At 41.8% G+C, this 144,179-nt stretch overlaps 1 protein-coding gene across 1 annotated transcript; it reads right to left on the minus strand.

The window, feature by feature from the left end:
• Positions 1-22,049: 22,049 nt before the first annotated feature.
• On the minus strand, positions 22,050-119,156 carry TGFBR3 (transforming growth factor beta receptor 3; the record flags this gene model as incomplete). Its single annotated transcript, XM_084266121.1, has 16 exons — positions 22,050-22,168; positions 28,391-28,498; positions 30,636-30,671; positions 34,798-34,918; positions 36,245-36,544; positions 39,236-39,406; positions 39,661-39,792; positions 41,576-41,725; positions 42,756-43,081; positions 43,863-44,052; positions 48,557-48,704; positions 50,009-50,177; positions 55,791-55,974; positions 67,772-67,909; positions 86,214-86,398; positions 119,096-119,156. The coding sequence occupies 16 exons, from the start codon at positions 119,154-119,156 to the stop codon at positions 22,050-22,052; spliced, it is 2,538 nt and encodes an 845-aa protein (XP_084122247.1).
• Between the last annotated feature and the right edge of the window lie 25,023 nt (positions 119,157-144,179).

Raw genomic sequence — 144,179 nt, forward strand, 5'->3', positions numbered from 1 at the left:
GACTGCTTCGTTTGCAGTGAGGTATTTGTGACTACTTATTACTTTTATTATTTATATGAGACATAAAGCAAACACACTTTTTTACCCTAACTAGCATAACAGTCCAGTGGTCTGTTTCTCTTGTGTAGAAACAGTCTGGAGGCGTGACAGCTATCTTTCCTCTCATTATGTTAGTCCTTAAACAGGCAAGACTTTCTCCAAAGCTGACTGTCCAGATCCATCATCGCTGACTATGTCAGCAAGTTCATGCCACCATAGCAACACACTGAAACACCAGTTCCTGCTTAACTTACACTGCTTTCTAGCACTGTTCAACATCCTTGGTAACACAAGGCATTAAGGACAACCAACAGTGTGCCAATCAGTTTGTTTACAAGACATTATTCACTCAAGATATAAATCAGTATAGGGGTAGTTAATGACTGTCAAAACCAGAGTCTGCAGCATACTACCCTGGAGATTTTCCTTTAGAAAGAGAGTTTCACGCATGGACTGTTCACATCCAAAGTTACTTTGAAAGAGAAAGCAGGGTAGACATCCTTTTGGGAAGGCTTGATAGGCAGAACAGAAACGGCACCCAGCTTTACTACCTGATGGAGAAAAGGCAGGAGGGGAGAGGAGGAAGAGACTGATTAAGATTTTAAGTCCATGTTAGCAACTATTGTGATTTTATCACTGTGCTTCAATTTTGTCCTGGGACCTATTTAATAAAGCTCTAAGATTTCTTTAAAACAAGAATAAACTTCATAGCTGTCCTTGCAGAGAAGTCTTGGCTGCTTCTATAGAAAATGCTGTGAAGCTAGGGGACCAGAAATCCATGCCAAGTTGAAGCCAGCTAACAGGCATACTTTCCTAGCATACACTTTGGCATGGGCTTCAAAACCTACCAGAGGAGCAGGGTAAGTACCTAGAGTAACTTGCTCCCTCTGAGATTCATGCAGCTCACCCTATACCACAAAGCTTCACCCAGCTTGAGGGCACAATGTCCAACTTAATCACAAGATTTTTAACAGATGTGATTGCAAGGCCTAGATGCTACATCCAACAAGGCATGAGAGTAGAAAGCAAGCAAGGAAAAAAAAAAAAGATAGGTCTGCAGAAAATACAGCTGGAAGCATGGGGAAATAAGTCTAATTGCCTAATTAAGAGCTGGAAAACCTGAGGGAAGCAGCAGCTAGGGACAAACGAATGAGAGGGAATTTGTGCTGTCTTATTAGTGACATGACAAATACTCACAGCAAATTCTAACAAAAGAACTTCCCCAGTTATCTGGACTAATCCATTTCCACCAGTTCTTGGTGTTAATTCACTAACCCAGAAAATGACAACTCTTCCCTGGAGGTACAGCAGAGAATGCCTTCTGAATCTTCCCAAGCCACCAGAATTTCCTTTCTTGTTCAAATAAAATCTTTGCAGCCTTCCATCCAAAAACAGGCAGAGGAGGACACAGAAGCTGGGAGGTGAACAGACTACAGCAACCACTCACAGGCACAAGTGCCCACACCAAAGGATGAGTACTGTACAACTTACTTAGGGATCCTTAGATCTGTGATCTACTTTATTTGCCAAGGTGAAAAAAATTTCAGCATCAACAGGGATGGTATGAACGTTAAAGATTTAGACAATACCAGTCTGCAACGTACCTGTGCTTACACTAAACACCACCAGATGCAGAGAAAGACTCTATTTAATAATAATAGTACTAGTAGCAGGGCTAGGGAAAATTGGTGACCAAAATGAACACCAACATTTGTTTCTAGCAGCTGTTATTTCAGGGACACTAGAAGTTGCTGTTAATGACCTCTTAATTGATCTTAGCTGCCTCATCCAAGGCCAGTAATGTAGTCTGATAGTCCTTGAGTTAACAGTGACTGGACTGTTGAATACCCCTTCTCTTATCTGTCTTAGCACAGTAGAGATCTAAAAAAATTTTAAAATCTCAGTACATAACCCTGACTTTAATAAAGCAACATGCATTTTATAATCCAATTGGAATTTGCAAGATTCTTATGCAAACTCTCCAATATAAATTACAATCCAGACTCCTGAGAACAAGCTCAACAGCTTCAGAATCAATATTCCACTGGGCACTAATTGTGGCAACAAAACTGTGTTGAAATTCTTGTGTCCCTGAAGGGTTTCCAGTCTTCATTTTCAGCTGTAAACAGTCAAGGAAATAATGTTAGAGTTCCCCCTTTCCCTAGAGGAAGGAATACATAGAGCTTTCCAAAGCTTTGTGAATTCTTTTGGCACCTCCTAATTGAGATCTCGCCTTGCCAAAATATGAGTATTTTACCTCGTGGTTGTTCTCAAAAATGTGATACGATGTACTAGACATTTGGTCGGCGTTACATTCATTAGTGTATCTGCATGGGCTTGACAGTGAATGTCCCCAGCTGAGCAGCTTGTGCTAGCAGTCATTTACACAAGGCTACATGTGAAACAGTCACTGAGCACAGGAACACAGTCTGACATGTTCCAGTTATCCAAGCTGCTGAAAACGTGGCCTTGGATAAAGGACATACCAAACTGCCCTACCAGAGAGGCCATTTGCCCTGTATCTGAGAACAAACTGAACTGTGATCATGAGAGGGAGGTTTTGGTAGAGGTTCTGTCAAGTAGGTTCACTACAACAAGCTTTAGTACAGACCAGTATAGGCACTGTCTGGCTGCCAAGTAGGACAGGCCTGGAGAAGAGCCATTTCTTGTCTTACATTTTCTTTGGAATATACTTGTTCTTCAGTATGTGATGTAATCAGGGCTGGATAATCACCACCTAATCTGCTCATTACCTTGAAATAATAGCTCCAACTCCTGTGGGATTAAAAAAGGCTGGCAAAGCAACTGAAGGCCTGCACAAGAATTTCAGCCATGGCCCCTGGGCCATGCTTGGTGGTCATGGATTAAGGTTCAGCCCATACCTACTAGGGTTAGGAGAGATAGCTCAGAGCAGGGCCAGAATGCAAAGGGGCAGCCAAAAAAGAACACGTCAGCCACATACAAAAAAAACCAACTCCTGGCTTATCAGCTGGGCCATAACAGCATTACTGTATGCTGATCAGCCAATATCTGGGGTTAAGGTTGGGGTAAACAAGAATTAGGCACCAGGTGGAGTACCAGACCTAAGGGCTGCCAAAGGGAAGGGTGGGCTGTGCACACCTTTGATCCCTGGCAGCTTATTCCTCCAGACCACAGCTGGGAGTCATGGGCTAGAGCTCAGCCCATGACTAGGATTAAAATCCATGTCTGCATTAGTGTTTACCTAGGATTTATCTCTCAACTCTGAACTCAGGTATAATACTAGATGTGGAATGAACTTTCTTCCCATATCCACCAGTCGTTCCCTAAATTATCAAGGACAAAGCCCTTGGTGCAGCACACCCCTTCCTTTGGTAGCCATTTTTTGGCTTTGCACCACCTGAAGCCCTTTGACTTTTTCCACTTCTTACCCTAACTCCAGGCTTGGTCTTAGCCATATCTAAGGTCACTGAAATTTTTTTGAGGCCTGATTACTACTGCTTATTTTCACTTTAATAATTAGTCTTGCCAAACCTAAGCTAGTCCCCAGCTGTGACCATGTAATCCTAAGGGCAGTCCCATCAGCTTTGGGAGTTGAATATCCTGGCCCTGAATATAGGCTGTATTTCCTCATCTTGACTGCCTGGAAATGAGATGAGAAATCAGAATGCCTATTTGCTTACAGAGATAGACAAGCCCACAGCCTGCTTGCCTTGCAAGCTGTAAGCACAGTGTTATTGTAAACTCTATTTGTGGCCATTTTTTTGTCTTACCATTAATATTTTATGAAGTTAATGCACAAATGTTAACGCTGTACTACTTGAATGCATTAACTGTTTCTATCCATCAACCCTCATTTTGGACCCTTGTCTGATGCCGGAGTAGAGCTCCAGAAAACGCACAGCCCAGAAACACCACACTGCTTGCTGGAGTCTTAAAACAGGGAGTGGGTGAGATGGTGTTTCTATCTAACGTTGTACTATTTGCACAAGGAATGGGAACATGAATACTGTCAGCAACTCCAAACCTGTAAACACTAAAATAACCAAGGCAGCTGCAAAAACCTTTTAAAGAAAAACTAAGGCAAACTTCTCACTCCAAAAGCAGAACATACGATATGCTATTTGTACCAACTGATGAGAAGTAGTTGTGAAGATTCCTTGGGGGTTAGATGCATTTTGCAATAAACACCACCTGCAAGAGCACTACAGAGCCAGGGGACACAGGGATAGAACAGGAAAGGGATGACGGTAGAAATCTTGTTAACCAAGCTTACCACTTTCAGGAAACATTACAATACCACATACCAAAGTGCCTGGGTTGTTTTTCTTGCTTTGTTATTTGATTTTCCATATGGTTTAATAATTAGCCACCTAGTTCATGCTATCATTTAACATCTTTAGGAAACCTGTTTTTCAAAATTTTCCTGAAAGCAGTTTGTAAGCAGATAACAAAAACTCTGTAACACTGGCATTGTGTGCACAGCAGTGGCAGAATTATCTTGATTTCTGGAGGCCTGCCATAAAGAAATGTCTCTCAGGTCTGCTTAGCAGGCAAAATAGTATGGAAATAGTGGCCAAGATGGCCACTCCATAAACATAAAAAGCCCAGTTTATAAAAGCAGAGCATATGTTGCAAAAAAAATTCCAAAACAACAACCCAAACATCTATTGCCTCAACAAGCCAGTTGCCACTGAAGCAAATGCTGTACCTAGGTTACTTTCCATAGTACAGCAGAAGTATTTAGTGAGCTCAGGCCATTGCACAACACTGTCTGCATAGAGCGGGAGGAATTAGTTTTTCCAGACTTGGAGCTGTATCAGAGACAGCTCAGATGCATTCACAGCTGGTTCTTTTTGGACCCAGCACTGATGTTAATGGGCATCAAGTGGTCTGGTGTGTGTTTGTCAGTGGAACTCAAGAGCAGACCAGGACACCACAAGTTATATAAAAGTACCTCAGACAGAGTTAGAGACTGGCCTTTAAAAAAAAACACACTAAAACCCCACAAAACAATCAAAAACCCACCCATACAGATTTAGTAATCTTAAACAGCTTCAGCAGCGATAAATAAATGTAGCAACAACTATCATTGGCTGGGCTTCCTTAGTAGTATCTAGAGCTAAATCTGATTTCCCCTCAGACTTTGACAACACTGTGTACCAATTCCCCTGTTTTTTATTAAAACCAAGACCATGTTGTAAATTAAGCAAGTTTATGCTGCACTTGAATCACCCTTTGCCACTGTCCTCCTTTTTCAAACATGATGACATTAGACTGCCTTCGCAGGTCTGTGCCAAAACTAACAAATCTTAGGTACTTCCTAAGCATTTTGGTATGGATTCTCAATCCTACTCTTTTCAGAAACATGGAAAAGTTTACTGAAAAAATACAATTTAATATCATTTCAGCGTTGCAAAATGAAAGAAGTGCAGTTGATATAGCAGAAGCTATTTGTATTCGCCTGCATTAATTTCTTTCCTCTATTTACCTTTTCTCTTGAAATCCCATTCAACAAGCAGAGTTGCTTAGATAAACAGCTAAGCATATCCAAAAGAAACAACAGTAAAAGTAAAAGAAAATCCTCAGTTCAGCAACATTTGAAAATGTCATTGTTTCAAGCCACCAATATTTTACACAAGCCCACATTTCTTAGATCTCAGCTTTAGTAACACACTTGTTTAAAGCTGCATTTTCCCCTCACCGAGTTAGCAGTGTATTGAATTTCTTATATATTAGCAACATTGCCTCTGTTGGAAGCCAGATATCTTTTATATCTCAAAATAAAAATAACAAAAAATTAATAGATAAAATAATAATAAAAAGCAGCACCAGTCCAGCCTTTCACCTCTTGAGGTAGGTGAGGAAGCATTGGCATAGTTCCCTGCCTATACAAACAAATCCACAGCAAAACTCTGGTAACTCAAGCCTTTGTTTGTAAGTCTGTTGGAAACACTTTGGCTGCTGGAAGGCAGAGCAGGGTCAGCACCGGCTGTGCTCTGTCCCGTTCAGTCTGTCAGCATGCTCCTGCCTTTCCCCTCCTAAGCACTGACCCCGGGATGCTCAGGGACTGGTCACTGCTCAGGCGTTTAAGCACTGCACTGTTCCTCTGTGATTCTCCCAGGGAATCCCTAGGAGATTTTGGAGCAGGAAAATACATATTTATGCATTAATACAAACACTGAAATAGTATAAAACCACAGGAAAAATGGAACCACACCTAAGCCCAAGCAGCTGGGCTCAGCTCTGGGACAATGAGCTCAGTATCCAAGTGTTGCCTTCAGGTCACAGCCACAAATGGCAAGAGCCGAAGGTGCTGCTCAGTGCTGCAGGCCATGGTCTGCCTGAGCTGACACCCTCCTACCTTCACTCTCCCAGACTTCTACTTCCATGAGAAGTCTTTTGGTGCTACCTTGGTGGACATGGAAAGGAAGAGTAGTTTTAACTCACTCCAGGGGCCAGCTTGCCTCCCTTCCCAGCCTGCACGGATACATTTATCCCCCTCCCACCCCACAATAAATAAGCTCAATCAAACTCATTGTGACATTTTCATTTTTAACTGCAACTGAAATGGAAGTGAACAGAGCCATAACCCAAGCTTCTACCCTATTAAAAAACAGGGTTTGCACAAGTTTCACATAAGATACCCTGACATTTGAATTTATTAAAGATTTTAAAACTGGTGTTTCACCTTGCTTAACGAGCACATTTTTCCCCACATCACTTCGCCCTCAACATGGAGCTATTCCTCATTCCCTGCTAGCACAGGCACATATTTTTTTGAGTCTTAAGTGAAAATAAAGGAATGCAGTGCTTATCTGACATTCTGTTTACTCTTATCTATCACCATTGTGTAAGATCTGTAAATATTTTCCATATGTTAGCTGATGCGACCCCTCCATTTCAGCATCTGCAAATTCTGTCCACACGTTCTTTCAAATTAGCATTAATAAATTAATTCTGACAAAAGTCATATAAACACATTTCAAGGGCTCATTTTCCCCCCAACTATTAGATATAACTTTATATTCATAGGCAAAATCACCATAAGATTCATACTCACTACACCTCTACAGTTTTAGATTAAAAATAAAAATCCAACATTGGTTCTAAAATGACACCCAGCCCATTAAATTTCTTAAGCTGCCTTACCTTTGTCTGTGAAGCTTAGAGCAGGTTGTATCACCAAAGACAGGCAGCTCCTTCCCTCTACGTCCTGTACCAGGAACCAATCCCCAACAACAGCCCCATGTGGGACACAACATGGGGTAGCAGGTGTAGGCAGTTGATCCATTTATGCTCATTAACAAACCCTCCCTCTGAGTTAGGGAAATAACTCCAGCTGGGATAGCAACAGAAGGCATGGAGGAGAAGCTCAATTTAAGTAATTTAAAACCAAAGCACTGGTTTGGTATCAAAACCTCAAGCCAATTCAATGAGTTGAAGGACAAACACTAGATGGATGTTATGGAATCCTATTTGACCGAAGTCACCCTTCAAATGAAGCAAAGCAGTCTCCCCTCTGGAGAGAGTCCCATCTCTGTGTCCACGGCTGTGCCCCATGGATTTTTGTGTTACAGGTTTTAACTGTTCTGATAAAAAAGTACAGTGAGATTTATGAATATACTATTCTGTATAAGCAGATACACTATTAGAAACACGATGTGAGTGCATACTTGGTATGGGAGAGTTAATCGGAGTAAAAAAGCTATAAGTCATTCCCTTGTGTCTGTTGATTTAACTGACTAAATGGATTTCTGTTAGGATAATACCTGGATGACTACATTGCAGGGAAGTATTTATACAACTTGAAACAACCATAAATTGCAATATATTGGAAGTTCTGATTTCAATTAATCTTCCTTTTTCCCTCTACCTCTCCTTCCTTTGCTATTTCCTCATCTCCCTTGTAACCATCATTCCAAGCTGGCTGCTCAGAGGGGAAAATGTCTTCCTCTGCAAGTAACATCAGCTTTAGGCTGAGAATAGGATGAGGGGATGTCTCTGAAAAGTTAAAACGGGAATCCCTTAGAGACATTACTAAAGAGAACACAAAGCTTTCTGCAAGGATACAGCCAACTTCTCTTGTTCCTCTTTCACCCCCCGCACCCAAGCAAGGAGTGAGTCACCTCCATAACGCACCCAGCATATGCTAATCACAGAATCACACAAAATAAATTTCTCACAAAGCAAGCTGTGTTTCCAAGAAATCTCCAGAACACTTTGAGCTGCCTCTTGACACTTCTTTGAATTTCTCACCCTAATTTCAGAGAAGTCATCTTGGATAAAGCACCCCCCCCCCCCCCAACACTGAAACTAAAAAGCCTGTGGCTTTTTCACTATGAGGTATTCTTGTTTATTTGAACGCGCTTGCTCTCCAGCCTGAGTTGAGTGCAGAGCAGGAGAAATTCAAAATGGAGCAGAGTGTCTATAGAAGAAGGCCTTTCTGTGGTTTGGATATGCCTGGCAAGAGATGAAGAGGTCTCAGAGCAGAAGCGATATGGTTGCTGCAGGACTTTCCAGACTGTTACAACAGCAGGGGATGGTGGGCAGGCGTCCAACAAATCTTGAGGGATCAGGGTACACCCGGTTCCTAGCAAGACAGAAGCACGACAGGGCAAAGCCCCACAAAGGAAAAGGCAGATGTTGCTGCCAAACACTCAGACATCTTGTAGACAAAGGTTGGGCAAAGAAAAAAGTGGTGCAAAAAAGGAAAACTCTTTATCCAAATTACAGAGCAGACAGAGGTTAGGATCAGGGCGAGGTGTCCCAGCTCCCAACCTGCTGGTCAGCCTCAGCCTGGGAGCTGGGAAGAGCAGTTCTGACCCTCAGCCACACCAGAGGTGCCGGTTGAGGTCATGCAGATCTCTAAACAGGAGGGTACTTTGTGCCGAGTGTCTCATTGGATGGTGTGATTCACTCGGCTGTGATACAACACTCATCCTTTCAGCATGAGGAATTTTAAAATAAACTAGTCTTGGTGGAAGTGTGGGATCCAGCGTATTTCAACATCTTTTAGTCATCTGTGGTGATTATTAGACTAAATCTCTTGACCTACAAATCAACTTCATTAAGCTGGCGTATTTTCTATGTCCATCATCTCCAGAACATTCTTCACACAAGAGGGAAAACCTTATTAAATAATACAGTACATAGCATTAATCACTCAGCCCAAGTAATCTCAGAACATGCATTTAGTTTTGAAATACAGAGTCAACAAAACACAGTTCTTTCAAGTTCACCCTGGACAGCAATGTTTCCTCACTATGTGAATCCCTTCGTGATGCCTCCCATTCCCAGAGTCTTTGGTTTACAGTCTCTTAGCACTCACACAGATTCACTGTTCCACAAATTCTGTGTGTTGTGACAGACACACCGTGTTGGTGACTGGGAGCAGGAAAGAGGAGGAATAGCCTCTTACATCCTATGTACTATCCTTTAATGTATATTATGTATTTGCAAGTTAACAGGATTTTAAAATGTCAGCTTTGTCAATAAAGGATAAATAAAGCTCCTGAGTTCCACTTCTTCATGGACATACCTGTTGACCTGTTATTTGCAGTAGGAAACAGTACTGAGTATTAAACCTTTGCAGATAGCATAGGGAAAACAAATAAACAGTATGAACAGGAAATCCACACTTGAAAATTTTAGGGAAATTTTCTTGATGCTTTAAAAACGTAGTGAAGGACTAAATTTTTTTTTTTTTTGCACCTGGCAGAATGTGCCTCTCAGAAGAGAAGTTAAAAAACACTTACAGAGAAGTGTTTTAACCTTTCACATTTTACTGGAGATTGCCAAAGTAGACCAAAGACCTCCCCCATGAATGTCAGCTCTCAGATGTGCATCATCTTTAATGTGCTAAAGTGGATGTGAAAGCCGCATGTGAAAGAAAAGTGAGGCAGAGAAAAGTTAAATGCCTTGTCAGGGTTACTGGCAGAGCTGGGCTCTCCACCACGCTGTGCCCCACAGAGTGGTTTACATGGCTCTGTAGGGAGTACAAGGTTATCTTTCATGACTGGCATTTTGGCCAGAGAATGTCATTCTTCAGAACTGATGCTTAATAAAACAGAGCAGAAAAGAGCTGCCCCCAAAGGGCTTAAAGTAGATTGTATAAATCTCAACCAGTATAATAATACGTCTCCAATCCCCTGGATTTAGCCCTATCAAGATCTGCTCTGAATTTCCTGTGTCTGGGTACCAGAACCTGACTCGCTCAGGTAATAATCAGGATTTGTGTCAGAGACACCAGCACTAATTCTCTGCTATAAAATCCACATCAAACCTCCAGATGTCTCAGACATGCAGGCAAAGTGGCTGAAATAATTATTCTCTGTATCTAATTTACAGTGTGTGAACTTTTTATTCTAAAGGTAATTCCACTGTATTGCAGTACCTGGAGAATGCAGAAATAGCCCAAAATTTGAAGAACCAGGCTGCTGTCACTATCAGGATTTAAAAAGAAAGGAAATAAGCATGAGCTGCTGTCACTGCAAAGTGAACTCAAACTGTGAGAAGAGGAAGATACATAAACAGAGATCAAGAGTGGAGAGCCAATTGTTCAACTGATCTGCAGGAGAGTGGGAAATTCCCACTAGGACTCCACAATTCATACGCAACCCCCCGTGTGCCTTGGTTGGAAAACAGACCCGCAGCACTAGATACTACTGACGTACAAGTAGGCAGCATTCACCTGATAAGAACATCAAAGAAAAACCACTGCCATGTTTTTCTTAATTAGCATCACCAGTGAAAGGTTCTTATTGCTGTGTTCTGGGGAGTAAAACCTAATATTTTTGCATGATTTATATGCTAGCTTTGATCAACCAGTCTTCCACAAGAAGAAAGAAATGGGCAACCCTTCCATGAGCGTTATTTTACTATCCCAGTGACATCCACATGAAGTTATCAAGTGCTTTAGAAGAATAAAACAAAGGTGTGAAATTTCCTCAACTGGCTGCCAGTACATGTCTGAGTTCAGAGCCAGAGGCATAGAGTTGTGTGATGTAGTTCAGTAAAGCAGTTTAAAATAAATTTAATGCTAATACTAGAAGTTTACAGAAAAAGAAAACAAAATTTTGGGGAAATGCAAGATTTCTCTTTACTTGGTCAAGTCTCAGTTTGAATCAGATGCTGCATAAGCCTCTTGTCAGGGCTCACATAGTGGGTACATCTACGGCAGTCAGTCCTAGGAAAGAGGAGTTCACAGAACATCCCCGCAGTATCTGAATCCTGGGTGATGTGTTACAGAGTATGCTGAAAGCAGAGCTTGTGATACATGACAAGTGGATTCCTTAAGTTTGATGACTGATAAAAGAACTACTCCAACTCCTTAAACAATTATTTTAGCACTGCATAACAGCTTCAGGTGTCTGCATTTACAGAACTAGACAGAAATTGCTTTCCACAAATTTAAAATCTTACCCAAAGAGTTCAATGTAACTGACATGCTTAGCTACTTAGCCCATATAGCTTTTTTTTTCCTAAAAAATCTCTATCCACTACTTGTCTAAGAGCAGTGTGTGATTTTACTATTTTTGTTGTTACTCCAAGGCATTTGATGAGCCCTGAATATAAATTGCAGCCTGTATGTTGTTTGTAGACTGTTTTCTGGAAATACTTCTTCAATATTGAAGAGCTCAAACACCACTTGCCACTTCTTTCTCTCCAGTGAGGTCACCTAACTTACAAACTCACTTCCAGAAGACAAAGGGAAAAGTGTCAAGCTTAGAGATGTGTTTCTTTGTCCAAAAAGCATGCTCAGAAGTGTGAATGGGCAGCACTCGACGCAGGAATAAAAGAAAGAAATCCTCCTGAAAACTTGGATCGGTGAAACAGGTTTTAAGCCTCACTGGTAAGTGGGCTTCACCACATGCAGCGCTAACTAGCCCAGCCCCAGCCCCAGCCCCAGCGTGAACGTGCTTTGAAGCGGTCGCCAGTTAAAAACATCTGGAAACAGGCAGTGTGAGCAGGGCTTCTAATGGGTGGGATAGTTACAGCTGATTCACATATGAGTAATGCTTGCGTTTTCCTTGGAAGCCTAACCCAGCGCTGCTTAGAAATGAGACACGAGGGCAGCAGTGGCCCGCCGGCGGCTGTCGCTCTTGCCAGGAGTGAGCCCACTGGCAGCCTGTAAGCTGCTCAGCTTCACAAGTTCTGAAGTGACAGCACCTGAGAAACACAGCCCAGAGCTCTGCAGGTCAGCAGCACGGCTCTCCATTCGCAAATGGCATTGCCTCAGAAAGCCAGCAGGTCAAATATATCATGGTGTGGAGAGATCTCAAGTGTCATCCTCTGGGTGCTCTGATAAGGTACAGAACCACCAAGGCATGTGCATCAGATAGACCCCCGAGGGCTTTGCTATGGAGTATCTCTGTGATTAATTAATGCATTATTCATATGTTTGCATGCACGCTGCCCAGCACACCTGCTTTAGCCTTCTTCGTGGGGTTTTACAGTAAAACCTACACAATTCATGCAAGCCAGAACAGCTCCGGTGAGTCGCTACCTGCACACTGTTCAGAACACACACACGTTATAGAAGAGAATATGGCATTTTGCACCGGATGATCTGAAAGGTGACCCTTCTTGACTATAAATGCAAACAGGACCAGCACTGCAGATGTCAGAACTTAGCTGGAAATAAGAGCTGTTCATGCTGATTAGAGTTGAGGAAAAAGGCTTTACAGCCACAGAGCAGAATTCAGATGTTTGGAGAAAGCGGGTAGTGTGCTGAAGTGAAGTTGCAAGAAGTATGACTGAAGAGACTAGGGAATAGGTCCTGTTTTCAATAAAAGTCTGAAGAAGGAGGGAGGAGTTGGGGTTCAAGGAATCATCTCTGGATCTGAAGTACACTGGCAGCTGTTCAAACTGTCTGCTTGCCAGATTATATTTCTGCTATTCAGTGGTAAAGAACAGCTTATACACTTGAGAGATGCTCTGCTGCTGTAAACAGACAGAATTTGAAGTCAAAGGAGCAGGTTTATACCAGCTGAGATCTGGACCTTAGTTTGCTCTAAAAACGAAACGTGGACCCTGAATAAAAACAAACTCTTTTTTTTTCTTCAAATGTGGCACTGAGCCTGGATGCTGGCAAGAGCCGCCAGTTTTACACACATTGGCTTCTTTCAATGCTGTGAAAGATCTTCCTAGTTTGTAAGCAGGAGGCAACATGAGTTATCCCACCTAGAGACAGAAGCTGCATACCTGCATGGCAGTGGCCCTGATCTTCTCTAGCCTCCTTCCATGTAGCTACTACCTTCACTGATTGTTTCAAAATAAATTTACAACACGGTATTTCTACACTGGCACCACCAGCACACATAAGCTCTGAGAATTTATGGGTTTGTTCCCATTCAACTGCATGATTTTTCTAAGAACTGCTCCAGCCTACGCAATGGCATCTAGAGAAGATGGACATTCAGATTGGCCAACTGCAAGTTGCAGATTTGCTCTAGAATTTCCAAGTGCCCATAAAGGAGAGAGGGAGGCAAGGTGTGCAGAGTTAGTCTCAAGGACTACCTGACTCCAGCAACCATATAGCAAACATAGGCTGATGGCTCCTCTAACTGCTTGAACTAAGCAAAGAGAAGACAGACCTTTACGACTTTTAAAAGGAATACAATTGAGTCATATCTTCCAGATGTAAAACACTTGTTTGCAGGAACACTGGCTTGCATATTCTGGATGCTTTCTGCACTATTCAAGTCCACGTGCATTTGTCCTCTAACATTACACATTGGCACTTACCCTTCTTGAGTTCTCCCACTAATGATGTGTGTTCGTATATATGTGTGTATTTAGATTTAAATACATAAATACATGGCTATGTAGCTTTTTGGCATCACAGTTTTGTCTTTGCTCAGTAAAGCAATCTAAATTTAACTGGGGTCCATGTAACGATACTGATTGTCATTACGCAAACACAGCAATTAAGATTTCTTACAGCTTCCAGAAGAAGGAATAGTAATTTGTTCTTGGTTCACAGTTGTTTAACCAGATATTGACTAATAAGTATGCCCTCTAGAAGTATGAGGTCTGACTTTCAACATCTTGTATTCTTAGCCTGTGATGTGTTTTTTTATTTAAGCTTTTTGGTTTTTACCTCTGAATGAAAGAACAATGCCTTAAATGAAAAGAAACAGAATTCTTCTAGAATTCTGGGCATAACTCTATACCTACCATTAACCAGAAAACAAAATCAACCATACATCATGTTTAGCCAGTGTCAGATGTAATTACAGCCTGCTCAGGAGATTATCCCATGATGCAGGTGATGGGCACTGCCTAGGCAGGAGAAATCACTCCTTGGCCACAGGGTAAATCATCCTGTGGCACACGGGGACAGAAGGTCCAAGCAACCATCCTGGCAAAAGCTTCTTGGTTTATGACAAACCCTTGTTGTCAAGTATCTAGTAAAATATGACTCACTTCAGGGACATGCATTTGAGGGAAGTCACAAAAAATTTAACTAAGCACTGCCAGTAAAAACATGGGTGTACTTTGGCTTTGTAATGGTATAAAGTGTGTCAGCATGGTACACAGTGTAATGATCATGCAATGCTCCCCAGACAAAACCAGCATGCTCTGCTTCTCATGCTACTATATTCGTAATCACAGCATTGATCCAACTTTCTCTGTCAAACAATTTGACAATAACCTCATCATTGATTCTTCTTTTTCCATCCTTAATTACCAGTGTCAACTTCCCACATCATAAGACTGAGAGCATCACCAGCTTAGTCTATGTAAAATAAAAATACAGCCTCACCTTCTTTGTGTAGGTGTTTGTCATCCTGTACCTGCTCCTGTCTGTCTCTGCTGACCATCCACCACATCTTCAGCACCCGTAGCAGTAGCCTGCTTTTTCTGTGCTGCCCGTGTAGCAAAGCTGTCTGACATGCATGTTTTGTGGCTCTAAGAAGAGGGTTTGAAAATTTTGTCAGAACACTTGGATCTTTAGGTCTTTTGCCACTTTAAACAAGCATGAGGGCAGGTCTGTTTTGTGACCAGAGCCCCACACTGCACAGGTAGAGATAGTGTACAGACACTGTTCGTCACCCCAGGGGCCCTTATTGCTTCTGACATGGTGGTTCAGTTTGATGGCAATTTTTAAGTACTGGGCTAAAAACCATGAGGCATTCATTCTACCTCCCCTTCAAAACCCATGTGCATCTTCCAAAAGCAACACTTATTTTTAAAATTCTTTTCAAAACCGGTTCAGAACAGCTCCACTGGTCGCATGCTCCCACTGGGCCTACATGGACTGTCATGGCTGTCCTCTTTCAAATCTACTTCTGAACACATGCTTCCTCCAAGGATCTATTGCCAAGTGCTGCTGCCCAACCCCCAGCTGTCCTCTCAGCACTGCCTTGGGACAGAGCTGAGCCCTACACTGCCATTTAGAGCCCACCTGAGAAACCAAAGGCCTCACCTGGAGCTGTAGTGGGGCTGCCCCTCCACCTGCCAACGCCCTGTTCCTGCACGAGCTGGAGGAAAAAGCAGATTTTGTGCTCATCATGACAGAAATTTTTATTCTGAAGTCCTGAGCATGCTTTTTAGCAGTGGGGGAGTTCCCCAGAAAGCAGTTCCTCCTGTTCTCCTTCATGCAACGTGCACAGGCACCCTCTGACCATCCCAAGAATCAGCACAGCCGTTTGCCATCTGTGGCTCTTCACTGGAGTCTGTTGTATTTCAGGGCCCTTCTTCCCAAAGCAAAACCCAGAGAGCTGCACAGCTTACAGAAAAAGCTTGCTTGTCTGAAAAAACCTGTGGTTAAAGGGTGCATCACAAAGGTAGTTGTACCCTGAAGTTAACATCACAAGTCCTGTCAGTAATAATCCTGCTTCATTTGCTGCTGGCTGATGCTTTGTAAGCCCACCCAAATACCCTCTATTTGAAGGGCAGGTTGCAGCCATGACCAGTGCGGGACTGCCCTGAAAGCCCGCCAGCTCCAGCTCCTTTCAGGCTGAAGCATGGTGTGAGTCTTCAGCCTCCCATTTCCAGACACTTTCTAACCACTTCCTTCATGGTATTTTATAGTTTCCTTTCAGTGATTTAAATTTTCTGTGACATGTCTTGGAACATAAAAATTTTGTGAAAACTTAAGTATTTGTGCTGCAAATGCCCTGCATGTATGATCCTCTTAAATCTTCCTGTTTATTTAGTTTTCATTCTTAGCAGCTAATGTTACTAATCAATTTTAGGATCACGGTCTAATAAAAATAGTACACAGAGCAAAGACTTCCCCTGCATCCCAAGCTCTTACGACCCCATGGGATATGCCTGCTTGCACTAAAGGACAGACTGAGAACTTTTTGATCCTTTCACCCCATTTACAAAGCAAATCTGGAAGTCGAATGCTTCGAGAACTGGGAACACCACAGTTGCTCACAGGGATTGCGCTTCGAATTTAGCAGGCATGCTATAAAAAATTTACATGGCTGACAAAACAGAGTGAGTTTGCTGAGCCAATTAAACCTTTAAATACCACCAGCTTTCTGATTATTAACATACGGGTTTAGTTTTTTGTCGGTACAGTGTGTTCTTTACTAGAGTTGGCAGTGCACAAGCAGCAGGAACAGCAGAATGAGACTCCACCCAAATATTTTTTTAACCAATTCTTCAGATATACATGCCAGAATAATTGGATGGAAAAAGATTTGTCATTTAAAAAAAGTGCAAGAGTACCAGCTTTTGAGCTGCTTTTCTTCCTCAGCGGTCTGTAAACTTTCCCCAAAGATGGGGGGAGCAGAGTGAGGCCTAGACTCATGCCAGGCAGGGGAGGCTGGCTGCACAGCAGGCTGGAGCCACCTCGCTGCACATCATCTGCACATGCTGCAGAGACTCCCTGAAGGCTTCTAGCAAATGAGACTCTATAAAAATGTTATTTAAGCCGTAACCTTCTTTGGGTAGGTGAAGTGATGTAATTTGATCTTTCTTATGCAAGGAATTCAAACAGTGTAGAGGCACACAGGTTTGCAAGGCTGGCTTGAGGGCCAGAGATCTGGGAATACAGTACAAAAACCAAGCTGCAGACTTCCAGCCTCATAAATATCTGCTTTACAATTACAAAGTGACAGCTGTGAAAACGTATCAAATATTGGCTCATTTTACTGTTACATTGTCTAGAAGTGAGCACTGTGATAAATTTAATTCTGTTTAAAATAGAAGAGCTCTGGACTGTGTTTTGCCTGAAACCGGCACTTGGTATTTCTTGATTCTCCAGGACATTTGCTCCACTCATGAACGCCTGGCAGAAACAAAACATGCACAACACTGATGCTTACTCTGTAATATACTAAGACTTTTACTTCCTGATGTCTAAAAATACTCATGCAAATATATCACAATTTACCTAACTACTGCATTTTTAAATTAGTTCCTCCTATGTGATGCTGATCATCCTCTCACAATGTGTTTCTGGCTAAGTACAAATCTTAAACATGACAGTGAAGAACAGCTCTGGTGTATTTACACTAAGAGCTGGCTCATGGAGCTCATTTACAAAAGGAAAAAAAAGTCTTAATACAGAAATTGAAATATGGTGTTGTGAAGCAGTAAATCTATATTGCACCTCTGAGCTGTAAGTCACAGACAACATGTACACTTATGACTGCTTCTAATAAATAGCATTTTCTATAATGAAGGAATCTTGGTATTTAGAAGTGATCATTAAACATTTTAGATCCTTTTCTTGGGGAACTCTTTTGTGTGTTAACCACAACCTTTGAATAACCCAGGGAAATACGCTGAGGCTGGCCTCCCCAGAGCACCCATAAAGAATATTTTGTACGCAAAATACAGGAACCAAAGCAATAAGCAGGACAGTAAATACCCAAATCCTTGTCCTGCTGATACCTGTTCGATGGCCAAGCAATCTGCTCTAGTGCTGTAAGACCCTTCAGTGATGAAAACACATCTCAGCCTTCCTCACGTGATTCCAGTGTACTTGCAGCCAAGGGAACAATAGCCTGAGGGAGCTCTGCTGCTCCAGCTGGAGGATGAACAGCAGACCCTTAGGCTCGACTGTGGTCAAGCCAGGCTTTGTGCTGGATGGGACTGAGAATGCATCTTGACACGCAACAACTACACACCTGCAGAACCAGAACTTTGGACTCCACATTAGAGTGAAGAACAGAAATGTTTAACTAAATGCATTTGTTGGCTTCTGCAAGAAGCCACGATGCTGAGAGGCCAACCAGAGCCAGCTGACACGGAAAGAGAAAATGGAGGTGGTCACACAAAACTGAATCCTGCCTTAACACACACAATTCCCACTGAAGTTTCTGGGATACCGGGACACAGCAGTGAGACAGATCTTGATCTACCTGCTTTTGGCTCTGTACAACTTCAAATAAATCCATCACAGCATCAATCATTAATAAATTGATATATACTTTATTATGCACAAGAGACTAAGATGACATGACACTGTGGTTATCAAAACTGTACAACTATGCATTTCCACAAGTCTCTGAAATACTGAATGTAATATGAAATACAAATGGGGTGTTCAGACTGGCCACAGGTATTAGCAAGTAGATTTCTCCAATTCTTTGACTTAAAAAAGCATCTGGCTTTTGGATCTCAGAGAAATGTACTTATTTATTTAAAAGTGAGAATAGTGCGTTTGGAACTGGTAGGTACATGGCAGTGAAGATCCAATAACACTGTGAACACCCCCAAGAATGACAAACAACAACAGGGCGGAACAGTCACCTCACATGAAGGGCTGTCAGCGCAACCAACAGTACAGTCTTCTTGTGAAGCATGAGGTAGATATACGTAACAGAAAGAACGGTACATACAGGAGAGAAATGGTTAGAAAAGGGGAGGGGAAAGGTTACAATCATCAACATCAACAGACATTTTTCAAAATTCATTTCCATGTGGAAAATGCTACAACAAAAGCCTAACATAGAAACATCTGACTTCTTGAAACACAAATATAGCAATGTCCAAAACCAAATGCTGTAAAGGGTTAGAGTTAGTGATTAGATGGTGCCTGACACAACTAGCAGTCTACTTTGGAGTTTAAGTACATTACTAATAGCTTTTACAGACAGAAGGTGCCCCTTTTAAGCCCAATCCTCCCATTCTTATATAAGAAGTTCCGTCACACCACAATTCACCACTGAGTCTGTCCCTGCTCTAAAGCACTCCATGGGGACAGGAGCGTCTTGCCACCTTCCACATCCCATGGGTATCTTCCACATGAAGTCCAGCGCAGCGAGACTGGGTCTGACAGAGGCAGAACCAGTGGCTGCACGGCCAGGAGCTTGCCATACCACACATGGAAATTTGCAGGAGAGACAAACAGCTGCTATATAAGTAGAGCTGATAGTTGCATCAGCACTCTGAACTGCAGGCAGCTTAATGCCTGTCCGAAAGTATTATACTTTTTCTGAAATAAAGCTATTAATTGGAAATGCCCAGGTTTGGTTCCCTCTCACTATTAAAGCAGAAATGGCTGTTCCATCTGCTAAGTAATTACATGCACTTTTGGTAACCTCCAATAGACAATTAGTTCAGATTGATTAAAATTTCTGAATTAAATAGCTGAGTACACCAGGTTCAGTTAATGAAAACTGTATTTCAAATACAAGTCAACAAATGGAATGCTTGGTCTTTATATATTTTTGGTTTATCCAACGGTAAATATAAATCTGTAAATTATTTTAAAATTAGAGTAAATTTTTGATAAAAAACATTGATAATGCAGCATGGTTCTCTCAAAAATATACAATTATCTATTTTACATAAAAGTTTTCACTCTGTCCATCCCAACAACCAAATCTAATACTTCCTATGAGAAACTACTTAATAAAAATATCTGAGGAAGGAAAGGGTTAAAACAAGGAAAAGACTTTACAAAGTATGTAAATTTCACAGTAATTGAAATTAAACATTTCATATAGAGTAACTTACATTTATCTAAAACATTTAAATATATCTTTATACAGAAATTTAATGTAGTAAAATATAGCTATGATTGGACTTAAAGACTCTAGTCTTCTTTGAAGACATCTTTAAAGACTTTACACATAGAATATGCTCATACAATACATTCTGCTGAAGGTTAGGCAAAGCGCTTTCTTTTCAACCACACAGGTAGCACATTCATCCTCCCGACACCTCGTAACAGAGCCAATCCTGCGTACCCTTACGCATGGGGGTAACTACACTTACACCATGATCCTGTTGATACTGTCAGGGCTACTCATCAGCCTGGTCACAGAAAACACTTTCTGTACATGTCACTCCAGATACCCACAGTCTCCATGGACTCTGAGAAGAGCCATGATGTGTAGAGTTGAGCATGTGTTTGTACTAGCAAGGACCAGGTGTATAGTTACTCCCGCGCATAAATGTTTGCAGGATTAGTAACAGATTAGATTTAAAATGAGTAATATTCCACCTGATCCTGGGCACTTACAGATATTGCATATCTTGCACTTTGACCATCCTGGCATCAGTAAGGCACAAGTGTAGAATCAGCAAAAGAAATCTGCAGCTCAGACTTCAGAGCAGACTATCACCCTAGTGTAATGAATTCCCTTCTCCTACTGCAGAACACAGGAAACCTTCACTAAAATGAATGGTATTTATCTCGTTGTTAGAGGAAAACAATGATCATTTTTCCTCAAAGGAGAAGGATCAGTAGAACACATTACGAAGTGGCACATAACAGTCAAACAATTACACATTAAAAGTGTCTTGCCTTTTCATTTGGCATTGAGTTGAAGGTCAAGATATGGCAATGGCACTAAAAGAATACTGTGGTAATTAGTACCTTTCTGCCATTTCCATGTTCTGACGCTACTTTGGGACTACCCAATTGCAGTGTTCATACAACAGCCTGACCCATGCAACTGTGCAGCGATCTTAAGAGCTTCATTTTGATAGGCAGTATTCTGCACAAATAGGCTTTACAGTACATTCTTTGTGCCCTCAAAACTGGCTTTCTTTTTCAAAGGGAAGTTGGGCTAGCTGAAGAATTAGAACCAAATCATCTTTCTTATCTCTCCTCTCTAGCTATTATAAACCAGACACAGTTTTGTTTTGTTTTTTTTAGTGTGTATATATATATATATATTTATATGTATGCATTACGTATTTTATGCATGGAAGGAACACTGTTCCCAATTGTTAAAGTGGTAAGGCGCTGTACACTTTAGGTATACATCTGTTTGCATAAAGATATTGCCATTAAAGGTACACACACATCTATGTTAGTGCACAAGAACATTTTTTTGTTTTAATGTTTGTGTGTGCCTGTATTTGGTATAGTAGATTAAAGATAATCTCTTATTAAAGAGCTTTGGCCCAGGGAACAAGAGAGGGAATCTTAGAGTGTGCTCCTCTCCAATTAGCAAATTGATGCACATTAAAATAAAAATACCTAGAACAAACTTGAAGCTGCTAAAACAACAGGAAAGCACATGAGATGCTGTAGCTGGAAGCATAACAAAACAAAGGTTACTCAAAAGTGGCTAAACATAGCTGAAGTAATAAAACGCCATTAACCAAAGAGATCTGACCTTAAGGTTCTCTTGCTCAAATGGAAATCCTCTGACCTAAGATCATCTTTGTTCTACTTACCTTGTTGAATTCCCTTAAGGACTACCCTATGTCAATGAGAAGGTTTAGGGAAAGGGAAAGGGAAAAAGTCATATAGACAAAGCAGCATTTTTCCAAACTGGCATAGATTTCACATTGGGGGTGCACGGACCCCTAGAACAGGTTGCAGTACTGTAACATTAGTAGCTTTGTCACATGTAGCATAACATGCTACAGAAGATCCAACAGGCTGTGTTTACCCATGCATTGTGTGCACATACACACATCACTCGCGCGCACAGTGGCTTTCCCAAAAGAAAAAAATCAGTCTTTTTTTCCCTCTCCTGTGAAAGATCCCTCCTTTTTTCAAAAGCAACCAAACCAATCCTTTCAACTTTAAAAAGCTGATGCCCACACACAGTCCTTTGAACCTCTGCGTTCCAATGTTGCTCCTCAGGCGCTCCCAGCAGTTAGGTGGCACTGCTGCTGGAGCAGGGTGTGCTCTGGGTGCTGCCAATGCTGTGTGCTGCGCTGCTGTTCTCCGAGGCTGGCGGGGACGTGGGGACCTGCTGCCTTCCCGCTGTTTCCCCTGAGGGAAAAGGGCAGAGAAAAAGTGAGGTTGGGAGAAGGGAAATTGAAAATGTTAGCTGCCACAGAAAGCAGCAATCTGTTCTTTCCCGTGCAACAACTCTTGTGGGTGACAGGCCTCAAGCGAGTGCTGTTGAAAATGTTACTAGACTTTGGCACCTCGGCACTGGTACGCACGTGGGGAAAATAATGCTGCTGTTTTCTTAAGTGCTTTGAAAGCAGCTGATGGAAACTGCCAAGATAGACGCAGTCCATCTTCTGTGGTCAGCTGTCACTCAAATGGGCCCATTACATGACTCAGACTTTATGGCTGTTGGAAAAAGGCCAATGAACTGCAGGCTTTAGTTTTCGTGTCAGATTAGAGAGCAGCGTATTTACTAAAAGCAGAGCTGAAGACAATGTTCTTCAGTCAGCTGGCTACCACATATCCTGAGACATGGCCAGTTTTCTTTCTGAGGAAAATCAACAGGCTGCCCTGCAAGCTTGACTTCATTTACTCTGAATATGACATGCAGAAAGTTCCCCTATAGCTACCACAGTATGTGTAGCACTTACAACCTGTAGTAAGAACAAGTCTTACCATTTCTTGTTAATTGTTTACTGACAATAAATTGAAAGCCCTTTGTTAGTTGGATTGCCAAATCAAGCAGTAAGAGTTAAAGCGGACTTACGACTCCTGATAAACCCTAGATTTTTGCCTGCTCTGCTCACACCCCTTCTGCACCTGTAGCTGCAATCCTATGGAAAAATCCAGCTCTCAACTAGTATGGAAGTAAAAATCACACTATTACATGAATGCAGAAACAACAAGGCCACATAGGAAACTGTGACTCTGGCTTTTTTTTTTAAAGTTACAGTGCCCAAATCCACAACCTGGGTAATATTACAAAATATTCTCTTCAAAACAGATGGCAAGTCTAAGTTTATATAACGAGCACTGTAGCTGCCCCCTCCCTTGAGCTCATCTCTCAGGCTGTGAAGCTGTGACCTCAGCACGGTGATCAGGACAGACTGCTGTTGCTTGAGCTGCAGACCCATTGCGGCAGCCAGCGCCAGCACGGCAGCTTTCCCAGTAAAGCAGCAAGATGGAAATGTTTTCCCGGATCACAGGCAGGAACAACTGGGAAAAATCAGAGGCTGGTACTTCTGTCTCATAAGTTTATAGTGATGCAGACCTCCTGCTTCAGCTGCCCTAGGTTATCCAAAACCGGACGCCATGGGTCAGGTCTGCACAGTCGGATTTGTCTTCCCTGATCAGGAATTGGTAGCTCTCCTGTTCCTCAGTGATTGCTTCAGTGGCAGGTTGAAGGCTGGAGGCACAGCCTGCATCCAGAGGGTTACAGAGCCGGGACGAGCCAGCTTCCTCCCGCAGGAGTTGCTCTGGCACATGCCCATGCCCTGTGTGCCTGCCCAGCTGCCAGAGCCCGGAGCTGCTCGGGAATGCTGCTGCGGAGGAAGTGTGCTTTTAACACTTTGCATCTCGGGCCAGAAAATGTCCTTCTGCAGGCTGCTCACTATTCAGAGGTCTGCTGCAAACAAGGGAGGTCTGAGGATTTCTCACAGCAGAGGTTGCAAGCGCTCTTTGTAATGGAAACCAGCGGTTGGCTGCTAGCTCACACCAGAACTGTAAGTGCACATAAGGCCCCACAACGCACAGCTCTTGCCTTACACCCCACTGGTTTAGGAATGGGGAGGAAAGAAAGGATGGGACAGGACTGAAAAAACAACAAACTAAACCAGTAAACCACATTGCCCAGGAGACCAATGAAACATTTAAAATGAGGGTGAGGATCTCACTCAAATTCAGTGCTTAGTCTAGCATTTTTTTTTGTGACTGATTTTGACTCTTTTTCTCAGCCTAAGTAATCACAACGTAAGTTGTCCGTGAGTGGCACATTTTTGCTCACATGAAGCAGGGCAGAATCTAGCCCAGGTCATCTGCAAACAAAATGTGTTTCAGCTCTAACATGCACTGGGAACAGCTTTGCAACCCATCAGGATAAACTGTCTAAAATCCACGTCTCTGTAAAAGCTCTGTAAAAGCCTTGTTTGGATGTCTTCCCCTCCCGACTTGCTCCCTTCTCCTCTAGTTATTTGTGTACAAGTCTTCCTTCCTTTTGTACTACAGGATATATTTATAAAGGCAGTGATAAGCAATCTCCCTTTCATCAGAGCAAAACAAGCAAAGGCAAACATCAGAAGAGAGCGACCCTGGGCAGGATGGGAGGGAGAAGCTGCCGTGGCCGCTTTGCTCCCCCAGTGGGGCCCCGGCCCTGCGCCCTCCCGCTGGCTCTCCTCGCAGCTCCGCTGTCACCCGTTTTACAAACCACATGATTGCACACAGCTTTGCGTCAGCCTCGGCATGTCAATACAATCTGTATGCATTTAACCATAAGTTCATTTATAAGCTAAACACATCTGGTTTTTATTTTATGGCAAAGTGACAGGCGCAGTGCTGGAGTCCCCATCCGAGACCAAGGGCTCGCTCTACTCCTCCCGGCTCCTGCGGAAAGCATCTTAGGAAGCACCTTCCCTTCAGTTTGGTGTGGGAGCCCCCTTCCCCCCGCTGGAATCCGAGTGCCTCTGAGCACCTTGTTTCTAGACTAGGACCAGCAGCTCTTATATACCACAATCTCTGCGGAACAGAGATTCAGATTCAGTGCCCTGAATGAAAGAGACCCAAATCACACTGAGGCTGTGAACACAGTCTAGCAGTCACATTTGGACTGGATGATTTTTTCCTACATTTTATTTCCTCAACACCTAGCTAATCTGTAGCAAAGCATTTTTAAAGAATATTCATTAAAAACTTGCAAGGAAATGTAAATTATTGCTCAAGAGACATTACTCATCTGTCTTTTTCATGTAAACAGCTTCATGTATCTCATGTTACTGAACCAGAACTGCTCAAAATGGACATGTCTCATCTATAGACAGTAAACAAGCTTTTACCCATCTGAATGCGACAACATGCACTTGATTATTCACACTTAGGAAAGCTGCCAGTTGTACTCCCTGTCCAGGAAGTCTGAATGTTTGCTTTTCTATCTCCATTTGCCAAATATAATTGGTTGCTATGTCAGTTTATTTTAAATCAGATCCCATAAAAAAGGGAGAAGTGGGGGAGGAGGGATGCTTTTAACTTCTCAGATTTTGGAACATTTTATCCTGTTAACTTGCAACCCTGCCTGGAGAAGTAGGGAAGGACACGCTCTGAGACAATGAAGCAACTGTTGGTAACACAACATTTGCTTTAGTTAATGAGGCTGCTAAACTAAGTAATCAGACTTGTGCGTGTCCCCTCCTAAACACAGTCAGTTATCCCTTCTAAAGGCAGATGCTACATTGGCGGGTATTTACATGGTTACATTTTGAAGGGTTTCTGCACCTACGCACAACACAAGACTCTTGTTTCTTCGTAAGACTCCAAGGTAAACAGGGCTAACTGTGGCAAACCTCTGCTACCTTCCCTTTGTTCTTGGGTCCCCTCCAGACAGAGCCACCACCACTGTGGGAATTTTCAGCCACCTTTTGTGTCCTTTAACTGACACAAGTCAATACAGACTCCTTTTGCAGGAAAAGTCAGTTAAAATTCCTCCACTGTTGCCATAATCCCAGCTCTTTTCTGACATCTGTACTCCAATTTTGAGTTGTTCCAGAGAACAGTGTATTTGAAAGCACAGTTTTGATGATTTGGCAGAAATCCCTGAATTTTTTCATTACTGGAATCAGCAAAAGCCCTACATGAAAAATCCCAGCACAACAATCAATATTTGGAGATGAAATTCTACTTATTTTGTAGTTCTTCTACCAATTGCTTGTGGTGTACAATGTTAATGGCCTATCAAGAGGAAGACAAAGGCCCATCCATGTAAAGCTTTCTTCATGCTAGAATGAGTCTGCCAATAGGGACATACTGATAAAAATTTTATCAGCAAACCTTACTACTGGCAAAAAGATGGTGGCCTCTTGCTGCATTGCACACAGCAACAAAAATACCTCAATTCACACATCCCAAGTTGCTATTATTCACCAGCCCTGAAGGTCCATGGACTGAGTATCACCATAACACAGTAAAGATTTAACTCCTATTTCCCAACCTTTGGTCTAAATGTGTTAGAAACTCAGTGCTGCTTCCTACAAAAGGTGAGATTTCAGAGCACAATTCAGCAATGCATGCATGAATTCTCTAACAGCAAAAGACAGCCACTCAGTAGATGAAATTCAGGCTACCTTCCCCCCCCCGCTCGCCTTATTTTAATAAAAGTCTGCAGCCAGCTCTAAAATGTTTCCACTGCAGCTGGATTATCTTGTCTGCCACAGCAGTCATCCTCTGAGAGACTGTCCCTGCCAGAGCTCTTGCTGCACTCTGCTGCAAGTTCTACTTTGCAGATCCAAGTTACTATGCACAGGAAAATTATATGCACAGGAACACAGGTTTACTTTCACAACTCTCTGAAAATCTGAACCAGGTAACTTCCTAGATAACTTTAATGGTTTCTGTGATTCTCTGATCTGATATCTGATGAGTTACAACATTCCCTTCCTTTTTTTTTTCCTTCTTTCTCTTTTTCTCCTTTATTACTTTTTGTCCAGCCCTTTTCTTCACTGATTTTCATCTCTCAAATACAAAGCCAGAGCAGATGCCCTCTCCTCTACTTGTACATGGTCACTATGACTGATCTACTTGGTTAACATAATTCTCTTAATGGGACTGGTCCAAATCCTACTGTTGCTGAAGGATTTATCATGCTGGCTTCCCAGTGCTCCTTGTCTCCTGACACACAACATGTGTCTGTAGATAGTTCTGTATATGAACGGAGACTGAACTTCAGCAGGACCAATGGTACGAATTTAACAACTGCTTTAATTTTTTGTTACTAATCGCTATTTACAAACTAACTGCTTAACTTACAGATCTACTTGTTGAAATTGTACTTACTTTTCTTCCACAATGTTTCAGTAGTTTATGAGGTGGAATTATACTATTTATACATATTATCACAGCCTTTAAATTTTCCGCGTTTGCCTCAATTCCAAACAAGCTTCATACACAGCTGATGTATTGAGAAGTATTAAACTGCTTATACAAAATTGCTGTACTGCCAACTGGAAAAAACCCACAGGGTTTTTTTTTCCAAATTAACATAAGCTCCTGGGTCATAATATTTACAGAAGCTCTGCCCTGACAGGGCCAGATTCTCACTCCTAAGTAGCTTCCATGAGGTTTTAGATGCTGAAAAACCCCTGCAGTGGGCTACAGGAGAATTCCAATGCTCTGGAGATGGTTTGGAGTAATTGACCTCACATTCTCCCCACCTCCCAGAGATCTTGGCAGGGTCTTGCGAGGTCAAAAGTAGAAGTGGCTGGGAGTCCAAGATGCTGCAGGGATCCTGAGATACTCTGTAATCCACAGGCAGCCAAAGTCAGATGCTGCAAATCAAGGCGCTCACCAGTGTCCAGTCTTTGTCTGTACCACCTTGCAGATTACATGCAACAGAAGGCTGCCAAAACTCCCTCCTCCTCCAATAGAGTGCTGTATTTCTGCTAGCTGAGTTTGGTATGGAAAAAAATTCTGAGGAGTTCCTGAAAATTTGCATAAAGGCTGTACCAATTCAGGCACATTCCTGGTTATTTGGCTGGTCACAATTAAGTGAGATCACACAAAACTTCTATCAATTTAACGTAACAGAATGGAGTAATAAATAACTGGGGTAAAAATTCTATGTAATTAAGGCCTGAGAAACATTTTCTGGTCTAGTTATATTCATTATGTGTCTACGTAAATAAAGCATTTTCTTAGCAGGTTGGCCCACTCCTTGTACTGACTGCATCACATTCCCAGTCACTTCAGCCTAATTTAGCTGCAAAAGATTTTTCAAAAGGGAGTATGGGAACCAAAAGTGGATCCATTAACTGAAATTATAACTAAATTTCAAGCATGGAGGTGCTACTAACGGTAGTGCACCAGTCAGGAATAGTCAGTTTTACTCATGTCCCAGGTGAGTTTTCAAGACTCACATGTAAACACTATTTTATCACCAACAAGCCCATGGAAGGGGTTGCTGGGAAACACCCTAGGAAGAACAGAGCACAAGGAAAAAAGTCCAGGATAACCACTGCTGAGCCCCCTGCCCTCTCCTCCCATCCTGCAAGAGTTCAGACCATGGCACCCTTCCTGCAGCTTGATCTGTGCCAGGGTGTGTAAGAGCCCTCTGCTTACCTGTGTGTGAGTAGATAAACCAGAGAGCTCCTGTTAGCAGGGCCCCAATTACAAACGCTGCGAAGGCGATGCCCACCACAGTCAGCGTGTCCAGGCCGTAGAACACAGCTGCAAAGGTAAACACACAGAGTAAGGACTTTCTATTTGCAGTGGCAAACACTGTTTTACAAGAACCCACCCTTATACTTCGATGGAAAAGTTTTTTAAAATTCATAGTTAATTAAGCACCATTTTAAGAAAGAGACTCTGAGATCTGCATCACGGAAATACAAGTGATGCTCTCAGAGACTGGCTTCAGTCCAACCAACTGTTCCGCATCGCAAAGCAAAACCCCAGCTCAGCACACTCAAATCTGGAAAATGTTGCAAAAACTGAGCATTTTCAGTTGGCTGTTAATAACTTGCTTTCAATTAAATATCCATTTATCTTAAAAATGTTTTTTTAAAAGGCCAAGGTTTTTGGCAAATGATGCTTTCCATTTAGATGCCCTAACATTCAAACAAACTTTCCCCCACATCTCCCGCAAGTTCAGTCTGAATTCTAGGTGGAGAACGGAACTGCTGTTAGGATGGAAGAGATGCCAGCAAAAAGTCAGCAAAAACATAAATAGAAACAATTGTTTTTCACATTTGGCAATGCTTTCAATAACTGAAATTAATTCCAGAAGACAAAAATAGAACCACACACACACGCAAATCACTTTCTAGAGGAGAGGCCCTTTTGCAGCACCAATTGAAGGGTAACAGCATCTGGTTCCTGGATGTACTGTCCTCTCATGTTAGCCACTCAGAGAAACTTCAGGCTTTTGTGGTTTTCTTTTTGGTGATTGGAAATATGTAAAATAGCCAATCTTTTAGCAATCATTTTGGGAAATTTCATCCTACAAAACTGATTTCTAGTTTCAGTACTTTTAAGGTCCCCCAGTGCACAAAATGGCTTAGGTGAGTGAATAACATTTTACTGACTAAGCTGGCCAGGAAATGAGATGACTGGATCTTCTCAGTAGTGTCCTTCAGTAGAATTTCAGTTCTCAAAACATGACCAACACCCTCAGCTTCACATGTTCCTGCATTCAGCAGATGTTCCTATGGACATCCCCTGGCCCTACAGCTCCTGCAATCCTCAGGGCCATTCCCCTTTTTCCCTTTTGACAAAGGTCATCTTCACCAGTTCCTGTTTGCCAGGACCTTCAGGAGCCATTTCTGGATGTCTGCAAGCTGCACATGCAACACCTGACCAGGTTTACTGGTTTTTCTCCCATTTCTTCTATGAGATTATTTCTTTGGCCACATCTGCTCATTTTAACTGCAAAGAAGAAGATTTTCCTAACCTCTAATGGGTGGTTTTTTGGGTTTGTTGTCAGATTTGATTTGGTTGGTTTGTTGTTGTTTTGGTTTTTCCCCCCCTCAAGACACCAACTAGTGTCCTCTCCTTTTAGGAGAAAACACTGGATAGGAGAAAGTTGCCTGGAGACTAAAGTGGCAGAAGCATAATTTTGCATTCCCCTTGCTATTTTGAGCAAATTTAGTCCTAAAGACATGAAGACAGAAGCAGAGGGAAGAAAACACCTTCCTTGCACTTCCTCTAGTAATCTTCCCTGTTCTCCCTTCATTCTCCTTTTTTATTTTTTTTTGCTACAAATCATCTTCACCTTCCTGTTTATTATTGTCTTCTAGTGCTGCTCCTCTCCTTTTCTTCCCTTCCCCGGTCACTGATTGACCCTCGTTAATCTACTTCCCCAAGACAACAGAAAAAACAAAGAAATTCATCCGTAACAAGTCAGTGATCTCATCTACAGCATGACCTGCGAGTGCTGGTGCCAGAGTAACTGGGGATGTGGCCAGCTGCAGCACAGGGCAGGAGGGAGGCTTGGAGTATGACACAGGAGCTCCGTAAGATGGCATCGCTGCCGAAACCCTGCCACTGGGAAGTGGTGGCCTCAGCCAGGAAGGAGGAAAATAACATACACACACACACCCCCCAACAAACAAACTTGCTAAGGCTGAGACTCACAATGGTGCTTTCCCAAATGCAATTTTCACATACACAAAAGGTCACAGTCCTTCTCTCTAAATGATGGTGGGGATCTCAGCCAGAAATGCGGTCAGAATTCTGTTCTGGCCCAGAATTTCACACACACACACACACATACACAGAAAACTTGGACATAGTTTTCTTCATTGATCAAATACTTTATAGATGAACGTTTAGGGCTTCAAAAGAGATTGGTATAAGAGTTACTTACGTGGCTGTCTCACATTTGGCTTTGGAACGGAAGGTTCTAATTCAAAAAAGAAAAAACAAAACAAAACCCACAAAACATTAATCACACAGAATTCCACATACAGCTTATAAACTATGCAAGCAACCTTCAGTATCTGATCTGACAGAAAGACATTAATTGTAATTTTTACAAACCAGAAGCTTGAGGAAAACCAGCCTGAATTCAATAATCTTTCTCAGGTCAGAAGAATTCTATCTGTGTATTGATCATTCCTTGGGGGAACATACCTATAGTACAGTTCATGCATCATATATTTTGCTGGCAAAATATATTATATAGTTCATACATCATATATTTTGCATCATATATTTTGCTGCAACCTTTTCCACCCAGATATCATCAGGTCTGACCTGCAGTAACTCTGGTTATCCTTATGTGGAGCTCTTAAAGACTGCAGGTTACAAAGGTTATTTCAAGGCGATTACATTCATCTGACTCAACAATCACAACCATCAGATACAGGCACGCTACATCACACATACACAAAATTAAAATCAAACGCTGGCTACCACCTCTAAAGAAAATGCAGTAATATGGCATGGTACAGCATCACAGAGTGCTTTGTCCCAGCTGTGTGAACATGTCTTGATTCACACATTTTCCTGAGTCCTATCTGGTATTTTGTCTTGGAAGCCAGCTTGGGGTTTTTTTGGGTTTGTTTTGTTTTGTTTTGGGTTTTTTGTTTGTTAATTATATAGGAAATAAAAGCTCATAGCCTTTATATCAAAGCTATTATTCTTGGCAAAAGTATCAAATATTATCATCATTATCAGCGTGTAACAGAAAGAGACAAGCAAATGTTAAAAAATGAAGAATTTTCCCTTCTTTTGCTTAACTGGCTTCTCTTATCTTTCTCCAAGAATGCCACCTCAAACAGAAGAGCCAGAGATTCTGGCTTCAGACCCAAGGAGCTGTTTGGTTAGCTGCAGTTTGCTTCTGGATTGCCCAGTAACCTAGGGATCTCATTTAAATTCTGGCACATCTAAGTGCATTCAGTTCCATAGCTGCTAAAGGATTTGATAAGACAGTGTCCCAAAACTTGGTATTGTATCTTTAGCAACTGAAAAAAAGTTTAATTGCTACATAAACATAGTGGTTCAGAAATGGTGAAGATAAAAGCACTGATTTATTTAAAGTATTCTCAAACCAAGATGATGCTTCTAACTTGTAAAACCCAAACTGGAGCACTAAACTGCCAGCAATACCTTATAAGATGATTAGGCTCTGAAACACACGTGCCTACAATATCCAAAAAAGCGCTTTATTTGTAAACTGCATTATTGCCACTTGTTATAACACATGAGTATCTCTTCCAGATCGCTCCGGGCAGGATGGCAGGAAAGAGGTGGAATGGCAGTAGGGAGCAGGTGAGAGCAGAGGGGGTGTGGGTGGGCACAAGTGAGCTGGAAAGGCACCATGCAGGCGTAAGAGCCAAAGCATAACCGAATGTGAGATCTGTGAGGAGGGCTGGACTCAAACCAAGGAGCACTGAACAGTACAAACATGGGTAAGGGCGCTATCAGACTGTCCAAACACTCCACTAGCATGTCCCAGGTGCCAAGAAAATGTCTTCAGAGCTGAAGGGAGAATTAATTTTTCATGCTTATTCTGTCACTGGCCTCTCTGCAGAGAATATAAAGTCTGCTAATTAATGATAGGCGTGTAAGCCCATTATCAAGTCTCCCCAGTCATCTAGTCCTTACATGTATTTTAATGCGGTTTGCCCACAGCAACACAGAAGCACTGGAAATCCTTGAGGACTAGGAAAAGCATCTAATTAAAAAGTATCAGCAGCCAGCCTTTAGAAATCATCATGATTTTCTACACCTCTGTAGGACAGAGGCACCTGTTAGCTGCTCACTTGACTTTCTACTTGCTGTAGAAATAATAATCTGAGGTTTCGCCACACTTAGCAAAAATCCAAGCAAAGGCATTGGTAGGTTGTTTAAACAGAAGAACGTGCATTTCCTAGTATTGCAGTGGCCATCCATCTGGCTTTCATTGAAGTGGGGGAGAGTGTGTGTGAAATGCAGGAACGCAAGGGGAAAGAACGTGGCATGGAGTTAGGTTTTACACACTTCCATTGGGCTCTATATCAATAGTGTAAGCAACTGAGCTTGTAAATAACTAATAAAATTATGAGGGGAGGAAGTTATTCTCGTTTACATATACAGTTGTGACTTCTGTCACAATCAATGACTGTCATAAGCTTGTCTGAGGAAAAAAAGATGACACATTTGACCAGTTTGTTCTGATTTTTGATGTCAACTACACGACTTCTCTGTCTGGCTCGGAGAGCAGATCCAGTGGCAGTAGCTCACATAATGCAGTTTGCAACAATAAAAGCTGGCCTGTCTACATGAAAGCAAGTGAAAAACACCACGTCTGAGATGTAAATTCTCTTGTTAGTAATGCGATAGAATTTCTTCTTCAAATCTTAGGTTCACATATTGGCCAACAATGGCATTTGGCTTTTAGAAAGAGGTTTCTTGATTCGCTGCAGAACAACTGCATACCAACAAAGCTACGTTGTTAATGTGCCACTTTGTATTATGTCTGAAAGATGTGATATGCTGAGATTTCCACCAAACATCCCACAATTAGCCTAAATCACCCACAATGCCACAAAATACTCTATCACACTGTTGTCTTGTAACTAATCTTTATAAATTTAGCTCGTCTTTGCACACTAAGACCTTGTGCCTCTGACAAAGACAACATTCTGAGTGGAGCCCGAGACGGGAGCTGCGCACAATGCTCCACACATCGGAAGGGCAAGAGAGCTCAGAGTACGACTCTGTTTATTGAAAGCTGAACTTCAGTTGCAGGATTTACTCATTCCCAATAGAATAACCAGTAGAGAAAAGAAAAAGAGAGAGGGGAAGAGAGAGAGAGAGAGAGAGAGAGAGAGAGAGAAAGAGACCTTTGCAAAAAGAAAGAGTGCAGAATCACAGAATCAGGCCCCCAGTACAGTTTTACTTGTACCACACCGACGGATCAAATACTTGCCTTTAATTCATAGTGGATTTGATTTGTATTAACAAATTCGTAAAAACCTGAAAAACTAAACACAACTGACTTGCAGAGTTCAGCAGTAACTGTTGCTCATGTCCCCTAGCAATACTATGTGGCACTTGAAATAGTTCAAAGACTAAAAAGCACACACTGTACAACAGAGGTTAAAGGACTTCTGATCCTCATCCTTTGGACACTCCACAAAAAGCATTCCAAAGGTCAAACTGCCTTTGATACAATCGGAAGATTCTTGATGTGCACATGAAGCCACTAAATCTTCTGATTAAGCTCCCATGCTAACACAAAAGGAAAAAATAATACATATTTTCTTCTACAAATGCATCAAAACATGACTGATGCTGTTGTCAGAGGGATTCACTAGGAAAACCTTTCAAGTTAAGTGAAAGTGTGAAAACAGTTCTTTTTTTCCATCACTTACAGGGCATATTCTTAAGCTATTGTCTCATCATGCTGTTCAGCATTATCTCATAATGCTCTTCAGCCTTTCCAACTCCTTCACCCTGTTACCAACCACACTTGTGAGTTTTTCCATAAAGATTATGTAATTCAACAAGCCCCACCAAAGTGGAGCTAAAATACCTTTGTGCATCTCATTTTTTGCTCTTAGTAGCTTAACAGTCTAAGGAGCCTCTCTGGTGGGCACCCCTTTGCCTTACAAATAGTGAAGCTAAAAGGCTAAAGCCTGATTTTATTCTTAACATATATTTACAAGCACAAGAAAGAAATGATACAGCCAGAAGCAGAGCACTGCTTTTGACCTCTGGGCAACAAGAAGCTGCTGGATGCACCACTGCTATGTTAATACTTCTGAAACCCATACTGTTGTGTAGTATGGTGTTTCTTCCTTGATGCCTGGAGAAACCACATGTCCAGAGATCAATAAAGACAGTTAAAAACTAGCAATGAACTGCCATAATGACTGAAGCCAGGGAAATATCTGAACAAGTAACATCTTAAAAACACATTGTCACCACAAGATTATATGATGCCACATACTTGGAGGACTCCGTCACTTCAAGCAGCTGTAAGTTACACAATATAATATACATATATAGCTTTAGTAAACACTTCAAACTCATTTTCTTACCTTCTGGTTTTACTTCATGTGTTATAACAACAAGGGGCTTGGTGAAGGTTTTCTTGTTGTGCATCATGGCCAAGATCATATCCACATTGAGAGAGGTGCAAGCTTCATCAGGAGGAACGCACTGCAAGGGGAAGAAACAGTGCATGAAGCCAGAGTCACCCCTCTGTGAGGACAGCAGTGCCAGCTGCACAGCTGCCTCATCATCAGTTTTACCCTCTGCTATTTACAAAAAAAAAAAAAAAAAAAAAAAAAGAAAGAGAGAGGAGAACCTCCAAACAACCGTGTAAGGCAATTACGTGGCAAAGGTTGTTCCCAGCTGTGCTTCAGGATGCAATCTTCGCCTTCACTAAGGATCCTCTAAAAACCTTCACTGGGGTGTTACTTAAATGGTAGGAATAACTTTGTTTTAGGATGTTTTCTGAAAAATCTGGTAGCCAAAACTGCAACCACCAACACGTGTTGATCAACAATGACAAATCACCTTTAAAATACTACGTTTTAAAGAGGATGTGCACATAGCCCAAAGTAAAAATGAATTCTGAATTTTCAGAATATATTGACAACTAATTTACAGCCACTTCCAGTATTTATAAAGCAAAATTTGACAATTGTCTGTTGTGACAATCAGACTACAATATTATCTGGTATCATCTTTGGAAATTAAAGGTAGAATTGTTTACACTTTGGGTATGAATGTGATATGGACAGCAAAGATAAATCTGGACCATGTGCATAATAAAATGCAATTTCTATGTATCCCATGTAACCCCCTAATGAAATTTAGAATCATAGAATGGTTTAGGTTGAAAAAGACCTTTAAGACCACCAAGTCCAACCATTAACCTAGCACTGCCAAGTCCACCTCTAAACTATGTCCCTAAGCACCACACCTACATGTCCTTTAAATACCTTCAGGGATGGCAACTGCACTGCTTCCCTGGGCAGTCTGGTCCTCTGGTTGACAGCCCTTTTGGTTAAGAAAGTTTTTCTAACATTCAATCGAAACCTCCCCTGGCACAACTTGAGGTCACTTCCCCTTGGTCTATCACTTCTATTTGTGAGAAGAAATTGACTCCAGCTGGCTACACCCTCCTTCCAGATAGTTGTAGAGAGCAAGACGGTCTCCCCTGAGCCCCTCCTCTCCAGGCTAAACAACTCAGCTGCTCCTCATAAGACTTGTGCTCTAGAGCCTTCACCAGCTTCATTGCCCTTCTCTAGACAATCTCCATCAACTTAATGTTTTTCTTGTAGTGAGAAACTCAAATTTGAATAGTCAAAGTGCATAGCATAACTCTTATCTATTAAATTATCATTAAAATGCATTAAATGTCATCTAATAAAATATCCTACAGATATTTCACTACATCAATTCCATAGAAAACTCTTTATTCCCTTCAAAGTTCTGATAAAAAAATATCAGAAGTTTAGACTTCAATAAATTACTGACCTTTGGTAGTCCTTGAGTATCTTTGTCTTTATTTGTACACAAAGTCAACTCGCAGTGAAGAAAGAGCAGTGAAATATTGAACATGGGTTTAAACATAAAGCTGAATCTTTTTTTGTCCCTCTGTGCATGGGGTATTGGAAAGTTCACCTTCTCAGTGCTGTAAAATTTAACAGACTCATCTTTAGGACAAATGTTTTCTATAATGGTGTAGTCAGACATTCTATCTGGATTTGAAAACGGGGAAACAAAGCACGTCTGAATGGCAAAGCCCAAGGACCTGTCCGCTCTAGTCACAGACACCTGCATGAGAAAGAAAGAGATGGTAAGAGGTCAGAAATGACATTTTTAGTTCACATTTCATTAACGTTTTCAACAATTTTTTAAAAGCAGTTTTTCAGTGCCACTTCCAATCTGAACTATCTTGAAGGCTAAATGTTAAGGATAAGACTGTCCTCCTGAGGGACAGAACATCTGTGGCCTCAAAACCAGCAGCTGTCTAACAGCATAACCACGCATAAATACAGCAATCCCTCATCTTCCCGAAAGCAGATGAAAACCCCGGCCCAGATCAGGCACAGTTACTGACTGCAACCACCTCTGCCCTTCGGCACACAGGCTACAGCAGAGCCCTGTGGAAGCCAGTCACTAATTCCATGTCTCTGTATCGGCTCAAAACTTCTGTATTGGTTTGAAACTTTAATGTAAAGGGGGAAAAAAAGAAAAGCAAGTCACAGCAGAGAAACACCCCCCAGCCAGGAGAGGAATGCAGAGGCAGAGACGAGGTCACACTCTGATGTGTGGGTGGCATTCTTGGACTGAGGGGGCAGGAGAGCCTCCTAAAAAGACGTAATTTATTGTGAAATGATCCTTTTAGTTTATTGTAAGTCTGAAATTCATATTATTTTATGAAAAATAATTAAGACTGCAAAGGTCTAGGGCACTGATGTTGTTCAGCTGGACTGGAATGCAGATAAAAAATGCTACAGAATAACTAGGAAAAAAATTTAAATGGAATTTGTAACATGTTGCTCTTAATAAACAACAGAAGTATTGTGCCTAACCATTAACACTGCCTGATGGAAACAGTTCCACAAGAAATAATTTCCTTCTTAGAAGAAATATGCTTTAAATGTGTACTTAATCCATATGTGCCACATGTATATTTAAAAAAAAAGCCTGCCAATTTTCCTGTGGTCTATACAGAAATTTTTGGATGCTACAAGTTGTGCAGTGAATAATAGCATTTCTCAATTTTTCTCTCCCTTATGTGAGCAGCAATCAAATTTAAGATGAAGGAATGTGCTAAAACCATCTAAGCAACAAAGAGAAATAAAGACTGATGAATGAAAGTCAAGCCACAGATACTGATAGGTGAACAACCCGATGTTGTCAACTAGTTAAAGAGAAATCATGGCAAGGAGGACAGGCGTACTACAGTATCATGAAACACTATCATCAGGTAAATAAAAGGATAAATGATGTCTCAAGGAAAGGAGGAAACTACAGGGAGAAGGTGAGACCAAAATATAATAAAAACATGACAGAAGCAAAGAAAAAAATGATAGAAGATTAAAACAAAACCTATTTTTAACAAAGAAAGAAAAGGCAGCTAGACAGTGCTTACATAGAATATCCTAATTTATTAACCCTAAACCACATTTGTTAATAACAACAGCAAAACAGAAACAAAAATGGAAAAAAAAATTACTCTGTGTCAGATAAAAACGGCGTCACAGAAGTTCAAATCTGATACAGGTTTTTCCACTGTGCAAAAAGGAGAAGCTGAAAAAATAAGGCTTCTGCCAGGACAGGTGATGAAGAAATCAGAACATCTGTCTGAATAAACAGCTCCAGAACTGGACAAATCCATAGAGCATGGAGCCAGGGGGACTCATCCCAGGTCACTGAAGGAAGCAGACAGTTTTATCCAAATAAGAAAATAGTATGTCTTTTATAAACACACCCTTAACTGAGTGTGACATTCTTTTTGCTTGAACTGGCCTATATACTTCGTTTTTCACTGGGTAGAGAATGAGAACGAACTACAACACACTGAAGCAGCAAAGAAAAGTGCTCCAACGTGAAGTGGGACACTATGCTTATCATGTGCAAGGTGGGCTCACAAAGAGGAACTAATTTGGGCAAAAGGACAGTGGCACAGCACTGCTTCAGTCAATATACTAATTTTCCTAGTTGTAAAAGCCCACAGATCACCAGTTCTTGATCTGCTCATCTATAAAAAGATGACACTACATCACTGCAAATGATGTTTATATTAATTTTTATTGTTATTTGAAACATGCCAAATTCTGTCCACATGACTATCTTTAGAAATCCTCACTACTGGTTTGAAACACCCCAGATTTCATAAGCCACTTCGCAAAACATGGAAAAATTATCAGGTCAAAACCACACCTAAAGTCAAAGGTACCTAGCTGTTGACTTTGCTGCTTATTTATCTAACATTGTCAGATTTCTTGCATGATGGTATTCAAAAGGATGGTGTTTGTAAGTGTAGCTGCTGTTTGTCATGTGGATTGGAGATATGAAACGGTACGAACTTCACAGCCCAAGAACACTAGCATATGGCAAGACACAAGTAGGCATTTTTTGCATGTCTGTATCTTTCAGATGATGCTCAGCCATATTACTCAAAAAAAAACAAACCCTGAAGCCTCCATCACAAAATGCCTGTTCAGAGCAAGAGCTGAGACCACCTTTAAGTTCTTCACAGGAAAGCAAGTTAGGCAAGAATTATCAATTTAACTTGAAGTTAAATTCGTCCATTTTGCAGGAATCCTTTGGTTCTGACCCAAAAAAATTGTCCTGCTTCTTACCCCACAGTTTCTGTTCTCTGCAACCACCAAAGCCACCTTTCTACCTAAATCAACTGCACAAGGTGGCCTTTCCCCTGACAAGCACAGATCTGGCTCAGCCACAAGGCCTTGCAAAATGTCGTCGTTAGTTTGACAGCCTTTTGCCATTTGTTACCTCTACGTATACTGGCCCATTTTCAGCAACAGAGAAGAGTCCTTGGGAGGGAGCAAGGAACAGATCTGTTTTGTACAGCTCCATGTTGAAGGTCACATTGGTCATGTGTGGTTCAGGAGGCCAGAACACACCATTTCTGTCATTCTCTGGCTGGTGCAGGGTACAATTAAACTGAAATGCAAAACACAATACAAATACACCCTGAGTCAGGAGTGGCAGCTGGAGAAGGACAAATTTGGAGCGTACAATACACGCCCACATACTGTCTATTTAGTGCAAATTTTCAGCGGGGTCACAAGAAATAGAAGTGAGAAGAAATGTGTTAAAAGACAAATTAACAGCTACACAATTAATGCAATTTATGTGAAGTACCCATTACAATAGGCATTTCTCTATTGTCAGGTGCAAACCAGAGAGTAACATACCGCTATTTCAGGCCAGCTTGGGAAAGCAACATCTCCCTCATCAGCATCCCCTGGAAATCCATTATCACCTGATTCCATGTCATCATCATCAAAGCCGCTGCTTTCAGCTGGTGATGACAGCTGAATGACAATCTGCACAAAAGGTATTGCAAACACATAAAATTAGGTGATAATTCAGTACTCTCCATTGTTATTATGCTCTTCTCTCTTTAGAACAATGCAAAGGCCAAGAGAACCACACAAGCTAAGCAGATGGTGAAAGCAAGTCTTAAACAGCCTTGTGCTGGGCATGTAAGATATGCAGGTTATATTTAGAGAACGTCCCTTAAGTTTTTTCCACAATTCAGAGCCAGAAAAGACAGTTTGGGTGCTGGTGTCTGAATGAGGACCCTAGAATTTCCATTCTGTTTCTGGTATTTCTATAACCAACATTTAAAGGAGCACTGGCTTCCTAAAGTGATTTTTTTTGCAACTTGCAGTTTTCCTTCATGCACTCACGGAAAAAACACTGGAAGTGTTAGAGCCATTAAAGGATTTTCTCTTCCCTCATTTGCCTTGGGGTTTTCTAGATTTTTTTTTTTTTAGATGTTCACTGAAAAACCATCATGTTCCTTTCTTTATTTTTCTCTGTATTTCTACTGAATTCCCTCCCCTGGCCCCCCTCCTCTTTTTTTCCCCCTCCTTTGCACACTTCTCCATTTCTTCATCTGAAAACTCTCAGTTTCGTCTCCCAATGTTCTACATGGCTTCTGTACACCCTGCAGCTCCTCAGCTAGTCCCCTCCTTTCTAGGACACAGTCTTTGTTTTCTTGGACATGGAGCAACTGCTAAGAAGTGACATAACACACTCTTTGAGACTCCACTGCATGCTGTTTATTTTTTAGGAAAAATGCTCCCAAACTCCAAAAGAATACATGATTCAGATTTCAAAGGAATAGCCAAGACTATTAAAAGCCATGAAGGAGAAAGGAGAGGAGGCAAATCTCCATTTTAGTTCAGGCCATAATAGAATATGGGGACAATGACAGTACTTAGCTGCAAACACATGCTGTTCTGTAGTTTAGTGATGTTTGTATCCAGAGTCTTGGTTTAGGACTGTTTCTAAAGTTAGGTACTACAGACTCGCCAGTACAGAATGGTTTTAACCAGGCCAGGTCCGATCAGACTGCCTAGCTATGTTTGGGTTGGACCACAGGCTTTCTAGCATTTGCCAAGGTTACTTCTATGTACTGGAAAGCTCAGCAAGAGAAACGTGCCATTGTTTTCCAACCCAGATCAGCTGCACTGTACTCAAGCTGTGCCAGTGTAGAAGCAGTCACTTCAAACGTGAGGTCCTTACAGCATCATCACCCATATACGAGTACTGAGTCCCTTCATCACAAGCATCAACTGATAGCAAATATGAACCCAAATTATGAGAGAAGCATGCACAGTCTTTTCCTCACATTTTGAGAGCCTTTTATCACACACAATTTTGGAAGAAAAACATTTCACTTAAAATAATTCAGTGTATGAAGTAAATGGTATTGTGCAATCTCAAAACTTCACTCCTGTTCCTCCCTACAGCTCTGCTGAAATGCTCATCTATGGACACATCAAAGCTGCACAGCAAAAGCTGGTACAACTTCTCTGAGATTGGTACAGATGGTCCCCAAAGTGCAGCCATGCGGTTTTGTAAAAGTATTTAACTCCAACTCCTCCTTTTTCCTTTGGGATACTATTTGGCCACCGAGCACACTGAATGCAGCCTTCATACGGCCCTGAATACAGGGACTGTAGCTGCAACTAGGTTGGCGCTAGACAGGAAAAGGTCAGGATGCCTCCTTTTTGCTAAGACTAAAGCAAACTACAATGACTTCCTTGTACCACTATGATGTGCAGTGCAGAAGGCGGCTCCTCTTTGTAAAATACTCACAGAGTTAAAATAAACGATCTTGTTCAAGATATATGCTGTCCGAGTCCCACATTTGTTCAGCGAAGACTCCAAAATGAAATGGGTACCATTCATCCTGGCTTTGCAAGAGTGATCCAGCAGTGAGAGTTCTGTCCTCGTGTAGCCACTAGCCTGAAACAAAGGCACTTTGTAAGTGGCTGAAACACAATTGTGTTAGGCTCTTGCCACTCTGAGTGCAGCTCAGAGTACTGTTCATGACTGCTGATAGGAGGAAGTGAAGTTCATTGTACTGCCATCCAGGGAAGGTCACTCTCAAAACGCTGTTATACATGACAGACAGGGAATAGATGTAACATGGAACAAAGGAAACAACAGGTTCATTATTAATCTGCTGATTAATAATGCTGACTCTGTTTGGTCTGAAATGAGCTAAAAATACTGCCTGTATCAGGCTCTCTTCCACAATGCAAATGGACACAAGCAACCTGTCAGCTGGTAGATTGTGAAGACAGATCTATTCAGGTCTCACATAGCTATCAACAGCAGCTTCTTTGTACTTTGAAGATTAAAAACTCAGGCTGATTGTTGAGTACAGTCATTTTTTGACAGAACCAGCCTGGCAAACCTTTAATCAGAAATCCCCCTACAAACTACCAGATTGTTGGGAAGAGGAAACATGACCGTGAGTTACGGCAAGCAATATCCACAGTGTAGTTTCCTCACCGATCTATTACCATCACGCTGTAGATCATGTAGTATTGTTTTGAATCAAAATACAAACAGAAAACATTTCTCCACCAAAAGGGTTATTAAGCACTGGAACAGGCTACCCAGGTAAGTGGTGGAGTCACAACACCTGCAGGTATTTAAAAAGACATGCAGATGTGGTCCTTAGGGACATGGTTTAGTGGTGGACTTGGCAGTGCTAGGTTAGGGACATGGTTTAGTGGTGGACTTGGCAGTGCTAGGTTAGGGACATGGTTTAGTGGTGGACTTGGCAGTGCTAGGTTAGGGACATGGTTTAGTGGTGGACTTGGCAGTGCTAGGTTAGGGACATGGTTTAGTGGTGGACTTGGCAGTGCTAGGTTAAAGGTTGGACTTAAGGAACTTAAAGGTCTTTTCCAACCTAAATGCTTCTATTAAATAAAATGGTCTGCCAAAAAAATTCAACCCAAATTTGAGAACAGGAGATAATACCAACCTGCAGAGAGTCTTTTTCTACAGCTACTGTCATGACTTTGTCCTCACACTTTATTGACAAAGCTACATCAGCACTGCCCTGAACCTCTTCTGGTTCTTTATGTTTTGAGAGGGAATGCTCAAAGTCATGATTTATCAACGTATCCACTGAATCCCTGGATGGGAATATTCCTTCTCCCACCGTGTCATGTCTTCCTCTGTTAATGTGAAAAGGAAAAGTCAGCCCATCACTTAATGCAGGATTCTTTGGGGCAGGCAGAGGATTAGCACCCAGCAATTCTGTCAGCTCTGGAGGAAGGGAATGGTCTTCTTCATCATTCATCTCTTCTAAAAAACACACACACAAAACCAACCCAAAAAAAAAACCCAAAACAAAACCAAACAACAAAGAAGAAAAAGAAAGAAAAAAATGGTTATTCAATATTTTTCCTAAAACTATTCAGAACCAATCAATCATTTTCATACAAAAAAAAACCCCAAAACCAAACAAAAAAAAAAACCCAAACCAAAAAACCCAGAAAGTAAGTTCTTGAAGGACATCCAAAGCAGCATCTTTATACTTTTCAGGAAATCAGCCACAATTCCCCTACTAAGGGGGACTCGTATCTTTACATCAGCAATGACTCTGACAAAATAACTAAATTTTTTAAACCAGCTGTATTTATTCAGCTCACTCAGACTTTTCTGGTAAGCACCTTTTATCTCTAAACAATTTAAATTTTCATTAATTGTCTCAAGGAAACCATATGCTCATACTTTTGGAAAAAAAGAAAATAAAAGCTGGATTTATTAACTAAGAAGATACTGAGTTGCTAAGCCCATTTCAGTGAACACTGAACACAATCAGCTCTTAATGGCTTCTGAGTCAGATGAACTACAACCATTTAATTCCAACAATATATATCAGGATGCAACACAATTTGCCTGGATTTTTCTAATAAAAAACTCACAGATAATTTTTTTTTAATTGGCATCTGTAGATATTAGCAGTATTCTTGGTGATCATTACAGTGCAATGCCCAGCAACAAAGCACCTTTCAAATCATCACATTCCTGGAAATACAAAATGTGTTTTTTTAATATGTTAAAAGTCCATCTTCAAGCTTACCTGTATCTTCAAGTTGCAGATGAAATCTGTTAGCAACAGGGGCTTTTGTGTAGGAAGTAACTGGGCTATAGTTGTGCTCATAAGCCCATTTGATCAAACTCTCATGCGATGAGGGAATATCGGGTATTACTGATTTTCTCATGGTCATGGATCGTTCTGTTTCCTTTCCAGAACCAATACTATTTGATGTCTGTGAACAAAGAAAAACCTGGTTAAAGATTTACCATTTAAGGATACTTAAAATGCAATAGTGACACTGACTGAACATGGTTTTTACTCTACTATTCTATTAAATAACAGCAAATGGAGATCATCCAAGAAATAAATCAAACTCTGCCACCTTTGGCACAGAACTGCCACACACATGGAGACACATGGAGTACAATAAACACAGGTGGTTAGAAACTGTTAATCCCTAAACAAGGCTGAGAGGTATTTCCCACCATCGGTATAATGTGGTATTTTCTTCATAACTGAGCTGAAATGACTTCTGAGGTGAGGTGAACTCAAGACAACTGATTTTTTCAAATAGCCCCTTTGATTAGAGCACTACTTAAGCTCTGTATAGGAAAGCCTTTGTTCAAGTAAGCATTACTGAAAAAGGAAAAACACTGCATGCTCATGAGTAGAGCTGATACAAGCTCATGCTTTAAAGTCAGCTGGCACCGAGGACAGTCTGTGCCTCTCTGAATGAGCTTCACACTAGCAATGTTGTGCGCCTCACGCGAAGTGTTGAGTATGCTAAACAGGACTGAATTAAATGCTTAATAGAGTGACAAGTGAAAGCAAGTATGTTTATCTAAGGCCAAACGACTTAAAGGGCAACATATACTTCCTACACACACATAAAATTTTAAATTTAATTAACAACTTTGACACAAATACATCAATACACTTGCTGACTTCTTAGTTTTATTATTTAATAATTACAAATACCAGCCTGTAAAACTTGGCTGCGGAACACAGATGAGTCACACAGTCAGTTTTTGCTTTTCTGTAAGCATTTTGCAAAATTTCAGGTTTTCTTGTCCAGCCAGGAAAGTCAATGAACATAACAAGCATCCCTAGCTGTCAGAGGGGCAGTTAGAAAATATTCAATGCTATTATACTTTAACTAGCTTTTAAGTGCTTGGCACCTTAATATATATGTGTTTAGTTTTGCGTGAATACACGTTTTATTTTTACAGTCCAACATTTCCATTATCACTGTAACAATCACATCAACCACTACAGAACAGGCCAAACATGCTCACACCAGGAAAGGGACCACGACCCACTTTACAACAATTTCTGCAATGTGACCAAATAGCACTTCCTATAAGCAGATGATAACACTGAATGCTCTATAACACTGATTTCCATGCCTTATTACCTTTGCCACCATATAGGTGGCACTTAAAAAAAATTAAAAAATCCCCATTGGTTTCCATCAACAAGATCAAATCCTAATTCTCTTGCACTCTCACACGCCAAAAGATTGACTGCACTGACCACTTCTGCCCAGATCACTTTTAGACAGTGGTTGTACGGACCTGCTACCAAGTACCCCAGAGCTTGGCTGCCCTTCTGTACCTGAAGAAATGGAGCTTTTGAACTAAGCAGCGAATAAAGCTCAAAGTCCGGATGGAGTGGCCCTCTTTAATTTCTTCCTAACAATCCAGTTCTGCATCCTTTAAACACTCAGAACTTCCCAACTGAAGTTAAAGAGAATTTTAGATGCAAAGCAACTGGTTTGAGGTTACCATTCCCAGTACAGTTATCAATGACTTGCAAAGGCCACTGAAGACAGGAAAAAGGAAGTAACAGGAACCCTAATTTTAGTGCCTTATTACTGTTTTGGATCAAAGAATCGTCTATTCTTCAACAGACAAAATCTGGCCATGATTTATCACACATTTTCATATAAACACAGAGCTCTGGTTATAATTATTATGCTACCCCAACTTTGCTGGATCTCCCACTCTGCTTTCCTTTTCTTTTTTGTCATGAAGAGACAGCTGAACAAATATTATCTCAGAATTTTACTGTCCTAGCTGGCACCTGACCATTTCCATTGCTTGTTTATACCTCTCCACGCTGAGCCTGTAAATAATGTTCAGTCCTGCATTGCCTCAGTGAGCTAAAACTGAGCACAACAGCTTGCAGGAACAGACATGCCTTCCTTCCCTTCTCTGCCCTGCCAACACCTTCAGACGCAGTGTATGAAACCAGGCAACCAACAGTCACCTACAAGCTAACTCGGGACAGACAGAGACCATTTCAGAAACCTATGGGCAGTTGTTCTCATGTAAAGAACAGTTCCTCCAAGCTTTTGAAACCTTCACAGGTTTGTTCTATGCATTTCACCTCTCACTCTTCACTCCTCAACGCGCTTATTTTCACAGAGATAAATGGAAGCTAATAGAATTTTTCAAAATTTTCTCCCATTTCACTACTTTGTCCACTGTACAACCTCCAGCTTTATAAAAGAACACCAAATTCAAAGACAGCAATGTAGATGTCAGGTAGTCCACAAGCACCGAAACACAGGTAGTGCTCGATGGCTGATGTAAGGAGAGACCACAAATAGGTGCTTTATTATTTACAGAATCTATACCCATTTTACTTGGGTTTGTGTACGTTCTCTTCCAGAGTTTCAAGAAACAGAGGAAGCTGGGAGATGAGCTGGATGACCTAAGAAAAGTCTTTTCTATTTTTTTTGTCTATGACCTTAGACCTTAATAACTCACAGTCCTGGGTTTGAGGCAGCTTAGCACTAACCTTTCCCTCTCAGTTTGCCAATCCCCTCAAGACAATTCTGATCCATACTGAGGGCAAGAAGTTAGGAAAATTGAAGTGCATGGAACTGATTCAACTAATAAAAGGAACATTGTGAAACATTACCTAATTGTTTAGTAATGTTTTTATGCATTGTCTAAATTTGGGCTTGGAAAGGTCTTCAGTTGAGTAGAGATACGAACTGATCCTAAATACTGAATGTACAGGCTTTTTAATGAGGTGGGGGTGTTTAGTTCCCTCCCACACCCCCCTCTAAATAAAGAGCAAAGAGACATTCAGAAAATGAAGCATCTAGATAAACGAAGCAGTACAGCAAACAGTCTCAAATCCTAACATAAATATACAAAGTCTCTTAAATACTGGCATTTCCATATATAGCATTACTTTCTCTCTTTGTTAATCTAAATAAAATGTTACCTTCTGCCAGTCGTTACAGAAAGAATTCCCACTTATATTTTTAATAATAATTAAAGAAGCACAGAAGCCTTGCTCTTCTGTATTCAAGTGCAGCACTTTCAACATTTAAAATTCCTCTAGAACTCCTCTCCCTGAAAATTCATAATCCATGAACCTACATGAAACATGGTACTTTGGCTATCACCAAGCATGAAGTGAACTAATATACAATTCTCTATCCTGTGGAAATAGACCCTTACAGGCCTAAATGCACAGTGGTGAATTTTATGTACTAGCCCAGAATGAAACTTTTGGGTCTTTCATTGTCTTTTGCCTTTCTGCTCACAGCTATGGCAACCCTGGGCAACTAACCTTGACCTTTCTCTTTGAGGACCTACAGAATGACTAGAACACCCATTCCTGTCTGTAAGGTAAAGATGTGACAGGATTCAAAACAGAATCTCGTCATAAAACCTAGATAATTTTTCCATTCAATCTTCTGAGCAACACCATGATTTATTTACTTTTAGTCCCTCTCTCAAAACTTAGCATTAAATCTTGCCTATGAGTCTGTCCTCTTAGAAGATCTAGATCAACCAGCCTGCCACAAAGATACTAAGCAAAGAGAAATTCTTGTAAATACAGATAGATGAAGTTTGAAAACGTATCTGAGTTACTGCAAAACTGTTAATCAGGAGGCTACTGTGTGGTTCTGAGCAAACATTCAGCTCAAGTGTACAATGTGCTCCTAACTGATCACTTCAGACAGAAATAGGCCACACATTTATAGGCTGCACAATCAGTCCAATTTTATTTATTTCAGAGCAAGGGAAAACAAATTTTCTTAGGAGAAATTACACTGAGCCAAAAAGCCTGTATCAAAAATCACTCTGAATCAGAATCTCCAGCTAGTACAGGAAGCATGGTTCGCAAGTTTAGCTTTGCAGATTCTGTTTCTAAGTTTTTTAAAAACTTACTATTGCTGCCTGATGGCACGTGAGGTCGATTTGACCAAATCCTTGCTAGGAAGAGAAATAGCAGTGAAGAGGGCTAGAGACTGCTACAACCACAAGTAGAAGGAATAAAGAAGTTTCCACTTCTAAAGGGCTGTGGGTGTGTGCAGTGTATCTAGGATTATCAATTCTGTACTCACTGACATTTTTCCAACTCACGAGATGAACCTGTAGATCCACTCACCAAAACACCAGCAAAAAGGGAGATGGACATTAAACTCAGTGTTAGGGGACTTCAACGGAAGTCAAAAAGACACAGACTCCATCTAAAATCCTTGCACTAAACATCTGGCTCTGTGATGTGCTCGTCAGTTTAACAGCCCACATATTAAGAGTGAAGAAGAGAAAAATAAGTAGTTCTTGTACTCATTCCTTTAAATGCATTAATAATTAAAAAAAAGAGCAACTGAGAGAAAGTGTTGAGAAATCAATACTGTATCATATTTAAATGGATTCTATACCATTGCAGAATGGTATCTCTCAAAAAATAAAGGTGCCTTAACTTACAATCACTTCCAGCTTTCCTTGGACATCGTGCGACTTGATAACCCAATTGACAGACTTTTTACACTTGAGGATAAGTACGACGTCTCTGACAAGCTTGGCGCCAGGTTGAGATGGTTTAATGTCAACAATTATATCCACCTGGAAAGTACTGTGTGTGGAAAATAGAGAGAAAGTTAGCCCAGGATGCCAGAAATTTTCAGCTATCAACCTTCTTCCAATCCATCATGTTTCCACTGTCTGGCCAGCTGATTAAAATGCTGGAGATTATCCCAGGCAACACAACATGTGCAAAACAGATTGCTATTCCACATATGCTTAAGTGATTTTGCATAACAATAGAAACAAATACTTTATAGACAAGTAATATTTTTGTCTCTTATTTACAAGAATCATGCTACTCATTTCAGCTGTTTACACCAGCTTAGTTTTATGATCAGCAGTTTGCTTTATGAAATAAATACTGTTTTCTTATTTCACTCCAACAGTGCCTAAATATAGCTGTTTCAGTTTCCTCTGGCTCTAACTGTATTAAAGCCAAAACCAATACCTTAAAAAAGCAAAAAGACAAATTAAGCAGGTTAATAATAAAAAAAAAAAATGCACAAATACTATATTGGGGAGTGTCTCTGCCTAGGCAGTTAAATTGTGGAAATTACTTTGCTTAGGCTCCTGCGTGTGTTGAGGAATTAAGCAGTTGTATTCAGTTTCCAATACTTCTGGATATATACTTAAATTTAAAAAGAAAAGAGAAGAAAACAGATGTCCAGCCTACTGCTTGCTGGAAAATAGATGAGCGCTATCCAGATTTTTCAAGACCTCAGTAAAATAAGTAGACCAAATGGCTTTGTACTCATCAATAGCATCTCATTGTGCAAAATATTAATTCAACAGAAAGACCTTTACTTCCAAGATCATCTTTTGGGGCCATATGTCATAAGAACGTGCTCAGGCCCAAGTAACTGGTTTCAACTAATATTCTGCACTGAGACTTAGTGTACCTTTGTTTCACCTCCTGTAGTTTTAGATGTGCCCCACTCAGCTTCTGTATGTTTCTCTGTGGATAAAAACTTTGTAAAGATAGCTGTGGATAACACGTAAAGCTAAGAATGAAGCAAGAATTTAACTTACTACTTCTTCTGCAAATCCCTAACCATACTATCAGCCAAAGCCAAAAGCCCAGAGGGCTTGGAGACGGGCAGTCATTGCGTAACACTGCAAGGGACTAACAGTGATGCCAATGCTAAAGAATAGGTCTGTTCAGGATGGGGCTGCAACTCACACCATAGAGATCATTTGAGCTTACCTACTCTACTTCCACTGCATCTCAGCACTTTGGGTGGCTAAATGGCTAGAATTTCCTAAATGGCTACTTTAATTTGATTTTTCAGTAGACAGGTGAAATCCTTTAGCTGTGATTTCAAACAGACTTAGTCTATTTAGATTATACTTTACCTGTGTGGATTGGAATTTGGAGTGATTAGTTCAATGATATGAACTTCTCTTTCTCGGACTAAGTTAGCCATAAGGCACCCCTCAGCCGTTTTTGGTTGTAGGTATCCTGCCAGGTAATTTAAAGAGAGAAAATTCTTTTCTATGTTGCACGAGGGAGGAAAAACTTGATCTGGAGAGAGAAAAGAAAACACATACACTTTACACATAGATATCAGCTTACATGCAGGTAGGTACTCCCTCTGCTTCAGTGTGGCTGTACGTTTTATGACATAGGTCTTTAGGCTAAAAGGTGTATCTATTAGCTATCACAAGCACTTGTAACAAATCCACATAATATCAGAAGGGTGATCACTGTTGCAATAGCAGAGCACGTTTCTGATGTAAAATAAGTACTTTTAAATGGAACAGTTTTTATTTATGGATTTTAATATTTAGGGAAAAAAAATCCCTACAAAGGCATATCTGAAAACAATACTGAAGTAAAATATGTGAGCTTTTTCCAGAGTGAACAAAATACATTTATTTTGTTCTTTGCATCTTTGAAAAATATTTTTGGTTTGAAATTAACTCAGAAAACATGTGATCAATTCCTTCTCCCTTTAGAAAATGTTTCATTCTGGTATTATAAACTTACCATATTTAAAATATCACAGGAAGTATTTTCCATTTTCTTACTCAATATATTTTCCTATGTATTGAGTAGTTAGAGTCAATGCTGTCTATAAACACTGCAGTTCTCTCATGCGTGGAAAATTGAATATAGCAAGAAATGGATTAAAGCAGTTGCTGATATTAAGGATGTCTGACTATAATATCCATAACTGAAATTAAGAAAGTCTGGAGTAGAAATTCAATCTCTCTTGGATCTAACTGCCTAGCTAATCATGAGCATTAACTGGTGTAAAATGCAAAACATAAGAAACAGTCATTTGGTACAAAGTCCCCAGGCACAGCACACATTGCTGTACCCCAAGCAGTATTTCCATTCAAAATAGGAATACTTTGTATTTCTGGGATAGCTTTACACACAAATTGTCATAATACACAAAGGGACTAAGTATCATGATCAAAGACACCAAGTCCTGTAAGAATGTAATTCCAAACGTCTGGCTCTTTGACCTTGGCTTTACAAAGAAAGCTTTCCGACTAAGATCTGGAGCAAGATAGACAGAAGAAAAAAAAAAAAATCAAATATAACTCATTATGTGTGTGAAACTGTGGACGAACTCTTAAAAGTTGAGCTGAGACCACAGTTAGCATTTGGTCCCTAGGCAAGAGCTGAAATGTCACCCTTGAAGAGCATGTGTGTGTGGTACGCAACTTTGCAGGGAGACTGGAGACTCCTGTGACCCTGGCCGCTGCGGAAACAATTCCGGGAGTTTCTTCTCCTCATCTCACACAAAGTCGTCTTTGAATATTAACCTTGCTGCCTTCCCTACAGAATCTATGAAAGCTGTATGAAGCTGTAACTATTCATACTGCCCAAGCAAAGCACTCTCCTAGCATCTGGTATGTGCCCTGCCAGATCAGCCTTGAATGCAGCTGCAGTTCTAACAGCTCCTCCCACAATAGCAGAGAATGGAAAATGATCCCAAATGGTCTACACTGAGCTTGAACTTACATATATATACACACACACACAGAGATGGAGATACTTAGTATTCACTCCTCAGCTGCCATGCAGCAGAATTCAAGCCATAAAAGAACAGCCTCCGAATAATTTGTGGATAATTACTTAATTACCACCCATGTGATCGTTTTCTATTGCAAAGAACTTGGTTCCAGCTCCAGACACTTTCATTAAACATCTCTGGAGCTCTCAAGACCCGTGCTGGTGGCAGTGAGAGCTCCCCAGCCTGGGCCTCTGCTCCATCACACGCTTTTCCTCTGCAGCACATTTAACTCTGTCACCGGCTACTCCACATACACATTCTACTTCCCCCTTCACCAAAATATTTACTCTCATCCACACCAGTTACCAAGATCTGGGCTGGAACAGAAAGGAAAAGGGGATCCATTTAATCTTTCTTTGCTCACCACATTTCTTTTCTTTTTTAGTCTTGGAGCTGTCTACTTTGGAAAGGGACTGCAGGTGCCTGCAATCCATTAGACGCCTTACTGAGCCAGCCAGCAAACACTCAGTTTATGGACCCTGTGCCTCTCTAATCTCCACAGGCATCCAGTATGGGGTTCGCCTGTAATACCCTCAGCAGAGGTTCTCCAGCCAGCGTGCCTGGGTGTCGCGGGGCCTTGCTCGCCAGACTGCACGCAGGGGAGCTGTGCGCAGCGGCTGGCAGCTGCCTTCCCCTCTGGCATGTGCCAGGCCGCTCAGATGAGGAGGGAGGACTGCACACTGGGATCTGTAGTTTCTGCAGGCAATATCTCCATTTTACAGGCAAGGACAGGCACAGTCTACTATTCTGCACAAATCAGGTGTCACTAGGAGGTTCCTGGTTAACTGGATAAAAGTTGAGTAACTCAGCTTAAAATCATGAGGAGGTGGTTTTGAAAAGGAGCACGGTCAATCAGGTGTCACTCTCCAACACAGGCACCCTGGGCAGCAGCAGTTTAATTCAGCAATCAAATCCAATCTAAGCAGAGAGTTTGCCTTCCAAAGTCTGAGCTGGGGTAAAGCGGTTGGGATGATTCCTCAGCCACTCTGATGGCAGGGCTTTGTTGTGTGTATTTTGCAGTTTACCAGCCCTTAGCACAACAGAGATCACAACATCAACTAGCTTTTAACATCAGGGTATAAACACAAGCAGGGAAGGGGCTACAGGACACACAGCTAAAGCCTGACACAATGCAAACACCTACAAGTACCAAACCAAGTGAGTCCAGCGTGCAGAATATGTGCACTAGTATGTACAGGTTGCAGCTTCTGTCAGGACTGCGGCTTCAGCTCTTGCCAGCACAGGAGCACAATGTCTGTCTAAGCAGGCTGCACCATTTCCAGCCCTGTTACTGTTATGGTTGATGGGGTATTTTTTTGTTTAGCTAAGAAACATAGTGAAATTCAGCTCTCCCCAGGCTAGCAGCTCTGCCCTATATTTACACCAGTGATACCAGATGCACTAGGTAACGTATACCTAACTGCTACGTTTTCCTGACTTGTTGAGTTGTACCTATTGAAGCATGAGTAATTAAACTGACCTGCTGAAAAACATGTGGTAAGATCACTTTCACCATGAGCAGTCCTGCTTTCTGGGATCTGACCATGATTATCACGGCAATCACTTTGCCATCCTCACTACCTAAGTCCAAGCAAGAACAAGAACCCCAGTTCTAGTGCCGCCTTCCTCCCAGCCCTCATTGTGGCCCCTTTAAGTTCTTGCTGTGCTCACCATCCCCACAGTCTTTGATCAGCCACTCTGGAATCAACAGGATTCAGATGCACTTGGCCATGGCCCAGCTCACTAGTTTGCTTGGCTGCCTTTCATTTGCAGTTTCAAAGTGATTTCAGAGACCTATGGCATCAGAAGCACTTCTACTCCATGAAAGATTACCCCCTTCCTATATCTTTGTCCCCTGGCTTGCATTTTCTGTTGCTGTAGCCAGCTACAGCCTCAACTTCTAAAATATTCTAGTTTCAGTTTTTTCTAACTAGAGTAAAGCTGAACTGTAGACAGTTACACAAGCCCTGCCTTTAAATTCTGCAACAGCCACATAGCAAGGAACTACCTCATATGACCAACTATAGATGAGTAGTACTAGCTGGGATTCACAGACTGGCAGCTGGGGGTACCTGATTAAAGCCCTTGAGAAGCATGAGTAATGAGAAGCCTGAGATGTCCATCAGCACATGCTGTGGTTTGTGGAATCCTGAATTTCCACCGTTCACTCAGCAGAGCAGCAGACCAGGTCTGCATCCCATGTGGTTTCCATAGAATTCCTTGCACTAGTGCTGTGGTTCAAGAACCAACCCTCTCCCCATCCTGAACACATGCATACCCCACCCCCCCACCTCCCAATACACCCACATTCATTCTTCTGTCAAGACTTTAAATCAAAATCAAATACTGTTACAGCTGAGCTAGTTTGTAGAAGCCTTCTCAGAAACCATCTATTTTGGTTGCCTGCCAAGTTCCATCCTGTGTATTTACTCCTAATTAAACTGTGTTTTAACACATCCTGAAGATCACAGACTCACAGAGCTTTAGGGGTTGGAAGGGACCTCAAAAGATCATCTAGTCCAGCCCTGCCACCAGAGCAGGATCGATGCAGAGATGACACAAACCTCTCCCATTTAGCTGCTCCATTTGACTGGAGATGTGCAAATCAACAAACAAAACTTCATCTGTTTTTCTGACATATGAGGTGTTCATCTTTGCAATATAGAGACCACTACTCCTGTGTATAAGTTCCAAGAGCTCTTTAATAAGCTAATAAATGTATTTCTGAATGACTTTTTGGCATTAAAATCTAAGACTAGTGCCAAGGAGAACAAAAATCATGGAGGGGAATCCTGTACAAATTTGGCAGGATTTGGATAAAAGCAACACGGGCATGTTCCGATTTCGGGGGGCAAGCGTCATGCTTTAGGAAATCAGATCATCAGATACAGGTGGTTAGGAAAGAATGTTTTATCCCCAGAAGGTTTTGGGTTGGTGAGAGTTTTTGTGGCCAACTAGCTCAGCTACGCAGGAGTTTTGCTAGAAATCCTGTTGAAGTACTATTAAATTAGGCTGGTGATGCTAGTAAATGTGGAGCATAACAGTACTCGTGGGGTGTTAAACGTTCTATTGATTTCTACTTTTCCCTAACACTGAACACCATGAGAGATAACAATTACTTTCAAATTATCTGGACCACTAGCTGCACTGCAAATCAGTTCCAGTTCACTTTTACCAGCCTCTAATCTTGCAGGTTTTGGTTTAGCCTAAACCTGGATGTTTGCTTTAGCCTGAACTTGGATGACTTCGTCGGAGAGCAAAAACAAACAGTGAATTTCAGACCATTAGGTAAGGAACACTGGCAACTTAAAACATCCCATCTCCCCCCTCCCCGTCATCCTGCACAGCAGAAGAAAATCTGCTCTCCTTGCCAAGTTCCTTTTACTATCTATCTATTTTCCAGCAAATAAACATGGATACAGATAAGCAGGGCATAAACCCTCCAAACCTACTGCCTTGCTCCAAGGAGACAGTGAGAAGAGCCATGGCTCTTCTGTTACCCATGGTTTGTGACCAGCTCGGGTGGAAGTCCCCTGCAGAAGACATGCTAGGGGACAAGCAGACAGCTGAGGGAAAGCATGAGCAGAAAGGTACTCCACAGGTTCACACTGTTAAAGCTGTTGCAGCACTGCTAAGGTACAGAGCTACAGCCCAAACCCGACCCCAACATGGAAAAGCAATAATTCTTTGCCCAAAGTAGCCTGGATCCTTATACAAACAAACAGTGAACAAATTATAACCCAGGTCTTTCTAGAAATTACCCCCCAGCTTGGGTTCTCTACTTCAGCCCTGCAGATGAAGACACCAAAACAATTACCACGAGTAGTTTATTCCTTTTAAAAGCTGAAGTTTTGACTCTTGTAAGATTCTGGCCAATTGCACACCAACATAAAAAACAACTATGGCACCGGAATCTGTTAAAAGTTGCCTAAATCCAGGGTCTGGTCTTTAGACTTGCTCCTATTTCTCCGCCTTCCCCTTTCATATCACATCACTTGGAAAATGAGAGGTATGTTTAAAGATTAAAATAGAAAGTGTGAAAGAATATTACAGCAAGGCTTACTCTCACCATCTAGAAGTGCCTATCAATGTTGTTGGTTTTGCTTTACCTTCTCCTACTTTGATATAGATGTTTCTTGATATTTTGAGTTCAGTGAAGGATGTTACTGCTCCATATTCCTTCTGGGCCCACTGTAGCAGATGTTCATTTTTCTCAGGAAAAAACTTTTCTTCTGTTTCTGCTGACAAGGAGAAGTTTCCCTTCTCAAACTGAACAACGGAACCTAAAGACACCTGATGGGAATAAAAACATGGGTTTAATGTGGTGCTGCACAGGCAGGCAGCGTTTAAGCAGTGTAACCTGTCACACCCAAATGCACTCACTGAAGGTGATTATGGCTTTTTTCCAATGACTAAACTGCAGGTGTTCTAATGTCTGTGCAATGATTCCTTTTTCAGAGATGGTTTTAAAAAACAAAGCACCCATCAGCACCAATTAGCACCCAAATAAATGAAAATAAATCAATAGCAATTACTTGACAGAGATTATCTGAAGTTAGGCTCCAATTACAGAAATTAACTAATGGCAACTACCTATTACCTTCCCTGGAGCTAATGTTCCCAGCACTGTTTCAAGATGTTATATTGCAGCTTGTTTAGCACCTACAAATATTTGCCAAAATAGACAGATAAATTACACCCTTTGGCACACAAAGGTTTCCAAGATCTTATCTGTGCTGTTACATTAGCATCAATTGTGCACATATCACATACTCTCCCCTAACATAGGGCCCACATAATTCAGAGTTCAATTTGACCAGACCCATCACAAAAAGCCAGTTTAGGAATCCCTTTGCCAGAATAGTTTTCAAAGTTTAAACTAACATTTCAATTCAGATTTAATTATTTTAATTATTTGTTGCTTTTCATATGACTACCACAAAACATTTCCTTTACATGAAAAATGTCTTTATTCAGCTTTGCCCTTGGAGAAAATCTACTGCCCCCAAATCTACTTAAAATCTGTTTAGCAAATAGCATTCACTTTGACCTTCCATCACCTGGACAAGGCTGCACCAGGGATTGGTTGTATGTGGCGCCTCTCCAGTGGTCCTAACACAGTATCATTTTATAGTCCGAACAGTCTTGTAGGAGGAGACAACACAGCACAAGACAACGTCATGCAGGGACCACATACAGAGTGCCTCTTAGCAATGCTATCATCTATACCTGAGACAGGTGGGACATCTTTGTAGAGACCTGGCCCAACCAGAAAAATCTCCTGCACATAAAAATTGTGGGATTTAAGGACTTAAATGGTTATTATTTTGCAGGGATATTGAATAGATGCTGGCATTCAACTCTGGGGAACGGAAGTGCCTCAAAAATATAACAGTTTAATGGGGAAGTACAGCAAGTGATTTTAATTGACATTATTTCACAATGTTTCTGGTACTTTTGACGGTCAGTATTAAAGAAGTATCAGTGTAACCTTTTGAGACATTTGAGGAAAATGCATGAGAAAAACATTATTCCTTCTAAACCCTGACCAAAGAAAAGCATAATCTTGCAATAATGCATTTTCACTGTAGTTTTCTTTTGATATTTCAGATATTTAAATGTGTGTTAACACAAAAGCTTTCTTCCGCAGAATACACCTGGGTTTCCACTTATTACTACTTAAAACTTGAAAACCTTCTGCATCATCCTGCGGCATGACAAACGCCTTCCTGCAAGACAGATCCTATCAATGAACCTCAAAGTTACCAAGTCCTGATAGGGAGGAACTGACAGAAAACAGAGTGACTAAAAAGTCTGGCACAAGCATCCTCACTACATGATCACACAGTAAACATCTCTAAATAGACATGATGCTTCTATGAATTTGGTTTTTAATCACATACTGAAGTCTATTTCAAATGCTGGTTCCACTACCAGTTTTCAGAAAGGAGCGCAGAGTCCTTTTGTGCCTGCCAACATTGGGGTTTTTACTACACAGACCTAAGGCAAGGTTAAGTGAGCCAAGCACGTTATTTTTTCTGGACAGAATTCAACAGACTTTTCCAAAAAAGGCAACCATCACTGTTTCAACACCTGCCTTGAACTTTTAACTATTTACTCTTCAGAACAAACCAAAAGCAGCGCTCTCTAACATGCTGAGGATCACCCAGAGCATTAAAACCAAAGAATGTTTTAAATATTTGGGAATACATCAACAACTTCTATCTGAGCGCTCATTACACAGCCGACTGGGTGATTAAGAAACTGCCACCACGTACACTTTTATCTCCTCACTTCATCTCCTTCAGTGGTTACTTTCAGAAGTTGCAGAGTGGAAAAAGTGCCCGTGCTCTATTTCTTCCTGTTGTTTTGAGGACATTAAAAGTAACTGCACCAGAAACCTCCTCTGCTGCTGAGTTCACCTACCTGCCAAGTAGGTGAATTTCTGAGCTAAACGAGAAAACTTCCAGGTCTGATGTGGAAAATCTGTTTGCAAAAGTTACTGGCCATGGCCACTAACTACAGCAAGGAATGTGGTTCAGAGTCTTCTGCAGTCAGAGGATGTGAGGCTCAAGTGCAGCATTTTGAGTGTATGCTACCAAAACCTGGGTATGCTATCAAAGAACAGAGCCTGGTTAGGGACATGATCACACAATACTATCCCTCTGACCACTGGGGGAAATAGGGACTGCAATTTGCTTTCCACTGTACAAAGAAACACAGACATCTCATGCTGGGGAGAGAGGGAAAAACAGCTTTTATGTGTCCCTTGAGAAAACTTTCCAGTCTTACAAGAACTGCCCTTGCAAGGCTGATGAGGTAGTTCAGGACATCAGCAGACTGGCCAAAGTGCCAAGTGGCCTAAGTTATTCTTCCCCAGAAGGAACAATGCTCAGCACCAACACAGGGTCATCTCAAATATATGCACTGGTGAGTGTAAACACTGCACATGCTCCTTAGCATCTTCTGTTTCTTATTTTACCTAGTTCCTTCCCTCCTTTTAAAAGCCTATAGCCCTTTTTTTCCTTTTGAACCTGATCCAGGGGGAATATTCACTTTGCTGACATTTTAAGTATTTAAGGTAGTTATAATTCAGAACTCCCAAGTAGGAAGCAAGCTCAAAATTTAGCCTTCAGAGAGAAGTAGGCACCTCTGGGAGATGACTCGGAATGAAAGCTAAGTGTGCACAGCTACACAGCATGAATTGATCTCTCCCCTCACAGAAACAGCTACACCACTGCCCGCCAAGGCCCCTCCAGCACAAGAACCAAAAAAGCCACCTGCAAAGCCAAGACTGAGACAAATACATTAGCAGAAGAAAAGTGGCATCTTTCACATTTCCACCTGACCTCTGGCAGACTGTGTAGGAGAGGAGAAATTTGCTACGAATAAAATCAAACACCTTCACCCAACTTCCAGAGCAGCCCCACCTGGGGTTCAGACTCAGCTGGTGTATTTTGACAATGTACTTTGTGTTCTTTGGTCGCCTTATAGAGGAAAAGTAAAGCCTTAGATGGACAAATATCAGGTATTCAAAAACTCAAAAAAATATATTCTTTACTGTTCATAAATGTACATACAACATACCATAGTCACTAAGAGAACTATTCTCTTTGGTAAGTGACTAAGAAACATGCTGCTTTTGAAATGACATGCAACGTTTGTGAATCATCTATCAGCTTTGCATAGTCTGTACCAGCCAGAGGTGTGATGCTTTCAGGCAGTAGTAAAATTTTTCATTTTCAGTTTAGTGTTCTCAAGACCACTTACAGTCACCACAAAATACCACTTCCAGTTTTCACATTTTTAAAAACAAACACATAAAAGAAGCATCATCTTCTTGATTACATTTTAGATTTTAATTATCTTTCCTAGGAGATGTTCAGTTTGCTAATTATCAAAAAACTTGATAGGAATATTAAGGCTGCTCAACACTTTCTCAGGATGAAAGGAAAATCTCATAGGATCAGACTCTTGCACACCTTTCTGTATCTAGAAAGAAGATCCTGGGATTTTCCATTCAAGCTGAAAACATGTCAAAGCAAGTGCAGCATTAAACCTCCCCACAGAGCAGTTACTAGCATGAATTAAAGGAAATACAGAAAAAAAGAAAAAAAAATCAGTGTAAAGGGGAAATCTGTTCCCAAAATTTAGGACTAAGGTGGGAGTTACTAACTGCACACAGGTAATCGTCCACTCAATCGATCAACATCTCAGATTCATTGTAATACTCATTTGATCTGAACAAAATAAAGTAGCAGAAGCTTTTCTAGGGATTGTGTTTCAAGTTGGATTCAATTTAGTGGAAGAAGAGAAGGGGAGAATTAAAGCATATCTATGCAACTGCAGCTATAGTTTCCACTGGAATCAATGACTCAGTTACACAACCTGTTGTGATTTATTATCTTCACGTCACTAACACCAATGGTCTGCCAAAATCCACCGTCTGCTTCTGTAAACTTCCACTAGCTAAACCCCCTGTTTACTGAAGCAAGCAAAGAAGAGGAGCCATGACCATAGACAAGGGAAAAGACCATCACAGATGCCTGTTCCAGGTCCTTTAGCCTCCTTCAACACAGGTCTGGGAACACACCACAACTACTAAATGCCAGAATGCCGTTTCTTTCCTTACTCTTACAGCCTGGTTTAATTTAAAGCCCAAGTTTTCCTAACTACCAGCCTCCTTTGCTCTGAAAGTGATGGGTCTGGGCTCCTAGAGGGACCATGAGAGCACTCGGGATCAGTCAGTGGCAGCAACCAGAAAGACCAGCATCAGATCCAAGAGGCAGCAGCATCCAGACCCGGCCTATCCACGCTATCAATGCACAGCTTTGGTTGTAGGGGTGACCCATGAAGACAGCCTATTCTTGAAGGTGAACAAAACACCAAGAAATAAAGCCCGAGTCTTGCGTGATGGCTTAAACCACCTGGGACAGCAGAAGATGTAGTATGAACTGTGTGACACTCTCAGCAAACCACACTCCAAAAAAGTGCAGGACTCTAATACCCCATGAAAGAAGAAACTAAGGTACACCGGTCTGCCTGCCTTCCTCTGAAGTTTACTGGCAAGCTGGTATTTTTGAAATATTTCTGCCCAAACCAAAGTGCTTACAGTAAAAGCAGAAGACCCATACAGATCATAAAATATCCCTATTTTGGGACATCATACTACCACATACAGACTTTTTTTAAATTACACATTGCATATTTGCTTCGTGTACTATATCTGGCTTCATAAGTCAAAAATATCACTTCTCTTCTGTCATGTCTTGACAAAGCAAGTTTTGAATGAAAAAAGAACACCCCAAACTATCTAGATATTAAAGATGTCTTATGAGGGTTACTGTACCCTTAAATTCCTTTTACTGAATGTGAACAATACACATTTGAAAGTGACACAATTGTCATTTTCTGCCATCCATACTTCTGACAAAATCTTCTGACAAAAAGAAGGTAAAAACAACCACTGTACATAGCCAGAGGTCCCCCTGATATTTCCTGGTGTAAACCAGTTGTGTAGACTTTATAAAAGCAGGATTTTGCAGGGGGTGGAATCAGGCCACAAAGTCTCCAGGGAAATTTACTATTGTGAAAAGCATAATAAGAGTTACTGTTTACTAAACACTGCTTTTAATTAGACACTTCATGGTATTTTCACATTCTTTCAAAAGGCAAGGAAATGGTGTGGGGAGGGTGAAGGGGGGATATGAAGTCTGCCAAGTGGAAAAGGGCAACTACAGGATTATTTCCAGCTTCTGAGTAGAAGAATGATGAAGATAAAAAAAAAATAAAATCCAAAACCCAAATGCAGGATTCAGTAAAAACGTAAACCTCCTTTTAAATTCCTCTTCACACTGTTACACAACACTGAAAATCTACTGCTTTTACATTTGACTAGTGAAAGGTCACTATTTGCACCAAATTTATCACTAGTCATGCATTTCCTCTCCTTTCTCGCTCCTCTCCTAGCAGAGCGCTCTGTTCACATCTGGGTCTGTTTAACCAGTGATTGGAAATTTAGCCTCCTGATTTCCCGTTAAATACTAGGCACAGGAAAACAAATAGCACTTGTTTTTCAGTGAGTTTTGTCAGGCATCCAAAATCTAGTGCAAACCATAGAACAGCCTGTGGTTTGGTGGCAGAGACCCAAAATATGTAAACCATATTTTCATGAAGCGAAAGGAATAAACCAGCTATTGGCTCAAGCAATAAGAACATGTATTTTTTTCTTAGAAATAGAGAAATGACTAATAATTAAACTCGTCATTCTATCACTTATTTGCCTTTAAAGCTTTTTTTTTTCTTTTCAAATCTCAAGCCAAGAGCATGTGATCTGGTTTTGTATTTATCATTACTGCTGTTGCTTCCTCCATTTTACTAACTTAACACACACATTCAGTGCTATTAAAGGGGTTCTTGTGACCAACGTTATTTGCTTGCATAACTGCTTTCTCATCAATAACTCTCCCTCATTCAGCTGCCTGAATAACTACCTCAGAGAAAGAGCTGAAGCATCACATTTTAAATCACATATGATGTAAAATCACATAAGCAGATTATTTCAGGGTTTTTCTTGGACCTATTGTGATGGTGACTTCTGCCAGGAAGTCACAAAGGATTGGGTTCGTTTTTTCACTGATTTAATTCTCGCTACTTTCACTTGCCCAGTAAAGACATTCTGAGGCTATAAAAGCAATTGAGAAAGCTACCAATTCTAAAGAAAAAAATTACTTGCTGAGTAGCACCTATAAAACCCTCTTTCTCGGCAGTTTCATAAAACTGTTGATTTTCTGCCAAGCCATGTTCACTATAAACTGCTTTTAGGGAAGGAGAGAAAATGACGTCTTGATGGAAAGGGAGGAAATTATTCTGTTGTAAGAAAACTTGAGTGGGATGGTGGGAGAGGTCTGGTAAGGTTTTCTGCAAGTCTGTCCTGTTACAGGATCACAGGTAAAAAGTGATTCCTAAGGTGTTGTCTAGCTTTGGTAAAATTGTGACCTATCCTAATCTAACCAGCCTAATCACTACAGCGAAGATTCCTTCAACTTCCTTTCCCACTCTCTCTTTCCTATACAATTGTGGCATTTATCTCCTGTTGAAGAAAAAGAACTATTTAGCACAGATGCTAAGTATTCCCCTCATGGAAATGAGCAGACCTTCCCACCCATGCACCGGTCCCCATGTGATGTGGGGGCTGCTGGTCCAGCTCAGGAACATTTGAACCAAAAATGCCCATTCCCAAACTGTTGTATTTTAGTGACACGGAAAACTATCAATTAGACTAATATGACCAGCTACATCAGCAATCAAAGTAGTGATTTTCATTTACTCAGGTCAGGCAAAGTTCACACACTACTCCACTCGTGGTATTTGTGGACTGAAAGGCCATGATGCTTAGTTATACGTATTTTTAACACAATGAGAATAGACGCAAGACTGACTTTAGTAAAATCACAATAATTTTCCCAGCACCACCTACATAACCCATCAAGATATATATATAACTCATGTAGAGTCTGAAAATAATCCTGTCTGTGCCAAACGTATTGTTAACACACTGTGCAGTCACCATATATTCGTTTTTCTTTAACACCCACAGAAATTTATGTCAGGTTTTCACCAAGATGCTGACTTTTTTTACCTTAAAACTATTCACTAGTATTCTCTCTGGTTCATAGATGGGGAAAGATGTCCCAAGAAGCAAAATGACAATACAATAAGGCAGCAAACTAGTAAAGAACATCTGCTTCTAGCACCCATGCTCCATCTCAGATGGCTTCCTCCACCATACTGTCACTCCATAAGCATCACTATGCTCCCATTCATTGCCATGGGTTTGGAAAAAACATCTTCAAAACATTACATTAAAAAACCCCTTGTGTCAACAGAACACAATCGTTGGTTTGGTTGGGGCACACTATTTAATGATAATTTATTCCACTGTGATGTTTAGCCAGCAGTAAGCATTTGTGAAAGTGAAACTGTGAGCTGCCTCCATGAAGAGAAAGCCATGTGCTGAGTGAAGCTATGTGCATCATGAGATAAAAATGACTGCAAAACCACATGCATACACCCAATTTACTTTTTTATACTGAAAATTGTTTATTGTGAAGGTACTTTATGCTACCCTCTATACTATAAACATACACCCAAAGGCTAAATTTCTGCTCCCTCCCCAATTTCAAACTCTTATCTTAGGGAGGACCAGCCCAAGGCAAAAATCCAATCTTGAAGATAAGAACTTAAACTCCAGCTAAACTCAGTAGTACTTTGTTTTCCTGGTCTTTTGGATATGTGCTGATATGAGCTTTCAATCTTTTAATCCTTTTCTTTAAATGAAGCAATCCAGAGTGGGTTAGCTTTAGTGGAAACTCAAACAATGAAGTCACAGAGCACAGGTACCAGACCATCTTCCTAAGGAAGACACTGGGAACACACAGCCCTGCCCCTACCCTCTGCTCCATCATAAATTTTAAGCTGATTGTGCATCAGCTTATCCATCTGTACAATGGTACTAACAGCACTTTACAGAGTGCTCTGATTATCAGTTCATATCCTGGAGTTACCATCTTTGTTAGAAATTACCTTGAATCTTCTAATGCAACTAATTTGTATGTATTTTTTTAATTCTAACATGCTCCCCTCTAACAGTTTAAAAACTTTATTATGATGCTTTACAGGGAAAAAATAACAGCTAGTAATTAAAAGAAATAGCTAGGACTCCACTCATGATCCTTTAAATACAAACTTTGACCTGGGTATAGGGGTATTGTCTTTACCAGCAGAAAGTCCCAGTAGTTGCCATTTAAACTTCTTTACGCTGCTTACCTAACTACTTCTAACCAGGGAACAATCAATGAAACAGCACAATTCATATTTTACATACAGGATAGTAATAAAAGTGTGAATGGGTGTGTTGTATGAAAAACCTGAAGGAGAGAGAGGCTGGAAAGTCAATGATTATCCTGCCCGAGGCTTCCATAGAGACAGACACAATACTTATGACATTCCTATGGCATGTGTGACAGTTTTCTCTTTTGAGCTCAGAATTCACGGGCGTTAATAAAGCTCTTTTTTTTTTTAAATTTGAAATCTTTTATGATTCAAAACACTCTTGTTTTCTGATTTGGCTACACATTTAAGGGGAATGAACAAGACAGAGTAGGAGAAGCCAAATATTTGCAAACAATGGCCGAAGAAGAGAGCTCTGCAATTTGCATCCCTTGGAGCTGTTCTTCACACTGAGAGGCTTAATTCTCTAAAACTTACCGAATGCTCTGGTAAGGAGGCAGGGATCCTCTCTACTACTAGAATAGAAACAGTATGTACATCTGCCCCACAACTCACCCAAAACAAGAATTCTCAATTCTGCAAAGGGCCAGACTCCTCTAGGCCTGGGACAGTCCCAGGGATTGTAGCCTGGCACAGCTCAGTGCAGGGAAACAGCTCTGCTACCAAGCTAGAGCCCCTCAATTGCTTTTTGGCGTCTTGCACAGCTGCTGCTAGGACTTCCTCAGCATTTCTCATGTTTTCCATGCTCTGTGATTCTGTGCTTTTTTTCACAAGGCTTTTGGGAAAACAACGCATTTGTTTTTGTGAGCAGAGTCAACTGTGGCAGAGCAACAGATGATCACCACAGTTGAAGCTGTTCAGCCTGTCACCTCATGGCTATGATCCCAAGCCACAGTAGCTACTGAGAAACTGGTACATGAAAAGGCTGATGAGCCCCTCATAAGGGACTTGTGTTTGCAGAAAAATTATTGCCTTGGAGAACACAGAAAAAGTTCTAGAGCGTTCTAGGGACTGTTGGGACTGGGAGAGGCAATGGTGGATCAGTACCCCAGCATTTTTTGTTCTTCAATCTCGTTCTTCAAACTCTTTATGGAAAAGAAAAATAGAACCTTAACATGGTGGAAGGAAGAATACATAACTTATATGAAATTTGAAGAGATCTGAAATTGTTATAGAGAGCTATTTGGATGTTTAAATGTGATTAGTGATCGGCCAACACAGGGAGCCAGTTCACTCCTTGCAACAGAAAGAAAGCTCTTGTACCGGTACAGCACATTGCTCCACAGAGGCACATGAGAAAGATGGCGAGAGGCACCACAACTTTTGGCCCCTACCATGACCAGCAGAGCCTAAGAGGCAGGAGGAATGAGAGGAAGTGTTTGAGTCCCACCAACAGAGAACCAAACCCGTACCGTCTACCAGCTACTCCTGCCGCACCCGAGTGACAGCCCAATGCTCCCTGCAGCATCAGTGCCCAGGTTTACTGTGGCAGCTCCTGAGGTCAGATAACTTCTTGTTTGGCACAAGTCAGGACCACTGCTGCTCACGTTTTCAAGCCTGTTTTTGTAACCAAGACAGCCTGAAACAGTTTTCTGAAGCAAACACTTAGATAATCATACAGTTTTGGCAGCCGGTGCCTTAGGCACATTCCTATTGTTCCTATGCCTTAATGCAGCCTGCCGAAGCCCCGCTGAGCCAAACCAAGCAAGCCCGGCACGATCACAGTCTGAACACTGGCGCAGTCTGCAGAGCGGAAATGGATGGCTCTGAGCAGAACACCTCTTCACTCCCAGAGACAAGGCGAGAGGAGAGGGAAAAGCACGGAGGAGGAGGAGGAAGAGAAGGGAAGAGATAGCTCAACACAAACTAGCTGATATGGAATGTGAGTGATGATGTAGCAATTGTAGGAAGAGATCAAAACTAAACTGAACTGAAAGTAGGTCCAAAACTTGATCAGCCGATGAAAGGTGCCATTTCTTTTAGCAAGGAGAGGAATGAGGAAGCTTATCACAGAGTTGCTTATCATCTTGTTCCTCGGTCATTTTCTGAGCAGACCGGAACTGTACCAGAAGATATACCAGGAATGGTCAACAAGAAGATAACAGTTCAGAGTCTAACACAGTAATGAGAAAACCTGAGATTGTGAATACCTTGGAATGTAAACATGCCCGTGTTCTTTGCACCAGTCAGTGAATGCACTGCACTGGAAACAGGATGGACTACTTCAAAGTCCAAAATACCAAGGGTACTCCCACTCTGCTACTCTAATGATAAGGAAAAGACAATTCTAGAAAACTTGTGGGGTGCAGGAAGTGATAGGACTCTTGGTGCACTTGATGGTGTTACCACGGTATCAGGTCAACCAAGAGAGCAGTGCCGCTTCCCAGTGCACTAATGCTGCAGTACTGCCCATCTCCCAACCCTACTGCTGCACACACAGCGACACCATCAAGTTCCCCCCTGGCACTGCAGACCAGTCTTGCCTATCGCTGTCAGCTCTGCTGGAGCAACAAAATTAAACCGTATAAGGATACAGAGAAAAAGAGTCAAGTTTAGTTCTGCAATTAGAGTTGAATATAGTAAAAGCTGCAACTTTAATAAAGACAACTCATGATTAGACATGATGTCACGCATTAAAAATTTAATCCAAACAACTTGTCTGTTTCACTACAAATAGCAAACTTGAATGTCCTGGCAAACTGTAAGGACATGATTTACAAATACTAGGTAATATTTGGATCCTACATTATAAGCAGTGCTCCAGTCTTTCTGAGAAATAAAAATGACTTCATTCTGGGCTTAGCTCGGTCATTGCAATAGACCAAGCTTCATTAGAAACATAAACCGTAATGGTACATATTGACCTCAATGCATACTGATTTTTGTTTTGGTCGGAGACCACACAACTAGTGTCCACTCATATTAATTCCCCTTGTTCTGAGGGGTTTTTTGCATCATGGTACTATTAAACATCCAGTCAGGACTGGCAATCTGTTATGGCCTCCCAGCGTTTTGAACAGGAACGGCTGCTGGTGTCAGTAACCACACGACATGCAGAAAAAGCCATTTTGGTTTCTTTTCCTTGCATTCACATAACAAGTAATTGGGTACTTTTTTCCAAACTGCTTTGCCCTGCCACCTAACTGTTCCCCAGAGCCCTACACTGAAACTTGACCTCCTGTTAACTTGGGGTTTTTTAATGTATGTTTAAAAACTTACAAATGAATGTCATTAACTCAATGTCTTGTGTGACGAGCAGCTGTGATATAGAGCAGGCCAGAGGACGGAGTATACTTACAAAGAAAACTCTTTGGATTCCAGGTGCCAGTCTTTCTGTTTTCAGTTTCCAGACCAGGGGCAAAGGAGAGTTGAGAAGAAACACCAGAGGCTTTTGGTGAATATGCACTGATGAAATCGGATTCAAATGTAACGTAACCTGCAGAGAAACACAGAAATACATGAACACTCCCTTACATGTTTCAAACCAAAAATGGAATCTGAAGCAATGACTCAAAGGGCATTTTTTATATATATTATGGCTTCCACCACTCAGATCTCTTGACCCAAGATCATAGATTAATCTGCTTCAAAAAAAAAAAAAAATCAGTCAACGGAGCACAGAATTTAAAGAATGAAATAGTTAACATTGGTGCTCTACGCTTGCAAAGCACTGCTAAAGTGTTTAAGAAAACCTTGGCAGATGCTGATGAAAAATAGCTTATGCAAAAGGTCAAACCACTAAGCTGAGAGTTGGAGAACAAGGAGATAAAAAGAACTGCAAAGCAAATCCTGATTTCTGGTTTCTAGATGGCAACCTGCAAAGCTGGCTTACAGTGCAAACTTCATCTGCTGATGCTATTAGGGCATAAATCTAACCTGCAAAACATAAAACTAAACAAATAAAAAACAGAAGTAACAAATCCAGAAACACAAGTGAGCACTACACTAGTTTATGGAAGGAATTCCAACAGAAATTTTAACATACACTAGGGAAAAAAAAAGCCTGTCTTCAGGGACTAACTAAGAGATTAAGTGGGGAAAATGATCCCAGGCAAGTGGACATCACAGAAGTGAGGTATCCTGTTAAAGGTCATCTTTAGCAACCAGCCTGTGGTTGCTAAAGACCCTCTTGCCCACCTCTTCTTCTCCCAGTGCTGCCCTTCAGAAAGGGGCAATCTGGGGGCTGTTCACTCAAACTGACACATTTTAGCATGCAACAACTTGTTTCAATTGAAACCATCGTGGTCTTGCAGTACCTAATAAGCTTTTTAAGCAGTCAGCATTTGGCTTGATAGTTCATCCTGCTTTATAGGGGAAAAAGTTTAGTGTGCAATCGAGGGATGATCTATCACACAGACTAAGCAGGTAAGCTGGTGTCTCTCAACAGTGGGTGGCAGGTGAGTTCCCTGACAGAGAATCACAACCCTTTCCTAGAAAGGCATGGAGGGAGCAAACATCAATCCAATCACCAAGTTGAGTGGTGGAACACAGAAATTAGCATACCGGTAACTCAGAATGAATTTTGTCTCCTGATACCACATATGAAAGGAAATCTGAGAGACAGAAGCCACTATGTAGTTTATTACATTATTTTTATATAGTGGTAAGCATCAGTTACTTTACCATTGAAGTAAACACAGATTCATCTGGCAAACTAACTACGTAAAAGCTAGAAACCAAACTGAGTATTAGATACCCACTGCCACTAGAAAACTTTTCAAAAGAAAAACCAAGCTTCATTTTTTATTCTTTCTTTAGCTTTTCCCTCCAAAAGTGAAAAGTTCACCGTCACTGCAAAGTGGAAGTCAAACCTCAGCTTCAGGTCTGACAGACACCTGCAAGACAACAGAAAGACCTTTTTCTGCTACTTAATTGCTTGTGAAAAAGCTAGCAAACCACTGGCTGTGTTACCACACCAAAGCTTCGGTGCAGACTAGATCCACTGAATGAACACGTCTCATGTCCCCACAGGGAAATAGACGTCAAATCCCATAAGCACCCCTCTGGGGCACTGAGGACAGCCATATCTTAATTTTTGTTATGCTTGATTAAAACTTGTTAGAAAACTGATATGAAAAGAATAATTCCACATCTGTGCTAAAACCAAACTGCATTAAAGAATGAGCACCTGTGCTGGCTCTGCCTGCGGGGAGGCTGCGTACCGCCACCCTCCTTCCACCCAAGGGCAGGCACCCTCCTTGCCGCTTGGCCTCTCCTCGCAGGAGGCCTGGTTGTGTTCATGCATTTGAAGACGATCAGAGCATTCTTCTATGAAGACAGGCTGAGAGAGTTGGGGTTGTTCAGCCTGGAGAAGAGAAGGCTCTGGGGAGACCTTACAGCAGCCTACCAGTACCTAAAGGGACTGCAGGAGAGATGAAGAGGGGCTGGTTACAAGGGCAGGGAGTGCCAGGTCAAGGGAGAACGGCCTGAAGCTGAAGGAGGGAAGAATTTAAATTAGATATTAGGAAGAAATTCTTCCCTGTGAGGGTGGGGAGGCACTGGCACAGGTTGCCCAGGACAACTGTGTCTGCCCCATGCCTGGCAGTGTTCAAGGTCTGGTTGGATGGGACTCTGGGCAACCTGGGCTAGTGGAGGGTGTCTGTGCCCATGGCAGGGGGTTGGGACTAAATGGTCTTTGAGGTCCCTTCCAACTCAAACCAGCCCGTGGTTCGATGATTTCCAAAAGAAAACTTTCAGGGACTGCACTTATCTCCATTTGCTGCCTCAGAAGAATATAATACCTCCTTTTTCAGAAGGTGCAGGGTGTTAGCGTGCTGAATGCTAACGGGATGACAGACTTCAAACATTCAACAGTCATGATCTTAGTCATGATCTTAGTCATGATTTTTTACAGTATCAGGCTATTGAACCAAAATAATTCTGTTAGCTGAAAATAAGGAAGATTAAATTGTTTGTTTTACAAGGCTCCCACTTTGTTTTTCTGCCTAGAAACGGAGAAGTGAAAGTTGAAGGGAAAGGTGTTTAGAACCGCTATTAAATTCATGGCTGTTAAAAAGCTTTCATTAATTCTTGTGGGTTTTCAGATGTAATCACAGCTAATTAGTATAGCTGTTTAAAGTATTAAATATAATCACCCTGTTCTGGGGTTATGTTTCCTTACTAAACAATAAAACCACTGTTTACCAAAGTAGTCCTTTTGCAGTTCTGATCTGGCACACAGGAGTTCAGATTTTATTCTGATATTTTTTCAGCTCCAAATGGCATAAAATGCATTCAATTTTAAACTCTCTAAGCTTCCTAGTGTCAAAGAGAAAATCTACCGATTAAATATATTCACTCTTACCAGCCTTCATAACCACACTTTCACACCCAATGATAACTGGTTTCTTCTGATCCTAACAGAAGAAAAGACTAACTCACCTATTGATGAAATGACCAATATTATATGTTTATGTATTTAAATAACCAAGAACCTAAAAAACAGTAACAATTTTCTCACACTGGCCAACAGGGACACTCAGTTTGGGTTTGCACCCTGGTTGTGTTTTTCTTAGAATGTCAAATCCATGCAAAGAAGAGGCTCCTCTTAGAAGTGTTAGATATTTTTATATTTAAAACCTCTGGTATTTATTAAAATCAGTAATGATACAAGGAATATAACACACTGAAAACTTCATCTCTGAAAGAGCTGAGCCAATTCTTTTGGGTAACAAGGAAATGGAGAAGTATCTGTGTTTCAACTGATCTCAGACAAGTTTGTTCAAAGCCAACATCTAATCAGGCAAGACAGATGTTTTACACTTAATGAAGATTTCAGCCTGTTGGTTTGGTCACATGAGAGAGCATACAGAGCAATCATACTACCTTAGTGAGAAAATCAGAGACCCTGCAACTGGGCCTACCATCAGATTTTGTAGTTGGTATTCCTTTAGGCTTTGGAAATTAAATACATATATAATATACACATACAGTATTATTTCCATACAAGCATGGAAATAATCAACAAAGTTTGAGCTGCATTCAGAAGTGGCAATATATCTATCCATGCCTTTGGCAGGAGCCATAGGATAAGTTATATCACGTAATGGAATTTTCCTACATTTCTGCCTGAAAAGTGCAGACTGGTCCTTAAGAAAAGCTACAGGGCTGTAACACAAAATCAATTAGTTTTTCATAAGTATATTAAGTGCTCCTGTGAAAATGTCCAGAGTAAGTGAAATTTTGTAGCACTGCACTACTCAGAGTGCAGAGTTTGCTCATGAGTAAGACAGCAACAAAACATGTAATTCATATGCCTAGTCCTAAACCTGAGAAAGAATACAATTAATGAGAGCAAGCCTGGTTCTGCAGCAGCCTCTGGCACTATATTCCCTGTCACTGTTCTTCTTGGCAGAACAGAATCCTCAGCACCAATGTGGTTCTCTACACTGAAAAAAAACAACCCCAGAGCTGCTAAAAACCTGCTCAGGACCATCTTCTTCAACGTATTTTTTGTAATGCCTTTTTGTTTCAGAGCTAGCAATGATAAGGAGCACCCAGGAAGCCTGGTCTGAATGTCACCATTCCCACAGAGAAATCCTACAACATTAACAGACTACTCAGAGCATAACTATCCACACCCCTCCCCCCTCCCCCCCATTTATGATTGCCCCCATCACTGTTGCTGCTTGATGATATACGTAACAGTGGTGTCTACTATGCAAGATGCTTCCCTGGTCCTTGGAAAGATTTCCAAGAAAAGTGCTGGGGAGTTACTAGGATTCAAGAGCCTTTTGCCAACAGCCTACCTGCCAATGATAAGGGTTTCACCTTGTGTAACAGCAGTCAGTGGGCTACCACACAGGCATTTCAGCCCAAGTAAGGTAGGCATGGTCAAAATGAGCTCACCAGAGAGGTAAGAGCTGTTTCTGTGAGAAAGGCAATAGTCTGAACTGCAGAGTCCAAGTATGAGCCTGGACTTTAACTATGTACCAGAAGTGCCCAAATGCCTCTTCCTCTCCTGCTTTGAAGATTAAAAGGCTTAACAGGACTCATAAGGTGTTAAGAGCTCATGACATTGACACAGGCACAAGTTCCACATTTCAGCTGTACCAACAGCTCCAGTGTGACACCATCCCCTCTCTAGCTCTGCCTTGAGCTTTCGGCTGCCATATCCATGCTCCCACCTTCTCACCCCTTTGCTAACTTTTGGCATGGCTGCCTTCACCCACAGCACTGCAGTGGAAGATCCCCGTCCCTACTGCATACAGCCATTTCTCTCACCAAAAAGTAATTTTTGCTGGAGTGCCCCCTCTGTGGCTCTAGTTCACCCATAGACTGGATTAATCTCAAATGGTGCTCCTCTTCTCCCAGCCACCCTTCTGTCTCATCGTAGCTGGTGAGCTCTTCAAGGCACATACTTTCTCAAATGTCTAGACAGGTCATAGCATCTTCTAAGCATTTCAGAAATTAATAGAAAGGTACTGGATCACATCAAACCACCAAACAATGTTTCTATCTAATAGCAGAAGAGCTAACTAGAAATTTTCCTTCTTTTTCTATTCTCACTGGCAGAATCCATATTGTTAAATATTTATAGCAGTGTATATCTAGATATGAAAACATAGTGTGCAAGTGTGAGCTCTGTGGTAAAATTCTTTTTTTTCCCCTACAGTAGAAGCTTGGTTTTTTAAATGACATATCTAAAGAGAGATACTCTCCATCCATTCTTGTAGATTGAAACAAGCTTATAAAATACATGCATTTTGTACTTCTCAACAATGTACTACCTCAGTCAAAGTCTTCTGCATCTCAGACAACTTGATGAGCACTTTGGTCAAACAACAGCAAAATAAAATTCAATCTGAATCATTAATTGGACTAAAGCACTTGTCAGTCCCTCAGTCCATTTAACAAGCAGCTGCTTGTCCCTGTTATTTCCGGAAGGTGAAGGACAGCACATTAACCCAGCAGACAGCAGCATACCAACAGTACAGGAAATGGAGTCAATGTGGTCCAACACATCCCTCGCTCCCAGCCAATGGCTCATTTGATCACTGAGCTACTGCGTAGCCAGCATTTCATTGTGCAATCAATGGCTAGGCCAGACCTTCTGGACACGTGTGTCAGAAACGATCCCCTCAGAAAGGCTCAGCTCCGGCAGCTGTTTGTCGGGCGAGCGGCTCTTCCAGACTCATGTCTGCCCTTCGCAGCCTCCTCTGGCACACGCTCCTCCAAATCTTACATCAAAACCTACAAACTCATTTTTAAAAAGCTTACAACAAGCAGCATATAATAACACTTAGGACATGAACCGCAGAGATGCTCGGTCACTTCTGCTAGAATGAATCTTATAATATACATTATAAATGCTTTAAAGAAGATAAATTAAGACTTGGAAAAGGTGTCCTGCTTCATAGGTGCCACACCTATCAGACTTAGGCTGGCATCACTTAGCCAGCCATACCTGCCTGCATTCACGCTCGCCACAACAGCCTGCAGAGCCTCTGCAGAGTTCCTTTAAGGTCTCTAGCGGCAGCAAGGTTAAGGCAGCTGCAGAGGCTTCTCAGTCCCTGGAGATCACAGTTTCATGGAAGGCTGAGTATCACCACAGAAACCAACCGCAAAACAGTCTACGGGCTCCTGCCCCGTTGCTCTGGTAAAGCAATTTGTACTACGAGAACGGCAGGGGCACAGACGCTGAAAGCTGATCAAAGTCAACACTGCTGCTAAAGGACCACTTTGTTTTGCTGACTTCAAGGCATCAAATCGCAGACTCTGTGTTTTGTTCTAAAAAGATGAAAGTCAAGTGCCAAGGATTTGTAAGGTTGAATTAACTATTCCAGTGTGAAGGTCTTGAGATAAAGTCATAGCACGTTTTCCAAAACAGCCATTACAAATTTGTGCTAATAAACCAGGACAAAATATGCTACACAGTATTGAGTTACACTGCCCGGGCTAGGACAGCTGTTCTCTAAAAGAGAAGGGAAAAACTAATTTTAACTCTTAGACCATATAAACACATTTTCTGACTTAAAAATTATGTACTAAAGACAGATTTGTGGCATCTTAACTCATTACTGAGCTGAAAAGATTGTTAATTATAACAAATCAGGCAACATTTAGAACAGACATTGGAAAATTTATACCCATCACTGCCCTAAATGGTTTCACTCTTTCTTTTCACACATAGGACACACCTTATTCTGGTATTACAACAGTCAAAGAAACTAACAAGAAGAAACTTATCTTTACAGTTCATTAACATATATTATCCAATACAAGAAGTTTAAAATTTTTACTGAAATCCACTGGAAAAATACAACGCCGATACATACATCAGTGGTGAAACAATCCACTCAAGGATTAATCCATGAATACACCTCAAGTGGCAGGATCTAGTACTGAACCATTTCTCAAAAGTGTTCATCAATTGCCTTGGGAAGGATCCCCAGACCAACTATTTCTTTTTAAAATGAAAGAAAAAGGTGCATTCTTTATGTAGGGCCTGTGAATTCAAGAGGGAACTTCCCCCCCAACCCTTGGTATTTTTACTATGCTCTTTGAATACTGTGTCACGGATTTGATACCAAGCCAGCTACAGTAAATTGCAATGTCCAGCTTTTGGGAGCCAACAGTTTCCAAGAGAGAGTTTGCTAATTTTTCCAAGAAACACAAAATATGTTCACATGGTGTTACTGCTTGGCAGTAATTTTGCTCGAAGCCTTACATATTTGCACTCATATCAAATGATTGCAAAAGCAAGCCCCTAATAAGCATGTGAGACCCCACTGCTTCCCTTTGGGGAAGGTTCTCCAACGCAGACTGTTTTTTATTTGTACAGGGAAAGCATATTTTTTGTTTGTTTGTTTTAATTCACCCCTGCAATGAGACAGAGGATCTTCAGAACAGCATCAGAGAAATAAGTATCTCCAGAAAACACTGGAATGCCATTAAAAACAAGCACTCATACCCACAGACAGTTACTTTCTCTTCTGTGGAACTCGAAGTTATGCCATCCTGACAGCCCTTGCCAGAGACGTACCGTGCTTTCTTCTCTGCAGGGCCAATGCCAAAGGATGCTGCTGGGGCAGGACCCTGAGATCAGCGAGCTGCGATGGATGAGGGACACGTGGGGAGGGAAAGCCCTTTTCTTACTTCCACTGAGTCCTCAGGGAAGAGGTCCAAGTGCCCAGTAGCTGTGGTAGCATTTCCCAAGTGTGTGGAGGACTGAAGCTTATTTCCAAGGCTCAGGTAACACTAAACTAATTCTAATATTAACCTTTTGCTTATTTTACCCTGAATATATGGTTGGACGTGGATTGGCATTGCCCTGACCTTCTTACCCACACTCTGCAGAGAGAATAAATGTCTAAACAGCAGTCATAGCTCAACTGTGAAAATCATGGGAAAGATTCACCCCTGGCATAACTCCACTGAAGCTACTGGTATTAAGCCAGAGACTGATGTGGTCCCATATGTTACTTTAAAAAAAAATAATACTATTGCACAATGTGCTGACCCTTAGGACCTGCCACCCAGATGAGAAAACTGGGCTCCATCAAAAAAACAGCAATAGAACAGAAAGGTTGGTAAGGACTACCCAGCTAGGATCTACAGCCCGCTGCAGGCTCCTCGTGAGAAGGTACAGAAACCTTTGACCAAAAAGTGTTTGAAAACTCCTGTTTTCCCAGACAATATTCTATTCTGTGCTCACTTGTACATCTAACCCAGAGCTAAGCTCTTCTTTCAATCAGACATGCTGCAAAGAAACTTGAATTTTATACTCCCCTTCTCCCATAACTAAACTATTACCAGATAGTTGTGTCATGTGCTGCCAATGCCCTGAAAAAGCAAAGTTTGTGGGGATGACAACTATGTCAGAAGATATACGAGTACACACTAAAAAGCAGCTCCTGTCCCAAAGAAAACACTTCTTAAACCAACAGACAAAAGATGACAGACTTCTGCCAGGCCCATGTTCTTTAAAGGCATTTGGGGTATCCTGAGCAAATCTACACAGGTCTTCCAGGTAAATACAAGTTTCCGCTGCCTGTATTTTTGGCAAGTTAGACAGGTGCCAGCCACCCAGAAATTACATAGCTACATTAGCACACCACTACAGTATTAATACATCTTGCCTCTCAACAGGCCTCATTAGTCCTACGTCAGTACAACACAAACCATGGGTTCAGAGGTGAGCATTAGCACTACCTTGTCCCTAGCAGGCTCTGATGGTAGGCACAGCAACTTCACCTCAGCTGCAAAACACCACACAGATGCAACAACACAGGCGGTGTCATAAGAACATCACGGCAAAGCCGGAAGCTGAACACAGAATTTCTAAAACCCTGAACAGACAAACACCCTACTTTCCACTGATTCACAAGCTGCATGTGGGGACAGGGAAGATGCTAAGACAATGAGGCTTCACAAAGCAAGGAAGGATTACAAACAAACATGCAATAGATGATGGGAACACTGCAGGACAAAAGGTTACGCCATTTGAAAGCCCCCACACATACAACAAGCTGCTTCTCAAAGGTTTTGCAGCCAGACCACACATAGATCCAGATGACTAGAAGAACGAAACATCATTCTGCAGGTGTCTTTCAGAGGCACAGTCACACAGGGAAGCGTGAGATGTGGAGTTCACATTTTTATTGGACATGTAGGACTAAATTCTTGCTTTCCAAGCCAGGGTAAAGAACAGCATGTGTGCACGAGTCATAAAAAATGAAAACCTAAAAAGCAAAAACCCAAGCAGCAGATTTAGGAAACAGCTTTGTTTATTGTCAGTAACCCACTAGCCTGAGTTGGTGCAACCATGTGGCTAATACATATGCTCACAAACAGTATTAGAAATTAAGTACAAAAAAGCTTTCAGAAAATTGAAGGTAACTATAAGCAATACATTGTCTCTCTACTCCCCTGGGCAAGGTCTTAGTTTTTCCCAATTTCATTTTCAGATGTTTCAAAATAGAAAAAATCAGAAAGTTTACTCTCTGTACAAATAAACCAGCATTTTGGGAATATTTCAAAGAATGACTTCACGATATGGACTATATGGAAAAAAACACAAAACCACCAAACCCCTAAGGAAACAAATTTTCTACTGAATCACACCTACCCTTGTATGTCAGACTACTCACATCCAAATGCACTTGCAGAATCAACGCCCTGAAAACTGACAAAACCCTGCAGCAGACATTACTAAGGCTGTCCTACAAGTATTTTCTTGCACAATGATGCCATTCCACGCACTTATCTGCACAGTCTTGCTGACTCTTGCTTGACAACGGATCCACTGAAGAAAATACTGGCTTGCTTTCAAGGTAACAGTGTAAGAACAGACTGCTGCTCCTGGTGTGCAATATTTTTCCATGTAGCTTCAGGTGCATTTTCAGTGTCCAATTTGCCTCATTGCAAGTATCACTTGAAACCCAGTTAGTGGAGGGAAGAAGGCATGTTCCAATGGTCTGTTCTGAAAAGATACCTACACTGCAAATGTTGTGGTGCTTCTCTGCAAAAATAACATCATAGAGTGTCACATTTCCCAGCGGGCCTCAAAACTTCACCTACCCATCGGCATACACTAGTGGATCGTGCCTGTGCGGAAGAAAGGAAGACTGCTGCCTCAGGTGATGACAGAAGAGCAAGCCAGACTTCCAACAGTCATCAGGATTAAAGAATACCTGCTGCCTCTGGACAGGTGACAGATTTCAGTACTTTTCCCTCACTGATGGGATCTGGGTCATCACCTTTCACTATATTAACTACTGGCACCATCATATGTATCACATATGGCCTGAGTTCCAAAGCATAATAAAAATATTTCTGTATAACAACTGCCCTGTCAATTTATAAACAAGACACTATCAGCTATAAACTACCTACAATTCCTTCAAAATGTTTCAAGTAGTTTAAGTGTCAGATGTTTGCACCTCAGGGTGGTGCTCTTTTCGCATATTCTCCTTTAAATAACAAGTTTTACTACCGCAGTAGGACAGGGAAAAGAAGAGATTCTTCTAGAGAAACACAAACTTGAGTGGATGATAAGTGTTATGATACATGCTTAAGTTAAAGCATGATCTGCATAAAAACCCCAAACCTGTTAAAACCTTTGTTCCTTTTCTCCTATGTTGCCACAGGAAGTTTTACTTTTGCAGCCGGTGCAGGAGCGTGGCTGTCAGGCACAGCAAGCTCCACACAATTTATGTTGGAAATTTTCCCCAATGCTAGGAGGCTGGAGAACAGCTCCATTAATTCCAGCTTTTCAGACAGACACTCCAGAGAACAACATAAACAGAACCACTCAGGACAAGCGTTGCTCCCACATCTCACATGCACAGTTAGACTGGAACCTGCCCATGGAGTTTGTGATATAAAAGGACTCCTGGAAATGTCAATACGCCTTTAATTACGATTTCTTGGGGAAAGCAGCTATCAACAGAGCAGCAATTTATACATACTCCAAGGCGTGTCAGATAGAAGCTTTGAGGAGGGAACTGGAGACGAAGAACATGAATCACAGTACATGATCAGAATCTAAACACACACATCTGCCTGAAAGACCACATGAGCACAGCAGCAGCAGCTCTGTTGTCTCTGCAGTCCTGCAGCAGCACCTCGGTACCTGCAGGCACTTGCAGAAGAGGCAAACAGAAGTCTAATTTTCAGCTTCCAAAAGGTCAGTTTAAAGAGCAGTCAGCAAAACTGAAAAATCCAAGCCATCAGAAAAGTCCTTCTGACATTTGTCCTTTTGAAGCCTTTAGCCTTCTGCAGCAGGCCTTGGCATGGCTTCAGACACCGTTCCACACAGCGCTCCCAAGCTGAGAGCAGGTCTCACTTTCTGCACAGAGCCCCATTTCTAAAACCAGAAAATGCTGGGGGTTTGCACAGCACCCTCCACGTAATCAGGAGGCAGTGCTGCCCCTTTAAGCGCAGACAGACACCAAGCCACGCTCTGGCAGGACAGCAGGCTCTGCACAAACAGGCTCTTCTGGCCGACACATGACTTCCTCTGGCAGTTCTGGTGGGCAGAACTGGAAACCATTGCCAAATCCAATGACCAACAAATCCTGAGCTGGCTGAAAACAACCCACAAAGACTGCAGTCCAGAGCAAACAAGATGGAAAAGCCACATTAAAAAAGGCTGGATTTTATGCAAGCATAGAGGCTTAGAAGTGCTAACAAAGAGAAGAGGGGGAGAGGCTTGTGGAGGGCTCTTTAGGCAAGGGAGGCTGGGGTGGCTGTTGGTTTATGTTTTAAAGACTTCATAACGCAGTGTCCATCAATCAAGTCATCAGTGTCTTTTTAGCTCATTAGCTGCATGGGAGTTACATCTTTCAGTAGGCACAGCATCATCTGAGAAAGATAGTGCATGATTACAATTTCTGTGGGGCTTGCTGCCAGTATCATTATGGGTTTACAAGACCAATTGTATGCTAAAGTTTCTGATTCAGCCCCATGCTCTGGCAGCCCAGAGTGGGCTCTTGGGCAAGGCTGTGGGGAAGGGAGTAAAGGCAGCCTGGTGAGCCAGTGAAGCTACCACAGGCTGTGGATCAAGAGATGCATGTCATGAGGGACTACCGCTTTCCAAGCAACAAATACAGATGTTCTTGGAGTACATCTGACATGGTGTCACTCACAACTAGACTCTGAGATCTCAGTATCACTGAGCAGTAATTCACCTGGGCTTTCCATTCTAGATCTTCTGATGTGGGCCCCTTCCCTCTCTCTTACATGTGGTATACACCATGAAAAAGTGATTGTGATAAAAAGCAACAGTCAACTTCAGGTCTGACAGAGGTTTGCAGGTGGCCAAATTAATTTTCCACTGCCACTCCGCAGATTCTGGTTGGACTGATGACTTTGTGAGCCACAAATCAAAGAACAAGCAGTAACAGGGTAGAACTGATCCTGCTGATCTCAATGGGCTCAGCACAACATGAGACCTGGCCAGTATATATGAAGTTTAAGCCTCAAGAGTTGTGGAAAACTTGACTATTACACACCCACCCAGACCTAGAAACGGTATCTTAAACTGTCCACAGTGGCCCACAGAAATGTGAAGTACAAAAGCAAATACTACTTGTTGGTAATGTACGACAAGGAAAGATCTACAGTCCCAATGAAACCCAGGCAGCTGGAGACACCGTGAACAAAGGGCGGTGTATGTGTCGCAGCAAAAGTGCAAAGTCAAAACCTTTCAACCCAACACCAAACAGTTCACTATGGGACTTGGGGTCTCAGATCCCAAGTGACAAAGACTATCTTCCCTGAAAAACACCCTCTCATCAGTTAACTCCTGAACCTCATTGAGCTCAGCCCTGGCCTTCCTCACATCTCTCCCACCCTATAATCTTTAGGGTTTACCTTCTCACATTTGAAACAAGATCCTTTGCTACCAAGTTATTGCTGCTCTCATCTGAAGCTTCAACTCATACCTCTCCATTGCAAAGAAAATGAAGCATCTCCACCCACATAAGACACCCACACCACCCAAGCCATCTGACTATACGTAGCTCCTTATTCAAAACCCCTGATTATACTTGCACTGTCACTTGCAAGCCTGCTGCCATAGTTAAATACACATTACTGCTGCCAAAGGTGTTTAAAAAGTAGAGGGGCATAACCAGAAAAAATACCCTTGCAAGTGTTGAGAAATGGTCTGTACCTTGGCAAACCAAGAACATGTCCTTTATTTCCCAGCCTAAATTCTGCACCACATATTCTGCTCGGCTCACTAGAAAGAGCAAATTCATATGGCCAAGTGATCTGGCAGTGCACAGATCCAGTATTAAAGGTAGTGAAGACTGCAGTCATACTCAAAAGTCTTACTTCAAAAGTTTACCCACAGAAGTAACAAACTGTATTCTAGAACCTCTTATTTTAGTATGAGTTCAGGATTATTATCTAGTTATTTTAATTTGGATTACTAAACCCATGCTGCAGAGTGCGTCAAAAGCTCCAACTAGCCCGGCCTCGTCAGTTTTAGAGCAGCTGGTCAAGCTGGCACAGAGAGCTCAGCACCAAAACCCACAGTGGAAAAAGACACTGACCTTATTTTCACCATATCTGCAATCTCAGTAAACATCCTAAACAGACATTTGATTGGTAATAAATGTAAACTTACTTTAACAAATGCACTTCTAGAAAAAGAAAAATGGAATCACAAGCCTCCCTAACTTCAGCCATCAAATAACAAACCTTGAGATCCCTTCCTGCCTGCTGTCAGCTCAAGACCTCCAGGCCCCTCTGACCATGGCTCTGGTGCAGCAGGTCAGCATATTTAAACCCTGCTCACAAAGCATCCGCTTTGTCATGGCTGAATCTCAAGGCTGTCCCCAGATCTCTGGATGCCGGAGCATGAAACAAAACATTTTTCCCTGACATAGCCTTGGGTAAGGCTGTCGTGACAGTAAACTTCTGAAAACAGTTTAAATGAACACACTGGGAAAGAGAGTTAATATGTAAAACAAAAGGCAAAAAGAATGAGGTTTTCATCACTCTCATTGTCCAGACCCTCATAGTCCCAAAATACAAAACCATTGTGACTGAGAATTATTCTGAATTCAGGATGCAGTGCAAACATCAGGATGTAGAAACACATTATCAGGTGACTGTTTCAGAGGCCTTTCCTGTCCCATTTTTAAAACTTGGAGGATCTATGCAGAAAGTACTTAAATAGTGGACTTAAATATTATTATTATTAAAGTTCATAATTTTATGACTTTTAAGTGGGCTGCTCAGGAACCTGAGCTATATCACTAGTAAGAACCTGGCTAGTATAATTAGCCTGCTCCACAGGAACTAACAGGCATTTTAATATCAGGTTTGCTCTCAAAAGGATTTTTTTATTATTATTATTATTAAATTGTTGCCAAGTAACATAGATTAAACAGTGGAGGAAAAGGCTGTCAAATTATTAAAGCCTCAGTAGCATTACTCAAAATTATAAAAATAAAGCTGAGTCCTTGATTTTCCTGCCTTCATTTCACATAACACGTGTTAAACATCTGTATCAGGCATAACATCTTAAAGCTGTTGAGGATGAGGATGTCAACGAAAACAATAGTGAATCCACTGCCAGGAACTCCGATTCCATGTATTCATATGTATTCAATCCTAAGTATTCACATGAGATTAATTTTATATTCCCCTGCTCCCCCCTTTAGCTATTTCAATTGTGGCTGCGTGCCTGAAGCAGCTCAGGGAAATTCAGCTGACAGGTATACTAAAAGAATCCTCCATTAATTTAGGACTTGATAATATACCTATCTAAAGGAGTGACTTGCATCTTAAAATAATTTTTATGGTTTTCTATACATATTTTTCTGGTGCAAATCTCTAGAGTTTCCAAGTGCCTCTGCAAACAACAACTCTTTCTCTGAACAAGCAGCTCCACGAGAAAGCAACTATCTCCATTCTAAAAACTGGGAAACTGAAGCAGTGAAGATACCCAAAGCCAAAGAGAAAGTTATTGTAGGAGTTCAGTAGTTCCTGGCTTTCAGCAAGACGCAGATCAGTACAGAAACGCACACACGCACTCACTTCCCCAGGAATATTTGACCAAATAAAACAAACAAAAAGGGTTTGCATTTTCCATGCCAAGTTCAATATAAACACTTGTGACTATTACATGCACCCGTATTCTATTTCCTATGATAAAGCATGGCCAATACAGATTGTGATAAAAGACATTTCAAAGAAATGCTTGAAAAAGATTGTAACTTCGGAGATTCTTGCTTGAAGTAAAGCATCACTCACAGTCTCAACAAAGGAGATGCCACCCCAACAGGGATTAACAAAGTAAAGCACGAACAATTTCCTCGAGGACTGCAGATTACCATTACAGCATTCACGGTATGACCCTGTAGTTACCAGGTTTCAGACTTAACCTGGAAGTGCTAAATCACTGGCTTTGTTTTGCAACATGTTTCCAGAATACATAATCCCATACATTTCCAGTTCTCCTTTGGGTTCTGGTTTGTTGTTTGGGGTTGGCTTTTTTTCAGTTTACAGGGAAGGAAAAAACACCCAAACCTTACTAATCCTTACATGTGTTACATGCCCCTGCCATGCCCTCCCCTCCTATGTTTAAATTTGCAAAAGCTTGTTGTCTGTATATTCTACACAAGTGTCAAAGTGAGTTAAATTAGTACATACATGTACACTGCATATTTATGAGAACCAGGATAACTGCACAAGTATGTTTAATGCATGAGCCCTCTGAGGAATTTGCTAGGGGAAGTTTACACTCCTCCCAGCAAGAAGGAATGTGTAATTTAGTGGCATCTAGCACAGGGCAGGTTAAAAACAAAACAAAACCCGACCTCCTCCCCCAAAGCAAGCCCTCACTTCAGGATTTTCAAATCCTGCATTCCACGTTATCAGAACTTCAGCCAACCTCTGAGCAAATGCCTGACTTATTTGAAACATGCTTTCAAAGCTGCTGAACCTAACTAGTGCACTGTCGAATGAAAATACTGGGTTTATTCTGGAGTACACTGGGAATACCGTATGACAAACAGATCTCTACCTTTGCTATCAGCATTTGCAGGCAGCAGGAAACACCTCAGCTGGTAAATCATACTAATGTAACCTGAGGTGATGGGTACATTCTACTTTAAGACAAAAGGCCACTCGGAGTTGGTTTGTATAATAATGGAACAGATAACATTTGCTCTGCTTTGTTTTCTGAGTCTGATCCTATACGTAAAATCCGATCTTTCCAAGTTGTTTATGCTCTTTTGCTGGATGCTGTCGCCAGCAAGCCCTGCTCCAGCTTCCTGTGCAGCAATCTCCCAGAGCTGTGACTGGAAACTGGTTGGGAGATGGGAGGAGGCGGCCAAGGGCTACGAATTGTGAAATATATTCTGTGCCCCACACTTGAGTACACCACAGAAGCATGCAGAAAAGACAGCTTGGGGCAAACTGCTTTCTTACCGCAAGCACGTGAGGAGGCGCAGGGAGCCGCCTTCTGCCAGGCAGCAACTATCAAAACCAAATACTTAAATCTTCTCTCATGCTATCAAGATGAGTAGACAGTAGTCCCACAGCCTGCAACCTTGTGCACAGAGTCCAGCTCACCTGTGTGTGCACATCACTGCAGAAACCACAGTTACATAAGTAGTGTCAGGGGCATCAAACCAGAGGGAAATCTGGTTTTATGCTAATGTCCACTCTGCAGTTGATTCACTCTGGTCTCTGGGGAGATAGAAGATCCAGCTGCAGCCTGCTTCATCCCATCCCCAGGCACCCTTTAGTAACTAAGCAAGTTCCCACTATACCAGGTCTCCACAGCAAAGGAACTTTTCTGCACATTTTCAACAAAGTTTGTTATTACTTTGTGAGATCTACCCCTCATACCAAATTCTTCTGTGACTTGCCAATGGATTTAAATTTCTTGGATGATGAGAAAGGCACCGACAAATACACAGAAGTGCGTAAGGCCATTTAGTTTTCATAATAAATTACATTACCAAAAAAATAAAAAAGGAAAAAGACTAGAGATTACAACTACAATTTGGATTTCATGCCCAGAGAACTGACTGTACCTACAATTTATCAGGCATTCACAGTGCACTCATCAGCGTGATAACCCAGTGCCTGGCAAACTTAAAAAGTTTTCAAAAAATAAAACCAAATATAAAAGTCTCTGTTTGCCATTCCCAGAACATGTAATTTTTCTGTTCATTACATGGCAGTTGAACTAAAGACGACTTGACATTTTTGTAAGGGCAGCCAATGAGATGGCTACTGAAAAATAGGAAATAACTTTGTCATCATACACTAGACATTTCAGACAGTGTATATACTGAAAATGAACACAACAGCTGAAGTTTCATGGATGCATACAGTACACATTGAGCTGAACACACCACCAACTCAACAAGGCCACTATTGAAGTCAGTGGAAAGACTTTCATTATAGCCAAGAGTATCTGCCTTTATTTAAATCGCTATAAAAGACTCCACTTAAAAGTTCTTTTAGCACAGATTTAGACCCTCTTTTTCTAAGCTTCCGCCTGCTGGATCATCATCTTTGTTCTTTCATTACAAATTCTGGTAATTGTGGACATGCATGTTGCTCTCTCAGGACACAGCACTAAGGATTTCTGAGTGTAACACTGTAGGAACATGAACTAAGCAGCTCAGCTGTCATGACACACAGTGTTTGCTTTTCATGACAGCACTCCATTTTGATGTGTTTTGAGAGTAAACAACAGTACTGCACAACTTAACATCAAAAGTTTTTCTTCTTGTGCTGCTGCTCTTGGAGCAGCTAAAGTTCTTGCCAGTCCCTCTGAGTGCAACGTATGTAAATAAGTAATTGGACTGTACTTAAGTACCTCCATAGTCAGCAACACTTGATTTCTTTACAGCAGTTCCCCCTTCAGCAAGGAACTGAGGATGTATTACAGGGGTAAAAGAATCTGAACTTAAATATTTGTTTATAGTGGTCATGGCAGGGATCCAAAGGTATTCACATTAATTTACAACACATTTAGGTAAACGATCTGCCTTTGAAGCCAGCCAATTCTGTAAAGGCCTCTTGAAGATCTAAATCTGTTTCTTATTTCCTTTGCCCACCCCACCATCTTTTTTAAGCACACTTCATGGTTGTGAAAGGTGATGGCGAGAGTGGCTGGGTATGGAAGCAGTTTACTCATATGACACAAAGCATAGGTAGACAGTATCCATGCAAATTGCACATCCCCTTTGTTCAGCAGAACAACCCCATTTGCAAATATGCTTGTATCCAGGGATCTGGACAAAAAGTAATTTCCCCTTTACCTCTCTCTCATGATGGCCAAGACCCTCCTCTGGATTTCTGAGATTGAGGACGTGCACCTCCTGTGGCAGGCCAGTCGTGCCTCGGCTTGCGCAGCCCGATAGGACGGTAAAACTCTCCAGCAAGGCATGGACTGGGTGTGAATTGTTAACGGGCGATAAGACACATTCACTCCTAGGCACCGGACCTGCAGAGGAAGACACAGATGCACAGGATTTGTGGAAAAAAAAGCCATATGTAGATTAGACCTGTCAAATAACCATATCCTCTCTGCCAGAAAACCCATGGGAAACACAGGCAGAGGCTTCATGTTCATTACCCACAAAATGAAGACATTTATTTCCACTACCCTTTTATGTTCTCCTGAACACGCTAAGTCATTGGTCCATTTCTCACTGAAAGTCTAAATTTAAAGTATGAATTCCAAAATTGAAGGCAGTCTTGTCTTTACCAGGGAGGAAAACAACGAGAAAAAGAGAAATGAGAAAAAAAAGCCCCCCAAAAGCCAAAGACGACAAAACAAAGCAGCAACAGTGGTAGGAGGAACTGGTTCATCTTGGATGTGAATTATTTGTTTATGTCAAACATTGTTATCTCTAAACATTGAAAAATGCAATCGTGTATTTATAACAATGAAAAGTTAATCTCTAGTATAAAATAATTACATCAGGAAGGATTTGGGCGAGTTGGATTTGTTGCTTTTGAAGCAGTTCTGATTTATAGTGAACGTAGTTCAAATCACTGTACAAAACAGCAGGCATCTGTCACATGATAAAATGAAATGTTTGTTTACTGAATCTATTTTGTGTCTGACAGCAATTATCTACACTGATAACAGATATCTAGTCCAAAACAGAGTGTACGCCCTTTCAAATAATCACCACAGCATGATGTAGTGCCATACTCTTATATAGTACATGAGACAGTGTGATGGGATATAGCAAGATAGCACAAAAGCTGAAACATACGGAGTAGTTTACATTTAAACTATATCTCAGGAAACTAAAGCAAGACAAATATTTATGAAAAGCAGCCCTGCTTTTCCAAAACGGCTCAAACCCACCCCTGACAGTAACAGATACAGTATGGTTTTGATTCAGAAGGTCACAGGAGAACACCAATTCACTTAACCCCTAATTTGCACCAGTCATTCGGATAAGAATTAGACTCCCATGAACCAGTCTGTTCACAGGCCGCAAGGCATAAAAGAGAAATATAAGCTAGAAGCCTGATTTTTTTCCCCAGATAGTGTACATCTGCAATTGAAGTAAAACGCTTCTTTTGAAAAAAGTTCAAAATGAAAGAAAATCCCCAGCTGGTCAAATGGCAGAGCTCTGTCTGGTTTTGTGAAGTCTACATCCAGCTATTGTAGCACTAGAGATCATCTGACTCGGGTCTACACATACATTTAATTATATTACCACTGACCGGTTAAAACTGTTAAAGGGACAGTTCACTCAAGATACAGTTAGCAGCTGGCCATCCACCAGGCAGTGAGACCATCTTAAAACAGACTTGATCTGGAAAAAGCAAAGCCCCTGAGTCCAGGGAGATTTCCGCAGTGCCTTGGGGCCATGCATGCCTTGTCCTGCCAAAGGGGCCATTCCTGAAACCCACCAGTGCACGGTACATATCCTGCCAGCTCCCACAGAACAAGAATATTTGTTAAAGGCAATGCTCAAGGCATAAATTACTCATGCCTGTGCTCAGGGTACAGAACAAACTTTCTGCTCTCTGTATGAGGAGCTCAGTGGTAGCACTGACCACCAGCTTGGGGGATCAGCGGTTTGTTTGTTTTTTTAAATCCTTTTTAAGAATATGCATATCTGAGCAGTGATACCCAGTTAAAAAAAAAAAAAAGTGGAAAAGTTGCTCTTTGTAATGGTTGAAGATATATTTAGAATGTGCAACAATAATATACACCAGCAGAGAGGCCTCATTTTCCTGATGTACGAGTGCAGACTGGGAAGCCTACCAATCAATTCGCCCTGCCACTGATGTGCAGGTCCTGGATCTGACCGTGTAACACAACCTGCACAAAAAGCACTGCTGAATCCAATCCATTGCTTAGGCTGTAAACAAATGGAGATCCAAGGAGTGCTTGCTTGTTTAGTGATTTGTTTCTCTTGCAGACCAGAATGAAGTTGGCATTTGTTATAAAACACATGAAAAAAGGTGCAAGGCTCAGAACAAAGTGGAAACAGAGTTGGTGACAAAAATGTGCCTTTTCCTTAGCAAAGATCCAGGAGAAAGAGCCAGGACCTCCCTCTCAGCAATGGATTCCCTCGTGACCCCCTGTTTCTGTGCAGTACATCTACCAGTCCTCCCCTCCAACCTCCAGCTGCTTGTTTTTCTGTACAAACTTGCCACACAGAGAAGACACATAGAGATTTTCCCCTAACTTCCTACAAGGCCTCATCCACAGGAAGACAGCGACTGGTACGTCCAGACTGCCCGTAACTGCCTCCTGACAGGCACCTCCAGTGGGCACTGAGAACCTCCCTTTTGGCAAGGCGGCCGTGCTGCTCAGCATGCAAAATGGAAATACTCCCAGGGGGAGCAGAAGTTCACATCCTGGATAACCGTGCACAGCAGAGCTTATCTGCACAGCGAAGGGCAGGCAGAGGCATGCCGGCTCTGCCTGCGCTCTGTCCTGCCTGGATGTGGGCCAGATGGCCCGCGGAAACCCCACCATCCTGCTGGCAGCAAGCCCACGCGGCTGTACCAGTCTGCAGCAGGGTTTACTGGTGTAGGCCCACTCTTACTCCAGTGCAGCTGCACAGCATCCAGGAGCACGTTGGCTCGTGCCCCACCAGCCTGGGGCACGCTGCTTCTGCTGGCTCTGCTCTTCAGGAAGGGGTGCACAGAGCCAGTCTATGAGACATCAGTGTGTTTGGGGCACTGCTGCATCCTGTAAAGCTGCTTTCAGACCAGCCTCAGGAGTGACTGAGATACCCTTGAAATTTGAACTGCAGATGGGAGTATCTTCTGGAGGTTGGCTCCATTGCATTCAGATGATGTATGCTGCAGGACAGCCCCCATACAAGGAATGGTGGGAGGTAACTGATGGGTTACTCAAGACCTTGCACTTTTTGCCAGGTTTTGCACAAGTACCCGTGTAGCCATGTCCCAGGCCCATACTACCCTTCTGAGGAACTCAAGACTCTGACAAACATTATCCCTCTGAAATGAGCTGGCAGTACCAAACAGCAATCGTAATGCACTGAAATTCACAAATCTGCCCAACCACTAAACAGAGTGTAATGCCTTGCCCAGCATATCCTCACACATCTGGAGCTAGCACTGAGCAAAGGGGAAACTTTCTAGATCACAAAGCCCACTGATGTGCCTGTACACAGCACACACCTTCTCCCTGTTTACACTGCATTTTAGTGTGTCCTTAAGCTGCAAGTGCACTGCCGTCACTCCAGTGGGAGCAGTGAAAGCTCTCCTCTTTCCAAATATGATGCTCTCATTTTTCTTGGCTCCTTCACAGACCCCTCCTGCCTGTCTTCCTACCCTCCGGCAACCTTCCTCTGACTACAAAGCTAGTTACTTCCATGTAGTAGTTTAAATCCTGCAAAGCACATATTTACCACTCCAAAAAAACCCAAATCATAGAGTGGTTCAGGCTGGAAGGGACCTGAAAGGTTATGAAGTTCCAAACCCCTCTGCCATGGGCAGGGACACTTCTCACTAGACCCAGCTGCTCAAGGCCCTATCCATCCTGGCCAGGGAGGGGGCATCCACCACTTCCCTGGGTAACCTGTTCCTGTGCCTCAGTACCCTCGTAGTGAAGAATTTCTTCCTAACATCTAATCTAAATCTACCCCCTTCCAATTTAAAACCATTCCCCCTTGTCCTATCACTACATGCCCTTCTAAATGTCCCTCCCCAGCTTTCTTGTAGGCCCCCTTCAGGTACTGGAAGGACACTATAACATGTCCCTGAAAGCCCTTTCTATGACACTACTAATCTGATTGTTTATCACCTCTGTACCTCCTGCTTGTATTTGAAAGCCAACGTGACATCACAGGCTGGGGTTTTCTGTTCTGCTGCTCTGCCCTGCAGAGACACCAGGTTCCCACTCCAGTTCCACACACAGTTCCCGTCCCTCATCCCATTCCTGTGGGCCTCACCTACATTGGTGACACCCACAGCCTCACAAAATTCACTATCATCACTATTTAAGGACCAGTTCATCCCATTAACACACACATCAAGATTGCCTCATCAGCTGTTCTCAGATTATGTTCTCCTGTACCTCTTTCCCATCAAACTGGCACTTAAAGAGTCAAAATTATCTTCCAGTTTGTACATCCTAGTGCAGCTCCAAGCCTTTCGTTCCCTCTCTGTCCAGAAGGCAAGTATATGTGCGCTGCCATCTTTGAGCTATGGTTTAACTTTGGACCATAGATCCATCTCACCTTGTTAGCAGATCATGGCTCTTACCAAACTCAAGTTTTAGCTGCTTACTGCCTGCAAAGCCTTTTGAAGATGGAAAGCTGGTTAGGCAGTTTTATAAGAACTGCTTATTACATACGTGTTTTACGGTGGCAAATGGCTAGTGAATTTAGAGTTCTAGTTAATTGCTGAGTATTGATTTACTTTCCACTTCCGGTTAATAAGAATATTTTAAAGGAAATCTTAACGCAGCCCCAACCTGGTTTGATACTAACATCTGGAAGATATTCAACACAATTTCAACATTCGTGTTTCCCATATCATCCATGCTACTAATGAGTAACACGTGTTCTCGCTGTAAGAAAGTAGCAGAAGTGGGAGTACAACGCTAAGGGGGATAATACAGCAACCCAAGACCAACTCGTAACCGTGATGGATTTTATTCAAAGAGTATAGACTAATATACTTTCTGTTGTATTTCCATGGAGATTTCTATGGTGTTGTCAGCTGAAAAGTGTGACCAGCTCTTGCAAATTGCATGAATCTGCGCTGGGGGCTTCTCAGCACGTCAGCATGGTTCCCATACGCCACGCCAGAGGATGCAAGCCACACCAATGGGATATAACACTCCTTAGAAGGAGGACAAATTTATTCTAATTGATTTGTGAATAAAGGAATGACACAAATCCAGGCATTATGCATAAAGAGAAAAATTCAAAATCCAGACTTGAACACCGGGGATCTCCGTGCTGTCAGGTACAAAGTAATATAAATTACTGCAGACCCTGCTAGAATTCATCGCTTTATACACTGAAAATCAAGTCCTAGAGGTGGCTAACTCTCTAAGCAGAGATTTCACTATGCTCAAATGACAGACTTTCACAAAAGTTCTTTTGGAAAAGGTTAATCTAAAGGGTTTGTTTTGTTGTGGGTTTTTTACATCAGCTAGTGACAATGACAACTGGAATGAGAAGGAAGAAAAAAGAGAGAGGATCACGAAACCTACTTTTGAATGACAACAGGGTTCTATAAAGACAAGAGGAGGGGAAGCAGTTTTGCCTAGAAGTGAAAAGCTTAAGATTCAACCCAGAGCACTTGAGCAGACGTAACTTCTGCCTGTAATTTTCACCACTGATTTCTGCACAGGTGAAGGGTCACTGTTTCCCGTTTCATATGTTGTCACCTACACAATCTTCTTCCTAGAAAGGGTTTCTCATTGAGGGGAGCATTTATACCAGAAAATTATACTTGAGGTAAATAATCTACAGAGAGAAGCGATGCCTGTCCCTCAAAAGAGAAAATGTAAGTCATTACTATGTACTTAGTATAGGTGGCTCTGTAACTACTGAATTCCTTCCTGTGTACCCCTTCACAGAAGGCCACTGGGGAAGCCAAATTCCCGACCATTCAAATAGTGTAGAGGGTAATGGACTGCCTCCACCATTAATACAAAAAGCAGCTTTTACTGCAGATGGCCAAAAGCAATGAATTGTAGAGCAGATTCTACTTTAGCAGGAGTAGCAAACCCCTCGTGAACTGCAACCGAAGCAGGACTGGAATTGAGTAAATGTCCATGAAAGCCCTTGAATGCATTTTAGAGCTTTGGCAGAAACAGACAGAAGGAGCAAAAAAGTCCATGAGAAAACAATATGCACAGAAAATCAAGTTGGGGCATGTGAAAAACAGGAGACAGAAGCATTGTACTCAAAACACAAATGCAGCATAGCTGTTTAGCTTCTGTACACAGGGCTGGCTAAGTTTCCCTTCATAGCCTTACTTTTCAGGGAGTTCTTTTACCACTACATCCAGCACAGTCTGCTTGTCTGCAAGAATAATTTTCATGCTGGAACTACTGTTGACTGAATTACCATAGGGGCAAGGGGAGAGGTTCAAATTACATAAGAAAAGATTGGACATGGGCTGACCTGGACACACATGGACTGATTTGGGGCTACTTTGGAAAAAAAAACCACCCACAAACCGAAAAACAGTATCTAAACAACCCCAAACAAAAAACCCCAAACAGAAACTCAGACTCCACCCATATCCATTTAAAATGAGTGAGCTATAAAATGTAAATGGAGAAGAAAAATATATCCTCAAGGAACATTCAGTGCAGATAGCAAGATCTGGATGTTGAAGGAGTTAAAACGTACAAGCAGCACTAACTCAAAACATGTGCTTATGCAAAAACACAGCAGAGGTTCCTCATTCCAGTGCTCAAAGCCCACTAATCTTCAGCAACTCCACTTCATGACACCATCCAGCTCTTTCCCCATTTCTCCGAGGGAAAAACCCTATCCTCTGGAACCAGGCAGTAACCTACATATTTCACCCTTGCACTGTTAACGCTGTGTGCATTCAGACCCTTGCTCTATGTGCTCTCAATCCCCAACTACTCACCTCCAATTAATTCCCGTTCTGCTATCATCAACTCTGCCCAGCCCTACTCCACATAAGGACCAAAGCATTCAGATGTTTCCATTTCCCTTAAGCTGCAATGTATTTTGATAACTTATTTTCTGCAGTTCTTCTAGACCTTTCTGTTATGCACAGTAAAGTCTATCTACCATCTTCTGGGAATCATTCAAGACCTACAGGTGTGGTGCCCTTTACCTTTTTTGGGTTGTCATTATGTTTGGTACAAACTCCTGATGATGTTTTCACTTTTTTGCAAAATAATCTTTAATGCCTCTCTGGAGGACGTGTTGCAAAATATCCATTCCCACTGCTCCTAGTCACTGGTATAAGCACGAGGTTTATCTCATCTGTTTAGCAGAGATGATCTAACCTTGAGTGTTCCCTGCACAGATCTTTTTTTCCATGTGGGAAAAAATTTAAGCCGTATTTTGAAAGCAGAAATACTTCTGTTTTCTTTAAAATAAGCTTCTACTCATGTTTTGTCCTCACCAGGATGTAAAATCAATGCAAGTTCAATTGGAAACATTAACCCTCAAATGAAACTCCACTTCTATAGCAAGGTACTGCTACTTAAGCATGATGAATTACACCTAAACTATCCATTTTAGGGGGAAAAAAAGTAAATGACGAAGCAAAATCCATTCATTATAGAGCAAAACCCATAGCTGAACAAGCAAGGTAAAGGTAGGCAACATCCATCAGTCAGTATCTTGATCAACAAAAGAAACCCCAGCTGTCTTGTTTATACACCCATTAAGCTAATTAAACAGAAAAGGCAATGAATGAAAAACCTGTTTGGTTTAACATCTGCTGAGCACAATTTTAAGACATTGCTTAGAAAGCAAACATCTGTACCTGGAAAACAAAGAAGTCTTTCAAAGCAGATGTACTGTACCACTGAGCTGCATTTTACATAACCTCTGCTGTAGTGCTTTCTGACCAGAAGTACTGTCAGAGCCCTACCTTCTCCTGAGGTCTGCAGCAAAATGCTGCTTACAGCAACTCTTCCCTAGTATTTTTCCATGTCTAAACATGCACACTCATCCATACATGCTAGCTCTCTCCCTCCCTCCCATCCCTTCTAACAGTCAAGTACTTGGAGAACTCTAACATAACAGCATCTTTTTAATCTGTATAAAGAGAACAGCATGAATGTGTGACTTTCATTCAAATAAACCCCAAAAGCACAACTTCTGTTTTCCATGCCAAAGAACTGAATACAATGTAGTCTACCAATGTTTCAGGAAGGGTTGCTCTGTTTTTCCAGTTGCTACCCTGAAGTAGAAAACATACAAGTTTCCAGAATTGGTCTAAAATTCACATGGAGCTGATTCTCTTTCACAAATCTCAGGTCCCATGGAGCATCAGTCCTCTTGTAAACAGCGGCCAGTGTTACTCAGACTGAGGGCTTCCCCTAGACATAGCTGTATTTCAGAAATGCCTGACTTCCATCACAAGCTTGTATCAAGACTGTAAGAAGATAAAGAATTATTTCAGATAATAAGCAGCACCTGAAATACAAGTAGTCATTGTGCCTTAACAGCAGAAACAAACGTAGCATTCAGTCTTCATCACCATTAATGGATGTTGTCTTCAGCACGTTGATTGTATGAAGAGGAAGAAATTAATAAACACAAACTATTCCTAACATTCCTTATTCATTATTCCAAACAACACTGAAAATTTTGTTGTGAAAGTCTCTTTTCCCCAGAGATAGCCCATAAATTGTCTCAGATTTATCCCTCTTTACCATCGAAAGGATAGGAAGCTGCATGGAAACAATGAATGGAAGTGCACTTTTATTAGACAAGGACAGGAAGCATTCTGCTGGGTTTGCAGGAGAGCTGTGTATCGGGGCCAAAGGGGAAAAAAGCCTATAAAAATTAAATGCCTGCTCAGATCAGAAGATAACTAAAACAGGTTTCAAATACGTTGTATTTTTAATAAATCAGTATTGAAACACAAACCATCCTACCCACACTACTGCTGTTACTGTATTCCTGAAAATGAGTAAATTAAAGATGACAGAGAAGGAAATTCCAGAGTTCATAAAATCAGTTTCAGGAGGCAAAGAGAACCATACTTACTTTCACGATCAGCCACACAGGAATTCATGCATCATCAAAGCGCACGCACAAAAACACGCGTAAACACAGATCAGACCACAGCAGTCTATGCTTATCTAAGAAAACAAGTCTTCTGAGTTTCTTTCAGAACAGTGTTACATATTTACATTGCAAATGCACATTTCAGTTCTCTGTATACTCATGGGTGCTCTTGAAATTGCTGTTGCAACTTCTAATTATTTTCAAACCAACACAGGAAGTGTTGGTATCCCAGCTCAGGCAGCATCAGTAGGCACAGGTAAAGGTACCAGAATGCACTGTAAGATTACAGAAGGTATTCACTAGACTTGAAGCAGGGGAAGGATTCTTTTTTGTTTTGGTGCAATTTTGTTGTTTGTTTTTCCTTTCTTTAAATATAGTTCAGAATTATTTAAAAATAAAAATAAAATATCCTATAGCAGCTTTTCCGAAACACAAGAAGCTTAATCCCCACTGACTTCCATTTGCAGCTACACACGCAGCCAGCTCTTGCCCAAAAATACACAGTGCTGTGTTCCTCTTCCAAGGGCACGACTGAGCAGTGAAAACTTATATCCAAAGTCTTATCTGATGGCTGATGGCAGCAACCTCAAGGAGATCAGGAGAGATTAAAGCTGCCTTGCATTAACTAGTTCAGGGGCCATACCAAGAGGGTTGACAGCCACCCTTCCAACTCCCAAAGTTTTGTAATTGCTGTTAGTGAAACTATTAGACGCTCAACAAACATTTCTAAACAATTACAGACTCTACAAAGCATTAGCAGATTTTCCTTGGATTCATAACTTCAATACAGTTTTTGATGGGTCACCTAACCTTCAAAATAAAAGCATAGCCAAGGTTTTCTTTTTTACATAATTTCTTTTATTTGGCCCCAAATTGCTTCCTTTTCTTTACACAAGCATAGATGTATTGAACTTGCAGGGGCCCTGTCTGTGTCTATTTTCTCTATGTGCTCCTTACTACAGCTGCCCTACACTTCCCTGCAATTTGTTTTCTTTTCTATCCAACCCTTATTATTCCATTAAGGTTCCTCTTAGCTTCACCAGCACTTGTCATTCACTGCACCTATGTACAAAGGGCTGCTCTTTCTATGTGTCTTTGCTTTTGTCTGTCAATCACATTATTGGCAGGTTACTTTTGGTCTTCAGAGAGGAATTTGTGCATATGGATGCGTGCACATCTGCAGAGACAGAGGCACTTTTCCTTTCAAAGATATTTTCTTTTTGACAGCCAGAGATGCAGGGTACAGGCGGCGCAGCTTTTAGCTCAACAGCAACTTGCGTGAAATCATCTTCTGCTTGAACTTCATCGCTGCCCCTGGGGTGCATGGGAGACTCTCCATTCGAGCCTAAACCATCTGAAGAACAGGCTAGCAGTCGCCACCTCTGATCTTTGGCCAGTCCTGAAGCACATGGACCCTGCCTGCAACAGCAGGTATTCAGTGAAAAGCTGGAGAGTGCTTTTTGGTTTGGGGGTTGGGTTTTCTCCCCCTGGGTTTTGCTTGTCAACTCTTCTGTGCTGACATATAGGTGCTGCACTTGAGCATGAAACTTTACAAGCCTTCCCTTTCCTAATCTCAGCTAGCAAGTGAGGAACATCACTTCATACTAAAAAAGGGAACATCATCTGCTCAGTGTCAAATGTCAGGGAGATCTGATAAACACATCGCTGGCTTTGAAACACACAATTCGTATGCTGCCAGCTGAAGCAGGACAGGCTGGGGCTGCCTCTCCCACCTCCTCAGCTGCAAATAGACTGAAAATGCTCATCAGTGGACAGGGCCCATGGTAAAATGAAAGGTTGCTCTGTTACTCGCTCTCCCAGTTGCAGCAGTTGGCAACTGCTGGCTTCAATCCCATCCAATGCACTAAACCTCAAGCAGCAAAAGCCAAAGGGAAGGAGACAGCCTTGGGGAAAGATGGCTCCATAATTGGAAAAGTACCAGCTCTTTCTTAATTAAAAACAACAAGATTACAAGTTCAATTGAAGGCTGAATTCCTGTAACTGACCCTTTAAGGATGAGTTCACTATCACTAAACATCTCACTGCACAAACCTTGAAAACTGATCTCTTTCAAGCGCTTAAGCAAAATAAATCTTCCCTCCTCAAAACACTTTGTTTCAGTCTTGTCTTGAAAAGTATAAAAGAAATTATATTTAAAAGTAAAAAAAGGACAAACCCTACTGTATTCTTCCCCAGCCCCCACTCAGTTAACCAGCTCCATTCAGCCTCTGCTGTAGAATCAGCAAGGAAATAAATTCTGGAATATGTGTTGCTGCCAGTGTTCTCTTCAGACTACAGAACTTTATTATCTGTTTGCTTTTAACGAGGAAGGACCCTGTGCCCACAATTGTTCAAGGCTCTGTGCCTAAAGGAGAGCAGGAAGCACCGGGTGGGCCCCAGTGCTGAGGAATGCTTATAAAGTCCTTGCTCTGTCCTGAACTCAAGGACGGCATCCTCCTGGACAAGGGAACAGTGTCTGCAGTCCCCTGATTGGGAGCCATAAAGCTAACTGCTGGCAAATGTTTTTCCAAGTTCATTAAGGTACCTCAGACAAGTTGGCTGGACCTGACTGGTGCTGGAGATAGCTCAAGCCACAGCTGAATCTCCAACAAGGGCTATAAACCTAACAGAGCAGTGGGCCTAGAACAGTGGTCCACAGGTCACTGGTGGCTCAGCTGCTTGTAAGCGGTCTGCATAACTACTTTCTGTACACCAAATTTGATGAAAAAGACTGATGGATAAGGTGTGCACTGGTCCTTGCCATATTCTGAGCATTTATTATTGCTACAGAAGACAAAGAAGGTCAATGAGCCATAATGAACAGAAATTAGAACACCCTTCAGTCAGCACCAACCATAATAAAAGGGTTTTACCAAGTACAGAAGAGACATGGAGCTGTTGGAGCAAGTCCAGAGGAGGGCCATCAAGCTGACCAGAGGGCTGGAGCACAGTTCTATGAAGACAGCCTGAGAGAGTTCGGTTTGTTCAGCCTGGAGAAGAGAAGGCTTCAGGGAGACCTTAGACCAGCTTACCAGTACCTAAAGGGACTGCAGGAGAGCTGGAGAGGGACTGTTTACAAGGGCAGGGATTAACAGGACAAGGGGGAATAGCCAGAAGATGAAGGAGGGAAGAATTTAGATTTGATATTAGGAAGAAGTTCTTCCCTGTGACGGTGGGAAAGTACTGGCACAGGTTGCCCAGGACAGCTGTGGTTTGCCCCATCCCTGGCAGTATTCAAGGTCAGGTTGGATGGGGCTTTGGGCAACCTGGGCTAATGGAGGGTGTCTGTGCCCATGGCAGGGGTTGGGACTAGATAATCTCTGAGGTCCCTTTCAACCCAAACCAGCCTGTGATTCCATGAAGTAAGCAGAGATAAAGTACATGGAAAGCTCTAGGCATGTTTGGTATTAAGCAAAGGGACAGAAATTACTACAATGGTAGCAGGCCATGAGCAGCCCAAACACAGCACTTCACACCTGCCATCAAATCTGTCAATAAAATAACTTGAAAAATTTTTACTTGAGTACTTTTTTTTCCTGCTTTCTAGTAAACACAGACTGATCAAAGTCACTCTGTTCTGGCTTGAAATTTCCCCTCAATATAATTTCTCATAGTACACCAAAAATACAGGAAAAACTTGGTGACCAAAGAAAATACTTGCAGACACATTCTAGCGTAACTTGAGCAGCTGACCTAATTTAGACTTTTAGAAGCCTTTACCTTCACTGTTTCCATAGATGCAAATTATTCCTACAAAATGTCTCCTGTGGTGACTTGTTTTTAAATAATAAAATCCTTTATCGTGTTAGTTCTCACACTCCTTGGTAAAAAATATACATTATAATTTCTACATAGACCTGATTATCTTAAACTAAATATTAAGCTTCTGTAATAGGCTAACACAGATCCACAGGCATCTGCCCGTGCTTTGTAAACAAACAACATTGTAGAAAACATCAAAGAAGAGAGAGTCTTCTAAAGTCCACAATGTAGGATCTTTAAAACATTATTTATAGTACTTATTAACAAATATTTAATTCCCTGCTGTGTGACAAGGTGAGATACAAAATTACTTTAACCCTCAAGGCAAGCAAATGATTGCAAAAATAAAAAAGCAAGGCCTGCTGGAGCTTTCAGCTGCATTTTCTGTTTGAAACAGAAGTATCATGACAGCAGAGATACAAATCGTCTTTACACTATCATGGCAATAAGCGTTAGCCATGCAGTTTACCATTGTGAGCTAATCCCCACAGCCACTGCTTAAGCCATCTAAGCACAAACAGCACTGGCTGACTGTAGCCATGAGGGCCTGTATCATTCAGCAAAACTATGAAGCCAGCAACCAGTGAGGACTTGGCTTGGCATATTGAAAAGCACAGAAAAGACCCCAAACATAAGCAATCCCCTCAAAGGATGCTCCTCACTCATTTTAGTGGTGAAAATCAAGGAATTTCGTTTTGGCACATGGTGTACAGTTACTCCTTTCTCTATATCTACTCTCCATTTGTACTTGAGATTAAAACACCTCCCTCAGTATAACAGAGCAGACCAGAGGACAGCACTGTAGAGTGCACTGTCTGCAGGAATCACAACACTGCTTCATAGCCAGGAGATGGGAGCCCTTACGCCAGCGGATGGCGGGGTCAGACGAGTGAGGACATGCAGCAGCTTGGCCATGCACTGGAGTGAAGCCCCACGCTCATGCAGAAGCTCGGTGCTGTGCCTCAGAGCCACTGCCTGAAGCTTCCTTGGGACACCAGGCCAGGTTGCAGGAGGGGCCCTGCGCAGGATGGCTGGCTGGCAGTGGCAAATGCTGTGCACGGCATCTAGGGCATGTACGTGGGGTGCTGCACCATCCAAACAGGGCTATGGGGATGGACTCAAATGAGCAAGTCTCTCACAGGATGGCAGGTTTGATGGACCTATACATAGACAACTAATTCTACAGGCAGAGGAATGAAAACCCACTGAAACCTAATGCTGCAGGTTTATGAGACAGGATGAATCATCCAACATCTCAGCACAGCCAAAACCAGAGTGTCTCATTCCCTCCACTTCTCTTCACTTTCCCACCAACACTTCCCAGCTACTTTATGCCTATTTTCATGTTCATCAAACCTGCCTTCCCCAGGAGCTGATTCAACTCACTAATGTGACAGGAAACTAAGCCAGCAATAAAGAGACTGAGCAGGTTTTGTTTGGTCTTTGGTGCACTGATTGGCAGGGAGGTAGGCTTGAGGAGCACCTTGACTGGCTCCCACCAAGGGGCAGGGGGGTAAACTGCACCCCTGCCCCACTGTGGGCAGCAGGGAGCCATCAGACTTGATCATGTTCACAAAGCCGCAGGCCTTCCTAGAAAGAAATGCTACTGGTTTTAGAAAATGTGCTGACTGTGCAAACATATTTTCCTTGTAGTCCACGATCAGCCCAACAGTGACACAAACTGTCACTTTCAAAAGCCCCTCATGCGTTTTCACTCTGACTAAATCTTTCCACAATGGAGAATATAAATAATCACAACTTGGCAACTACTCTGATTATAAAAAACACTTCATATAACACCTCACTAAGTCCCATGTATATATGTGTGTAAATATATATATATACACACACACACACACTCTGCAAAGCTATTTGATCTGTATGTTGACAAAACATGTGGTGGAAATGAGAACACTCAATCACGCTTAAGTCATATAAAGATATTTGCTCCACTTTTGAAGAGCATTCAGAAGACTCTTGCTTTTGAACAAAAAAGCTTTTCCTGAAGCAGTTTCGTTTACTTTCCTCAGCATTACTAAAGTCACCATTTACAATGACAGGACATTGCAGTTATGACACAAGGTCTCTTAAAATTGCTTCCTTAACCAGCATTCACAAAAGCTCATTATTAATACCTCAGATGGAAGGCAAGAGAGGCTACCTCCCTTTAAAGTGATCACGAAATCATGTTTCAGCACACCCCTCTCTTCCTCACTGTCACTTTGTGCTACGCTCCTGGACCAATGTGAAACGCTGTCTTGCCCTGCACTCACTGAACTTTTTCCAATACAAAGAGGAGCAACCATTTCTCAGCTAGCAATGCAAAAGAAAAAAAAAAAAAAACAAGGTGAAAATTATGATTTGCAATATCTGATCTACTCCTTCAAAGGCTGAAGGATTTTCCTTTCAGTTGTCCAATTCAGGGTTCCCCATGGGAGACCCTGGGTGGCTACAGAACTACACAGCACCTGCATCCAGTATGTCCATGCATGCGAGAGATGAGCAGTCACACCCACCATACAAAGAGCTGGGAAAGTCTGAATCACCAACACAGAATCTGAATGACAAAAGTCAAGTCCCATTCCTTTACTGATTTTTATTGGTATTTTACTGAACATTGAATAATGAATTATTGTATTGAATTGTATTTTATTGAATCATTTGATATACTGTTTGTTGCCTCAAAGGAGGGGAAAGCTTTCTATAGGAGGAAAAGCACTTCTGATTCAGATCACCTCTGATGCTGTCTATTCATAAACAGTTGTATCTATGGTCTTTACCTAAAAAAAGGCTTTTAAAAAATAAAAATAACCTCGAGAGGCTGATTTGCTGGGCACAATATCTGTCCAGATCAAGTACGTGGTTTTTTTCTCCTCTTCTGCTACTACTTCTATAAAACTGTCAATATTCAGGAAATTAAATAAATAGATCTGCTCTTCAAGCCAACTGCTTTCGGATTATAGCTATAAAAAGCAGAATCCGTCTTTGTTTTTTCCTCCCAATACTGGAAGAAATTTAACTTTGTCCTCTTAATAAGGCTGACTCAACAGGATGAATGGAATACAAGTGCAGAGGTCAAGTGGCCTAAGAAATCCCCGTTTTGAACCGCCGCAGAAAAAAGCTGACCAGAAGCAAAAGAAACAATACCTGAACATTAACAAGCTCAGCACTTACACCACACTCTGAAAACAAGCTCTGTTTGAAGTGTGACGTTACATATTAAACTCTGCTGTTCAACTAATACTGATGTGTGAAAAACAACCAACCAACCCTCTGCTAGTCCACAGGCCATCCCAACGCAGCTCAGAGTGGCCATGACCACAGTGAAGTTATCTCAAAGCAGAAATGCCAGGTCCCTCTATAAGCCTAGACAAATATTTTTCACAGTATTTTTAAAGGGTTTAGGGTCTAAGACTTTGGAAACACTTGGACTCAGCAAAACAGATGTAGGCTTCCTACATACATAATTATCATTTAAAGGGCAGCTTAGCACTTAAGATAAATGGTTACAATTCCATGGCCATATTTTCCCCTTTTATAACCTGTTAACATTGCTACCACTAATTTATAGGGCAAAGAAATTTAGCAGTTGAAAAAGTGAGTTTGTCCTTAGGCATATAACTCGGTGGCTTTTAAATAAGACTTAAAATCAACCCTCTTTACCTAACACAGCATGTTCTCTTTGAATGCTGCACATGAAAAACACCACATCTTCCTTTAAAAAACATTAACCACTACATATTGTTAAACAGATTTAGCAGGAGAGAAGGTGGGGGTGGCAGTATGTAACTATATGGTGCCTGTGCAGCGTACCCCCCACGCCCTGCCTGATCCTTGACTCCCCTGGACATACCAAGTCCAGCCATGAAACACAACGCCAGCCGTACGCGGGAGGTGACTCTCAAACTCTCCTGGAATAAAAATCTAAAAATTACTTAAGGAAAACGGGGATTGGGAAGATTATTTTGTATCAGTTGCCAGAAGCATCAGGACACAAAGGCAAATGCTCCATCCTCTTCCACCCTATCAGTTTCTCTCCCCTCGCCCTGGAGGACACAGAGGATGTCCCCAGCTGAAGCCAGCCAAAGGCACTTTGAGTTAAGAGGGAAGCCCTCACACCACCTCCTCTCCGCTCTCCCCCTTGTATCAGTGATATCCATGAACTGTGCAAAACAGATCCAGTAACAGAAATTCTGCTTTATTTCCTCCAATTTTTCCCTTCACATGCTTTGCCTTCTACTCTTCCTTTTCACAGCTTCCCACTTCTGAAACCCTGTATTTACTTCCTTAAGCTTCTACAATAAAAGATTAGTGGTTGCTTTCATCACCTGGTACACCCTGCTACACATTCAAAAACACTTTTGCCAGTCTTTTATTGCATACCTTTTTTCATTATGATCTCTTGGGGGCAGACATTGCTTTAGGCAAAGGATATCCATTCTGTTTGACATACAGGCATCCAAGCTCAGCTATTCCTACCTGTACAAATACTGTGTGTCACCAGGTCATCACAACAGAGTTCCATGTTGCAGGAAGATAACAACCACGAGGTGTTTTCACATGCACGTGTTATCTTGTTTGACCAGACACCACCACGTCTCCAATCACAGTGTAAACCAGTCCCATGAACCTTGTATGAAGCCAGTTATGGGGATGGAGGGAAGGGGGGAGATGAGGGGAAGCTGCATAATGATATGCACCAGAAAATAATTTTATAAAAATAGAAATGCCTGTCTTGAAAGACTGAAAGAGCTTTACACCCTCCAAAATCTACCTGGGTCTTTAGGTCTACCTTTTCAACAAACATTGCTTTAATTAAATGCTACCTATGTTTGTGCTTTGCTTTTCAATACAAGTGATGTGCTTGGTAAGCATCCTGTAGCTATGCTGTAGCTTTCAACTGAAGATACTTTTGTCTTTTAAGGGTTACCCTTTCAACCTAGAATTGAGTTTCAGGGTCCTCCTTATGCCCACGCCCAGCAGCTTATGATCAGTACTATAACAATAAAGAATAATTTTTTCTTATGTCAGAAATTATTTGCAAGTTAAACTGCATTATACACTCATCTGTTTTTAAATCAAAAGCAAATTTGGGGATTGTGTAAGAATTTCAATACTTTTTCCCACTTCTAAACTGTGAGATTCTTAGGAGCTCTGGAGGTTTTTTTTAAGTGAGAAGCCTTGTTTTTGGGCAGTCTGCTCTACTAAAATAAAGAGAGTCTAAAGGGCATGATCCACAGAAACAGCTGAAGGTCGCTACCCAACTGTGCTCGTTATCGCATTATATAGCCTAATTCTGTTATGTGTTTTCTTCCAGGATGTGATAATTAGCTTTGTGTTTCTTTGTTTTTAACAAAAACTTGGAGATACTGGAATCTTTTAAGGAAACAGTGAATCATTTTGGAAGGCTGTGTGCAACAAGAGTCAAAGTTACAACCCTTCCTAGATCTTACAATTTCATGGCCTCCACATCCCAAAGGAATCTGCTCTTGGATCGCTGCTTTTACGAAAACAGCTCCAAAAGAATATGAGGACCAATAAATCGGAATTTTCTGGTGAAGAACATCTCAATATACACACTCAGAAAATGAAAATTCATTCTAAATAAACCACAAAATCCACTGAGAGACCATGTGTTTTCCTTTCCATAGAGGATTCAAATCAGGGTAATATACTTGCAGCTTAATCAAGTTAGGGCCAGCAAGTATGTATATTGTAACACAGCCAAGTCCTGAAATCATTACCTAAAGCCTAGCATACACACTGAACACTTTAGCAGCACATACCACCTTCAACTCCCATCGAAACGTGTAGATTCTTCTGGGGATGCTGGGTTTTTTTATTGTCTCACCATGTCAAGCTCTTAGTCCTTAATCAGGCAAGAATCCAGACGAGGTCTGTGGGAGATCTGCCAGAGAAAGGACTAAATGGAGAGTGAGAAAGGATGACTCTAAACAACTTGGGAGCAGATCTTTATACAGACCGGAGAGCGTGCATATTGTACGCCTGATTCATAGGGAGTAATTTAGCTCACGCAGATGGCAGCCACATGTAAAAGGATTTGGCCGTATATATCCTATACTCGCGCCTCTCCTTCACTGAAGGGAAAGGCTCATCACCAGACAGGCACACTTTCCATTATTTAAAATCCAAAATTTGACAGATTGAGTCCAATAATGAGATTTTCAAAACTGTTCACGTACCATGAAAGAATATAAACTCAGTTGTACAATACAAAACACTCACTAGCACCCCTGAGGTCCTTCTCTGCCCTCTAGACCTCCACCAGAAATTAAACCCCACCCCAAACAAAATGATCCTTAATGAACAAGCAAAACTACTCACTTAGATATCTCTCTATCTGCAGTATTAGCCAGAACTCTTAAATTAATTACCAAGTCATGCATCTCTATTTCCCTTGAAGTAAATTTTTGCTTAAAGAGTTTCTTACTAAATGCTACCACCCACTCATCTTCTTTCTATCTAGGAACCAACTCATGCCCTGCTCATTGTACCCCTTCTTCCTTTCTAAAAATACAATGACTTTCTCCTCCTTGACTTCTCTCTGCTCATTCCTTCCCTTACCAAGGACATGCCCTTTGTGTTATCCTACCCGATCTCTCCCTGTGTGGTTCTAATACGGACATTGGAAGAAATGCAGAAGTTTAGCTCCACAAGAGTTAACAGTCTCCACGTTTTGTTAATGCACTGACCAGCTGCTTGCTGCTGTAACCAAAAAGAGCATGCACATCAGCAGTTAACTGTTAAACACATTTTCAGAACTATTAATATGTTGAAAACAATTCAAGCCCAGGACATGAGTACAGCATATAGTCCCAGGCGAGCATCAGATATAAAAGGAGAACTGAGATGGCCTCCATATGAAATCACAATGGTTCTTCTACTCAAATAATCTTTTATTGGCTTTTGGGTTAGATTGGGGTTTTCTTGGTTTTGTTATTTTTTTTCTCTGATTTTTTTTTTAAAGGGAAGTTGGGGAAAGGAGTTTTAGCTCAGGAAATAATTTCTTTGTGCCCAATGCTAATGTAGCCTTTAGAAGGCATGTATCTTTGTATCACTGCTGCCCAGCAAAGTCTCAGGGAGCCTCAAAGCTAATTCAGGTTTCACAAGAATATAAAACGTTCACATGCACATCTGAAGTACTTCCCTTGCAGAGACCCCACAGGTGCTGAAATCCACCTCCCCCTATGGCAAGGGTTCAATTCCAGTTCACAGGCTTGCCTGAAGAAGGCAAGAGTCCCCTCAGCACTACAGACGTCCAGGACTGTGGCTGCCAGTGATTGAGTACAGCTCATTCTTCTCAAGTACACAGAAACTCTAGATGCTCCTTCTTGAATAATTCAGCAAACAAGACTTAAGGGGGGTGGGAAATGCAGGTAGATTCTGTAAAAGCTAACCACAAAATAGGAGCTAAATGTAAAAGCCTGAAGACGTCCACTCTGCAAGATCACAGGAGGTTTCTTGCCTCATGACTTAACTGGAAGCAGATACCTCAGAGAGCAGGGCAGCTTTTCCCTTCCAACGAAAAGACAAACCAATAGCCCAGCCCTGCATATGGGGTAAGCAGTGAGAAACTTTACAGTGAGACATTCAGAGTGACTTGGCAACACTTAGAACAGCATAACTTTGTTTTCAAGAACAATCAGTAAAGGATAGCATTATTTAGAAAACAGTCACGATATCCTGGAACATAGATGTAAAATAACTTTGCAGTGGAGTCAGCAGTCTGTGGCCTCACACACTTTGTAAGCTTTGAAACAGTCCCCCAGAAAGGACATTAAATAAAATGAGTAATACCTCTTTCCTGCTAAACATTAGAGGTACACGTAAAAACTATCGCTGAGTCAGCAGTTGTTGGTGGCAGCTTGTACAGTAAGATCTGTTTTGCTGGAATTTATAACAATCTGAAGGTGCCCACTGCGATGCATCTCACAGGGTTTTTTTTTTTAAAAAAAATTATTGCTAGTATTTGTAGCAGAAAATAACATTCAAATGACCCATTTCAGTGTATCCGTAACTCCAGGATAACATCAGGTTTTAATTTTGGAGAAAGAGTAAGAGCTAGGGACTATCTTTCCCAGATGACAAGAGTTGGATATTAAATAAGTGGCATTTTAATACAAACAAAAAACAAGCCAAGAACTAATGCAGGGCCTGGTTAAGTCATTGTAAGGGGGTTTTTGTTTGGTAGGGTTTAGATTAGCTCAGATGTTTCAGGCTTTCACTTACTATCACTGTAGCATAATGCACAGAGCACAAAGGATCCCAGCTTAGGGTCTTGACAAGGACTGTTGCCTCTCTTGTATTTAGCAATTTTAGGAGGAAAACCATGCAAGTTTCAACATTGCATTGTACAATGCTGGATTTCCTATCCATAACGTCCTGCATGTCATGGCTGGAAACTCTGCTAAGTTAGCAAACCCTTCTTCAGGGTACAGTTACACTGGTTACATCAATAAAAAAAGTGTTTCTGTTGGCTTTTCATGTACTTTTGGGTAAGGAGGTGTAGCTATGCCAGTAAAGTAAATCGTTTCGTTGCTATATGCTCCAATTCTGACAGGCCATGCTTTACTTGGTGGCTGACATCTGACTCTGCCTCCAGGTGAACCACAGATCAAGTTACTCAGAATACTTGAACAGTACTCTGATACTCTTCTTTTGTAAGAGGAAATTCAGTTTTGACCTAGTACAAACGAGCTGCGGCAGAAAAGGGAGGCTCCACTACCTCTGCCACCCACCCTCAAGGGTCCCTGTGTTTGCTCTAGCAGTCACGAAGGTGCAGAGGAAACCACCGCTCTTCAAGGGCTCTCACAAAAGCACACAGGAGCCAGGCTGAAACTTGTTCTTCCCATCACTGGACCAGAGGTTAAACTTCCATTCCCTTCAATGCACTTACCACCCATTATTTTACTAACATCTCAGGAGATTCGTGATAATTCACTGGCTGTGCAATGCAGACACAGTCTTAACTTTACCCAGCGAGGGACGTTACTTGGTTCAGCCTAAGCCTGACCATGTCTGCTTTAAAAAAGCCACTCTACTGATGAACTGAAGAGTGGTACCAACATTTTCTAGCAGGATACAAACAGACACATTACCCCCTGCCCAAGAATCAACACAGACCTGACTTGCAGGAAGAGAGCAACAAGGCAGAGCAGTTCCACAGTCCCACTACTCACTGCCCTACTACCAGTGCCACAAGTTGGCTGGAAAAGAACAAAATTCTTGTTGAGCATAAACACCCTTTTCTCTGGATGCTGAGGCTACCGTAACAAATCAATTCTCCTCAGAAATAAAGCATGGATGCCTACTCTCATTCACCAATTCTTTAACTGCCCTTGATCTAATCGGTAAGTTTAGTTAGCCACCTAGGACAGCCAACTGCAGTTTCATTCACCATAAATGCAGAGAGACCCCATACATAACTATGGTTCAACAATGTATTGTTAAACCATGGTATGAAAAAAAAATGTTTATATTAAAAATTTCCAATGTAACTGCACTGTTGTATTTAAATGTTCTTTGAGATTATCCAGGAGATTATAAGGATGGTTGTTTAAAAAGTCTGTGCCAGCTGCTCTGTGTGTATATTTGGAGCATTACAAAGGCATCAAATAGTCATTACTGATGAGGTCACCCTAACTAAGAAAACAGACTAATACACATCTTGGATATGGACGGTTACAGCGAGTGCTGGACACTGGAGGAAGGACGTGCGCCCAAGGAAAGCGGGGAGCAGCGAGCACCACACTCGCTCCAGGGTCCCACTGGGAGCGAGCAATTGCACGAGTCCCTCCGCCAGCACTGCAGCCGCAGCACAGCAGCTCCCACCACATCTCTCCAGCTGCACCAGTCACAGGCCACTTAACAAAACAGCACAGAGGGCCTAAGAAGTGGTGGACAGGAAGAAAAAGCAAACTAATCCCTGTATCACAAATAGAGGAGGAATATCCAAAGACTTCAGACCAGAACAACTGTATTGTTACCGCCTCAGGACATGAACCCTGGGATTAATTCCATTAAGGAAGAAGAAGCTGTACTACACTGCTCTAAAATTTCTGCATTTAATTGTCCCAGAGAAGGTACGTTACACAACCATGTCAGGATCAGACACCTACTGACCGGTGCAGAATAGGATTAAAGGGCAGAAGTTGTAGGCTCTGCAGAAAGTTACAGCCTTGACACAAACTCCTCCTGGTTTGCGTGCTTGTAGGCTGTGAAGTGGCAGACCAAATCCCCTGGGACACGCTCCAGTAAGGGACTCACCAGGGACCACTGGGTACATGCTGGCACTGGGCACTAGAGAGAAATAATATACCTTCTTCTGGAACAGAGGACTGCACCGTCCAAAATTTAATGAAAGCAAGGAGACACCACAGGTATCAGAACCAAATCAACTTAATTAGTTTAGTCAACTAGAACCAAAAATGTTTATTGCTCTCATTAAATTAATCCAGTCCACTAGGCCAAAAAAAGCACTGCTCAGAATTCCTCCCTAATAAATCCTGATCTGACTCTACTTTTTCATTGAGCAATCCTGTCAAATCATGGATAGACACATGAGTACTTGACCTATAAAACCATCTTAAGTGCACTATTATGTCTCTGGAGAAAGAGGGAAGCTGCATTCTAGGACTCATTGAGGCAGAAAGAAAAAAGAGAAGTGCTCTTTGTTAGCAACCTTTACTTGAAATGTCTTGGGCAATTTTTTTTTGCCGAACACTTTTTTGTAGTGCTTGTGTGATGTTGAAACAAACAGAAGAATTAGCTGGTTAGGTTTTCACTGCATACAAGAAGATTTTAACAACACCATTAAGCAGCTCAATACTCAGGACTGTTTCATTGGAATTCTTTTCTCCTGAATCATATCAATAAAGCTGAAGTTCAGTCTGGTATTCCTAAGAGCTGACTTACAGCCTTCTTGCTGCAGATGGACTTTTGAGATCCAGTAACTGTAACAGAGACATAGAATTAAGTAACTGTAAGTTTCTTAAATTATTTGATTCAAAAATCAAGCATCACAAAGTCTTAAACATTGTTCTCCTTTGGCTATGACACTGTTTAAGAAACCACACCACCTAGCTTTGCTAATTTAAAAAAGAGCATAGAGATTTCAAGAGAATTTACGAGCAACAGCACAGGGTCTTTTCAGGACTGCTTTTATTTTTCTGCTACTGGCATGAAGCCCTTCTGAGTCCAACCACTACAGTTACAGGATTATTTTTTTCTCCTTATAGAAACTATTCCTGAAGTCAGCCCTTTCAACAAGGGAGACTGGTGAAACATTTGCCTAGGTGTTACAGTTTAGACCCCCATAACCTTTTAAAAAACCCTCAGAGTCCTTCCTATGGTGCATATTTTAGCTCCCTTACTTCCACCTGTGACAGCACACATTATCACAGAGATCAACACTAGCACTGGGAGAATGAGAGCAAATACAGTGAATAATATGGCCATGAGCACTATTTCAGCAAGAAAAACAACTACTGCTGGCCTAATTCCAAAAAGCAACTGAGACAAGTAATATCCAAGGTAATCTCTGAAGAGTTTTCCTGCCAATTTTCTCAAATACCCATTACTTTTTCAGCTCGAAGTTGAAAATATCCCACAATTAATTACTGCTCTGACTTCATTAGTGCTATAGAAGGAAATTTTGCCAGACTGATCTAACATGTCAGGGCAAAAAATAAAAAGCAGAAGACTGGCAACATTTAGAAATGACATAGCTTAATAACTAATTGCCAAAGATGAAGTCTGCCCTAACGCAAGAAACTGTAACATGTTGCTTAAACTTGGCATGGATGTAATATAGTCCTACCCGCTGTTCTCTAATAATGCAAGAAGAGTCACATTTCACCTGAAAATCCTTCTACCTACAGCAAAGTAAGAGTGGTCTTGTATTTCCTACCCCCTTGCTTTGAGTATGACTGCTTCTATTTCCTGTAAAATAGTGATATTTGTGTGTGTGTGCTTTTAATTTTGTGGGCTTTTAAATAACAGCAGGAGAAGAGAGAAAAAAGAGAAGCATCACCATCAGTTAAGTCACTCCTCAGGACATCATAGCTAATTTATGACTTTTGAAAACTTCAACCAGCTTGTTTCTTATCCAAGATCATAAACTTCTGCAGTTCAGCATCCATTAGTCTAAGCACAAGCAAGGCAGGCAAAAACTCTGACAGACAACCTTTAAAATAAAACCTTTGCCATTTTCATGCCTCCAAAAAGAGGACAGTGAGGGAGGTTTTCAAGACTTAAAGAGATACCAGCAGTTAGTGCTGATGTGCTCCAAGTTAGCTCTTCAAATGATCCCGCATGGAAAAGGGTGGGGCAGAACTCATCTGCTTTGCATATCAAGAGACCAAGAATGAGAAATGAAAAAACTCGTGATGAGATCACAGGGAAAGCCCTAATACAGATACAAGTTTTTCATCTTTCCAACTAAAAGAGAGGCTCACAGGTTAGTCCTGTGCATCTGACACACCTATGGCCATCAGGCCACAGGACCTCACAAGAAGTGCTGTGACACTGGGATGTGAAGGGGCCATTTACTTCCACTGGTCCTGACACACTGATGAAAAGCCCACAATCTTGCAAAGGAAAAAAATGCCAGCTTGACTTAGTAGCTTGAATCTACATATACTGAGGAGAATCTCTAGTAGGACGTATGTTTTATTGCTCTATTTAAATGGAAATTAGTAATATGAAGGAAAACCATATTTATTCCAAAATAAACTGCATCACCCATCTTTTGGATACATAAGGTAAACTGGTGATCTAGCAATGAACAAAAAGAGGACAAGAACTGAAGATAGCCACCAAATCAATTCTTCACCTACTCTTGGCTCCAAGCATTAAGTAAATTAATTAAAAATTTAAAAACAAAACAACAAAAGCCACCCAACACCAAACCACCAAACTTGTTCCAGAAGGAAGTAACATTTTGGCTGAAGAGGTAAAATAGCAACAAACCTTAGAAATGCTTCCATTGCCTAGACCCAAACTCCTTTATTTGCTACTCCTATGTGCTGCTTTCAATAATGAGAGTAATGACATTTTCCATGTAGTTCTTTCCATCCCTGACAGGTAAAATCCCTTATTTATTGGCTGGCTATTAGCAAGTCTCACAGTGAAGTAGCTGCCAAATAGGGAACAATAGCTCCATCTTTTACAAAGTACACTCAAAAATATAAAGAAAAGCACACTGTGCCTGAAGCAGCTGCACTTAATGGAAATTATTAAAAACCTTTGCTTTTGTCACTCAGGATCAAAGTTTATCCTTGGGGAAATTTCATTGACCTAAAGTTTACACCAAAGTGGAATCCAACTCAATGCCTTCAGGTAATGAAACATGGCACAGAGTCTTTGTGCTAAATATATTTTTCTGCACTCAAAATTAATCTCTCTTATGACTCACAGCTGGAGGAACTGCAGTTCCTTTTATTGTCATTAGTTAGAGGATGAAATTATTTCTGTTCTTTGAAAAGGAATATATCTGGTCTCTATATTCCCTCTACACAACAGTTTTACCAGTAATAAAATAAAAACATTGATTCATGCAGATATATTGCAGTGGAAAAAGCTTATAAAAGAAAAAGACTTTCAGAAACTCAAAATATTTTTCATATGAAAGCAACAACTGTTTCTCCAATAGCAGATAGAATCATGGAATTGTTTCGTTTGGAAAAGATTTTTACGATCATCAAGTCCAACTGTTAATGCTCCACTTCTTGTGGGGACACCCCAGGATCACACTGGGGAATGCTAGGTTTGGAGTGCTACAGCCCTTGGAGCCAAATTCTTTTGGTGGCAAAACACAACACTGTGCTGGCTGGTGCTGGCACATGCCCTACTTCGTCCAAATGACAGAATTTATGTTATTTTGCAGCAAGAGAGGCAGCCAAACACAGAGTCACTGTTCTGACAGGCAACGTAAGCAGGCTCAACATATCAACAGCTGATGTAACTCTGGTGGGAGAATAATTTTAAAACTGAAAAAAAAAGGGCAAACATACTAGAAGACAGTATTTTAGTTATGACCCAGAGTACCTACCACTGTGTTCTGCAGACCCTTGAGTTCAGAAAACTCCTATATATCTCTTTGACACTAGATAAGACAAAAATACCGTCTTGATTTAACTAAACATGCCCTTTTTCCTTTCTTATTAAAAAGATCAAGGGTTTGTGTTATTTTTAAGATAAATGACCAATGGAGATGCTAAGAAAGAGTTAATAAGTGCCTACAGTACAGAAGGGATATTAAAAGATCTACAAGTAAAACCTCAATTCCCTTCAGAAAACAAAAGAATTATTTTTAGCACAGTATTTATAAAATAATTATGCGATGCTTAGAACTTGTTGAAGACAAGTTTCTCTCTAAAAAAAACTTCAATAAATTTCCTTAGAAAGACAAGGATTAATGTCATTCACCATTCCATGCCATTAAGTTTTCCACAAAACTATTTTTCACCAGTTGAGTACTTCCCTCCCGAGACACTCAGCAATGCTGCCATTTGCCTGCATCTACACAACCCAAGATTGGCATTATGGGCTTGGTATTTCTTAGAACCCTTTTGGCATTGTCCAGAGCCAGTTTTAAACAAAGAACCAGGCTTTCATGTTTACTGATAAATGCTCTGGTTCAGCAGAGAGCTTAGATATCCACTCAGTCGTCTTGCTGAATCAGGACCCACAACCCCACATCCTACCGCTCCACATGGGTGCAGAAGTCTGCCGAAATTCAGCTGTTTTCAGCTTCAGAGCCTTGCTGATACAGGAAAAATGCAGCCTGCTGAGTTCAAGCCATTCCAAGTCTGCGACACAATTACCTCGTCTAACACACATAACCTTTCTCCATATCCTGACATTCAAGGTTCTTCAGAATTTTGGTGCAGTTTTGGAAGATAAAAATACTGTTTATGCATAAACCACAAAGAAATGGCAACCAACTCGATTGAGTTGCTTGAGACAGGAGACCAGATTAAAAACCTGATTTGCACAGGAATAGATGACCAAATGGCAGTGCTGAAGAAACATTAGTCCAGAGGACCTACAGATTTAGTCTAGTGTCCCAGTTTTGATTAGTCTTTGTATTTCAACTGCTCATTTAAAAACATCATTTACTGTATGAAAATTATTATTTCTTTTTCTTAGAAAGTAAGATTAACTATCAATTTTTTTAATATATTTTGGCTTCTCAGAGTTATCTCACCAAGATCACTGGCATGAAGTTTGGAATTAGGCACTTGGTTCCCTGTCAGATGTACATTGGACATTAAGATGTCTCAGATCACCATCAGGGTGCTGAAAGGTTAAAACCATTTCCACCTCTAAAAGCTAGTCAGTGGTCCCTATTTAATAGTTCTCAGAGTTTAAGTGTGACCAGCTTTCCTGAGAAGAGTAGCGCCTTTCCTTCACAGCCCGGGAGGGCTCCTGGCCTCTCCACACCAGTACACGGCAGCAGCACAGACACAAGACAAGCAAGGTCTGCAGAGCATGCAAGCCAGCCCTCTGCTCCTCTAACCCCGAGCTTGTGGCTCTTTAAGTGCTCCAACTACTGGTTAATCTCATCCTCTAAAAGACTGACTATCCAGGCCATAAAGCAATAGAACTAGGCAGTTTTGCAGGGGAAGCAGAAGTTGGCTGGTGATGAGAAAGAACCAGAGGAAAAGGGAGATGGTCTATCCATTCAGAAGTTCTAACCAGTCTGTGCTTTACTTCAGTCCTAGGAATTGAAGAGCCAACCTCTGTCCCTTGGTTCTCATCCTCTAACCACAATTTAAACAAACAAAAACCCCCACACCTCTGGCAACAAATATTTTGAGGAAAAATACAACTTGCAATTTAATCATGCCTGGGAAATACCCAGCAAACACTGTTTAAAATGGAAGAAAATTTCTGAGTGACTCCCAGCATAATTTTTTTAAAATTTGATTTTATTTTATAGCTCATGTCCTTCAACTTTGAGTGGAAGGACTTTCTATTATACTTTGAAGGATCCCATACTGCTTTTGGAAACACTGTGTTCAGGGTCAGGGGAAGTTCTTCAAAAAAAAGAAAGAAAAAAAAAAAAGATCTGTCCTGACAAGGCCTGTTTCTTCCTGTTATTACGAGTATTAACATGGCACCCGTTACCGCCATATCTGGGGGCACACATCCAAGAGACACATTAGCCTACAAGCAAACAGCCTTACTGAAAAGTAAACACACATGCGCTCAACAACGCAAAATCACTTATAAGAACAAGTATGTAGAAAGGAAAAAAGTAGCCTAGGATAACAGTACAGCAGAGAACCAGGGGATAAAGAGGCATTGAAAGAAAACCATGGAGGCAGAACTAACACAACCAGATAAACCAGTAAGAAATTGGTAAATTCAATATATCCAATTCTCACACTGTCTCCGTCAGCCTGATCACAACCATGAAACTATCACAAGGAAAGAGGTGTCTACAGCATAAGCACAGGTAACACCAAATGTCAGGGGGGAGCTGATGGAAGGCAAACACATTGGCATGGGCAGATTCTAGTTGGTACCAGATGCTGCACCCAGTCTGCCTTGTCAGCAGGAATAAAGATGCGCATCACCAGAGGATCTACCCCAGAAGGCTGTAATAAGACCCTTGGCTAGTAGACATCCATGGGCTGAATCACTCTTCTGTCTTCTTTCCAGCTGAAGAGTAAGGCAGGAAAGAAAAAGGAAGAAATTAAGTTCAAGTTTAAAAAAGCATCCTTTGTGGAAGGACCTGTCTTGTTGAAGGGTTGGCCCTCAGGGTGTAGGGCAGGTGTGCACTTCAGCTCTCCTCCAGGACATTTTACGAAGACATACATTACACACACAACTGCACAAATTTGCCAGCAAGTAAAATAAATGTATTTCAGCCTTTGATTTAAGCCACATTAGGACAAAATATTTTTGCTCCCAAGACTACAAAGCCAGACTTGCTTACGAGGTTATCCAAGGCTGTAACGTGTGCAGTTCTGTGTTCGTGTGGTGCTCCTACAGCAGATTGCCAGACCTTAGTTTAAGCCCACTTCAAAAACATAATTCCTTCAGTGAGGCGGGTAGTTTGCCAATAGTTCTCCTCTCCATCCTGCCTTGGTTTTTAAGCAGGGAAAAAAAAAAAATCTCAGAGTAATCAAGGTTTTCTTTGCAGACTTTTTTGGTACAATCAGTATACATCTGAGCTTGCAATAGATCTCTGTAAAAGCTAAAAGTAAATCAGATTCAGATAAGCATACATCCAGGCAGTAAAAGGAGGTAGACCAACAGACAATATTCTTTGAATATTTATATAGTTTTCAATGCAAAGTTCGAAGTATTCTTTAAGCTATTAGCATGAAAAACATGCAGGTTTGTGGCTTAAGTTTGCATATGCATCTCTGCACCATGTCACTAACTCAGGGATCCCTAAGATGTGTTTAACACTTTATTACCTTAAAAAGAACAGAAAGGGGAAAACAAAAATCTAAACCACAGATTCCATCTACAAGGTCACCTATATCTGAAAAAATAACTATGCTGAAGATCTTTCAAAGTCAGCAACAAACCCTGTACTAATAATAGCAGTGTCAGCGTGGGCCCGGCAAACAAAAGAAAGGTGTGTGCTCTCCTGCAGCAGCCTCACTAGTTCAGAGACAAAAAGTAAGCTGGAAAAAGGCTCTATACATGAAAATCAACACCCTCGGGAGGTGGCATGCTGCCCCCTGCCTCCCCCAGGCTTCGCCACAGGCACGCAGGGATTTTATTTTTACTTCTCAGATTTATTTACACTAGTATGTTAATGGTTCAAGCCTGAAAAAGTATGGGTTCTGTACACTGGCAATTAAGAGCCAAGCCCGTGGTACCCTGACCACCACGCTGACAGTAGCACATGGGCATGAGCCATGGCTTTTCCCCCACACTATTCGAATGCCTTGCTTGCTCCCGCCTGTATTTCACCTATGGTCACAAACACCTTGTTTTGTGAAGTATGTCTGAGTTAACAGGACTCAGTTACCACTAACAGAAGAACATTTCAAAAGCTCTACATATATACTGTTTGGACATCTGTCTTTCCTGGGTTTGAATTACATCTGCCTGAGATTGATCTCTCCCTCTTTCTCTTCATCAGAGCCCATCAGTTCCTTATCACTTTTTCTTAGCAGACTCAAAATGCTCTGCAAAGGACATCAACAGTTGCTCTCATTAAGAATTTATTGCAAAAATTAAAAGCATGGAAGAAAACTAAAGCCCACAAGACAGGCACAGCAAGAAACCACAATGACAGTGTTTTCTCACCTCCCCCTAATGAACTGTGTGACCCTTTCTACTCCCTTCAGCTACCTTCTTCCCATGCAGACAGTATGAAGAATCAGTCTCCAAGAAAGAAGTAACTTTGAATCTAGCCCTGCTGTGAGCAGGGGGCTGGACTGGACTTCCAGAGTCCCCTCTTTCAGCCAAAATGATTCTCTGACTCAACTTATGAATAAGCATCTGATCAAATCCAAGGCCACAGTGCTTTAAGAGTTTGTTTCAAGAATAGCTGCCAGATGAACACGTAGAATTGGGGAATAAAACAAAAAACCACAAGATCCACAATAAGCTTCAGGACAGACATGCTAGGGTTTCTGCACACTGAATAGCTTACTAATAGTAGCACTATGTTTTGTAACACTTAAATGATTGGGTTTTAATTAAAGCTGGCCTTAGGAGGTAAGCTGACTTCTCAGGCAAGCAGTCTCTTCAGCAGCAAACTGGAATTGCTGTTGTGATCAATTAAAACAGTTTTTGTTCTCTACACTGGCACCTCCTTGAAAAGTAGATTTTTATGCATCTACAACAATTCAGACTCACGCCAAATAATGGCTCTTCTCAGCCAAGGGCAGCGTTCATAGCCTCAGCTCAAGCCGCAGACACTCAGACACGCCCTGTACGGCTGAAAGTTCATCTGCAGCAAAGCTATTGCGAAACGCCAGCATCGCGTCCCATGAAACAGCCCCAGTTACTAATGCTGGATGGATGCCTTCAGGAGGTCACCCCCAGAGAAAGTCCCACAAGGCTTGAGGGCTTGAAACAACAATTTTCCGTGCTGCTGATGAAAGGAAGCCAAATTGTAACACATTTAATTGCTCAGCCCTGTCTCTTCCAACGCTGGTCATCTTTTCCACGGTGAGGACATCTCAGATTTAAGCAAACCATCCGTCCACTTTTCCCACTACCTCATTTTGACTGACTGTGTATCCACTTGGCCTCTTCTCCAACGACCCACGCTGTATGCAAACTGGACACATAAGAGGCTTCCCCTTGCAACCACAGGAAGAACTTGGACAAACAAACATACCGAGAAGAATCATTTCAGCACTTGAAGAAACTACAGTATAAGCTAGGTACTTGAACTCCACAGATCCTTCCTTTCCCTGTCACAAGTTATTGCAACACTGTTTTAAAAATCCCTACCTAGGACAAAACATGGGGGCATAAATGGCAATGCATCTTCCTAACCCACAAGACCTCTGCTAACACCGACAGCTGTTACTGCAAGGTCTCTGCCATCGCCACTGAGCGTTAGCATTAAAACAGATTAGACAACTAACCATGACTGACCATGGTGAGGTTTATCCCAAGAAGGCAGGGCAGATGGACAGGCTCAGTGACCTATCCTAAGTCTTTCTAGGATTTTGTCAGAAGCTTCTTTTTATGAACCAAAATAATTGGGACTTAACACCAGATGGTAGCCCTCAAAGGCAGCAGGGAGTGGAGTCAGTTCAGCCCAGCCCTGCCTCACCAGCACAGCCCTGCACCCTGGGTAATACAGCCAGCCCCCGACAGCGCTAATAGCTTGGCCCCAGCAACCCACTAGCAGAGCTACCCTGCTTCCACTCCCAAAGGCTTCCATAGCAACCATCCCCTTTGTAATACAGGTGCATCATGCAATGCCCAGTTTGAAAATAAATTTTAAAATTACCAAAATAATTTAAGGGGCAACACAGGTGCAAGAAAACACAAAGGAACAGATTAGTTTCTCACATCCCCATACCAGCAGTTATGATCACACTAGTTTCATATAAAACCTAGACATAAATGTAAACTTCAGCTGACCTACATTTTTCCAGCACAAGTATTTTTGATCAATAATTCTGAAGATATACAATTAGTTATACTGCATGCATGATTTACATAATGCCACCTACCTGCAGCTGCAAAGCACAAAATCATCAAAGCAAACACTGAAGTCACACAACTTGAAGACATTTTTGCAAACACTGTATCTTCTCAAATCAACTTCCTTTGTTGTTCTTCATGTAGCTTTATGTCCTTTAAAATCAAATCTTCCAGACTTAATTGCCTACAGAAAGAAGAAAAAATACATTTTAATACAACTATAACTTACAGAAACATTACTAGATACTTAAAATTATCTTCCTCGTAACAAGAGAAAAAATTATTTCTTAAAGGACTAATAGAGGAGTGCATCTCATACTGCCAGGTACCCTTGGGTAGTGATAGCCTGGTACTGTCCCCCTGCATAACAACACTTCTTCGCAGCTGTTGTGATTTCATATTGTACATTGTACAAGTTGTGATCTACTTGGGAGTGACTCCCAGTGTCCTTTATATCAATACTGAAGCCCAGCTGAAGCCTGCCAACAGTACTCAGCCTCAGACGTGTTTATTTTAAGTATTCAGACTTTCTCTGGGACATGTAAACATTTGTTTGTTTATTTATATGCTGCCTCCTTTATTATACAATGGAGAAATGTTTCACATGTGCTCTAGCTGGTCTGCTGGTACCATGGTAAATTTAACTCATTTCTCAGCATCACAAATTCTGAAAATTTTGCAAGGCCACTTGACACTAGATATCAACATAAAGCTGTTCAGAATCTTTATTTTAAGAGATTTCAAGACATAATATACCAGGTCAGTAAAACAACTTAAATGTGCTATACAAATAAATGATGACACAGCTGACGCCTGCAGGCATCAAAAACATCAAAAATTCTGACCCCAGAACACACACCACAGACTTTTGAGTGAAAACATTAGATGGACAATATTTTCTTCCACTTTAAATAAAGAAAAAAAAAATCAGTTCTCAGTCACCTATCTGTCTAAAATGAGACCACAGGTGGAGGAGGTAAGGAACCAGAATGCTGGTACCATATACCAGCAAATAAAAGTCTCGGGTACATCACGACCAGGCTCCAGGAGCAGATGACAGAAGGTGCCTCAGCAACCACTAATGCTCACCACAAAGCAATGCAAGCAATTACAAACAACCACCACGGGGCTGAGAGAGCAAAACGCAGAGTCAGGACCAAAATCTAAACGAATACCTTTTAAAAGGTTCTTGTTGACATTAGGGCAGAATGAAGCCCAAAGCCCAGGCTCTGTTACACAGACTGTGTGCCACGCTGCCCATCATCAACAGTCTGCAGGAGAAGAACCTGTCCCTGGGCCAGCACCTGAAGATACCTACTGATAGCACTCTGATGGCTACAAAGAAAACACCAGAAGCTCCTTTACAGCATTTCTCAATGGGTTATTTGGCAGACACAGCACTGCCACGGACTGAGGGAGCTGTGGCTACCCCTCCAGTAAAGGGCAGTTAGTGCCCAAAGCCAGAACTACGGCCTCCAACAGATCCTCCACTCGGCACCCAGCTCCTAGCACCTCTGACTGGTCCCAGTGATGCCCATGATCCCACCTGCATGGGAAGAAAGCCCAGGAGTGGCTCTGCATGCTGCTGGGAGCACTGAGACATGGCACTTCTGTGGGACAGAGATGTAAGGGATGAGGGAAGAGCTGAGCATCTATCACAATATGATGTTCCATGCAGTTCTTCTCAAGCTCAGCATCCATAAGCACCACAGTTGCTCATTTCCTGTCTGCTTTTGACACGTGGTATTTTAGGATGAAATTCTGCAACTGCCTCTCCCTCTGGTGTATATCCTCATCACCTCCCTTCCTCTGGCTTAGAACCACTGTCAGGTAACTGCAGTGAATGAAGGAAACCCCTAGAGAAATAGGAACTCTAGTAATGCTGCCTAGCAGTCTTTATCTTATACCTACTGCCATGCAATCTGGGGGAGTTGACTCTTGACTCAGAAGAGGTACACTTACCACTTTACATAGTGTAAACAAGATCTGGGAATCAATGTTACATATGATTAAGGTATTATTAGACATCCCAAAATGGGGATTCTTTTCCATCAGAATTAGATGACATGAAACTGCCAGTATCTGTGAAAATGCTTAGTCATGCTAACCTAAACAACATTAAAAATCTGTAAAACTATCTTGTTTCAGACAGCCTTAGGCTCAAAAAAACCCCACCGAAAAACACTGAAACAAAAACCCAAATCCCAAACTGCATTTTTATTCTCTTCCACATATTGTGAAAACTGTGAAAATTTAGTATCCTAAACTGGTTTGGGTTGGAAGGGACCTCAAAGATCATCTAGTTCCAATCCCCTGTCATGGGCAGGGACACCCTCCACTAGGCCAGGCTGCCCAAAGCCCCATCCAACTTGGCCTTAAACACCTGCAGGGATGGGGCTTCCACAACCTCTCTGGGCAACCTGTGCTAGTGCCTCACCACCCTCAGAGCAAAGAATTTCTTCCTAACATCTAATCTACACCTACCTTCTTTCAGCTTGCACCCCTTGTGCTATCACTACTGCCCGGGTAAAGAGTTCCTCTCCCACTTTCCTCTAGGACCCCTTTACGTATTGGTATGCTGTAATTAGGTCTCCTCAGAGCCTTCTTTTCTCCAGGCTAAACAACCCTACTCTCGCAGCCTGTCTTTGTAGCAGAGGTGCTCCAGCCCCCAATCATCTTCATGACCCTCAGGAACAGCTATCAATATAAAAACCTACTTATACATCAATTCATGTAACAATACCAGTTCTGTACAATTTTGCCAATTCCATCTTAGAGTTCACTGTTACTGAGGTTGAACACTTCATCCCTTACAGGTTCCCTGCACAAACTATTCTCTCTAGTGTTTGTTAGGACCAACACACCTAAAAAACGTGTCAGGTGAGACTACAGTGCTACCATAGCAAAGAACAAAAGAGAAAGCAAAAAAAGAGCAGCTACAGCACTTGTGCTAACATGCTAAACAAAAACCAAGACTATTACTTAGATCACTCTTCCATCGCACAACTTGCATTCTTCAGTGACATTTTTATAAGGCACAACACACATTTGTGCAGAAACAGGGAACACTTGGAAAGAACTAGAGATAAAGCGATGCTGCTCAGAGTAGCTGAGCATCCCATTCTGTGCCAAAAGGCCAAGTTTCAGTCTGACTTTGACTTGGGAAGGATGATTTCAAAGGGAGAGAGCACAAATACATGTTTCCATCTGTACGTAAAAATGAAAAAGCAATTTGATTCCTACCACAAGGTGCTGACCAAGAACATTTCCAAAGTATAACTCTGAGTAGGCAGTATACAACCAAAAAGCCCTAGGCTTCTCCTGTGATTTTGTCAGCTCGTGAAGAGTCAGTAATGGAAAATTAAACAGAAAATAGGAAGAGGTTTCTAAGGAAAGGGCTCACTTGCTTGAAGATATGCATTCACCAGCTTACAGGAGCGCAAGTTTCAAGCCTTGAAAGACTGTGAAAAGGTGACAAACTAACAGCAAGTTTCACTAATTTCAGATGGATATCTAAACTGCCAAGTACACAGCAGCAAGTCAAGTTAAGAAGCACAGGCAAAAATGCTGCTACTAATTCTTTTAAGAATAAACCTACCAAGCAGGCAATCTGTCAGTATTGTGGAAAATCTGACCATCCTCCTCTGTGACAGAAGTGAGCTATGAAGCTGCTATTATCTGACCATCTGACAGTACCAAAGAGAAATGAATAAGAAAATAGGTGAGAAAAATTCAGCTGTGACACAAAACATACCAGATTTTACTTCAGTGTGAAACCCACTGTCACTACAAGAATACGTGAAACCTGCAAACTAGGAAAGCTCCACAGAATAGGGAGATGTTTCCTTTGAAATAAGAAGAAAGCTGTGCAAAGGGATCAGGAACCTAAACTATTTACCCAAGAAATAAACACAACTGCTAGTCAATTTAAGATTCAGAAGAAATTTCTGAGAGAATAATCTTTTCCTTTGGGGCATATCTGGGCAGCTATTTTTATAGCTGAGGTCACAAAAGGGCATATTAAAAGTGTAACCAAAAAATCCCAACGAGGAAGAGAAGAAGAGAACTTTGGGTTCACTAATCATACTGTTTGCATGCCAAGGCGTTATACAACTGCAAGCACAGCTGGCAGAAGAGGGCATCTGCAGCCAGAGCCACTGAAGATCAAGTGGCAGAGTCTGCTGGGGCTATTTTCACTGGACTTTGCTGTCTGGTCTTGACAAAAGTGAGGGCCTAAAAAGGCACAAAAGGGACCGTTTCATATATATATATATATATAATTCTGCAGATACAATCGGGAGTGAGAGTGCTACTGGGAACATCAGGGAGAATAATACTACTACTACGTTTTATTAGGTTTCAAAGAAGACTGGGAGAGTGGAAGGGGAGAAAACACGTTTTCAAGTACGTAAGGGTAAGAGGGAGAGGTATGAGGTTGTAATTTGTTCTAAAGTAGGAGGCTGTAAAGTCCATGAGAATTTTAATGCATAAAGCTTAGCTAGAAATCAGTGCAAAATACGATGCTTTTGGAGGACACAGAGAGCCACTGCCTGGCCTGTGAGCGTGACCAGCCACAGGAAGACAGGTCTTGTTGCTACTCGAAGCTGAAGGACAGCAAAGGCTCCTTAACTCAATGGCATTTAAAAGAACTGGACTTTGTTAAGAGCCAGCAGCAGTAAGCACAAAGCACAAATCAGTACACTGCTCTTACCTCTTCACCTTTCATTATCCAAAATATTTTCTGTGTAAGTCTGCTACTCATCTTCCCCAGAAAACCAGTCTTTGGTGGATTTTTTTTAAGGTTTTTTTGAACCAAAAAGTCAACTTTCATACTACAACATGACCAGTGATTTCAGAAGCATGCTGCTTACTCTTAAAAAAGCACCCTTCCACTAAGGATTTCTCAGCCCTCACTGCCACAAGCTACCATAAGGATGTGCTGTGGGTTATGGGTGGCTCGTTACTAAGAAATCACACTCTGCTCCTTTCACTAGCAAAAAGATGTCTGTCCCCATGCCTGCTTACTGCCCTCCAAAAAAAGGGGACCAGGCTCTGCTCCAAAGCGCTCAAAGAACTACAAATGAAAATGACCAAATAAACCCTCAGACTAAGATCTGTCTTCAGAACATTTAAGCACCTTTCTACTCAGCCTGTTTCTGTACTTCTAGCAAAGTGCCTGGTGTATATTATCTTCTTGAGATGAGTGGTCTCCTTAGCTTCAATTTTTACCCACTGTTCTTCTGGTAAAGTTATTTTTGCCTGTTATCCAAAGCTTCTCTCTGCAGTCCAACCTAGCAATATATATGCCTGCAGGTGGCCACAGCCACAGATCAGGGTTGTTTCTGTTTCCTATTAAAGGCTTCTATAGCACAGGAATTTGTCACATTTATTACTGAATCGGGTCCTTATTGCTTTATTTTCCCCTTTTATTTCTGCTCCCTTAAGCCTTTTCCCCAATAGCCACCATCTGTTTCTTTAATCACTGCCTACCTTTCCCATACAAGCTCTTCCCTTGCCTTAACTCTATCCTCCTCGTTGTCTAACCTTTTCCTTTACTGCCTGAAGAATAACTTCCACTTCCTCTCCTCCTTATCGAGATGGACTCTGGTAATCCCCTCCTCTTTCCACGCATGGTGCCAGAGATTGCACAGCTCTCTACAACACTGCTAACAAACACTTCTCTACCAAAATGAGCCAAAATAACTCCTCCTCCAAATCACATCTCAAGTCCCACAGAAGTGAACTGGGATACTTGAGCAAAGCCAGCAGGATCTGTCCCTTTGTGTTGTTTGCCATAGCAACGTGAGCCCAAGTTTCTAGGCCATCCAAGGCGGCCTTCACAGCCAAGGCTTTTTAGCTTTCTGTTTGTTTGCTTTACGCATGGCAACCATTTCACTTATTTAACCAGTTTTGCTCTCGTTTGTCCATGTTGGGTTCCCTATGTGAATGCAATGGATACATCCATTGCAAGGCAATAATTTGTAATCAAGTGCACTCAAACTCAGTAAGAAAATAATCAGAAATAGTTAACAGCACAAGCAGTTCCATAAACTCAGGAACAGCACAGTTTTGAAAGAGTTTATTTATAACCCTACGGGGTTTAGCAGATTTCTTTTTTATGAGATGACATTTATCCTTTGTCAATTCCGTGTGATTTCCATGTGTACAGGTCAGAAAGCTAATAGCATTAGCAAATATTAATGTGGGATTGAAAATTTGTATGTATGTTTTTTCATGCCCATGTCCAAGGCAATACATGAAGTTCCACCATTCAGTACTCAGAACAGTAACTTATTCATAAACTATTAAGGGGACAGATTCCGTTCTAGAAACAACAAAGCGGTTTCGTTTTCAGGGAATATATGAATAGTAATAAAACTAAAAGTCCTGACATATCAAAAGCCCAGGGAAAAAAGTAACTCTGATGTCCTGCAGTTCACATGCCGCTGTGCTTGTAATGGGACATTTCAACAAGTCACAGTTAAAGGCTATGGGAACTGGACCAGTGCCAAGGGAAGATGTTTTATGCCATTTAGCAATTGTGCCCCTCTATTCCATGTGACTTTTGTTTTAACATTTTGTTTATTTATTTTCTTATTAAAGTATTACAATGTAGCCTGCCAAATTACAGGAAGCTGCAAAATACACACAAGCAAGTCCATAAGAGATGTGAAACCATTCCACCTTTTCAGCAGCCGTTTACTGAGGGTGGCTTTGCTACCTGGTAGGTATTTTGCCCACCGTTAGCACAGAAGCTCCGGTGTGCATGTGGGTGGCTCTTCTCGTTACCATTTCAGAACCGACCTCCCCTTCAGCTTCCCAACATTTTTATTTTTTGTTTTAAACACCTGACTTGAATTGCTGAGTTGAGATCAGAAAAATAACGTGACAACAGCAGCCACTGTGGAAGTTTCAGCTGAATGACAACTGCACAATATAGGATGAAAGAAAGGGGTAGTTTCCATGGGATAAAAATCATTCTGTTGTGTGTTCCCAAGACTTTGCTTCCCCCAAACGCAGAGAGACGTGCAGCTGAATCTTCACAGGCAGAGAGGCAAGGCTTTGCTTACAAAGTGTAAACAAGAGAATAGACCCTCACAGGATCAGGATGTAGAAGGGTTTCAATAGGTGGAAGGGAAGGAAGCGCATTCATGAGCCTTGAAGTGGGAGGAGTACACAAGACTCTTCCACGAGGACAACAGATTCCTTTCCGAGAGCAGCAGAAATTCTTGCAGGCTTCCAAATCTCTACAGAAGGGAGCACATGTGGCACGGAAGACAGGGTTTCACAAAATCAACACCCGATGTGTTAGCTGTGTACCAAATCAGAACTTTTCTACTTTTAGTGTATAGCCCCGGGGACATCCTAAATCAGAGCATCTCCAAAGGGGGTGGACAAAACCAGACACTGGGATGCTGTTCATATACTATAATGGCTCAAGTCACCTGCAATCTAGTACCAGCTTCAGACAAGTATTTTCTGTGCGACTCACAGTTAGCCTATTCTTTCACAAGCAAAATGTCCTAACAGGACCTTGACATCACCTCAGCAGCCTCCCTATAACACCTACCTAGAAACACAACACTACCTTAGGCAGTTTCACTTCCATCTTCCAGTCAGAAGCTGGATGAAAAATCTGACCACTCTTACCAAGGAAGAGCAGGGGCACAATCACATGACATCTTCCCAGTGACCACTCATGTAGTGGGAAGAGGAAAAAACCCAGGGACTTCTAGAAATGAGCATACATTAAGACCGAGTTAACCTTTTCACAGCAGCCTAAGAAATCCATGGGTCTCAAATCTACAATTAAATAAAACACAATTTACCAATGAAGTCAACCACTAATATCTCACCACAACTAACAGGAACCAGAGTCGTGATTTTTCAATGGGGCTAGCTGCTTCCAACACATCTACGCCACAACATTTCTAGTGCACAGGAATCTTCAGGCTGAACAAAATCATAAGGTGTATAAAACAAATCTCTACAACCTTTCCTTCTCATAGTTAAATGTCTTTGGCCTAATTACTTTTTTTATGACTTCTAATTGGAAACAGAATAGGTTTCCTGGCACTGGACTATCTCACTCTTCACAAACACGGCAGCAGCCAACAACCTCACACAAATTTCATTTATCTTAAGTTTTACTTGGCACCATTTCTAATTGCACACCTAAACTAAACTGATAACAGCTCTAATGTACCTATCAAGACAGATACAACTCTTGGGAAGGCATGTCCTTGTGGAGAAGGAGCCACAGCAGGATGGAAAGTTACCAACAGCACAGCAAGGCTTTTTCCACTCAGGGTAAAAGCTCTCAGCAAATTATTCTTTCAATGAACGCTTGATGCTGTTCCTTGTTTCAAGACTAAACCACAAAACCTTAGAACTGTATCTAGTAATATTCCAGGTGGAATCTTCCTACCATGAAAAAAGCTAAATCAATCTCTGTGGGGTTTAGAATCTCAAAACTCCCTCTACACATTTAGAAAAGTGGTTTTGAAACCATGGCCTACAAATAAGCCAATTCTCTGGGTTAACTGTACAAAACACACAAGGAGCAATAATTAAAAGCAGGACTATGACACTACACATAAATTTGTTATATAAGGATGAGATCCTCTTTGAGGAGGAAAAAAGAGAGAGGTCAGGATTGAAAACTGGTGTTTTTTCCCATTACAGGGAAATTGGATGAGAGGATATAAATCAGTTTTCCCAGCTGCCACTGGCCACAAGATACCACAACATACAAATGAACAGATTAAAATATTAACTACTGGCTACTTGAAAGTTGGCTGCATGCATTATCAAACCCACATTTGGGGGGGGGGGGAGGGGGAAGAAGCATGCATTGAATTTTGCTATCTAGAATAATACATGCTCTAGAAAGCAGGTAGGTTAACAGATTATTTCTTCAAATTGCTAAACAAGAACACAAGATAAACAAGTTTATTAGGAGCTAGCTGTTAGCCACTACAATTTCAGACACACATCTGTAGGATAGGAAACATCTCCCACACAAATAGGGAAGACCTTAAAGTGCCACACGGTTCAAAGAATGAGTCAAAAGGAGCTTCCCTTTGTGTAGGAGTAATCTACTCTCTTCCCAGTTGTCTGCCAAATAGCCAGTGCAGTGTAATTTGTTGGGCAGAGAAACACATTCAGGTCAAGGCAAAACTTTTTTCATAAAAATTATCGTTCATAAGCACTGCAGCAAATCCTCATTGCAATCAGTGTATGCATCACTGGCATTTTCCACTTGCAATGTAGATACTCTCATATATAATTTTTACCACACACCATTTCCTGCCTTTCATTATTTTATATTAAATGTATACATGAAGACCATAAAAAGCTTTGAACACAAGTTTAGGGAGAGGGAAGGCCACAGTAAATTCCTATATTCACATAAATAATGTGTGCATCATGTATGCTAGAAGGAAATCACTGCACCTCATCACTGGAGTGAACCAAATCACCAGATCTGCAAGTATTCAGAAGCACTAGTCACCCTAACCACTGGAGGGGGGGAACTAATCCATCACATAACACAAGCTGCACATGCTGGAGGAGTGACTGGGTCCACTAATGTAATGACCTTCACACAAGAAGAGGCCCAGCTTTTCAAATACCACAAGAGCTGTTTTGTAAAGCAGCCAGAATTTTGCTTCCAATGTTGTTCCAATTGTCCAAAATGCAGTATCGCATTGGTGATAAAATACTACCACACTTCTCATCACGTTGTGTCAAACGTGGCTACAGTCTAACAAATCACTCCTACAGATCTAAGACAAGAGAGGAGGCATCCCTCTTCAAGCCAACCCCAGCTTCTTGGCAGAGAAACACGTGGTGGCAGCAGATCTGTACTACACAGTAAGCTCATGGGGCACCTCGGGACTCCTTCATTGTCCCTGCCTCACACAATGAACCTACACTGATTTCCAAGAGAAAATGCCTGTGCTCACAATAGAGAGCAGAGCACAAGGGAATCGCCAGGCTTTGTCAGTATCATCACCGGCACCTTATCCATCACAGCCCTGTCGCCTCCTGTGCGGAAAAACAACCTCTACGTGTTAGCGCTATAATTACCCCGTTTCAGATCCGTGACCTCTCGATAAGGTACTCTCCTGCAATCTAAACAGGTCTCTTGCAAGGTCACAATTAAGCTTCTTCAAAAGAGGGGCCCTTTCCAGCTCATACCCCAGACCTTACAATGTGTCACAGCAGAAAAAAAAATCCTGAATTTGGTCAACCAGCGTATTGAAATTAAATAGACTATTAAAGAGAAAAGCCCTTACTGGAATTAAATTGGTTAACAATAAACAGATCTAGTTCATTTTAAAGTACTATTCAAAGAATTGATCCAAAACGATGGCTTTCAGGTTTTCCTCAATAAATTGATTTATTTCCTTATAAATATATCATAACCTAGAGTGTATCTGTGGGCAGCACAATTCAACAATATAACACAGTGCAATATATATATAATATTCTCTCCCAACCTTGGCCAATCTGACTATTTAGATACCCAGGGTCATAAACAATGTTCTTCAAGTTGAAAAAAAACAATGATCTCGTTCACCAGAGCAGACACAAAAAATATGGGATACATACTAAGTGGCAGCTTTGAAGTCCCTCTTTCAGTGATTTCCAGATATGTGTAAAACTGTTTCATTTTGGCTACCATAGAGTTAATTGTTGCTGTAACAGTGCAAGAAACTGCTCTGTTGGATGACTGCCAGCACATAAAAATGTGAATCCAGAGTTACGGATAAAGCAATTCCAACTGCACTACTTCTTGTCTAGTACGTTTTTATGGCAAAACATGCTTCTATTCATGCAGTGGCCAGAAACCAGCATACTACTGTTAATCACCACAAATATTACGGCCATAGAAGTAGTGCCTACTTATAATACACAAATATTCTATGGAACTAGATCAAAAGTAACGTGATTGCAAAGATATCAGCAACCTGCATCCCACAGCATTCTGAGGTCTACATAAATCGCCCAATACTCAATAATTCATGTCTAATAAGTTAAGAGAATATTATTAGAGATATCGAACAGAAGATTTGCAAGACAAATCAGGCAAAGCTTTAGCACTATTTTCAAATAACATTAAACCAGAAATCTCACTTTGGCTTTACAGACTATGTGTTTCAGCATCTCAGAGAACAGTACAGGCAGAAAGCGTTGCGATTCCACAGCAGCGATGGAAGAGGGAGACCATCAAAGGAACTTAACATGCATCTTTTTGTACCTTGAGTATCTGACACTGTCAGGCAGCGCTCTTAGAGAAGAACGCGTGGCCACGTTCCACTTTCCCCATCTTCACTGAAAAGCAGCTTAACCCCCAAGCAAAAGCAGCAAGGTATCTCACACTGACTGCAGGGTAAGAGCCCGTTCCCTGGCTCTTACTGGGGAATAGCTGACATGCTGCAAATTGCCATTCTTCACCTCGCGTTCAGCAACCTGTTTCTATGCCCATAGTTTACGTGTCTGTGGGTTGGCTGCATCAGACTTCACAGGCTAGAAAGCAATACGGATCGATGCCAGTCATCCAGACAACCTGCTCTGGCAAGAGCCTTGCATTCTGCATCCCTGGCACAAGAGACGTAATCAATCATCACGCCAATACAAACCCAAAAGAAAATCATTATTGATCCATCCCGAGAGCGTCAGTTGACCTTCACAAAAATAAGCCAGTAATGACTTCTTAAAAGCTAAGAGAATATCTAAAAATATTCTCTCTTATGGAAACCCTAAATACTAGGAATAGTTTCTTGTGAGAATACAACTTTTTTGCAACTCAACTTTAGCCCAAGATTTCTGTGTGCAATCATAAATGTGACACAGTAATAGCTTTACTATAAAAATATTTTGTCTAGCTCATTACCTAAAACACTAAGGGATTACTCAAAATACCAGTTCTTGGCTTTAATTAATTCACTTCAAACATCTTCAAAGAGAAATTTCAATTAAGTAAACCTTTAATTCAATTTCTTCAAGTTCAGTTCTGGCTAATATGACAACAATTCCATTCAGAAGAGTGGGAGACATGCCCAAGCATTCAAAAATAACATGCTTATTCCAATGTGTGTTTGTGGGGTGGTTGTGATTTTTTTTTTCCAAGTAAACTGACGTTCATCTTCTGCAGAAATACTATCAAAAGCATAGGCCCGAAGTTTTAACAAATTGCAACTGTGGTAGGAAGAAGGACTTCATAGATAGAAAGTTCTGTGTTCCCCCTGCTGGCTTCGCAATTAACTTCAAAACACTGTTCCTAGAGGTAGGGACCAAGATGCTGAGGTATTAAACGATATTCTGCATGACAAAGAACAAAATCTGAAGCTTACTTGTTAAAAGAAATTGCATCCACAGTAGATGCCATTCACATACCCTGACCAGGCAAGGCTCAGGACACATAAAACGTGTACTGGAATCAACAACCAAGTACGCTCCCTTCAACAACCAACTCCTCTCTTTGCAGAGAGAAAGCATGGTCAAAGAGAAAAATTTGAAGTGTCACTTTAAACTTCACAAGGTTGGACTATAGCAAACAATTGGGGGAAGCAAGTTTCAGAGCAAAGGACTCTTCACCGAAGGAAGCCAACAACTTGCTCCCCCTCCAACACCCGTCCCTCCCTTCCTCCCCCAGCTAGCCAGGAACACCAAGCACCGGGTGCAGCAGTTGATGTCAGCCTAAGTCTCTCATCCCAGTAAGAGCAACCCCTCTTCAGCTAGAATTCAAACCCTGTATGCTTGCATGGGCTAAGCTGGAGCTTGAATAAGTAAACATCTTCCATTAATGTTTTGCTAACACTCTTGTTGGAAATACTTTCACAGGACACCTGTGCAGTGCTAATTAAAACCCAGGTGCCAACTCACCTTGTCCCTGGCATTCATGGAAAAAACGTGAACTAGAAGGGAAATCAAATATCTCTAGCAAAAACCGATAACAAAATAGATTTTGCTATTGGAAAAAGTTGTATTTACACACATAGTTTTAAAGTGTTCCACATGTGTGTCTATTATAGTAAGAGTGCTCCAGGTAACTGTGAGCCAAACCTATTTGGTCCCAAATTGGTACCTACAGCAGGTAGCTCCCCCACTTCGAGTTCTGTCCCCAAAGGGGCTCAAATATCAGCCTGTTTGGCCTTATCTGAAGAAGAAAGTAAATACATACAAGGAAAACTCCCTTCTCAGACCGAAATCATGGCACTTACCAAGTCTCTAAGAGGTAACAAACTCTACCAAGAGGCTTCTGTTAGAACTGAGCTATGCCAATGATCATACATTCAAGAAGAAAAATGCTGGTAATTAAATTATAACATCCAAATCTTAACAGAGCTGAGAGAAGTAGATTTACACCTGGTTACATCCACAGCAAGGGGAAACAGTGTAAGCACACACGCAGCTATACCTGAAGTCCTTCCCTCTGTAAAGCCAAGAAGTATCATTTCCCACAAGGTTTGACTTCAGCGACAGTGACTTTGGAATTACAAGTGCAGTTGAAACTGGGGAAAGGCGAAGAAGTTACTTAACTGACACCTAACTCCAAGGAGGTATGGCCGGTACTGCCGGGAGAGGCGTACTCGGGCGGCCGCAGGGAAGCGGCCCCAGCGCATCCCCTGCAGACCCCACAGGTCAACAACTTCTCAGCCAAACGGTAACGAAGTGACACGACTCCGGCCTTTGAGTTCTTCTCACAGACACTGTATTTGCACTCCGCTAGTGCCCTGAGACGTTCTCTGCTGCCCTCGTCAAGGGTGTGATGCCCCCGGTACGCACGGCGGCCTTCGCATCTGTGCGGGGCTTCGCTCGGGGCCAGGAGCGGCCGGCCCACCCGCACCAACCGCCCAGGTACACGCGGTTTGCGCTGGGGCACCTGTAGCTCCAGCTCGCCGACAGCACAGCTCGGCTCACCTCACCTCACGCCACTCCGCTCCTGCTCAGAGCCCGCACGTCCGCCCGGCGCGGTGCGGACCGGCGAGCCGCTCCCACCGCTCCCCGTCCCACCCCTGAGATTCCGCGCCCCTCAGCCCGGCAGCTCCGCGGAGGCCGGCGGTCCCCCGGGAACCCGCCCGGCGCCGCCGCTCTGCTGCCCCCACCCAGCCCCGCGCAGGGTGACAAGCGGAGGAGCTCACGCCCCGCGCCACCCTGACGGCCGTCGCATCCCCGCGGGGCATCCGGCGCCTTCGTGCCGCCCACCTACGGGGCGGGGGTCGCGGCCGCCGCACTTACCTGGCAGCAGGTCTGTCCACGCCGCGTCCACCGGGGGCAAGCGCGCTGCAGCGCGGCTACGCCATGGGTACGGCGGCGCCGGCCAGGAGGGAGGGACGAGACGGGACAGGAGCCTTACCGAGGCCGCCCAGCGCCGGCCACTACTGCCTGGTCCGCGGAACGCGGGAGGAGGAGGCGCGCAGCCGCCCGGCCGGCCCCCAGCCCGCCAGTAACCCCATGGCGCGGCAGCGCTGCACGCGGGGCGGGGAGGGCCGGGCGGGGCCGCGCCGCCATTGGGCGTGGGGCGGGGACGGCGCCGTGACGGACGCCCGCCCGCGCCCGCCTCCGCCCCTCGCACCCGCTGCCACCAAGAGCGCGGGCCGTGCTCCGCCGGCCTGCACCTGAGGCGGCCCCGCGCCGTTGGGGGAGTGGGAGCAACAGGGTCGGCCCGGAGCAGAGCGAGACCCCCGAACGACCAGCCGGGAACAGGGACGAGGGGGCACAACGGCGACAGCCCCCGGCCGGCGACACCCTCCCCCGGCTTCCCTGAGTTAGAGCTTTACGCTCGCTGCCTGAAGACGTGCGTTAAGCCGCGGCTGCCGTGTCGATCAGTTTGGTTTGGCCTTGCCCATACTATGAAGTGCGCTGTAAGCTGTAACCTCAGCACCTACCTATGCTACGGCACAGTGCCGGAGCGGGCGGCAAGAGACCTCCCGAGCCTGGTCCTGCTACCGCAGAGCCCCAGACTGCGGCTGGCTCCGTGGCCCAGGCACAGGTTCTTCAGAAGCACCAGATGCCATCCACAAGCCCACATCAAAGTGTGCTGCTGCCAGCCCCACACAGAGGATGCTCTGTGCACCAAACAAAATAGCCCAGACCATCCCCGGTCAGCGTGTCTGTGACAGAAAACAACAGAACACGCCCTTCAGTGCAGAAGTCACTTCTAAGTTTGTCAAAACCCCAGTTTCAACAATGTCCAGGGTTTTGGAGTGAGCTGTCATCAAGGGAGCTGTATCATGGGTGAGACCTTTCCACCCACCCCAGCTCGGCTCCATTTTCTCCTTCAGCAAGGACAAGCGGAGAATTAGTTTCTGACACGGTCCCTCAGAACTATAAGGACACGTTTGTGCTGCTCTGCCGGTCCCGCTACAGGTCATGGTAACGCGTGGCAAACATTGATACAGCAGCGCTCCCAGCACAAAATGGAGCCCTAATCCCATTTTTATCCAGATAAGCAAATATTCCTGTATAGGCATGGAGACATACAGAGAAATACAGAGGAGTTTCAGAATGTTTCAATAACTTTACTAGTTTAATTTGCTTTCCTAGGGGGAGGGGTGGCTGTGTCAGTTTTTTCTCTACCACCATCTGACTTAAGTCATCAAGCCATTTGTCTCCAAATTTGTCCCCAAATCCTCAATGCCAAGTTCTGACACCTACCCAAGGGCTGTGTCAAGACAATTCAGACACAATTCAGCACCTCCTGAAATGCCAGTCTGCACCCTAGAATAATCCATTGCCACTTAACGCTTAATTTTCATCTCTGCCTACTTGGAAGAGTCATGGAGTTTTGCTGGACACCCCACATATCAGGAAGTGGCTGGGCCTTGGGAAGGGCTGAGCACCCCCAAAGTTGGGGCTCCAAAACCTCTACAGTGCCTGTAAGTATGAGAGCTCTAGCGTGTAAATAGAAGGTTGCTATAAGCAGCATGTAGTCTACATGAAATGTTTGAGTGCAGGTTTATAAAACCTGCAGAAACAAGTAAGATACAAGTTGAGACCGCTCGCTGGCACCCTAAGCCACTTACACAATTTTTTATTTATGTTTAGCGTTTGAAAAGTTGTGCATGTTGGAACATGACATTGCCCTCTCTTATCACACACTCTATAAGGAGGATGCAAAATCTTTACGAGAGATGTGGAGGTGGGGGAAGTCCCTTCAGCAAAGAAGAAAATTAATATTCTCCTGCACTAAATGCCACCAATGTATTTCAATGCATATCGTGTGTCTACTGTATTTCCGCTAACTGAAATTCCAGAGTGCTGATTAAAAATGGGATTGAAACTTCAGCAAAGCAATTATTTCTACTGCAAACACTCATTTAGGTCCCAATCCCACAAAGATTACATTAAACAGATTAGGTTTGCTCAGATGAGCAGCCACGAGAGCTGTGTGAGTGTGTGGAGTCAAACATGTGCACAAGTCTTGGCAAAATCAGATTCTCTGTAGACAGGTCTGGCCCCAGCCAAATTATTTCCACCATTTTCACTGATGTCTGTTCAGAACTGACCCTCGTCCTTGGAGCCAACTCTGTTCGGTACGAGGCGTCCTTGACCACAGTTCAGACTTTGCACAGCTTCCCCAGTGTCTGAAAAAGTTCCAGACTTTCCAAGACATGTTCAACACTAATTTTTAGTTATAAACTAATATGCAACTCACATGAGAGCTGATGTATATGAAGTTCAAGCAGTGAAGATGTGAAAAAGCGCCACATAAAAGTAGAATAAGGTGCACGGGTTGACTCACTCAGGAACATAGTGACAGATAGTTGGCTTTGGCAATTTTTTTTCTTTTTTTTTTTTACATTTCATGGCAGAATAAACAGAAAACAACTAATTTCCTATTAAAACTAAGGAAAATTCCTGTAATCTTAGCTGTAGTGTTCAATCTTTGCAGCTATGGAACAGAATTATATACACAATTTACATTTTTACTTAGTTTTTAAGTATTTGCTGATCTAGTGATTAACTTCTTGTCCAGGGCAGGATTACTTCACTTAGCAGGCATTGGTCCAATCCAGCAATGTAATGTATTATCCCCACTAAGATGTATGAAAGCTGTGACAGTTCACTTTTGCAAGAGGTTTAGAGGTTTTCAGGGCGCTAGAGAATTAAGCCTCGTAAATTAATTTCTTTAAAACTGTGCACCAAGTTAAAACTATTCACATCAGTTGGCAGTTTTCTCCTTTCCTTTTTTTTTGGTGGCTTTTTTTGTTTGGTTTGGGTTTTTTTTGTTTTTATGACAGCATAAATTCTGAGTGACTAGCTCAAAAGTCACTGATGCTTTTCTTTGCACAGGACCATGGAATTTGGTAGGGATACGTCTGTGGAAAACAGCTACTCATTTGCTACTCAGAATTGTGGGCCAGCTTCAATCACTAACTTCACATTCTGATCATAAAGCTTTAACCTGCACCGAGGAGACAACTGAGTTCACATCATCCAAGCTAGAAGCAGTACCAATCCATTAAAATGGCACCCAGCCTGAACTAATCCTTCCCAGGAATGGGGCTTATGAATTTGGATAACATTCTGTGTTCACGGAATAGTTTGGGTTGGAAGGGACCTTTAGAGGTCTTCTAGTCCTGCCCCGCCTGCAATGAGGAGGAACATCCTACACTGTGGAAGAGTCCCATCCAACTTGGCCCTGAATGTTTCCAGGGATGGGGCACCTACAATGTTTCCAGGGACAGGGCATCTATCACCTCTCCAGGCAATGTGTTTCTGTGTTTCAAATCTGGACTAAATTTACCCTCTTTTGGTTTAAAACCATTATCCCTTGTCTTACCACAACAGGCCCTGTGGAAGCTTGTCTCCATCTTTCTAATACGCCCAATTTAGGTACTGGAAAGCTGCTCTTAGGTCTCCCTGGAGCCTTCTCTCCTCTGGGCAGAACAATCCCAACTCTCTCAAGCCTGTCCTCACATTGGTTTAGATCTTTATAGTCATATGGGGCATAGGTATACCAGCCTCCATCAGCCACAAGACAAAAGTCTTTGTATCACTTCTGATGTAAGGTGCAGACACACACATCACATGTTACTCTGGGCTAACAGCCTTGGCATCAACCAGGTTCTTGAGTGCCCAACCAACCAGACATCCAGCAAGCAGCTCAGCTGGTCCATTTACCACTGGTCGAATAACTAACTTCAAGCACATCATTTTAAGCAGACACTACTGAAGATCACACAGTGTTATTTTTAGTTCACCAATGCCAAGTTACTGAACCAAAACCACAGTGTTCAACTTCTTGTGAAATCTGATTTCACATAAACTAACATTTTTTAATACACAGGACTGACTATAACAGAAATAGAGTTCATTGTTCTCAGAACCATACCATACTAAAAATTTAATTGCCTGGGTAATTTCCACAGTTTTAGGAAAAACAGAATCCTCTCTGCCTTCTGTAATGACACTAGACTGGGGTCTTGGGACTAAACAGATTGCTAGCGACTATGGGCTGTAGTTGATAGGGCACTGAATATACTTCTCACTAAAGAGCACGTTCTTATGATGAATCCACTGCCACAAGTACAGGTGGGCCTTAAACAGTTGCTGCAGGATGTGGACACCTGATGATCCCTTGCCTATTTATAGGACTATTTAAAAAATCTTCACCCACCAAACAAAATGAAGGGTACAATAGCTCTACAAAATGTTTATTCTCGTATTGACTGGTAAGGTCTAATCCTGAAAGCACAGACTTCCATAAATGAGCAACTTACTATGAAAATGTTTTCTTGACATAAATATTTCAAGACCACATATATTCTCAGACATCAAATAAAGGCAATTAATTCTCACAAAACTCTTACTTCACACAATGTCTAGAATCTTTGGCTAAAAGATTGTCCCAGCCAATATACCATTAAACAAATAAAGTTAGGAAGGACCACAGAGTTCTAAGAGCCATTTCATTGTTTGCTTTTAAATTTATGTATCGTGTTCTACATTAAGTCAACACAGGTTTTGTAACCCTGGATCCAGAAAACAGGCCAGCAGCCATGTTCTTGAGATGTTAAAGAAGCCTTGATAGTTTTAAAAAAATCCAGAAAGGAGTAAATACCCAACTCACTACATTTACAAAAAGGGAGGGATGAATAGGCATCCTGCAAGGATATCTTGTACAAAAGACTGGTTTGGAATTGGGATTGAGCACAAGGAGTATGTTCAGATGAGAGCAGTTGTTGCCCAGGTCACCCATTCTGTCCCTCTCTGTGGTAAAATGCTATTATACCAAATTACCTTCTTGATTTAAGCTGAAGCAGTTTACTGTGCAGCTGGAGGCAGGGAAAGGAAAGGTCTAAAAGCCTTAACTGTAGGTTGCTACTGGTTGTTACACCGCAATAACTCCATCATTACAGTTATATGACTCTACCCATGCAACCTTTCATATGAAGGTTCAGTTAATAAAATTAAGCCGCTAAAAGCTCCTTAGGAAATAACTCATTAATACAAACTAATGAGGTAAAATTCTGCATTCCTTACTGAATGATCCTGCATTCCTTGAACACCTAAAACTTTTGCCAAAGGTAAGTACATGTTAGTGTTGAGCTGTTAGGCTTGTCTACACTTGAAAGTTACTTTGGATTAAGGTAGGGAATGAATTTCAAGTGCAGCAAATCTGGAATAATTCCAAACACAGGCAAGTCACACACAAACCCAGTCCTGGAAGGCACCATGGGTTTTTAAGCTCATAACTGAGGCTACAGATTAGATTTTAGTAACACATTTTTAAAGATTTCAGATTAAAAAGAGGAAGGAAAAAGACCAAAACCCTCTAGCATGACTAACCATCTCCTTTGTGCCTCCCATTCTTACCTGCATGCTTTGCAGAAGTTACCCTACACCCAGCATTCCTCTTTTCCTGACTCTGATATGCTCCTTACCCTCCTTCCAGCATTTTTCTGATGTTTATAAGCCCTCAACCTAACAAGTGCAAACACCACAGACCAGAAGAGGGAGGAAAGAGAGATTGTATGAGAGAAGGGAAAAACCAACAAAAGATCAAACAAGAGAAAAGTGAAACTACCATACCTTCACTGCTCAATCACTTCTTTCTCTCTGGACCCCTTTCCTCACATTGCATGTTGTCTAGAGCCCAATCCAAAGTCTAATCAACTAGGCAGAAGTCAATGGGTGACTTGCAACTCTTCGGTTCTGGACAGTTCTTTTTACAGTTGATAACACACCTAGAACTTAGTCATATAAAATTACTTTATAACATTTACACGTCTTTTCAGATTCAAGCCCACATATTGAATAACTGACATTCACCCCTGTTGATATTTAAAACATGGAATTACACATATGACTAACAGTACACACATGGTTTGCAGGATCAGGTCCCAAACTGCTGGATCCTGTTTTGAACATTATGCCATGCTCTTGTGGTTTCAAGACCATATTATAGGTGAAATTCTTTGCAGCCAAGATACAAATATCACAGGCTAAAATTTTCTCATGTATACAATAGCCTAATTACTTTATTATTTTGTATTTATAGTACATCCACAGGGTGCCAAAAAAACATCCAGACAAAGCTGCTCCATAGCACAAAGCTAATAATTTCAATTAGCAAAGCTAAGAGAAAGAAAGGCATGCCAGACAAGTAACTGAGATCTGAAGTTTGATGTACAGTATTAGCTACGTGGCTTGGTTATTTTCTTCTAGCCCTTTTGATCTTTTGTTCATTCTTTTTCTCTTTTCCGTCCCTTCCCAATCTGATCTGATTGCAAGGACACGATCCACTGGGTCATGACACAAAAATGGAAGGAGATTCAAGTACACCCTGCCTCACAGATGAAGCAGAGCCAAAAGCCAAGCAGCTACATACACAGTCATTATGTCTCATAAAGTAAATTTCATCCAGCACAGTAAAAATGCCTGAAATAAGACTGCTTAAGATATCTTTCTGTCCCGAAATAAATTAGCTAATGTTCAGAATCTAACCATAAATTCCAGCGACATTAGAACGTTTCATGTAAAAAAATACCCAAACAAAAAATGTCCAAAAACCCAAAAATTAACCAACCAAAATTCCGTAAGCTGCAAGTCCTTATTTTATTGAATGAAGCTACATTTTGTTACCAGTGTTCCAAAGGGGCTTGAGGATGAGGCAGTCATAAGGTGTTTGTACGGTGATACAGTATGGTAGCTTTGGAGCCCGATTGTAAAGCAGAACCACAGAAATTAATCTCTCTGATATACAGTTGTTTCCCCAAATTGCTCCTCCATGAGGAAAAGTCACCCAATTAAACCCACTAGCTTACAAAACACCAATCTGAGGCAAATTTTCTGTATTTGCAAATCACCAAGTAAGGTACTGCCCAGGCTCCAATTTATTTCTTGCTTGAACTCCCAGAGTTCAAGGAAGGAATTCAGCACTGCTGCTCCGTGCTCAGGTTTACAGCTGCTCCTGGAAAACACACCTTTGTTTTTCTTTTGCAATGGAAATTACCAATACTACTACAAAAGAAATGTGCAAAAGTGCTTAATTTTCTGCTTTCCCATGTGACTTAAAGTTTAGATCTAACTGGAATTATTCATGAATGTAAAAGTTTTTCCTTCACGTACATTACACAGTGTTAACTATTTCAGAGGACGTATTCTTCTGTAAGATGTAGTCATTTTGCAAATGTTGGATCTCAATTTCATCCCTTCAAGTGATTTGTAATACGTTACATTCCTTATTTTGCTTCAGACTGCTACTGATTAATGCCTTATGTTGGATATTAGCTTGGTTTTCCCACATGCTAATTCATCATCCTTGGGATTACAATAACACATGTGCCAAGGAACGTGACCTATCAATCTTAACTATCCTTCATAGAGCCTGAGTAGAGATGTAAGACAAGTGCATGCATATAATATTTGAAGGGTTTACACTTAAATTTGACACCTAATTTGCTGCTGGAAGACTTTCATGTCATAAACTGATTCATAAAGTATCAGTTCTTCAGTGTAGATACGTATACATTGCTATCAAAATCCATTCTTTGTTGCCACTCATATATTAAAAGTGCCAAAGCAAGGTTCTTTTTCCTTCACATATACACAGATCAACAGAGGTCTCGAGAACAGAGAGAGAGGAGGAAAACCAACCCAACCTCATATCTGCTCCTTTACCAAACCTCGAAAGAAATGGTTGGTCTTTCCAACACTTCGGTCTCTTGATTGCAGTAGCAAGAATGGGGCTTGTGGAGAAAGACAATCTTTCGGCCTAGAAGTCCAGGCAGATAAGCTGAAAGTAGCTGAAAGCACCTTGAAACAAACTCATCGACACCACCAATCACAGCACAGGTCCAAAGACAAAACACATGAAATACAGTCCACAAGCAGCTGGAGTACATTTAACTAGATGTATTTTCATTAATATTCCAATCTAAGGGCCAAACACAAGACTCAGTAACTCTCACAGCTGCTGCTCGTAAGCCACCAACATTCCCTGACTTGCACAATTTAACAAAAATTTTATGTATTTCTGAGTTATTTGTTCCACAGAACTGGCAGTGCCAAAAATGCAGGCGATAATGAGCTGAAGGACATCAGCGAACTAAGTACGTCAGAGCCAGTGCCCCCAGTGTTATCATGTGGAACTTGCTCAAAAGCAGGGATAACCCAGGCCCCGCTGTGTCGCAGGGCCAAGAACCTTTTGATCAAACAGGTTGCTTACAGTCACCATGCATGATCTGTACATCTGCTAAAGCATCTGAGGTTTATCAGGCAGACAACAAAATTCCACTCAGTGCTGTTGGAAGCCATGGACAAAAAGCATCAACAGCAAGGTAGGCTTCTGGCAGAGATCACTTTTTATTCAGCTCTTTCAATTTTGCTGTTGCCTTAAGGATGAATTTTATCTTGAAGACTGGGAGTTCCATCTACACCAAAATCCTAAGGTGTTTACAGGCTGACCTGGTAGGTGTCCACCATAGCAACACAGATCTGCAGGAAGTTGCAAAGATCATATGATAAATGCATCCTTTTCTGAACTAGTCAAAACGTACCTAAAAACTCCACTCGCATAGGGCGTAAGGGACCAAAATTACTAAGAAAGAAACATTATGTGCTTGCATTTTGTCTTTGATACTTCCCTTTGTTTCATTCAATCACACTTTTTTTTTAGGGGGGAGAACCCACCACAAACACAAGTCATGTCTATGCCATATGCTTATATAAAACATGGAAGGGTAACACGTGAAAATATATTCATACATCCAGGTACACACAGACAGGAAAATCCACAAAGCAGAGCTTTCTTATCTCACAGATAAAGAGAACACATTTCTTCATGCTACTCAGGTATCTATAGCTGTTTAGATATCAAGATATTTTGATATCAAGAGGTAACAGAAGCAGAATAGTTAACTACACTGAAAATTGTTCCTAATCTGTGAGCCACAAAACTATCACTACAAGGGTGAGAAAGGCCTCATGATGAAGAACATTGGCTGGCCTCCATCTGTCTCATCCTGTTTCTCCCATGAAATAGACCAACCACTTTGTTAACGAACAGTAACTAATTCCAGAAGGAAGAGGAGATACAAGAACAGATTCCCATAATCGTTTATTTAAAAAAGAGCAAGACGTGTTAATGACCAGACTGTGGGTATCTCTCTACCAGCAACTAGTGCAGCACAGCAGGAAGGGGTCTACAGAACAAAATCCTGTGTGTTGAGGGTCTGATGTCTACACTGCATGCAGTTTACAGGCAGTTACTGCAAACTAATTCCAGTGTGGAATGCATGCCCATTTCTAGTTACAGTATGTTAGGTCCTGGGTCACAGTTTAGTTTCACCCATTTGTGTGAACCATCTTGCGAACCACAGCCCCACATGGGAACGACCATGTGCCTTCTGTTTCCAAAGCTCGCTCCTCATCCAATCTACAATGCTGAAGGAGGAATATCCCAAATGCCTCACAGGACACAATTTTAGTCGAACTACTCTACAGACACACACACACACACCAGAGAAATTTATAGACAGTATCTTGTCTGTCTGCAGGACACTGGCAGCACTAACACCTGCTGCCTGCCAAATAGATGCCTCTGATACTGTTCTAAGATGTTCACGCTCAAGGTGAATTCAAATTCACAACATATTTTTAGATCTGTGAATCTCTACTTCTAAGGGTAGAAATCTATGTCATTGTAGAGAAACAGCTTTCAAGTACTGGTCTGCCCTTTTTTATTCCTATTTTGACTTTATGTGTTGTCCAGGCTTTGTACTGACCCTTGGCTACAATGAACTTCACTGACTGTCCATGAAGGGCTCATAGAATCCTTCATCCCAGTCCTTTCTCCTCTCAAATAAAACACAAATGGCTCTTCCTATACTTCCTACACTTAGAACCTTACATATCCATCCATGTATGCATGAGGCAGATATACCAGGGGAGATACTGCCTTGTGCTTACCTTCATTCTGAAATGCTTTTACTTCTTCAAGAGTAAAAATAGTTAACCAAAGTCCTATTTCATTGTATGGGGTGGAAATTAGATCCCTGAAGAGAAAGCAGTAGAATTCTTCAGGTCCAAATTTTCAGTTTTATAAAAGGTAGTGAACTGCCTTTAACGCAGATGGGATTACAAAGGTAACTTCTGAACAGCTGCATAACAAAGCCCACATGATAAACCAGATTTACTTAGCATAGGTACAGGGACACTTCCTCTTTTTTTTTAAACCTACAACAGGAGTGGTTTTGACAATGAAACATACTTTCTTTTACCTTTTATGTAAAAAATGTGATGGCAACAAATGAAACCTTGCATCCATCAGAAAGGCTAAGTTAGGCTCTGTTAGGCCAAGTCAGCAAGAAACAGACAAAGCACGCCTGGTCTGCTGTGCTCTTATCTAATTACAAGAAACGTAGTTAATGTTTGAAAGTCACTCCTATCTTAAGTAGTAAAACTAAAGCCCACCTAGGATTTTGTGTATTTGTTGAATTTCTGTGGATTAAAGCAAGGTTCAAACCAACATATTCAGCAGTTTAGTCGAATTTTCTTGTTCTACATGTCGTTTTTGAAATACAGGCTTGTTGTACTACTCAAACCTTAGCCCTTGGTAACTATTAGCATTTTATTAACAACGCCTATATGTAT

Source organism: Gallinula chloropus (assembly GCF_964237585.1).
Source record: "Gallinula chloropus genome assembly, chromosome: 6".
NCBI lineage: Eukaryota > Metazoa > Chordata > Aves > Gruiformes > Rallidae > Gallinula > Gallinula chloropus.